Consider the following 139,190-nt stretch of genomic DNA (forward strand, 5'->3'; position numbering starts at 1 on the left):
TTCTCTTGTGTTGTTGGAAGAAGGTATTTGCTATGAGCAGTGCATTCTCTTGGAAAAACTCTATTAGCCTTTGCCCTGCTTCATTCTGTACTCCAAGGCCAAATTTGCCTATTACTCCAGGTGTTTCTTAACTTCCTACTTTTGCATTCCAGTCCCCTATAATGAAAAGAACATCTTTTTTGGGTGTTAGTTCTAAAAGGTCTTATAGGTCTTCATAGAACCATTCAACTTCAGCTTCTTCAGCGTTACTGGTTGGGGCATAGGCTTGGATTACCGTGGTATTGAATGGTTTGCCTTGGAAACGAACAGAGATCATTCTGTTGCTTTTGAGATTGCATCCAAGTACTGCATTTCGGACTCTTTGGTTGACCATGATGGCTACTCCATTTCTTCTAAGGGATTCCTGCCCACAGTAGTAGATATAGTGGTCATATGAGTTAAAGTGACCTATTCTAGTCCATTTTAGTTTGCTGATTCTTAGAATGTCGACATTCACTTTGGCCATTTCCTGTTTGACCACTTCCAATTTGCCTTGATTCATGGACCTGACATTCCAGGTTCCTATGCAATAATGCTCTTTACAGCATCGGACCTTGCTTCTATCACCAGTCACATCCACAGCTGGGTATTGTTTTTGCTTTGGCTCCATCCCTTTATTCTTTCTGGAGTTATTTCTCCACTGATCTCCAGTAGCACTTACCAACCTGGGGCGTTCCTTTTTCAGTATCCTATCATTTTGCCTTTTCATACTGCTCATGGGGTTCTCAAGGCAAGAATACTGAAGTGGTTTGCCATTCCCTTCTCCAGTGGACCACATTCTGTCAGACCTCTCCACCATGACCTGTCCGTCTTGAGGGGCCCCATTCGGCATGGCTTAGTTTCGTTGAGTTAGACAAGGCTGTGGTCCGAGGTTAGGGGCGGCGGCTGAGATGAGCTACCCCACGTCCGAGGTCAGGGGCAGCAGCCAAGAGGAGCAACCCCATGTCCAAGGAGCGGTGGCTACGCGGGCACAGGAGGGCTGAGAGGAGCTACTCCACGTTCAAGGTCAGGAGGGGTGAACTCATCCAAGGTAAGGAGCAGTGGCTGCACTTTGCTGGAGCAGCCGTGAAGAGATACCCCACGTCCAAGGTAAGAGAAACCCAAGTAAGATGGTAGGTGTTGTGAGAGGGCATCAGAGGGCAGACACACTGAAAATGTAACATAGATTAATATAATACTTTAAACTTTCAAAAAGAGTTATCACCAACATATGTTTGCATAGAGAGATGGTTCCAGGTTACACTCTTGGTGCCTGGGCATGGGTCCTGCTCCCACAGTTGTACCTTCCCATTCCCATTTCCTCGTCCTGACATGAGACTGTTCTCCCTCCCACTCTGCCCTCAAATCCCCACCATGGACCGCCTTCTTTGTATTTGCTACTTCTTTGACCTTTAGCTCCTCCAGCTTTGTATTTTATGCTTTGTAAACCTGACTAACGTTAGCTCCTTGAGGCAAGGACCACATCCTATCCTGCTTTGTGTCCTTTACTCTCTTTTACAAGAGGTACTTGGTGTGTGTTAGTTGCACGATTGTTCAGACTTGCCTGGGGCTCTCCTTGGAGTCATAACTGTAAAAGTTCCTGCAGCTGCTAGCCCTGTCTCCTTGGCAGTATCATTTCTCTCAACAGAAAATGCTTTATTCAGTTTCAGACATAGGAAGACAGTGTAGCTCAGTGTACGGTGGCATTGAATGGCTTTATGGCGCTGGAGAAGACTCTTCAGAGTCTGTTGGACAGCAGGGATATCAAACCAGTAAATCCTAAAGGATATCAACCTTGAATATTCATTGGAAGGACTGATGCTGAAGCTCCAATACTCTGACCACCTGAAACAAAGAGCTGACTCACTGGAAAAGACCCTGATGCCGGGAAAGATTGAAGGCAGGAGGAGAAGGGGACGACAGAGGATGAGATGGTTGGATGGTGTCACTGACTCAATGGACATGAATCTGAGCAAACTCTGGGAGATAGAGAAGGGCAGGGAAGCCTGGTGTGCTGCAGTCCATTGGGTCACAAAGAGCTGGACCTGACTTAGCAACCGAACAACAATGGCCTCATGTGTCTACTCCTCTGTGGTTGGCCGGTCCCACCCCAGCCAGAATGTTCCATCATGGCTGTTAATCCTTTTCTTCTAAAGTAAAGAGCTCTGAGGGCTCAGTATGTGTGTGCTCAGTCATGTCGGACTCTCTGATCCCATGGACTGCAACATGCCAGCCTCCCCAGTCCATCACTATCTCCTGTAATTTGCTCTGATTCATGTCCATTGAGTCAGTGATACTATCTAAAAAGTAATAGTGGGGTAATATCTTGCTTTTAACAACGAAATTTACATCTTACTGTGGAGCTCCCAGAGGCTAACTTTGGGTCCAAGTGACCAACTGTCCCAGTTTGCAGGACTATCCCTGATTTTAGCACTAAAAAATCCTGAGTTCTGGGAAACAGGACTAAATAGAATTCAAGAGGTCTCTAAATCTGGATACAAAACAAATTATGTCCTTATTTTGATTAACCTGTAATTGAAATTAACAATTCAATTGTAAAAGTAGGCAACAAATCAGTGATATTAGCAATATCTATGACTTGGTTACAAGCACAAATCTCAGATATTTTATTACATTAAATTGAAGCAATATTTTAAAATACCATACGTTCTTCACTATTTTGAAATAAATGGGTATTAGAGCCACCAATTTAATTAATTAGATCTCATTAATGCATTAATTTAAGAAAATATATTATTAGGTCAAAATTTTTGTTTTCACTATTTTCAGTTACATGCAATACAACTATTGCATTTTTAAAATTATGAGACATGGTCTACAGGCTTCATTAGACTGCCAGAGATCTAATAGCTCAAAAAAGGTTAAGAATTGTAGAGGCACCACGCAATACCTGAAAACCTAATTTCTTGGTACTGGAATTTACAGAACAATGTACAGGGGAAAATATTATCTCATTTTTTCCACCACACTCTCAGGTGGTTACTAACCTCCAAAGGTCATGCTGACGAAATCTATGCACTTAACCATCAGACAGTCTGAACTTCCTGCTTCCCAGGTGACGCCCCAGTGAAGAATCTGCCTGCCAATGCAGGAGACACAAGAGATTCGGGTGTGATCCCTGGGTTGGGACGATCCCCTGGAGAAGGAAATGGCAACAAGCTCCAGTATTCCTTCCTGGAAGATTCCACGGACAGAGGAGGCTGGTGAGCTGCAGTCCACAGGGTCAAAAAGAGCTGGACACGACTGAAGTGACTTAGCACAACACAACACCTATATTCTATCAAACAATTAATAATAAATCATTAAAAACCCCAGAAGTATTAAAACCCCAGATATGTAAAGGTATTTATGCTTTTCCACATCTGAAATGTCAAAACTGTAGCATAAAGAGACACACAGTTACACCTTGGCCGATGATAGAATTCACACGCGTTGGCTTTTAGTCTGGGTGTTTCTGGGCAATACTCTCTATCATTGTCTCCGTAGTGGGAGAGATACAAATGGAGAGAGAACATCATAAATTAGTCAGTTCTCTCACAAATCAGTAAGTAAATTTAACACAGCAGTTCTCATAAAAGTTCCAATCAGATTTTGGGAATAGAAGGCAAAGAGCAAGCAAAAAACAGCTTAACTTGACAAAGTGACAATTAAATTCAGCCCAGAGACTTTATGCAAAAAAACAACCAAAAAATTCTCGGAAAACAGTTAGTAATGAATGACTAGCTTTGGTAGATATTAAAATGTATAGAAAGCTACCATAGTTAAAAGTGTAATATTAGTGAATGAGTAGACAGAAAAAAAAATCAATAAATTCTGCTCTAGAATAGAAATTCTGAAAGCAGACCCGAGAATTCAGTATGTAATTACAATGATATTTTAAATCAGTGATCAAATAAATGTTATTGAAAAAAGGCTCATTGTCTGGGAATAAATAGTTCATAAAGTTACAGTCATTGATGTTCCCAAATATGAAGAGGTATGGTGGATGGGTGTTTTTTTTTTTTGGTGGTGGTGGTGGTGTTTTAATAAAATTTTTCATGTTCTCCTCCCATTTTATTTATCTTTTGTTTCATTTACCAGGTTATTCAAATATTTAATCACCTTGCAAATAGTCACTTCCCCAAAGTGAGCAACGTTTTTTACGGGTAACTTTTTTTTAAAATTCGGTCCCATGAGGTCTTAGTTGTGGACTTCCCTCATGGCTCAGCCAGTAAGGAGTCTGCCTGCAGCGCAGGAGATCCAGGTTCAGTCCCCGGGTTGGGAAGATCCTCTGGAGAATGAAATGGCAACCCACTCCAGTATTCTTGCCTGGAGTCTGACATGGACAGGAGCCTGCTGGGCTACAATCCATGGGGTCGCAAAGAGTCAGACACGACTGAGTGACTTCACCTCTTTCCTCTCTTAGTTGCGCATACAGGATCTCCAAAGCATCATGCCAAATCTTTCATTACGCCTCACAGACTCAGTTGCGGCCTGCAGGCTTAGTTGCTCGGAGGCTTGTGGGATCTTAGTTCCCCCAACCGAGATTGAACCCATGTCCCCTGCAAGGCAGATTCTTAGCCACTGGACTACCAGGGAAGTCCTCTTACTGGCAAATGTTTAAGAACTGGATTTCTATCATGTTACTGCAATGGAGAAGCCTGGGGACTAGTGTTCAGATAGTTCTGTTAGAAAATTATTTGCAAATATTCAATGAATGGGAATTAAGTCCCTTCTATTGGCCAAGCATCATGCCAGGTACTGAGGGTACAAAAGTGAGTAAAGCTTAGCCCTCCCTTCAAAATGCTGTTAACCTATTAGCAAGTCTGTCTGCAATATACACCATCTTGTCGCTTACTGTTTGATCATGATTTGGGCATAGTAATAGTAGCATATTGGGTAAAAATAAGATATATCCAGTAAAACAGGAAGCACCAGAAAAATCATTCAATACAGTTTTTGCTTATTAGATCTCTGCAGAGAGATTAAGTGGGACTGTCAGATTTTGATGCCCACGTCCGACGACGCTCGTCCAGCAGTTTTGCTGAACCAGACAGATCCTCCAAGTTCTCCCCTTCAGGCCACAAAGCAGGCACAGCTGGACGCTTCATCACGGCTCTGCCCTCTCCCTGAATAAGTCCGACAAGCTGATGGCGCTAGGCTGTGACTTACAAAATATGGCATAATTGTAGACTGTAATCATCATGATGATAGCTGACTTGATAAGAGAGGTCAAATCCCATTTTTATATCCTGAGTTTCTAAAATATTGTTTCGTCAAAAAAATCAATTTCTCATTTTTCTAGCGTTAACTTGAAAAGGGTATAATTGATCACGCCTAAATCCCTTACATCACCCGGGCCTGTGTGAAAGGCTCGCACCCAAGAAGCCACTTGAGTGAGGGCCAGGCAAAGCGGCAGTTGTCGTCAGCATCTCACACCCATGGGCCCGAACAGCTTCAAAGCAAGAGCTTGTTTTACATCCTTCGCTTAAGGCTGTGGGGGAAACACAGGCTGGTGGAATACAGATGCTCAGCTGGCTAATTTGGGTTTTGTGGTCCAATTTGCGGATGGGATATTTATAAAATCCGGTGATTACAATGCCACCTCATTAACATTCGTTAAGTGAAGACCACAAAGTGCAGGATGGGCATCCCTGGTCTGGGGGAAGGAGGAAGAAGAAGATGAAGGCGAGATGGGGTTTCCTACTTCGGCAGAGGCCAAAAGAGAGACGCAGAGGGAAAGGACCCCTCCCCGCTTCCTTTAAGTCAGACTTCAAAGGGAAAAGGGAGGAGAGAGAAAAGGCGGCCGCTTTGCCATTCATCAGGTGCATTTGATCCCTAAGCAAACCAGGTCCGAGGCCAGCCTACGCTGATTTCCCCGTGAATGCTCGATTCCTTGTATGAATTAGCCAAGAAGACACCTCTTCCAGGATGTCTATCTAGACTGAACTTACTCCATGTGATGTCTGCACCTTCAGTGAGGCTGAGCTCAGAGTTTTCAGCACAAAGTTGCTGTTGCTGCCTTGCGACTGGTCTCTGCTCCTGTCCCTATGGGGGACACAGAGTCTAACTGTTCCACCTAAAGTCTAGCTGGTCTACCTAACTGCAACTGTCCCTGAAACAAATGCTATCAGAGACAACGCCTTCATGTAAAAGCAGTTCTTCCAGGAGGTAAGTGCAGAGTGAGCACCGTAAAAGCTGAAGCACATGTTATTTTGCTAACTTCCTGGCAAAGGCCCTAAAAAGAGGAAGAATGTGACCAGAAGGTCTCGATGGGTGGGGAGCTGGGTGTGCAAGATGAGAGATAGATCAGAGAGTTAACAGCGTCACAGACCCATGGGGAGCACCACCGTCAGAGAGGAGAGTTAAGCAGGCACACCGTTCTGGAGTAGAGAGGAAAGGAGGGCAGCAAAGTGGAAATCACAAGGTAACAAAACCAAGCTTGGTCAATACTCACTCATTCACTCGGTGAAGAATCCCCAGTGCACCAGGTGCTGTTCTGGGCACTGCACAGTAGAGGGAAGAAAGTCACGCCCTCTGATGTCAGTGGTCTGCGTTGAGTCACTGTGTGTATGTGTGAAGGGTTGCTCAGGCATGTCTGACTCATTGCGATCCCACAGACTGTAGCCCACCAGGTCCTCTGTCCATGAAATTCTCCAGACAAGAGTACTGGAGTGGGTAGCCATTTCCTTCTCCAGGGGATCTTCCCCACCCAGAAATCAAACCTGCATCTGCCACGCCTCCTGCATCGGCAGGCAGATTCTATACCATTGAGCCAACCGGGGAAGCACTGCTCTGCAGAGCTGCTTTATTTCCAGAACCTCAGCAGAGGATGAGCTGCAGCCACCCTCAATGGTGAATACTATTTTCTTTGAAAATAAGGAAAATATGTATGAGCTGACAGTCTCCTCGGAGACCATACAAACCAGACAGTGTAATGAACCAACCAGTGGGAGAGGAAAAGGTATCAACAGGGCTCTCTAAATTGTGGTTCCAGACTTGTTTTGAAAGGGAGAGGAGACTGGTCCAGAGAATTCCTAAAGTGAAACAAATCCTCAGACTCTCTCACAGGGCTGCAGCCACCAACGCATATGGTTCCTGGAGCTAGGGCGGTGGGAAGGCACTGAACAACATAAAGTTGAAAAGAACAACGCAGCAAACATCGGGCTCAAGCAGCTGAAGCTGCCGTGACACTTCTCGCCCTAGGACTTGTTGGCAACGAGGAAGCCCATTGACGCAGCCCACCTATGTGTAGTTCTAGGTCCAATCTGGGACGAACTCTTCTAGCTGTGAGAAGCCTGGTTACGAACCGTCCAAATATAAAGCCAGTTTGTGGACCTCATTCATTCGTTGAACTAATACTTCTAGGGCACCTGCTCCGCACTGTTACAGATGCTGGGGACACAGCCGTGACTAAAACTGACTTCCTGCAGCTCACACTGCAGTGAGAAGAGACAGACAATACACCGGGAGACAAACACTGGAGAGAAAGAAGGATGGAAGGGGAAAGAGAGACGAAGGCGATTTCTTCCCTTGTACGATCTAAAGTTTACAGCTGGGACTACCCTGGCGGTCCAGCGGTTAAGAATCCACCTTGCAGTGCAGTGGACATGGATTTGATCCCTGGCAGGGGAACTAAGATCCCATAGGCTGCCAAGCAATTGAGCCCGCACGCCTCAACTAGAGAGTCACTGCGCTGCAATGATGATCCCGTGGTGCTGCAAACAAGACCAGATGCACTCAAATAAATAAATAGTAAAAAATAAATAAATTCAATTGAAAGCTAAGGTCACATGTTGAGTGACAAGGCAACCTGAATGACAAGAAGCCTGCCAAGCAAGGATGTGATTGTGAGCTACGCTTCCTATTTCATAGACTCATGCACCTTCCTTACTAAGAAGGACCTCAGAGATCATATCCAGTGCTCTCAGTTTATGAGACTCAGGGAAGGAACACATGTCTCCAAAGACATGCTGAAAAGGAATCAGGACTCTCTACTCACGGACCTCCCTTTTAATTTATCGGAAGGTCTAAATAGACAAGTGATAATGGTTCAACAAATATACACTGAGTTAGAACTATCTTGAGGGAGGGGGGTGGGCACCGTGATGGCCACTCTCCTGAAACTCTCTAGAACTGACAGACACGTAAATGAGGTAAGCAGAGACCCATCCTGTGCTCACTGGGGGGCCTATTTGGCTCGCACGAGGGGGCCTCAGCCCAGAAGAACGAATGGAGGAGATAGAATCAAAAGGATTATGGTGAGCGGCATCCAAACGGGGGAAGCATGTTGGGAAAGGTGCAGGGGAGGGGGGAGTGAGGAGGAGGAGGGGCGCTAGAGCAGTGGAAGGGTGGGACATGAGGCCCACCACGCCTAGGTGGTGGGACATCAAACATAGGACAGACTTTGGGAAGAAAGGACCTTCAAGGAATGTAAATGTCACCAGTCTCACCCTTTAAAATGGTCTTGCCCACCAGTCTCATGCCCTCTGCATAAGCCTCCAGGTCTCCCTGTAATTTCTCAGTGATTTTAGGGGGACGATTCTAGACGGTTCTGAGCTCCTGAACATTCGCAGTACCTGCTGCCTCCCAGCTTGCAGAGTCTGACATTTGAGCCAACTTCAGCTTCCCTGGTGGCGCAGACGGTAAGGAATCCGCCTGCAGTGCAGGAAAGCAGGGTTCAGTCTCTAGGTTGGGAAGATCCCCTGGAGAAGGAAATGGCAACTGGCCCCAGTATTCTTGCCTGGAGAATCCCATGGACAGAGGAGCCTGGCGGGCTACAGTCCATGGGTCAAAACAGTCAGACAGGACTGAGCAACTAACACTTTCACTTTCACTCAGCTCTTCTTGACCCTTTTCCTCGTCCCCTTCACCTTTCCTCCCCACTGGGTGCTCCACACATATCAGCCCAAAATAGCGGTCATTTCTGCAATCGTTTACTCGGCATTTATTTACATGCTATATCCTATATGCTAAGCATGATTTTTCTTTCCCCCCCCCCCTTTTTTTTTTTTAAGTTTTTGACCATACTTCAAGGTGTGTGGGATATTTAGTTCTCCAATCAGGGAAGGAACATGGGCCCCCTGCAGTGGAAGTATGGAGCCTTAACTGCTGGACCACTGGGGAAGTCCCAAGACTATCTCATTTAATCCTCTCTCCCTATGAGAGATGGTTGGATGGCATCACGGACTCAATGGACACGAGTTTGAGTAAGCTCTTGGAGCTGGTGATGGACAGGGAGGAATGGTGTGCTGCAGCCCATGGGGCTGAAAAGAGTTGGACACGACTGAGTGACTGGAATGACTGACCGACCGTGTTTAGCTAGCAAGTGGAGTCTCAGACAGGTTAAATAATTTGCCTGAGGTCACACAGCTGAAAAGCTTTGGAGCTAGTATCCAAGTCTTTTGAACAGAGAAACCCAAGAACTTTCTGATTTTTACTACGAAAATATTCAAGTAAAAAACCGTATAAAAAGGAAAAAGAAAAAAAAAAATTTGCCTCCTTCCTAATTCAGCCTTGGCGAGCCTTATCAGTTTAGACACTGGAGGTATTTTGACTCTCTCTTTCTAGCGTATGGCCAAATTCCCTAGATGCTGCTGAACTATGGGCAACTGATACCAGCATTTCTTTCTTACAAGCTATTACTTAAGCCTTAGTCCAGGAAATACAGAATTGATTACGTCTCTGAACTTTCCCAGAGGGCAAGGTACCATCACATCTTTTGGAGGCCAAAAGGAAAGAATTGTTAAAAGATGGAAGTGGCCCAACAGGAATGAGGCACCAGCAGGTTCAGAGGCTGCGTAAGCGAGCGGCACAAAACCACCCGCCCCCCAGGGCTGCTGCGCTACCGCCCCTCCTGAGGCCGCCTGGGCAGCCTCCAGGCCCAGTGACGTTGCTGTATACAGCCCACTCTGGAGGCCCAGAAGACAGCAGCCTTCTCCAAGGGCAGAGCTTCAGGTGACACACCAGTCTTCCACTTTGTACAGAAAGACAAGGGGTCGGAGGCTAGAATCTCCATGAACTCGCAGTCAGTGGCCTAGCTGGTTAGTCAGGGGGCTGCTGCTGCTAAGTCGCTTCAGTCGTGTCCGACTCTGTGCGACCCCATAGACGGCAGCCCACCAGGCTCCCCTGTCCCTAGGATTCTCCAGGCAAGAACACTGGAGTGGGTTGCCATTTCCTTCTCCAATGCATGAAATTGAAAAGGGAAAGTGAAGTCGCTCAGTCATGTCCGACTCTTAGCAACCCCATGGCCTGCAGCCCACCAGGCTCCTCTGTCCATGGGATTTTCCAGGCAAGAGTACTGGAGTGGGTTGCCACTGCCTTCATGGGATTTTCCAGGCAGGAGCACTGGAGTGGATGCCATTGCCTTCTCTGAGTCAGGGAGCTATCAGGAGCCAATCTGGAGGCCTGGGGAGAAGCAGGTTTGGGAAGAGGCGTTTGGATGACCTGGGGGAGAGGGCACGAACGCTGAAGACTTTTGTATCACATATTAATTCTCACCAGAAAGCACCTCTGGGGGCAGACATTATACAACCAGCAGGACAGAGTGAACTGACCCATCTCTGTCATCAGTCACCCCAGGCCTGGGACAGTGCATGAAACACAGAAGCCACGTTTGTAGAGCTGAGACCTAAGCATGACACCAACAGCACAGGCTCCCACTTACCAAGTGCCAGCACTGAATATCACCAGATAGCCAACACGTGGCACCATCCCTCAAAGAGATCAGCCAGCCACCCAGGGGCAAGTCAACTACTGGATGTGCCACAAAGTTGGTGCGGGTTTTCTGTAAGACGTTACGGTTTCATCACCCAAAGACCCACAAGAGTGATCCATAAACATAGGGTTCCACAAAACACTACCTCAGACCAAGGGGCCCACCACACAGCAGAGGTGCTGCGGCCACGGGAAGCACTACTCCGATTACACACCACTTCACTGAAAAGTCTGCTGGGAACCAGCAGTGCAACGTCTCTTTGGTGACGCAAGGGGCTGTCCCAGAGATGGTATTCTGTGAGGGTGGCAGGATCCTCTAGGACTCAATACACACTCTTAATGACTGGCACGTGGTCCTGTGTCCCCCTGAGGTAGAATGCATGGGTCCCGAAACCAAGAAGTGGAACTATCTACCACCCCTGCCTCCAGGAACCCACTTGCGATCCACACAAGCCTAGGCTCTGAGGGTCTCTAGGTCCTAACTCTCAAAGAAGGGAAACGATTTCCTGGGCACACAGTAGGAGTCTCTTTGAATTTTAGGCTCCAGCTGCCACCCAACTACTTGGGGGTCCTCATGCCAAGAGACCAGCAGATTGGCAAAAAAAATCAGCCACATGGGCAAGTAATTAACCCTGCCCACAGGGGGAGCTTTACTTCTGCTCTACACATAAGTAAAGAGTATGTCTGGCAATCAGGTGATGGCCTCAGGCAGCCATACCCCAAGAAGGGCACAGGAATAACCAGGAGTTCAGGACCCTCTGAGAGGTAAGCCACCTAGCCCAGCAGAAGGGTTAGCCAGAACTGAGAGAAACCTAGAATGAATGGTAAAGAAGGATCATACAAGTATTAGTTACAGCCTTGAGATCAACTACGGCTGCAAAAGCTATAGTGTTTCCTACTAAGCCTCATTTGTAAGTTCCCAGGAAATAAGACCAATCAAAATCTGGTTTAAAAAAAATGTTCCCAGATAGGGGAAATTTATTATAAAAATCAAGTGGATTTGACAAACCTAGACAGTGTATTGGGCTTCCCTGGTGGCTCAGACAGTAATGAATCCACCCGCAATGCAGGAGACCTGGGTTCAATCCCTGGGTTGGGAAGACCCCATGGAGGAGGGCGTGGCAACCCACTCCAGTATTCTTGTCTGCAGAATCCCATGGACAGAGGAGCCTGGTGGGATACAGTCCACGGGGTCGCAAAGAGTCAGACACAACAGAGCAACCAAGCACAGCACAAACAATGTACTGAAAAGCAGAGCCATCACTTTGCCAACAAAGGTCCATATAGTCAAAGCTATGGTTTTTCCAATAGTCATGTACAGATGTGACAGCTGGACCATAACAAGGGCTGAGCACTAAAGAACTAATGCTTTCAATTTGTGGTGCTGGAGAAGATTATTAAGAGTCCAACCAGTCACTTCTAAAGGAAATTAGCGCTGAATATTCACCGGAAAGACTGAAGCTGAAGCTCCAATACTTTGGCTACCTGATGCAAAAAGCCAACTCATTGGAAAGGACTGAGATGCTGGGAAAAGACGAAAGGCAAAAGGAGAACGGGGCGGCAGAGGATGAGATGGTTAGGTAGCATCACTGACTCGATGGACATGAATGTGTGCAAACTCTGGGAAACAGAGGGCAGGAAGCCTGGTGTGCTGTAGTCCATGGGGTCACAAAGAGTCAGACATGACTGAGCAACTGAACACAACAAAAAGTGGATTTGAGTGGCACTAGCATGGACTGTAGTGCACACTAGGGCACTCCACCCACGTCCCCTCTTCAGGGTGGACACACTCACAGCCCAGCTGCTAACAACACTGGATGCTGGTGACTCACAGCTGAGTTCCCCCTGGGGATCTGGCTCTACCGCTGGGACCTGCTGGACCCAGGATCACAGCTCCTCCGAGGGGACGACCTATGACCAGCAACTGGCTTATGGAGGAGAACAAAGGTCTGGTCCCCACGCCTCAATATGGGACAACGCTAGAGGGTCATCTGAGCTCCAGAGCTCCCTGTAACATTAGTTGGGGTCCCGAAGCCACAGAAATACAGGTCAGTGTCTCTCTCAGCCTAGTCCTGTCTTCCCCAAGACCTTATAGATATCTCTCCTGAATACATTTGGAGCAACCTTTCTGCAGAAAATCTGTCTCAAAGTTTATTTCCAAGTACCCAATCTAAGATAGCCATGCTCACATACAACATCACATGGCCCAAACAATACTGCCCTGGAACAGCCAACAGAAGTTTCTTACCATGGGTCCATGTCCTTAACAAAGTTCTCCACTTAATCAAATATACCTGCCCTCTTAAAATCTGGGGCGGGGGGGAGTGCGGGGGGAGTGGGTAGTTCTCCCTCCATGTTTCAATCTAATCTATGAGGCTGCATAAGTTATTTAATAAACCCATGGCACAGTATCCTGCTTCTTTCAACATAAAATGTTGGCCTTAGATATAAAGATATAAACCAAGGGTTGGTATAAAGATAGTATGTTAAAGACATTTAATGTCAGAAAGTTCACATGCTGGTATCATTGTAGTCTAAGAGAAAGGGTTAAGAAGACTAGGTCATTAGGTCATATAGCCTTATGGAAGTCATTTAACCTTCAATGAGCCTGTCTCCTAAACTATGTTAAAAGCTTGTTTGGACTACCGTCAGAACTGCCATGAGGATCTTATCTGTAAAGATAACAGTACCTGCCTAATTCTTAGAATGAGGCTTCTTGGAAAGACTAAATGAGGTGATATTTTATGATACCTGGAACACAGTAAACACTCCACATATGACTAGTATCAAATGAAAAGAAGCCTACAAAATTACTTTGAAACTGTAACATGGTACAAAAATGCCACCAATTTTGAAAGCAGCACAATATATTCAATAGGGAATGTTTTACATTTTTTCAGAGGTTTGGCCGTATCTCCTTAACATCATTTAACTTCAAAGCATCTAGTGCAGTGTTTTGCTACTGGGCAGATGCTTAAAATTTTCTCCCTGACTTTAAAGAATCAGTAATACCAGGCCTTGGCACCCTATGAATATTGGCAAGCATAAATGCTTCTGTAATACTCTGTAGAAGAGAGATTTTTTTTTTTTTCTGGATTAGAGTACAAAGCGAGAGGGGAAACTACATTTCTCGGATTCACATGAAAAGTAACCCAAAGATTTCAAATGTATTTTTATTGGTCTGAATATATTCCAATCAAGTTATTTTTAATCATCTGCTATCTCAGGGTCCTGGTATATGTGCACCCATTTCCCCTTATATTTTATTAAATGAAGGATCAAGGATTTCGTCTATCCTGTGCTCCACATTTTTAATGGAAACAAAATCCTCTGAGGATTATCTTAAATCCGGGTAATATTCTTAAGTGGGACCTGAACACAGCCTAATAGTTGCAAGGTTAGAAACCCATCTCTCTGTCTCCTTAAAGTGACTCCGTGAACTCATATCCCTGGGTCACTGAACCACTTCAATACTGGCATATGTATTATGAGGAAATACACAGATCAGAATTCAAAAAACATTCAAACATAATGCCAGAACAGGATGATCAATCCAACTTCATCAATCCAATCCATTTCATTTAATCTCACCTTTAAACAGCCCTAAACTCTGCATTCTCTCCCTGTAAGTAAGGCTAACTTTTGCCTTCACCCCGCCTCTCCTTCTCTTTATCTGTTTGTACCCCCACTCTGAATTAGCCTTCTAGCGCTAGGACCATCACAAATCTTGCCTCCTATATATGCCTTCTTCCCTCTCCTGACTTAGCACACCTGTGTATGTGCTCAGTTGCTTCAGTCGTGTCTGCCTCTTTTTGACCCCATGGACTGTAGCCCTCCAGGCTCCTCTGTCCATGGAATTCTCCAGGCAAGAATATGGAGTGGGCTGCCATTTCCTCCCCCAGGGGATCGACCCAACCCAGGGATGGAACCCACGACTCTCATGTCTCCTGCTTTGGCAGGTGGGTTCCTTACCAGTAGCGCCACCTGAGAAGCCCTCTGAGTGCCTCCCTAATGAATATTATTTTCTGGAACCCGTCCCCCTTTGTGACACTTGGATGTCCCCTCCCCTTGCACCCGCTGTAAATGACCACCCCAGAGGCCAGGCCAGGCACTCTGCTCAGCACCGGCTCCCTTCCACGGGACTGAGCCCAAGGCACGCAGAGCCCCTGGCCATCACTGAAACAACTCTAACAGTTCTGTGAGAACTCCCCAACACACTGAGCTGCATTTGGTGTTTCATTGACAGGTTTCCATTCCACACAACAAGAATACTGCAGAATTTAAACAATCATTCCCTTTATAAAATGTTGTGTCTTCACATTAATGATCTACATTGGTGTCACACTGAAAGACTTGTAAAGTCCACTCCATTTGGGACACGGACTTCCATAAATTCCAGCATTGATGCCTTAACTTGGCTTTTGTTCGGAACCTGAATGCACCCTTGGTAGGCGCCACTGCCTCCATGCTGGAACAATGCAATTGAAGTACGGGTGCTAAAGGCTCAGGTGCTGTTGTTGTTCACTCCATCGTGTCCGACTTTTGCAACCCCATGAACTGCAGCACGTCAGGCTGCCCTGTCCTTCACTGTCTCCCGGAGTTTTCTCAAACTCATGTCCGTTGTGACCACGATCTTTGTGACCACTTCATGTCCTTTGTGACCACTCTCCTGCCCTCAATCTTTCCCAGCATCGGGGTCTTTTCCAATGAGCGGCTCTTTGTATCAGAGCCTTCATCCGAGCTTCAGCATCGGTTTCGGTGGTGGGTTACATACGCCTTTTCAGTGTGGCATCGCTTTTTCACAAGGTCTCTGGTGGCTGAACCTAAAGAAATGAAGAGAGATGAAAGTTTCAGATGCCAGGGTGAGCCAAGAAGAGAGTCATTGTGAGCAAAAGGTTCAGCAACCATCAGTCCTTCAGATCATACCATGTAGACTGTCACTTTTCTGTCAAGCATATTCTGTATTAATTTTAAAATGTTTAGGGACTTCCCTGGTAGTACACTGGCTAAGACCCTCAGCTCCCAAAGCAGGGGGCCCAGGTTCGATCCCTGTTCAGGGAACTAGATCCCACATGATACAACTAAGACCCAGCACAGCCAAATAAATAAATATTAAAAGGTAAAATAAAATGTTTAGATATTGACTCTTCCTAGTCTTGTCCCTCGGAGAAGCCAATGGCACCCCACTCCAGTACTCTTGCCTGGAGAATCCCATGGACGGGGGAGCCTGGCGGGCTGCCGTCTATGGGGTCGCACAGGGTCGGACACGACTGAAGCGACTCGGCAGCAGCAGCAGCAGCAGCAGTCTTGTCCCTGACCGATAAGCTGTGTGCCCTTAGGCAACTGACTTAGATTTCCCGTAACCTTTTGTTCAGTTGCTAAGTCACGTCTGGCTCTTTGTGACCCCATGGACTGCAGCATGCCAGGCTCCTCTGTCCTCTCATGCACACTGAGTCGGTGACGCTATCTAACCAGCTCATCCTCTGCTGCCGCCCTCTACTTTGGCCTTCAATCCTTCCCAGCATCAGGGTTTTTCCAATGAGTCGGCTCTTGGCCAAAGTATTGGAACTTCAGCTTCAGCATCAAGTCTTCCAATGAATATTAAGGGTTAATTTCCTTTAGGACTTTCTGAAACCTACATCCTTCATATATAAGATGGGGATAATAAAATTTTCGTTCCTAATGCAGAAAGCTAGGAGGAAGTATAACTCTTTTATTTTGTACATGAAAACAGACACTGAGGATAAGTGACTTAACGGCATAAAGTTGGTAAAAGGGGCAGGGCTAGAACCTATGATTCTAGGCTCAAATCTCTACCTAGTCTTATGATTTATTCCAATACAGCAAGATATAAAATCATATGAAATAACTTGATTATAATCCTATTTGACAAAAAGATACAAAGGAGGTATGAAGAAGTTTAATGTGGTTTAAAGGCAGAACTTTGATTATAACCTAGGCATGCAAATGTCTAATCCACAGTCTGTCTATACTACTGATCAAACTGCTGTAATGTAACTTCATTCTTCTGACTGAAGAAATAAATGTAAACTCGCCCCCACACAGGTATATATTGGTGCAGCAAATATTCTAGAATGTGAAGTTTGAAATCTATTTCAATGATATCTTCTTGTATTGTTTTAGTCCTTCCCCTTTATTTGACTATTTCCTGTCTTTCTGTACTATCTTGAGATGGACACCTATTTTTTAAAGTATGGTTGATTTAAAATATTATATTAGCTTCAGGTGTACACCATAGTGATTCAATATTTTTATAGATTATATTTCATTTGAAGTTATTATCAATTATTCCCTGTGCTGCACAATATATGCCGCTGTGCTGTGCTGAGTTGCTTATCCACGTCTGATTCTTTTCGACCCTATGGACTGTAGCCACCAGCTTTCTCTGAAGAATACTGCAGTGAGTTTCCATTTCCTCCTCCAGCGGATCTTCTTGACCCAGGAATGGAAACTACATTTCCTGCATTGGCAGACGGATTTTTTGTCACTGAGCCACCTGGGAAACCTGCACAATATATACTTACAGCTCATTTATTTACACATTAAGTAGCTTGCATCTCTGAGTCCCCTCCCCCATCCCTCTTCCCACTGGTAACTGCTAGTTTGTATTCTGTATTTGTGAGTCTGCTTCTGTTTTGTTATATTTACCATTTTATTTAGATTCCACATATATGTGATTATCACTCACTATTTACCTTTCTCTCACTGATTTCACTAAGCATAATACCCTCCAGGTCCATCCATGTTGTTGCAAATGGCAACATTCATTCTGTTTTAATGGCTGAGTAATATTTTAATCAGAGAAGGCAATGGCAACCCATTCCAGTACTCTTGCCTGGAAAATCCCATGGACAGAGAAGCCTGGTAGGCTGCAGTCCATGGGGTTGCGAAGAGTCGGACACGACTGAGCGACTTCACTTTCCCTTTTCAATTTCATGCATTGGAGAAGGAAATGGCAACCCACTCCAGTGTTCTTGCTTGGAGAATCCCAGGGACAGGGGAGCCTGGTGAGCTGCCGTCTATGGGGTCGCACAGAGTCGGACACGACTGAAGCAACTTAGCAGTAGCAGCAGCAGTATTTCAATGTATATGTTTACCACTTCTTCTTTATTCACTTATCTTTTGATGGACACTTCGGCTGCTTCCATAACTTGGCTATTTTAAATAATGCTTCTATGAACATGAGGATGCATATATCTTATTTTGAATAAGGGTTATTCTTCATATATATATATATGTATGTATGTACACACACAGGAGTGGAATTACTGGGTCTTATGGTAGTTCTATTTTTAATGTTTAATTTTTTTTAAGATTTTTTTTGAGGTGGACCATGTTTTAAAAAATCTCCACTGAATACACTGCTTTCCAGCTCCCTGACCAGGGATCGAGCCTGCATTCCCTGCACTGGAAGGCAAACTCCCCACCACTGGACTACAGAGGAAGTCCCTATTTTCAGTTTCCTGAAGAACTTCCATACTACTTTATATAATGGCCACACCAATTCACATTTCCATAAGCATTGTCTCAGGGCTCCCTTTCCTCCACATCCTTGCCAACTTCCGCTATTTGTAGATTGTTTGACGATAGCCATCCTAACAGACATGAGGGGATATCTACTTGTAATCATTATGATTCTGACTTGCATTTCCCTGATAATCAGCAACAATGCTGAGCATCTTTTCATGCGCCTATTGGCCAGCTGTATGTCTTCTTTGGGGAAAATAAAAAAGTCTACTTGGGTCTTCTGTCCATTCGAATTGGGTTGCTTAAGGGTTTTCTGATATTTCAGTGTATGAGCTGTTTATATACTTTGGATTTTAACCCTTATTGGATATGTCATTTGCAAATATTTCCTCCCACGCAGGAGGCTGTCTTTTTGTTTTGTCAGTGGTTTCTTTGCTATGCAAAGCTTGTAAATTTAAGCAGGTCCCATTTGTTTATTTTTGCTTTTGTTTCCTTTACCTGAGGAGACCGATCCAAAAGCAATATTCCTAAACTATGTCCAAGAGTGTTCTGCCTATGTTTTCTCCTAGGAGTGTTACAGTTTCTGGGCTTACATTTAGGTCTGTGATCCATTTTGTTTACTTTTGTATGGTATAAGAAAATGTTTTAATTTCGTTCTTTCATACCTAGCTGTCCAGTTTCCCCAGCACTGCTTACTGAAGAAGCTGTCTTGTCCCCACTGTGTATTTTTGCCCTCTTTCTCTGTCAGTGTATGCGTGCGTGATCAGTCAGGTCTGACCCTTTTCATGGACTGTAGCCCGCCAGGCTCCTCTGTCCATTGGATTTCCCAGGCAAGAATACTGGAGTGGGTTGCCATTTCCTCCTCCAGGGGATCTTCCCGACCCAGGGATCAAACCTGCATCTCCTCTGTCTCCTGCACTGCAGGCGGATTGCGGATTCATCACCACTAAGCTACTAGGGAAATCATATAGTAATGAAACATATGTGCATGGGTTTGTTTCCAGGCTCTCTATTCTGTTCCACTGATCTATGTGTCTGTTTTTGTTTACAATACTGTTTTGATGACTATAGCTCTGTAGTATAGTCTGAAGTCAGAAAGTGTGGTCTCTCCAACCTTCGTCCTTTTTTCTCAAGATTGTTTTTGCTACTGGGGTCATCTGTGGTTCCATAGAAATCTTAGGATTATTTGTTCTCGGGCTTATGCTCTGTCACTCAGGCAAGTCCTAGTTATGTGAAAAATGTCATGGGTATCTTGATAAGGATTGAATTCAATATGTACTTTGCTTTGGTTGATAGGAATTTTTAACAATATTAATTCTTCCAAACCATGAACATGTGATATCTATCCATTTCTTTGTATCACCTTCAATTTCCTTTATCAGTAGTTTATAGTTTTTGTAGTACATCTCTTTCACTTCCTTGGTTAAGTTTATTCTTGGGTGTTTCACTCTTTTTGAAACAATTCTGAACAGGGTCATTTTCTTGCTTTCTCTTTCTGATGGTTCATAAGTTTATAGGAAAGAAACAGATTTCTGTGTATTAGTCTTCAGTAATTAATTAATTACTGAATTCCTTTGCTAGTGCTAATAGTTTTTTGGTGGAGACTTCAGGGTTTTCTACATTCAGGATCATGTCATCTGAGAATAGTGATAATTCTATTTCTTCCCTTCTAATTTAGATGCCTTTTCTTTCTCCTGTCAGTTCACTTTGGCTAGGACTTCCAAAAACTGTTAAACAGAAGTGGCAAGACTGGGCATCCTTGTCTTTTTCCTGATTTTAGAGTAAATCTCTTCAGCTTTTCATATAAAATATGTTTGCTGTGGGTGTGTCATAAATGGCCTTTATTATGTTGAGATATATTTGCTGTGGAACAACTTGGTAAGAGTTTTTACCATGAATGGATGTTGAATTTTGTCAAATGCTTTTCCTGAATCTTTTGAGATGATCATGTGATTTTTATCCTTCATTTTATTACATGGTGTACCACACTGATTTGCAGATAATGAAACAATCTTGAATTCTTAGAATAAATCACTCTTTATCATGGTGTATGATCCTTTTTATATATGGTTGAATTTCACTTGCTAACATTTTGTTGATCATTTTTGCATCTATATTCATTAGAGATTTTGGCTTCTAAAAAAACATTTCTTTTCATAGTGTCTTTGGTTTTAGCATCAAAGTAATGGTGATGTCATAGAAAGAATTGGGGAGTGCTCCCTCTTCTTCAAATTTTTGAATAGCTTGAGGAAGATAGGTATTAGCTCTGCTTTATACTTGTGGTAGAGTTCCCTTATGAAATGTCCAAAACATACAATCCTGGAGTTATGTTTGCTGGGAATTTTTTTATTGCTGATTAAATTTAACTACTAGTGATCAATCTATTCAGAGTACCCATTTCTTCTTGAGTCAGTCTTAGAAGATTGTATGTTTCTGAAAGTTTATCCATTTCTTCTAAGTTGTCCAATTTGTTAGCATATAACTATTCACAGAATTCTCATGATTTTTTGTATCTCTGTGATATCAGTTGAAACTTCTCCTCTTCCATTTCTTAGGTTTTATATTTAGGTCCTCCCTCCCTTTTTCTTCATAAGCCTGGCTAAGGTTTGTCCATTTTGCTCATCCTTTAAAAAAGAAAACAGCTCTTGAATTCAGTGATATTTTCTTTGGGGGAATCTATTTATTTCCTTTCTGATCTTTATTATTTTCTTCTTTTTGCTGACTCTGGGCTTTGTTGTTCTTTTTCTAATTCCTTTGGATCAAGATTTAACACAGGTCTAACACAATTCCTATCAAAATCCCATCAAGATTTCTTATAGAGACAGATAAAATTATCCTAAAATGTATATGGAAAAACAAAAGAATGAAAATATCTAAAATATTTTTTAAAAGAAAGACAAAGGAGAAGGAATTAACCTATCTGATTTCCAGACTTATATAGTTACAGTAACTGAGACTATATAATATCAGTGGAGAGACAGACATATAACTCAATGAAATAGAATAGAGAACTCAGAAGCAGACCCACATATTTATGCCCAACTGATTTTTTACATGTAACTCAATGGAGGAAAAATACTCTTATCAATGAATGAAGCTGAACTAATCGGGTATACACAGGCAAATAAACAAAAAGAAAAAGAACTTTGTTCTAACCCTCACTCATTTGCAAAAATTAACATAAAATGGATCTTAGATTTAAATATTAAATGTAAAACTATAAAACTTTAGAAAAATTAAATATGAGACAATTGATCTAGGGCTAGCTAGGCAAAGCACTTAGCCTTGAAATCAAAAGCATGGTACACAAAAATAAAAATTTATAAGTTGGACTTTACCAAAATTTGTATTTGCTCTGTGAAAGGTCCTACTTACCAGAGCAAAAAGGCCAGGTCCAGACTGAGAGAAAATATTTACTAACCACCTATCTGACAAAAAATGACTATTTAGGATATAAAAAGAATTCTCAAAACTCAACAGTAAAAGATAATCCAATTGGAAAATGGGCAAAATATATGAACAGACATTTCATTGATGTGTGTACCGATGGCACGTAAGCACATGAAAGGATCTTCTACATCGCTAGCCACTAAGGAAATCCAAATTAAAACCATAATGAAACATCACTACACAAATATTTACAATACTTACGCTGGTGAAGATGTAAAGAAACTCAATCACTCAATACATTCCTAGTGGGAAAACAAAATTGTACAGTCACTCTGGGAAAAAGTCTGCAGCTTCTTCTTTAAAAAGGTCAGCAAGATGGCACAACAGGACACTTCCAGCCTTCATTCTTTCGCAGAAACACACTGTCCAGAACATATCACACGTTAGGGCACAAAACAAACCTTAACAAATTTGAGAGTACTGAGATAATTCCAAGTATCTTTTCCAGTTACAATGGAATGAAACTGGAAAAATTAACAAGTACATGGAAATTAAACAACACATTCTTTTAAAAAGCTATTGGGTTTAAGAGGAAATCAAATTAGAAAATATCTCAAGGCAAATGAAAATAAAAATACAACATACCCAAACCAACGAGATGCAGAAAAAGCAGTACAGAAGGCAAAGTTTATAGCACTAAATACTTGCACTGAAAAATAAGAAAGATCTCAAATAACCAATCTCAATTTACACCTCAAGGAAGAAACTAAGCCCAAAATTAGCAGAAAGAAGGAACATCTCCAAGAATGGATAACTAAGGAACTAATAAATATTAGGGCATAAATAAATGCTAGGGAACAGATAAACATTTTTTAAATTGATAACACTTAAGAGCTGATTTTTGAAAAATAAAATAAAATCAACAAACTCTTCACTAGGCTAGGGGGTTAAAAAAAAGAGAGAAGACACAAATAAATAAAATCAGAAATAAAAGAGGAGACATTACAACTAATCTCACAGAAATAAAAAGGCTCATAAGAGACTATTACGAACAATCATGTGCCAATAAATTAGACAACCTAAACACATGCAATCCTATGCCAAAAAAACTGGACAATCTACACACAACCTACCAAGATTGGGTCAAGGGGAGACAGAGACTCTGCACATACCAATAACAAATGAAAACACCAAAGGAATGGTTTTAAAACTTCCAACATAGGAAGAGACCAGGATCAAATGACTTCGTGGGTAAATTTTACCAAACATTTATAAAGAACACCAACCTTCCTTAAATGCTTCCTGAAATTAGAATAAACACTTTCAAACTAATTCTATGAAGTTAGTCTGAAACCAAAGCCAGACAAAAGATATCACGAGAGAAAAAAACTGCAGATCAGTATCCTCCTGAACACAGACACAAAGATGCTGAAAAAACAAAAAATACCAGCAAACTCAATATAACAGCATATATCATTCACCATGACTAAGTAAAATGTATCTTTGTGGTATAAGAATGATTCAATACATACAAATCAATCAACATGATACACCATATTAACAGGATAAAGGATTAAAATCACATGAATCATCACAATGGATGCATAAAAAACATTTCCCAATATTTACATCTTTTCACAATTAAAAACTCTCAACAAGAGGTTTGACAGAAAATAAAATTCTGTAAAGCAATTATCCTTCAATTAAAAAAAAAACTCTCAACAAATTAAGTATAGAAGAAACTTACTTTAATACAATAAAAGCCCATAGCAAACATCATGCTCAACAATGAAAAGCCAAAAGATTTCCTTCTAAGATCCAGAACAAGGCAAGGATGCCCACTCTTACCTTTCCTTTTCAACACAGTACTGGAAGTCCTAGGAAGAGAAACTAGTCCAACAAAAAGAAATAAAAGCCACTAAATCAGAAAGAAGTGGAATTACCCCTGTTTAAAGATGACACGACTTCATATGTAGAAACTGTAAAGACTACAAAAACTATGCAACTAATAAGCAAATTCAGTAAAGCTACAAGATGTAAAATCAACATATAAAAAACTGTGTTTCTATATACTAACAACAGCCTACCTGAAAAAGAAATGAAAATCATTCCATTTATAGTAGCATCCAAAATAAGAATAAGGAACAAGCTTAACAAAAGAACAGAAAGACCTGTAGACTGAAAACTACAAAACAATGACAAAAGAAAATTTAAAAGACACAAATAAATGGAAGGACATCTCATGTTCATGCATTGGAGAATTAATACTGTTAAAACGTCAACACTTTCCAAAGTGATCTGTGGATTCAACACAGTTCCTATCAAAATATCAATGGCATTTTTATCAAAATAGAAAAAACAATCCTAAAATTCATTTAGAACCATGAAAGACCCCTAATGGCCAAAGTAATTTCGAGCAAGTACAATAAAGCTGGAGGTATGGCAGGCACTCTTTGACCTCAAAACCTTTACACACCAGGTACACACAGACAACTCCTAAATTTTTATCTTTAGCCTCAACTTCTCACCTGAACACCTGACTTATAACCCAACTGCCTACCCACTTTCCCTTCTTGAATCCTAACAGACATCTACTTAACGTGTCCAAACACATGATAAGCCCCCTCAGCTTGTTCCTCTCCCCATCTTCCCCACCTTTCTTAGAATTCTTTGATAAACATTTCAAAACACAGCTGCAGATTCTCTGTTGTTCCAGTGTCCCCTCCGCTTCGAATGAGTCCATGAATAGTTCTAGGCATAGACAATGGAGGAAGTGACACAATGTGAGTTCTGAGACTAGGTCAGAAAAGACCCCGCAGTTTCTTCCAGGTTCACCTGGAACGTTCACCCTCAGGGACTGCCCCCTCTCAAAACCCAGCCATTATGCTGCGAGAGGACCAGTTCAACAGAGATATTTTTAAAAAAAGAAAAAAAAAAGGGTTGTTGTTTTAATTCACTACTTGGGGGGAGATTTGCAGTAATAGAGAACTGGACTTGATGGTAGCTTTATTCTTTCAATTATTCAGAACAAAAATTTTGAAGGCAACCTTGACTCCTTTCTTTCACATTCCACATCCAATGCCTCAACACATTCTGTCAGGTCTCTCTTCAAAATAAGTCCAAAATCTGACCAATTCCCACTACCTAGTCCGTAAGATGGTTCTCTAACGTCCTAGCTTGAAAACCACAGAAACTGACTCAGGCTAACTTTTGTGAACAAATGAAATGAAAGGAAATCAGATGGCTCACAGAACAGACCCAGAGGGATGAGAACCAGGTCCAGAAAATGGTCTGAAATCAGAGACGTTTAGGAAAAGGAATCATAGCCAAAGAGCCAGTCGGCGCTGCTGGACGCAATGCGCCAGCTTCACCAGCGTGAATTCCAGGCTGTCCCCACGCCTCTGTTCTGCCTGACTTTGAGGGACGAGTATCTTATTGACTGAGCTTGGTTGATGTTCCTGAAACTGCCAGGGGACTGCCAGGGGGAAGAATAGGGAGAGCCTGCGCATTTGGGCTTTCATTGGAAGAAATTAGAGGGACTTGCCTGATAGTCGAGTGGCTAAGACTCCACACTCCCAAGGCAGGCAGGGGGCCCAGGTTTGATCCCGTCAAGGGAAATAGATCCCACTTGTAGCAACCAAGAGTTCGAATGCCACAACTAAAAATTTCACATGCCGCAACTAAGACCCAGTGCAGCCAAATAAAACATTTTTTAATTTTAATAAATATTAAAAAGAAATTGGAGACCAATCTCCCATAAAACTCATTTCACAATGCCTTCTCCATGCATAAAAAGTGGCTACAAATTCTGAGCAGCCAAGTAAAAGCAAAGTCGAAGGTAAAATCTGGATGAGAAGATACACTGTGTATGGTAAACAACAGGTCCTTAATATATGGTAATACAATGGAAAAATACATAGATTCTGAATTACAGCCTTGGATTCAAGTCCTGTTCAACCACTTACTGGATGTGTGACCCTAAGAGAGTTACTTAATTCCCTGGAGACTCCATTTTTTCATCTTTAATAGGAACAATAATATCTGCCTTGCCTATCTGACAGGTTGTTTTGAGGATGGAATTAGTACGTGAGCATGTTAAGGATACTACTTCCATCTCATTCGTCTTGCCCAGCCGAGGGCCAGCCTGGAGTAGGTGTTCCATAAATGTCTACAGAATGAGTAATAGTGACAGAAATGATTTGTAAAATGAGTCATTAATAAACGGATCCCACTAAATCCTCCTCCCAGGCCAGCAAAGTGTGATACCATCACCGTCAGTCTTAAGTAATATCAAATATGCTTGGGAGGAGACCTTTGACACGGATCATTTTTGCCACTAAGCTCTTCATACAATAAATATGGAAATAGCAGAGCAACTTACTGTTTCATTATCTAGGATACATTTGGCTTGTGCAGCAATTTCCTTCTGTGACAAGGTTTGCTGCTGCTGCTGCTAAGTTGCTTCAGTCGTGTCCGACTCTGTGCGACCCCATAGACGGCAGCCCACCAGGCTCCCCTGTCCCTGGGATTCTCCAGGCAAGAATACTGGAGTGGGTTGCCATTTCTTTCTCCAATACATGAGGGTGAAAAGTGAAAGTGAAGTCACTCAGTCGTGTCTGACTCTTCGAGATCCCATGGACTGCAGCCCACCAGGTTCCTCCATCCATGGGATTTTCCAGGCAAGAGTACTGGAGTGGGGTGCCACTGCCTTCTCCGGTGACAAGGTTTAGGGACTCAATAATTGTTCCAAGAATCATTCTAGCCTACGTTAGTAAAGTGGCTTATGTTTGGATTTTTGACCAGTGGATTCAAGCTACTCTGAAAAAACAAAAACTACCTAATTATAACTGTCTAATTATAAGGTAAGTAATAATAACAATATAACTGTGGAATATAATATAATAATAACAATAAACTGTGGAAAATTCTTCAAGAGATGGGAATACCAGACCACCTGACCTGCCTCTTGAGAAACCTATATGCAGGTCAGGAAGCAACAGTTAGAACTGGACATGGAACAACAGACTGGTTCCAAATAGGAAACAGGTTCCAAATAGGAAAAGGAGTACGTCAAGGCTGTATATTGTCACCCTGCTTATTTAACTTATACACAGATTAATCATGAAAAACGCTGGACTGGAAGAAACACAAGCTGGAATCAAGATTACCGGGAGAAATATTAATCACCTCAGATATGCAGATGACACCACCCTTATGGCAGAAAGTGAAGAGGAACTAAAAAGCCTCTTGATGAAAGTGAAAGTGGAGAGTGAAAAAGTTGGCTTAAAACTCAACATTCAGAAAACGAAGCTCATGGCATCCGGTCCCATCACTTCATGGGAAATAGATGAGGAAACAGTGGAAACAGTGTCAGACTTTTATTTTGGGGGGCTCCGAAGTCACTGCTGATGATGACTGCAGCCATGAAATTAAAAGACGCTTACTCCTTGGAAGGAAAGTTATGACCAACGTACGTAGCATATTGAAAAGCAGAGACATTACTTTGCCGACTAAGGTCTGTCTAGTCAAGGCTATGGTTTTTCCTGCGGTCATGTATGGATGTGAGAGTTGGACCGTGAAGAAGGCTGAGCGCCGAAGAATTGATGCGTTTGAACTGTGGTGTTGGAAAAGACTCTTGAGAGTCCCTTGGACTACAAGGAGATCCAACCCGTCCATTCTGAAGGAGATCAACCCTGGGATTTCTTTGAAAGGAATGATGCTAAAGCTGAAACTCCAGTACTTTGGCCACCTCATGCGAAGAGTTGACTCATTGGAAAAGACTCTGATGCTGGGAGGGATCGGGGGCAGGAGGAGAAGGGGACGACCGAGGATGAAATGGCTGGATGGCATCACAGACTCGATGGACGTGAGTCTGAGTGAACTCTGGGAGTTGGTGATGGACAGGGAGGCCTGGCGTGCTGCAATTCATGGGGTCACAAAGAGTCGGACACGACTGCGTGACTGAACTGAACTGAGCTGAATAATAACAATCCTTTAAGCAAATCATTTGGAAATAGATGGCTTAGAATTGAACATTTTTTCACATCCTTGAAAGGTGTTAGCAGCAAAAAAGCATGTACTGCATACTCCCAACAGGATCTGGAAAAGCACCTTATAATTAAACACCCTATTATTTCTGCAGAGATATGTATGAACTTTCATTCCAAGTGGGATAAAGACCAAGACATCTCACCTTAGTTCAGTTAAGGCAGTTTCAACGTGAGATTCAAAACACTTGATTTTCAGAGCTTTTTGGATTTTAAAAATGCAGACAAGGAGTAAGGGATCCATTTTCATCAGCAAAGACCTATTGTATAGCGCAGGGAACTCTGCTCGATGTCACGCGGCAGCCTGGATGGGAGGGGAGTTTGTGGAGAATGGACACATGTACATATATATGGCTGAGTCCCTCTGCTGCTCACCTGAAACTGTCACAACATGGTTACCCAGCTATACCCCAATACAAAATAAAAAGCTTAAAGAAAAAAGAAATAATGAGGTTGTGTTTTCTATAAATAAGAGATTGTTTTCACAGAGCCTTTAGACAGAAAATGCTCTACCGTGTCCATTTAAAGTTCCTACAAGCTTGAATATTAAATCTCTCTTAAATTCATCTATATATAAAATCACTTTCACAGTATTTTAAAATAATTGAGAAAATTCTCAAATTCAACCAGAAAGATCACTTATTTCAACCTGCTGCCTAATTCAGCTGATCCCTACTATAGCATCCTAGCCAGATAGTCACTCAGCCTTTGCCGAATACTCATGTGGGTAAACGATTCACTTTTCATGCAGTAACTTGCTGTACTCTCGAGCAACCTTAATTATTAGAATCAAAGTCAACTCCCCTGACGCTTTTACCCTTTGGTCCCAACTCTGCCCTGGGGATCAGCAAAAACTACTCTCCCCCAACTCTGCCACATGACAGGTAGGCAAATATTTGAAGTGGCAATCATACCATTCACCTCTTCTCCAGCCTAAAAACATCTGCTCGAACTCTTCCCCATAGAGCATGGTTTCCTTTTCCCTCCCACCCTGAGAGCCCACGGTAATCTTTAACTTGTCAATATCTGTATTAAAATGAGGTAGGTAGAGCGAGACAAGCCTCTAGCCCGGGACACAGGGAAACTGCTACTTTCTTTGTAAGCTGTATGCCACGTTTCTATTAGTTCAGCCCAAAATTACATTAGCTGCTTATGGAGCATAATATGTTTATATCATTTTGCACTCAGAGTAAACCAACACCTCTGTTTTTGCACATGCATTGTTGTGGCAATCCAGGAATCTCTTTTGATTTCTATTTTCAGCCTCAATAAAGGGCTTTTATATTGGTCTGTGTTTGATTAAATCATACTGGTTTTCATTCCAACATTCATATTTCACTTTGAATCTTGATTTTGTCTTTCAGTATATTATATATGACTGCTAGCTCTGTGTCGCCTACAGAGTTGATGAGCAGATCTTCTAACCTTCAGTAAACACTTCGAAAAAATAACGAATAAGGTAGGATCAAGAACCCTATGGCACACCACGCGACACTTCCCTCCCGGAAGGCTTCCTCGTGTGCTTACTATCTAAAACAGCCAGTGAGCCTCACACACAAATAATACCAAACGAGAAAACAAGTACTAAATGAGCAGCAAGAAAAACACAGGCTGTACAGAGAAGAAGATAAGAGAACAATCAGACAGGGTTCTGCAACTTTAGTTTTAGGATTTCCAGTACAAGTTTGTCTACAAAAGGGCACTTTAAAAACACGCCATTCCTTCCTGAAATGTACATACGTATATGCTAGGGTTGCAACATAAAAATCCATTTCTCACTGTGGATATCACCCAGGAAGTTTACAAACACTGTGTTAAAGGTTGGTATGATCTAAAGTGTCCTAGGGGAGAGTACACCAAGGGAAAAATTTTTACCCTGTCATGGATCGATAGACTCCTACAGATGTAACTTTTTCCACTGCCCACTTCACTCCACCTGCCCTTCCCCAGCTCCACCCACTACTGCATGTAACCCCAACATACAGAAATCAATATTTTAAGCATACATATAATATATATATATACACATAATTATGATCGATTGGTTTTCCAAGGGATTACTCACTTTTAAAATGAGTCCACACAAACGTTCATTTACAAGGTAAGTGACCCTGGTTTAATATGCTTATTTGATTGACACCCAACTGTTTTCAGAATACCAAGAGTACAAAATATCCAGGGTTGCTGCTGTTTGCTCATATTGTGTAACAAACCTAAGGTTAAACATGACCCTTGAAACTGTCCCCACAACTCTCCCTTCAGGACACTTTGATGATATAGTAAATATTGCTATGGTTCCACTTTGAGAAAACAGGGCTTAAGGAATTTTTTCACATAAAATTTAAAAGTCCCTTCAGAAAAAAAAAGTTCCCTCAATCTGAAATGTGTAATAAATTCTAAAAAAATGACATAACTCTGAAGCAATTTTGGTTTCATAAATCACTGAATTCTGACAGTTTCTCTTCTCTCATTCTCTGTTTTCTGTTCCTTCTTCCTTTCTTGGTCTGTAAATTAGTCACAGGTAGGAACCAAAAAACCCAGAACCCATTCACTCAATTACATCACTTGGAATTAGAACTACAAGAAAATTCATTTTTGAAAAAGAGAACCTTGAAAGCGTTTGGAATATGAAATTCATCATTACAAAGTTATCCCCCATTTATGTCCCAATATTTAAGTTACAATATCTTTAAAAGGCAAGTTCTTCTTGATGCAAGAGTCAAGCAAAAAAAAAAATTTGTTTAACTAAACTAGGGTTAGTCATTATTTCCCCAAGTATGCCATGATACAGTATTAATTACCATGATGAGTATATCACTTCAGTTCAGTTCAGTTCAGTCACTCAGTCGTGTCCAGCTCTTGGCGACCCCATGAATTGCAGCACGCCAGGCCTCTCTGTCCATTACCAAATCCCGGAGTTCACTCAGACTCTCGTCCATCAAGTTGGTGATGCCATCCAGTCATCTCATCCTCTGTCGTCCCCTTCTTCTCCTGCCCCCAATCCCTCCCAGCATCAGAGTCTTTTCCAATGAGTCAACTTTTCGCATGAGGTGGCCAAAGTACTGGAGTTTCAGTTTTAGCATCATTCCTTCCAAAGAAATCCCAGGGTGATATAATGGGCAATTTAATTAAGTAATAATTCTTTAAAAAAGAGAAGTTTAGATTAAGAGCTGGAAGAGGAAAACTAAAGTATGAGGAAAAAAGGGAAGTAAAAATAATTCCAAAACTCAGATATGCAAGTAGCTTTAAAAAGAAGTATAAAAATGGCAACTGAAATTTCAGATATGAGCTAACATTCTCCAAATTCAAGGGGGTGAACACAGTTCACTGGGAACAGTATCTGCAAAGCAAAACTGTCCTCCCAGAACACAAAATCCTTGCCTTAATCATATGTATGAATCTAAGCAACCTTAGTGAGTTGGTAAACTCCTAAAAATGTTTCCACTCACCCCCATCTCTGTTTTACTGGAGGTTTAAATTCACTCTAATTCACTGCCTCCCCAACAAGTCTCCTACTTAAAAAAAAAAAAAAAGAGTGAGCGAGACATGCTAAAAACTGCAATGGGATCAAACATCATAGTTTTGTAGCAGACATATATAGAATATTACTGCTTAAAAGGGTTTTCAGAACTTCCACCAAGCCCAAGATCAACTAAATGGAAAAATTTCAGGATTTTTCCACAATGAAAATTACAAACCACGTTTGGAACCTGGTGTTTTAAAACATGATCTTTCAAAATTATCCTAAGAAATTCCATTATGTTGTCACCAGTTTATATTGATAAGGTAAAGAATTTGACATAATGCATTGCCTTTGGTTGATATGAACACAATGCCCCCAAACCAGATTTCCCCAGTCTGATAGTTGCAAAACCATTATAAAATCCATTAAACCATCTCAGTAAGCAAGAGAGGAAAGGCCACTTTGTGTTCAGTGACCTATACTCAGCCCATGGATTATGAAGCAGGCAATGTAGTGAGAAGGCCCTTTTTGACTCTATATCTGATCTCCAGGGAGCCAGTGCTAAACTCTTTCCAGGAGTCTGAAGCACACATTCCTTCCAACAAAAGAAAGCAGTTTTGGAAAGAAAGAGAAAAATGAAACACCGTAAATGAGGAGCTTGATACCTTTGATACTTCTGCTCTATATAGCTTACACACTTCCTGTATAATCCGTGATTCCCATAAACGTCATATAAAAAAGTAATCTCAAAGGTAAGGGAAACCCACGTGGCTTTAAGACGTCCAAAGTAGCGAAACGTGAAATGTAGACGTCAGAGGACTACTCTAGCTGCCAATGCATTTCCCATATATAAAGCGGCGACGGTGCTTTTCTACACACTGTCTCCAGACATCCCATCTTTCCACCTTTCTGCATCAATTAGAACCAAAACGGCTTCTTTAGCATGCATTATCCACACAACTGGGTCAGCTCCTTCTTTTCTGAGGACACACACTTCTCGTTTGTTTGAGACAAAGCAGAGGAAACTGACCTCCACCGCCTACCCTCGGGGGGCCTCTGCCTTGAGGACTTGTTGCTCCGGCGGTGGCGGCAGGAAGTCACCCCTGTTCAGCGGCCGAGGCCTGCCCTGTCCCTCAAGAGGCAGCCTGTGCGGGGAGCCGGGGGCGGGGGGCGGCGCCTGGAGCCCGGCGTGCGGGGGCCGGAGGCGCCCCCGGGCCGCCCCTCAGCCTCCTGACCGCGGGAGCCTGCCCGGTGTGGGGGTGCAGCGGGTACCGCTCCCCGCCCCGGCCCAGGCGTCCCCCGCAGACCTTCAGAGAGCATCCGTCCTCGGTCCTGCCTTTTGTCTTCAGTCCCCCTCCTCCTCCTCCAAAGGGCAGGCCCGCAGCGGGCTGGAGCAGGCCGGGCGGCCTAGCGCACGCCCACCCGGGCCCCGCCGGGCCTCGCCTCGAGGAGAGGAGCCCAAGTCTCGATGGCCTGACCCGGCCGCGTGCTCGGCGGGGGCCCCGGGGGGGCTGACCGAGACGCCCGATCTAGGGCACCCGAGGGCCGGAGCCGACCCCCCACCCCGCCCCACCCTCCGCCCGCCCGCGCCCCCAGGCTTTCCCCATCCCCTGCTCGTCCCGGGGATCAATAGTGGCCGCTGATTTTCCGCGACAATTGCAGCTGCCTAATGCGTCGGAGAAGAATTAAATCAGAAGCGGCCAGGCCGGCCTTAGCCGGGCCGGGCTTGGCGTCGGAGACTAGGGACTCCCCTCCCGGGTCTCGTCAACTTGGGGGCCTGGTTGGGACCTACGAGGGCGCACGGGGTCAGGCCTCGCCGGCTACCACAGCCACGAGAGCGGCCCGAGCCCTCCGAGGGGGGCGAGGGAAGTAGGAATGGATGGGGTAGCGGGCGACCTGGGAGGAAAGGAGGACGAGGACGCACGGGGGGCTCCCAGGCCCCCGTTGGCGCTTATTCCTGGTCCCCCCCACTTCTCCGGGGCCCCTCGCAGGGCCGCGATCGCGGTTTCCTGCGGACACTGCGCAAAGTCAGGGAGAGGAAATCCATTCTGGGGAGGCGCTCTGCCTTTGAGAAAGACGGAGAGGAGCAGAGAGAAGCGCCTAGAAACGGCATTGATTTAGACATCAATCCTGGCTGGCTTCCTCCGCCTCCCGAGCCGCGGCTGGGCGCAGGCCCCGGGGCCGGGAGGGCAAAACCCGGGCAGCTCGAGGGCGCGGTCAGCCGCGGGCGGCCAACCCGCGCCCGCGGCCCCGACGCCGCTCCGCGCAAACGCAGCTTCCCCGTAGCCAACAGGTCTCTCTGCCCCGAGTCAGGTGCGCTGCGGGCATCGCTCTGCCAGGCCCGCCGGCAGGACGCCCTCGGCGCCCGGCGTCTTTCAGAAGCAGCCGAACCACCTGTGCCCGGCCAGGCCCGGCCCGGCGCTCGAGGCAGTGGCCCGCGGAGCCCGTGGTCCGTTCCTCGAACGCCCACGGCAGCCCCGGAACCCTGCAGTCGGCCAGAGTTTGCTTTTTTCTGACACGTTTTGGAAGCGAAACAATTCAGGATGTCTCAAAAGTGCCATCGAAGCTATTTTTCCAAAATTAAATGCTCCTGAAATAATCTCGAGTGTGTTTTCTATTCTACTTTTGATAGTATTACCTTGAAAGATCAGCTCAGACTCACTTGGCAATTTAATATCCTTGGAGGTTGATGTCCCAGGAATCTAAAAATATACGTGTATCATGTGATTTTTAAAAAAGAAACTGTCCGATTGGCGTGAATATTTTAAACCCCTCGGTTGGTTTTTAGTTTTCCAACAGAAATATTACCCTTGAAATCGGAAATAATACTTTTCAAGTTTAAAATCCGACCAACTTTTTTTAAAAATGCTGTATTTTTTTTAAAAAATCAGTGGTAGCTAGACGATTGAAATTATATAAAAAGATTTTTAAACGCTCCCATTTTAAAAGAGAAGTGCTGGATATTTGTGTTAATGCCTAAACAATATTGAAAGCAGCAATCAAAAAGGGTTCTGTCCAGAGCAAATAAATGATCGTTTTAAGAAGGTAATAAATAAAAGCGACGCCCGTGCTTGGTGTCTCAGAACAACCTGAAAACAGCTCTACTTTCAGAGTCCTTTTAAAAATCAACTGCAACTTTTGCCTTCCTTTTGAAAGAACAACAAAAAGATTTCACGCACAAGTTGACCTGAACAAAAGGACCTCACGCCAATTTTTCTTTTTGCTGGCTGACGACTGGAGGAGGAGAACTTTAGGTATACTTGGCTTGTACTTTGGGAAACCCACTGTAAAAAGGAAATGCGAGCGCAGCTCCACACGGCTTAAAACCGACTTCAGGGCTTTGCAGGGAGAGAAAGCAGGGGACAGGAACTTAAGGCCGGTGAGAAGAAAATTCGTCGACGTGGTTTTCAGGCTAACAAGTTCCTTTCTTAAAGCTCAACGTTCTTCTAAGGGGGGAAAATGCTACCAGGTAGTAAGAGTCAGTCTCCCCCCACCCCCCGCCCCTACTCCTCCAGCTAACTGACTAAATAAATAAAATAAGCCTTCTCTGATCTTTGCAGGTTCGAGACCTCAAATTCTCCTTCACCTTTTTTATTTCCCCCAAGCATCAAATTATTTCTCCCACCAGCTTCCGAAGTGGTAGCAGCCTCTAAACCAAAATCGGAAAGAGGCGGTGGGGCTCCATACGAGGTTCTGCTGTGAACCCCGAAGGAAGGACTGTGCCCGGGCAGGGACTGCGGTCCCAGTACCCAGCCACCTAGGATCTACAGTCACCTAGGATCCAGATCGGAGGCCGGAGGACTCACCCCCGACGAAGTTCCCCCCCAGCGAGAGGGCAGGGAGGATGAAGGACAAAAACCTGTGTGCGTCTCTGTGTATCCGTGTGTGTATGTGTGTGTGTGTGTTGTGTGTCCTTGAGGACACAAAACTCCATCAGGCTCCCCACCTGACGGGGTGGAGGGGTGCGATAAAGGTCGGCGGACCTAGTCCCGGGCTTTCTTTGAAATTAGGCAGGCGGAAGGGCAAGAAGCTTTGCTGCTAAGCTCAGCGTTCCGGGTGACTCTGCCCCTCCAGACTGGCCGCCCCAGAGCACGTCGCCGAAGTTCCTTGGGACGGGGTCCCCGCCACCTCCTCCCCTCCACCAAGCCCGCCCACTTCCCACGCCCGGACTACTGAGGCTAGGTGGGTTTCGCCCAGGCTCCGACATGCCGCTGGGTTGCGCCGGCGGCCCTTCTCCGCACCTTCGAATCCAGTCGACTGGCTTGGGGCTCCGAGAGAGCAGTTCTCCCGGGAGGGAGGGCTCCAGGAGCCTCGTTTTTCTTTCCCTAAGAGGCTAGTTTAGGGTGGGAATAACTAACAAACCCCCAACTCTCCGCCGACCTGGTGCAGAGTGTCCTTTGTCCACCCGAAAGTTCAGGGTAGTCCCCCACCAGCTCTTTTAACTAACTTGGTAGGTTTTTTTGTTTTTGTTTTTGTTTTTTAATTAACAACCTCCACACAGCGCCAGAAACAGGCAAAAAAAAAAAAAAAAGGACCGGTTCGGCCTTACCACCTATTAATAGAAAACTTTAAAAAACAACTTTCCTAGATTCACCTGGAATCTGAGAAGGATCAGTGAATTTCTGAGCTGAGTGGCCGGAGGGAGTTAGTGAGCTAGGCTTCGGGTTTGGTTTCCCTCTCCTTGTGCCCAACCAGCCCGAGCTTTCAGGCCGAAGAAAACTGGAGGTAATGGAGATATCAAACAGTCACGATTCCGAAGACGCCCTTCCGCCACTAGCACCCACCTTCCGTCTGCAAGGGTAATCACAGACTTACGGCGTCTTCATCACCAGGGGCTCCGAGGAAATCCAACGTCATCAAAAGGAACCCTCTATTATCACTAGTATTGTTTGTGTATAGCAACATAAGAATTTCCCCCTCCTTTGAAAATTCCCCCACAATATTGAAACAGCATTTGTCTTCCGATTCCTACGAACGCTTGAGGCCTTTCTGGAAAACCATTACCATTCAATGGCTAGAAAATTGCTCTCTTTCCTTTAAAAAAAGAAGGGGGGAAAAGGGCGCAGCAGCAGCTACAACAGACAACAAAAACTTTCTCCTGCATAATCCCTGCTCACGGAATGACAAAGAAATGGTATTGACTTACCCCTGAACGGATGATGTGTTTGATAAGGGGGGGACTTTTTTGAAGATTTCTGTTCGGGAGCTGCACAGACAGCTGCAATTCATGGGCGACGCTGATTGCCAGAAACGCTATGGATTGGCATGGGGTCTGCAGCGCACAGATCCTGATCAATACCCCTACACTCACACGCCAGATGGTTTGGGGAAGGACAAAAATAAAATAGTCCAAATCAACCCACCATTATGCCTTTTTGTATTGCTCTGATAAACCTAGCTGTAGCACTAATGCGTTCTCCCCAACACAAAACCTTCAGGATTTTGAACGCTTAGGTGAAAATAAGCCGTCCCCCTCTACCCCGGGGTTTGGGCTGTGGTTACTGTGGTTTAGTGAAAAACAGAGCTGTTGGGCCCATTATCCAGGTTGAGTTTACTTGTGGTCTGTTTATTGTGTGTGTGTGTGTGTGAATAATTTATAAGTTCTCTGTTTTAATTGAATGTTCACACTCTCTCCTCAGTCGCTTAAAAAATTTTTTTTAATGTGAAAACACATATGAAAACTCCAACAGTAAAATTGTCCAGTCTTTTCCGGCACTTGCTAACTCAAATTCAGTTTGTTTTTTTCTTTTGCAGTACAATAGCTTACATTTGTTGTCAATGTGTTTTATTTACAAGGTTCTTTTGACCCATATAAGTGTGTGGTCTTGAAGAAAGTCAGTGCTGTAAATGGGGGTATCCTGAGTAATGGATACTCTGCTCCTGATATAATGACTGGAAATTTTAATAGTCATGAAGTAGCATTTCTGCTGTCGCATTGCTATACGGTCGAGGGGAACAAGAGTGTAACTTTAAAATAACAGAAAAAATTCTGAGTCTCAGAACTTCTGAAGCTTAGAGCATATGTGCTATTCAAGAGGTGGTCAGAAAGCAACTCCTCCTTTTTACTTTCTTGAACTGTAGAGGGAAAAAAATCAAAGCTATTTCAAAACATTTTTGAAAATTGTATTCAATATTAGTACTGATGTTCTTAAAATTAACTTCGAGTAGATACTAAATATTTTTCCTGTTTAAAAAGAAAGGGGGAAAACATGCAAACGTAATTCAGAAAAAAAAATTAGGATGCTGACTAAACACACACATTAATTTTTCTTTTCAATGGGTTGGGGGTTGAAATACAAAAACGTCAAACCACTATCAGAAAAACGACGTGAAAAATCTGCTTTAATCTAGCCCAATGAAATTATACACAAAGAAGCCAATACGATTTCATGATTTCCCAGAGATCGCCAATATTGATCGAGGGAAGAGGGGGAGGGAGGGGAGAGTGAGGAAGAGGCCAGAATATGCAACTCACCTTTCAGCTCCCCAGCACGTGACTGCTTCCAGGCACATGCAGACGCAATACCCAGGAGCAGATTTATCCTGGTAGCCTGGTAAATGAGTTTATAATTTTGAAATTTTATTTAAATGGCAGTTTATATGCGGAGACTTCTAAAACGGCGACAGTGCCTACTGAAATCCCAGCCTGAGGTCATGGGCCACTCCTTGAGCCTGAAGCCAGGACAGGGGGGAGGCCGCCTTTACTACTAGGGCACTCGGATTCCTCTCCTGCCCACTTTCAGTCTCTGAACACTCTTGGGCCAACTGGAGATTGCACTCTTAAGTACTTTTGTTCAACTCGATGTGTATTTCGAACATTTAACTTTCAAGTTATCCCCAAATGTCCAGTCGCCATCTATAAGGTGGAGGGTGGGAAGAGAGATGGTAGCAGATGGTGAGAGAGAGAGAGAGAAGTCAGAGAAACAGAAAAATGAGGGATGCTACCTGTCTAGGGCTGTGACATTAAAGATTTGAGCAGCTAAGCAAACTATACCTAGCAAATCAGGGGATCATCCACTTTCTTGCCCAGGCTTTGATAGCACAGAGAAGAGGCTATCTGAAAGAATAATGGGCAAGATTTGAGCCAGAACTCAATACAGTTCATCTGTAAATAGTGTCACCGTACATTCCATGTGACGGGATGATGGGGGGGGGGAGGATTTTTTTTTTTTTTTTGGCTCTGTATCTAGAATAGAGAGGAGGGCAGCCATAAAAGGTGACTGAGACTAAAAACTGTTTTCCAAATGAATAAAACCTTTCTCTAGCGCCAGGAAGGCATACAGTGTTCCAGACTGTGTTCTTGTTTTCTTATCAAGTTTTCTCTAACAGCTGGAAGTGGTTGGAGGGGGCTGTCTTAAGGAGACCCCCTGCTCTTCTTTTGACAGCTGATCAAAAGAAAATAGGTCACGCTTCTCAAACTTATGTCCACCCTGTCCTTAATTACTGTCTCTTTAAACAAAGGCAACATCTGCGCAACCTCAGCTAGCTTGAATCTTCGGAGGCAAACAGCGCAACCTGCTTTGGAAGAAGCAGTTACTTTTAAGGCTTTCCGTGCCGAGCGGCTCTCGGCCTTCTACCAGCCCTCCAACCCAACCCCGGGCCGCAGAAATCTGCCCCTTCTCTTTACGCGCGCTCCACTCCCAGTCGCCGACCGGGGGTTAGTCAACAACGGAAATCCTGGGTACGTGAAGGTGCACTTTTCAAAGCTGCGAGTTGCGAGCGTTCTGGATCTGACCAGGGCTCTGTTCTTTTCAAAAACAAGGCTTGGATATGCAGATCTGGGCTCCAGGTCTTCTACCCACAGCCGTAACCCCGGGCGTCCCTCTCCTAGGATTTGAGGGACGTGTGTGTGTGTGTGTGTGTGTAAAGATCGGTAATCTCCCGGACGGTTTACACACTCCCTGCACCCCGAAGTTTGCTCGCTACAGGCACCGGCAACAAGCCTACTGTACACTGCCCCCAGCCCCAGCCTCTCCACCCCACCTCCCCACCCACTCCTTTCCAACTCGCTCCCGCAGCCAGCATATGGTCACCTTGAAACCGCAGCTCCTGGTGTTCCAGTTTTGTTTTGCAATCTAGCAGGGCCCTTCTGGAAGGCTCATAACTAAGAGATTTATGGGCTCGCCGGGTAATTAAATGATGTGATCGTGTTAACTTTGCATGCATCACAGCGGCCCGCTCCGGGGCGGAAAGGGCACCGGTTGTTCCCTTCGCCCCGTAGACTATGCACTCCCCCGTCTCGGGGATTTACCGTGCATTACAATACATTGGCAACTGCGTTTTTTAAAAAGCTGCATTACTGGCTCCCAGCTAGTGACCCTCGGGTAGTGGCTTGTTAGGAGATGTGAGTTTGCGTTTAACAGCCGTACGCAGATGGCTTACTAGCCTCGAGAAAAGCTTTGGGGTGAAGCAAAGCCCTTTAGACCAGGTCATGGCAGCTCGGAAGAGACACAGAGCGGCATCTCCACCGTGATTTCTCCCCCTCGCCCGCACTCTCGCCTCTCTCTCCGCACCACGCTCCCCTCCCTACCGTCCCTCCCCTTGACGTTTGGTTCCAGCGGCCAAGGAGGAAAAAAAAGAGAGGCATAGAGCCGTCAGCCAAACCTGAACCGCGCGGCCCCGCCCCCTCCGCAGCCATTGGTCGAGACGCGCAGGAGGCCCGCCCCCCCGGTGGAAGCCGCGGCCGCCGAGTGGCTGCCCGCGACGCCCATCGGACACTGCCCCGCCCCGGGCCCGGGCGGGTTAGGTTGGCCGCCCCGGCGAGCGGCAGAGCCCTTCTGGACAGCTCCCGCTCGCGCAGACGGAGGACGGCGGCGCCGGAGCGGGCTCGGACATGGCGAGGCAGCGCGGCGGGGCCCGGTGACCCTCCCGCGCCCGCTCGCCTCCCGCACGCGCGCCCCGCCCGCCCCCGCCCCGGGCGCGCCCGCCTGCAGCCCGGGGCGCACACCCGCACGCGCGCTCCCCTGCGCACTCACACACACACACACACACACACACACACACACACACGCTCTCCCGAGCCCTCCGTCGCCGCCCGCAGCTGAGCTCCGCCACGCGCGCCTCGCCAGCCCGCCGGCCGCTCCCGCCGCCGCCGCCGCCGCTCCCGGGCCCCGATGGACTGAATGAAGGCTGCCTACACCGCCTATCGATGCCTCACCAAAGACCTAGAAGGCTGCGCCATGAACCCAGAGCTGACAATGGAAAGTCTGGGCACTTTGCACGGGCCGGCCGGCGGCGGCAGTGGCGGGGGCGGCGGCGGCGGGGGCGGCGGGGGCGGCGGCGGAGGCCCGGGCCATGAGCCGGAGCTGCTGGCCAGCCCCAGCCCCCACCACGCGGGCCGCGGCGCCGCCGGCTCGCTGCGGGGCCCTCCGCCGCCGCCCCCGCCGCCGCCGCCGCCAACGGCGCACCAGGAGCTGGGCACGGCGGCCGCGGCCGCGGCGGCGGCGGCGTCGCGCTCGGCCATGGTCACTAGCATGGCCTCGATCCTGGACGGCGGCGACTACCGGCCCGAGCTGTCCATCCCGCTCCACCACGCCATGAGCATGTCCTGCGACTCGTCCCCGCCCGGCATGGGCATGAGCAACACCTACACCACGCTGACGCCGCTGCAGCCGCTGCCGCCCATCTCCACCGTGTCGGACAAGTTCCACCACCCGCACCACCACCACCCGCACCACCACCACCACCACCACCACCAGCAGCGCCTCTCGGGCAACGTCAGCGGCAGCTTCACGCTCCTGCGCGACGAGCGCGGGCTCCCGACCATGAACAACCTCTACAGCCCCTACAAGGAAATGCCAGGCATGAGCCAGAGCCTGTCCCCGCTGGCCGCCACCCCGCTGGGCAACGGGCTGGGCGGCCTCCACAACGCGCAGCAGAGCCTGCCCAACTACGGGCCCCCAGGCCCCGACAAGATGCTCAGCCCCAACTTCGACGCGCACCACACTGCCATGCTGACCCGCGGCGACCAGCACCTGTCCCGCGGCCTGGGCACCCCGCCCGCGGCCATGATGTCACACCTCAACGGCCTGCACCACCCGGGCCACGCTCAGTCCCACGGGCCGGTGCTGGCGCCCAGTCGCGAGAGGCCACCCTCGTCGTCTTCGGGGTCGCAGGTGGCCACCTCCGGCCAGCTGGAGGAGATCAACACCAAAGAGGTGGCCCAGCGCATCACCGCCGAGCTGAAGCGCTACAGCATCCCACAGGCGATCTTCGCGCAGAGGGTGTTGTGCCGGTCTCAGGGGACTCTCTCCGACCTGCTCCGGAACCCCAAACCGTGGAGTAAACTCAAATCTGGCAGGGAGACCTTCCGCAGGATGTGGAAGTGGCTGCAGGAGCCCGAGTTCCAGCGCATGTCCGCCTTACGCCTGGCAGGTAAGCGCAGAGGGCCGCCTGGAGTCGGGCTGCCGGCGGCTCTGGCCCCGGGTGCGGGCACTGAGCCTCCCCTCCGGTCCCCTGCCCCTCTCCCTCCACGCTTGCCATTTGTTCTCTGCTTCATTCCGTCTCCGTTTCCTCTTTCTCTCCTCGTTTCTCTGTTCTCCCTTACTTTTTCTCTCTCTTCTCACTTCCCTGTCTCCCGAGCTTCTTGAGCGACCCCCGTCCCCGTTTTGTTCACACTCTGCTGACCGTGCCAACAACTCTGCCCTCTCTTTCGGACCTTCCCCAGTTGTGGGAGGCGCGAAGAGTGTGTGCGGTGTCCACTAGGAGCCCTCTCTTTCCCAGACTCCCGGGGACGGCGGGGTTGCCTTTATTCAGAACCCTGTGCACTTGAACTCTTGTGCAGACAATACATTGCACTTCTGCCAGCTGCCTGGTCTCCCTATATAGAGGCAATTGGTGGCGAGAGGTAGTGGGCTTTAGAGGAGGAAGAGCTCTCTCTGCTGTCTTTCTCCCCACCGTGTTGGGCAAACTTATTCGGTCACTGACAGGAAGCACAGCCTTGCCCAAGCGGAGAACCGGGGGGTGGGGGGGCCGGGATACAACCGCGCTTCCGGAGCCGGTCTCCGGCCTTGACCTCGGCGCGGGGACTTTGTGATGGAAAGAGCGGGCTGGGGCCAGCGCCCGTGTCCCTACCCACAGTGAGGTTGGGACTGCCACATTCACCGCTCTGGGAGGACAGGAGAGGGGAAACTCGGAGCGGGAAGAGTCCTGCCTTACTGGCCGGCCGCCCTTTGCCCGGCTCCCAGCGTTGGCCGCGATGTGCCGAGGTGTGGCTGGACCGTGGGGACGAGGCTGGGAGCTCGCGGAAAGAGGGTGCTGAGAAATTAAGATGCAGATTAGTTAACGCCTCTTGGGCGCTGGGCTCCTGGCTCCACCTTTGCATTAAGCGGACGCGGATGGAGCGCTGGGCTCGGCGACGGGGAGGGCCGGCGGCCGGCGGCCGGCGGGAGGGGACGGGTGGACGCGCCGGTTACATTGTTCTGGGGCCGGCTTGGGCTCTCTGTGCCTCCTCTAGCGGCCGAGCCGCGAGGTACAGCCCTCTATTGTTCTAGGAGAGCAGAAACCTCCCGTGTGGGCGGCGGGAGCCGAGAGAAAGGCGCAGCCCGGGCTGCGGCTGGCACCCGGGTGCGCGCTTTTGTGCCCCGGCGCGGTGTGCGTGGCGGGTGCGCTGCGCCCCCGGGGACCCTGCCACGGGCCAGGAGGGGCGAAGTGTCCAGGCGCCCCGCCGGGGAGGACGCACGGCCCCCGACTGCAGGCCGGGATTGGGCGGCTTCTTGTGGACTGAGCCCACCTCTCCCGATAGTCAGATTGTCTGGGGAACAATTCGCGGTGGCGGTGATTTACATAGGGGAGCGGGAAGCCCGAAGTTCCGAGCCGCATAAAACGGGCTTCCGGAGCTAGAGCGCAAGCTTCCTCTCCGGCTCCCTGGGGCTTTCCTCGCACCAATGAGTCTGGTTTATGGGGTGCACTCTACCGACGCTGGACAGGGTTGGGGGATGTGACAGGCGGTGGGGAGGGGGCGTTTCCACTCTGACAGCCGCCATCCGCCTTCGCTTGTTGGATTCCAGTCTCTAGTCCGTAACCACCCGCAGTGTCGATCCGGAAAGGTCATGAAAACTAGGTCCGCCACCCCCAGAGCTTCCCCAAGTCGGTGAACTCCAAATAGTTCTGCGTGGTTCTTGAAGCCTACCTTATCTGTCCCCTGGCTTACTCTTCATCCTCTCCTACCACTTTCTCTGATTGCTCTTGGTCCCTTGAAAAAATTAAGCAGGAAATAGAGAGTATCAGTGAAAAATGGACTGGAAGCCTACTGAATTCCAAACTGTGTGGTCCCTCTTTGTCTTAGGCCCCCGAACACGCCCTCAGTCCGTCTCCGAGAGTTCTAGCGAGGACAGGCTTCCTGAGCACAGGCAGCGGAAGAAACTTGGCGGTCGGTCTCGGGGAAGGGAGGCCAGGGTAGGGGTGAAGACGGGGTGACAGCGATCTACTCCGGCTCATCTCAGAGCACTGCCGCCCCCTCATGCCTGTCCCGCAAAGGACAGAGCTTTTTTTTTTCTTTTTTTTTTTAAAACAAGCAAGCCTTCTGCCCACATCTGTCTGAAAGTGAGGTGGAAAGAAACGCTTTGCTGGTCAGCCGGTCTCAAGCCTTTTTGCAATAGCGTCGAGGGGGTTAGGGAGAGTGTGGCATCCGTGGGAGACTGCAGTCCCATCACCCACCCGGGAAGAGTCCTGGGGCCAGTCCTGGGGGCTTTTCTGAGCAGGAGCCAGAAAGCCCCCTCAGTGGGAGACCGAGGGCCTCCTTGGCAAGTGGAAATCTCCTGCCAGGGACCCCACTTTGCTCTAGCATTCAAATGCGTGTCTGTTTTATTACCCCGAGTTGAAAAGAGACAAGAGCTTTAGCCTTTTTATCTGGCCATTTTATCAGCAACTACAAGTGTGTCAAGTGGTTATTATTACACAGGAGTCTTTTCAGCTTGGGGTCAGTAGATCAGTCTCTCCAGACACTGATGCAGAAGCTGGGCCTGGTAAGTAGGTATTATGTGCTTAGGAGCGCGAGCGAAGGCGAGCAAATGGAGAAGAAACTCCGAGGCCTTCTCCTCCAGGAGTATCGATCCCACTCTTGCAGCAGACTCACAGGGCGGCAGAGGGCTCCGGGGGGCTTTCAGCAAACCCGGTGACTCCACAGGGCAACTCTGCCAGACCCCCGTGCTGGAACCTGGCAGAGAGCGCCTGGCCCCCATCTCACCAAGACCAGGTCTCTCTCTGTCTCGTCTTAATTTCTCTATGTTCTCTTAACTTCTCTGTCTCTTCTTAATTTCCCTTTCTCGTCCTCATTTTGGGTCTTGCCAGAGGCCTAAACAGACAGGGGTTTGAGGGAACCCTGAATTAAGAATTAAGACGTCTGGTTTGGGCCAGAGCTGGCCCCCTCTCCCGGAGGTGGGGTGCACCCCATCACAGCAGAAGGGGGCCTGGCTCTCCTCCTTTCCCACCGCTGGGGTACTGGATCCACAGCCCCAGGTAGTATTTTAAAGGGGAAGGGAGAAGACGTCGGGGAATCGCAGGTTAGATTTCAGAGAAAGGGGTTCCAAGTGCAGGCAGGACTCCTTTCATAAAGGGTGGCCACAGCGGAAACTGTCTGGGACCACACCAGGTTGGGCCTCCTCGGCGGTGTCCAGGGTTGACTCCCGCTGGACAGTTTTTATTAATCCGAGAAGAGACTTTAAGAAGGGGGGGACCAACTCCCTGGTGGCTTCCAGCACAAACTCTCTCTGGCTTTGAGCCCAAGAGGCCTCTGAACCAAGCACAGACACGAACCAGGAGAGATGGAGAGAACACAGGCAAGACAGTGGAGGGCACCTCGTGGAGGAAAATCGAGGTCCCCATGGCGGGAGTTGGTTTCCTCCGACAGCTGGAAGACAGAGCAGAGCCCCCGGACGACCCTCGCAGCCGGTTGGCCTCCTGTGAGCTGGACTCCCCGGACGGCCGGCAGGGAACCTGTCTCCCGTCCCCACGGCGGACAGGCACCTGGCCCGCTCCAGGCGGCCGATCCGGAGCCAACTCTGTTCCGGCGAGGGAGAGCCCTCACCCAGCCCACAAGGATGTCTCCCGCGGCGGAGCGGCCGGGCCAGTGGGCCGGCCCAGGGATCATCCTGAAGCCATGCTGAGCCTAGGGGTGAGCCTAGGGGTGAGCCTCGGGGTGGGGACAGGGACCCATTCGCAGAGACCTTCCCCCTCCCTCGTCTGCTCCCAGTCGGTCCCAGCGTGTTTTTCCTGACGGTTTTGCCGCCCTTGTCGGTACGGCACGTACCGTTCTCTTGTGCCGGCTGGTCGGGTGAATAATTGGAAAGCTCACCTCCATCCTATCTTGGTCAAGTCCCCGGTGGCCTCGAGAACACCTTCCTAATTTGCTTTGGGGTGGGCGGGAGCGGCGGAGGGCAGTGAACCCGCGCGCGCAGCCGCGTGCCCTGGATGCCAGAGGCGGCGCCTTTATTTTCCTTCCAGGCTTTGCGCCGCGCGGGTATGTCACTTTTCTCAAACAAATGTGTATATGGAGGGAGATCGATGCTGATAATGTTTAGAAGATTAAAAGAGCATTAATGCTGGCAACGAAAACGTAAACGTGTGGACCCAGATCTCATTGATCCGGAATCCGATCCGGCGCGTTTCCAGTAAACCAGACGGGCGCGATCTTCCCAGCAGAGCGCACGCCAGCGGCCCGGCTCCCAGGCGCTCCCGCCGCGCCGCCTCCCCAGCTCCAGGCGGGCTCTCGGGTCTGGCGGCCGCCCCAGCCCGCGCTTCCTACTCCCAGTCTCGTCTGTCGCCGGGCTGCCGGCCTATGGCCCCGTCCCCGCGCTCCCCGGGCGGCGGGTGTCCCCGAAGGGGTCGCACGGGACGCGAGGCCTCTCCGTCCTCCCGCTCTTCGGAGGCCTTCGCCTCCGCCGCCCGCATCAGATCCATCAGGGCCCAGGGCAACTTCTCTCCTCCGTCGAAACTACCCGGGAAATCTGGTCACCCCTCGTTACACGGGGTACACCGAGCTGAACGTTAGAAACGAGGTCTCTAAAGCTGCCTGCGAACCTCGCAGCTTCCTGATCCGCGGATCCATCCCCATCCAGATTTGTGTCCTTAAGGAAGAACGTTCGAGTGAAACGTTCCCACTCGCAGACTTTCCCACCGGTGCATTAGTTGGACAATTAAGCGAGGCCGCAGTGACAGCGGCCTAGGCGTCACTCCTCGGTATGGTCTGCTCTGGGCTAACTGAGTCAACGAGGGAAGAATCTTGTTTCTTATCCCACCGGGGGCAGGATGGTCAGTCTCCCGGAAACTGGAGCGATCTTCCCTTCTGGGACCCGGGACTCAGGCCTGGCCTCCTGGTAGGAAAGTTTTCTCTGAGACATCTGCCTTGATGGGGAAAAACGAAGAACTTCAAAGCTGTTCCTCGGGGACAGCTCGTCCACTCTGCCAACCTTTCCCTTCTTGGCCCAGTGGTTGACTCTTCCAGAAGGAACACCAAGGTGGATGAAGGAAAGAAAGGGAAAGCTGAGGCAGTGGTGCAGGTGAGATCAGAACTAAATCGCACAGATTTTTTTTTTTAATTGTAAGTTCTCCAATTTGAGAAAAACGAAAGCTTTTCCTTCAAGAGAAGGTTTCAACCTGGAAGAAAGGACTGTTTCCCTTCTTTCTCCAAGAAGGAGATGAGAAGAAGGAGCAAGGAAAGGAGAGAGGACAGAAACAAATCTGGCGTTTTTCTGCCTTGAGGGGTGGCCAAGGGGAGGCAGTTATTTCTTTCTGTTCTCTGAGTCGGGGCCATCTTCCCACCAGTGGGTTTCCTTAAAGAAGGGGGCTTTCAAAGGGTTCCTTGACACCTAGCCCCTCTTCTGAAAATGGACGTGAACCACCTCAGGTGATTGGGTACAGAAAGCGAAAAGGGCTCGTGGTTTCCGCCTGGTGAAGCGGGCAGCTGGCCCCTCCCCACAAGCCCCAGGGGAAGGGCACTCCGTTAGGGTGAGGTGAGCAGGCTTTTGGAGGGTGGACTCTTCATCTCTCTGTCACCCGCATCCTAGAATCTTCAATCCCCTCCTAGAATCCTCAAACAGGGCTGGATTCCTGGGGAAAGGTGAGGGTGGAGCGAAGGGACACTGAGCCCTCCAGGTGCTCCGTGTCTCCAGGAGGCGAGTGGGCCCACTTCTCTCTAGAGACACGGGTCTGCCCAGAGGTCACAGAGGACCCTGCAGGGTTTACCTCCTGGAGCTCCAGGCCGGAACCCAGAGGTGAAAACGAGGCTGCCTCTGCCGCTGCCTCCATTCCACAGCCTCACTTTAGGGTGAGCCTTAGTTTTCTGGGCTTTAGAACCTGTTCTTCTAAGGAAAGATCAGGGAAAGGGGGTTGCAGGGTTCTCACTGTTGCAGCGGCTGGTGTTGGCAAAAACTGTCTGGAGGAGAAGTGGCGTCGTGTCGGGTGTCCCTGGAGGAATGGAAACCTCAGAGGAGAAGCAGAGAGATTCCGTTTCTGGGTTCCTGCCAGAGGAAGGGAACTGAGGAGGGAATAAATAGTGATTACCGTCTGGATAAAGGGCCCTGGGGAGAAGGGTGAATGGTGAGGAGCCCGGAGCCTGACCCTTCATCTACAGACCCTGGACTGTCCTCACCCCCGGCCCGCTCGGAGGCCCCAGCTTTTCCTGACCTGGGAAAATTGCTTTTCCTGGTGGAGGGAAGCCGTTATGAGGGAGTCCAAGAAGGATCTTCATGCTGTCAGGAACAAAGCCTGTACACGTGGGCTGGGGGCCCCCCAGCACCCCGTCAGTCCCCCTAATGCACATCAGTGCCTTTGGGGAAAGCTGTATGATCCCCAGGTCTCCAGGCTAAGACTCTGAGAAATGGATGCAGGTTTTTGTGGGGCAGGGGAGGAGGGGCAGGGGCTGAGCCCATCCGATGCACAGCAGGGTGCGGATGGGCCAGGCACGGGCCGTGCAGACAGGGCTAGTCTCTGTGGGGGGAGGATTCCTTGGAGCTGTGGACATTTGTTAGGAAAGCCGTTCCACGCAAACTGTCCCAGAGGGAGGGGAGGCGCTGTGTTCCGCCTTGGTGCCCCTCTCGCCATCTGAAGATCCATTACTCTTCTGTAGAAAGCAGACTTTGTTTGGGTTGGAAGCACACCTCCAATGTAATTTAATCAGCATTGGACTTTGGCTCGCATAATCAAATATACATATACTTTCTCCTGCAGGAAGAAAAATAATTTCTCTGTAACCGGCATTGACTTGAAGTCATGTCGTCTCCGGAAAGCATCCCATTTTTAAAGGGAAAGGTAAAATTGAGGGGGAAGAGAACCCACAGTTTTTCGGTGGTTTGCCTTGTAATAGCTAAGAGAGCCAGTTACCACCTGAGAAAGGATGGAAGGAACATCTAAAAACTGAAACATATGGGCTGCTCCAATTGTAAGTATCCCACTCCAGCTTCTTCTGTGTAGTCAACCTGCCAGATCTGTGTTGGTTCGACCAGTAAATAGGTTGACGGACTCCTAGGAATTTGGGCTTTGTGTTTGCATTGAGGCACCTTTGGAAGAATCGCTCCATTGCTCCGTTTCTGTCTGTTTTCTTTGGAGAGACCATGGGCAGTAGCCGCAGGATCCCAGTGGGCAGCAAGCCCACCCCGCCCCCAGGGCTTGGAGCATCCCCCAGAACAAGCCTGGATGCCCCACCCCCCAGAGCGAAGCTCTGGGCTGTACCCAAGTTGGGTCTGTTAGGGAATCTGTTGTAAACACAGATCCATTGATTTGCATTTGTCAGAGAGTAAAGTTAAACCAGTGAAAAGAGAAGCCCTTACCCTTTTATGCAGGGCCAGGGAAACCTTTCATATTGATCCTATTGATCCAACCTTTCCCTTTAAGGAAACCACATAGTTAAAGACCCTCGTTCAATAGATTTACCCTTCGTGCTTGTGATATTCCTTTAAGTGTCCTCATCTAGGCTAGCTGGGCATTAAGCCCACACTCCAAGCCAAACAGAAATGGAAAGGGGGTGGGAGGAGAGGAGTCAGGAGGCAGAATTGTGGGAAGTGAAACTGAATCAAACTGAAAGGCATAATGTCTCGGTTGGGGATGCTTTACTCATCCTTCTGAGATGACACGCAGGGATAAGAACAAAATAGATGCGTTTAACACGTCTCCTCTCCCTTCCCTTCCCTTCCCTCCCCTCCTCTCTCCCTCTAAAACAAAATCTGTTTAGGTGCTAGACTAACATCACGGGAACATCACTTTCTACTGTGAAATTATTTCAATCAAGCAGCTAGCTTGCTTCGTTAAAACTGGTTCACTTAAAGGCAGTAAAACTTTCACAGAAATTCTTTTGGTTCATTTGTAGCAGATTGGGAATAAAATTTGTCCCCAGATATGCAATGTTTTGGACTCTGTATCTGAGCATGAGCACTGAGGTCACTTTCGAAGAGAGGGATTGAAGTTGTGTCTTTTGATGGAAGAGGGTAGAAACCAGACCAGGAGTAAGGAACCACTTTTTCTTCTAGAGCAGTGTAGATGGAACAGGAATTGCTAAGTATTGCTTGGTACCCCTCATGTTTACAGAGATGAAAATGAAAGTCCCCTTTGTTTCCAGAACTGTGGGTATGATCTGTTTTATTTCTTCCTTGACCCTTTTTGTTCTGTAAATAACATCCATTTGTAATTTTTTTTTCTCAACATGTTCTATGCAGTATACATAATTGGCTGTCTCTTGGGTTGAGTTCAGACATTCATGTTTGTTTTATGTGATTGAAAAATATTAATGATTCCTTAGGTGAGCTAATGTATTTATCTGCTGAGTGAGTTCAAAGGGCAGAGTTCAGCTATGGTTCAGGTTAATTGAACAGGAAGCTGTGAGCTCTCCAGCCTGTGTTGAACAAGGGACCAGTTCCTTAAAATATCACACTCAGCAAACACACAGTTTCACTGTCTTCATCCTGGAGTCTGATGTAAGAGGCTCAGATCAACTTGGATTGCTTGTTTAAAAACCCAAAGCAAAAGCGCAGCAACGGCAACAAACCCCGCCCCCCACCCCGAGTCCCCCTTAGGGAAGAAGAGTTTTCTCATTGGCTAATTGCTTTATTGGTAGCACTGACCTGCAGAGCAGCTGCAGCGGCCTGGATGAAGGCTCAGGCCTCAGAATAATGCGCTCCATTAGAACAGGGCAAGGCATTTTTTGTTTACTCAATTGGAGCTCCCTGCAAAGTGCCATTAACCCCGGCCCAGCCGCGTGTGTGTCGCAAAAGCCAAAGGTCACGCCAGCCAGGCTGTAGGCACAGCCAGCTCTGCCCTGGTGGGGGGGAGGAGGTGTCCTTGCTGGCATGGCCCTCTGCAAGCTCGGTCCAGCCCTGTGGGCCCCTCCAGGGCCCTGACCAGAACAAGCACTTGAACAACTTGTTTGCATTCCCCAATTGCTGAATCATGTTACTGATGATTACACAGTTTTGATCTGAGACCCGTGAAACACACACGGAAGGGAAAAAAATCCTCCCGCTGACCTTGTCTCTCTTATTTATGTTCCCTTCCTCATTGTGTTACAGTAAATAGAATTGTGCAAACGGTGCTTTTTAGCAGGAATGTAGTCTGGATAAGTGCTTGGATCAAGAAGACAGAGCTCCAAACCTGGGCGGAGGAGGGGGTGGTTTAGCAGAAAGGTTTGAGGTGGAGCCGGGAGCACAGTCAAGGCTTCTACCAAGAGCACCTTGAGCTAGAGCGCCACCTGCCGGGAGTCTCCTAACTGCAGTAAGCCTTGCGCCCCTAAGGCCCGCGCTCTGTCCTTCACTTTGTTCCTAGTGTCTGTGTCTCCATTCTCCATCCTCCCGACCACTACCCATATTTTCCTAGGAATTTCTTAGGGGGCTTTCTCCTGGTCCCTTGGAACTCTAACCTCTGTCTGTTCTAATAGGTTGCTAAGGAGAAATTGGCAGTTTTGCCGTGATGGGTAAAGTGATTCGCCCACCCTGCACATTTAAGTAATAGTCTTCTGCTTAGTTGGATAGTGCTTGGGAGGAGAAGAGGGGCAGAGAAAGCAAAAATAAAAAATATATATATATATCTGCGGGAGAGAAGAGGAATGTTATGTGTGTCAGAGAAATGGTTCAGTTAGTTGATGGTGCCAGTGAGCACTGTGCCAACTATAAGGTGCTCTGCAAAGGCAAAACATTGTACCAGGGAGAGGTGGGTGAGAGAGAATCAGTGTGTGCAGGGGGGGCATCAGGAAAGACATGCCAGGTCAGTGAGCCAGAGGTGGGCTCTGGGAAGTCTCTTGGGAAGAGAAGTGAACCAGCCATTTTGCAGTTGCAAAGAAGTAAGCCACCGAGCTACACCTGGAACCAGATTGGGGTGCTGGCTGAGGCTCTGTGGGCAGCAGCTGTTTCCAGGCTCACCTCCCCTTGATCCGGGCCCGCCGCCCCTGACAGCGGAGCACCGGTGAGTGGGTTGCCGCCTGCACGCCCCAGGCTCAGACTTCAGCACCACGAACAGCGCCGCGGAGCGCCCCAAGAGCCAGCGTGCGCCCATGCTGAGCAGAGCGAACACATCTCAGCCCAGAGAAGGGGCACGGGTCCTCTGCAGGGTTAGGTCCGGGTTGGGGCCCTCCCTGATCAGCAGCTCCAGCTCTCTGATCTGGGAGCCCGAGTCTGAACAAGGCCTCCGATTGTCCTCTCTCGCCCGCGGCTTCGGTTCTCTGTGTGAGGTCAGCAGTAATGAAGGGAGAGAGGTGATGGCCTGAGGATCAAAGATGCTGAAGGTCCCCTTCCTTTCGGAGAGGAAGAGCGTTACCTCTGTGTGTGTTTTGGGGGGGGGGGGGGCAGGGGTGGGAAGGGGAAAATTGAACTGGCTTCTGCAGGCACTGACTGCTATTTTCAACATGGTATTTCAGATTTAGAGTTTCCTTTCAAGGCTTATGGTCTGGTTGCCCCATACACAAATGGACAAAAATGGACTTCCCCTACCACGTGATTTTTGCAAACACAGTCATCATCATATTAACCAAGATTCTCACATCATGTCAGCAGTCATGTTGCCAGGCTGCCTCTAGTGAGGCAGGTTGGAGTTCTTGAGATTATTCCTCGATGGCGCAGTATTTAAGAGGGACCTCTCCATCACTTCGTGGGCTGGGGGTGGTGTCTCTTCCTCATGGCCCTGGCCGAGGTGAGAGCTGGCATTAGGCACTGGCCCCTGCCTCCAGCCGTTTTCAGTCAGTTGCTCCGCTTTATTTGCATCTTTTAGTCCAGAGAAAGGAGGCAGGTGGGTCCTTTTGGTCTGTGATTAGGCACGACCCTGTCTCTTTAGATTTCTAGTAAAATGGCCCTTGACTTCCCAAAGCTAATGAAAATGTAAAACTTTTGCCCCATATCAGGAAACTTTAGTTCAAGCCTAATTTATTGCTAAAGTGGTTCTCGGGGAGGTGGAGCATAGGAACAGACAAGTGTATCCCCTTTAAAAGAAAGTCAGGGGTATGATAAATGAGATTTTCTTCCCTGTGACAATTCATCTTTAAATTCCAAGTGACTTGGATGAAAGGAAGAAAATCCACCCCAAGCCAAACAAACCTGGTAGAGCATTCACTCTCAGTGTTGGGAAAAAAAAATCATTTTCTGTGTCTGAGATTTTGCTCTGTAAATGGGCAGGAACACATTTGAATTAGATCTAAGAGCTGGTTTTAAATCTCCTTGATAAACACTGATTAAAGCAGTTTCTTCAAGTCATATGGTCTTCAAATTTGCAGACATGCGTTTCCTAGTAGTTGTTGGGTTACACTATCAAAACCTTTTCCAGTAAAACTTGGATTTGACAGTCAGGAAAGTCATTTTTCTTAGTCTGTTTTATATGCATCACTGCATCTTATTAAAATAAGTCTGTCCACTCCACCAGGGCTTATACTAAATGCATTTCCTTTCTAGTGAACTCAATGTGGTTTTTAAAAGATATTTTGTTTTGATAAGACTATGGTGTAAACAGGACCTCTCCTGTAGTCTTCTTTGACTCCAAATACTTTTTAAAAAAGTAAAAAAACTTTTTGCCTTTCTGAAAGAGTGATAGATATACAAATCTAAAGGAATTTTTTAAAAAAATCTTGGATTCAGATGCCTCCTAACATATATCAGAATTTATATCAGCTCATGTTCAAGGCATGAAAGTGAATTCTTTAGTCCACTCTTGATGTTTAACCCTTCTGATCCCTTTTTTATTTCCATTCTTCTGAAAAGGAAGAGACATTCTTCCTTTTGAAAGCCAATTCCTCACTACTGAGCCATAAAAAGGAACGCATTTGAGTCAGTTGTAATGAGGTGGATGAACCTAGAGCCTATTAGACAGGCTGAAGTGAGTCAGAGAAAAATAAATAGCGTATATTAGCACATGTGTATGGAATCTGGAAGGATGGCACTGATGGGTGTATTTGCACGGCAGCCATGGAGACGCAGACATAGAGAAGAGGCTTATGGACACAGAGGAGGAGGGGGAGGGTGAGACGCATGGTGAGAGCAGCGTGGATGCGTGTGCACCGGCGTGTGTAAACAGCCAGTGGGAGCTTCACATGGCGAGAGCGGCGTGGATGCTTGTGCACGGGCATGTGTAAACAGCCAGCCAGAGGGAGCTTCACATGGCGAGAGCGGCGTGGATGCTTGTGCACGGGCATGTGTAAACAGCCAGCCAGGGGGAGCTTCACATGGCGAGAGCGGCATGGATGTGTGTGCACCAGTGTGTGTAAACAGACAGCCAGGGGGAGCTGCACATGGCGAGAGCGGCATGGATGCGTGTGCACCGGTGTGTGTAAACAGCCAGCTAGTGGGAGCTTCACATGGCGAGAGCGGCATGGATGCGTGTGCACCGGCGTGTGTAAACAGACAGCCAGGGGGAGTTTCACATGGCGAGAGCAGCATGGATGCGTGTGCACCGGCGTGTGTAAACAGACAGCCAGGGGGAGCTTCACATGGCGAGAGCGGCGTGGATGCGTGTGCACTGGCGTGTGTAAACAGACAGCCAGTGGGAGCTTCACATGGCGAGAGCAGGGTGGATGCATGTTCACCAGCATGTGTAAACAGCCAGGGGGAGCTTCACATGGCGAGAGCAGCGTGGATGCGTGTGCACCGGCGTGTGTAAACAGACAGCCAGGGGGAGCTTCACATGGCGAGAGCAGCATGGATGCGAGAGCAGCATGGATGCGTGTGCACCGGCGTGTGTAAACAGACAGCCAGGGGGAGTTTCACATGGCGAGAGCAGCATGGATGCGTGTGCACCGGCGTGTGTAAACAGACAGCCAGGGGGAATTTGCTGTGTGACTCAGGGAGCTCACACGGGGCCTCTGGAGTAACCTAGAGGGGTGGGAATGGGCAGGCGGTGAGAGGTTCAGGAGGGAGGGGAGGTATGTATACCTGGGGTTAATTCATGTTGATGCATGACAGAAGTCAAACCGATATTGTAAACCAATCATCAATCAATTAAAAAAAAAATTTTTTTTTAAGACAAAAAAGGAAAAAAACCCCGCTTCCTCTGATTCATCGTGCTTCTCGGGTCTACAGTATCCTTCTGCTTCTCTGTATATCGATTCTATTAGTTTTTGAGAGTTTGATATTGGAACTCCCAGCTAAAAATCTTAATATTATCTACTTAAAAAATAATTGGAACACATATTGGAACTATATATAACTTTTTCCTGTCTCTTCTAAGTCTCCTGTGAATGTGTTGTCCTAGTTTCATAATTTAAAAAGTGAGGAGGAAAACAAGAAAACCCATTCCTTCCCCTCATTCTGGGCCCCTGCCTCTCTTGCCTTCTCAGAACCCAAGCCCTTCCTGTGCTTAGAACCTCTTCCTCATTAGCTTTGTTTATTTACCTTTAATTGAAGGATAGTCTGTCCAGTGTTGGTTTGGTCTCTGCCAAACATCAGCATGAATCAGCCACAGGCTTACCTGTGGCCCTCCCTCCTGCACCTGCCCCGCCTCCCTCCCCACCCGGCCCCTCCGGGCTGTTACAGAGCCGGGTGAGCTCGCTGAGTCGTGCGGGCGGAGTCCCCTGCTTCCTGCTCTGCATATGGCCCGGTGCGCCTGTCTTCCCACATCCCACCCTCTCCTTCCTCCCTGCCCCCCACCTCATTAGCTTTTCCCCTTCCGAATTCTTGTGCTCCAGACTCTCCTATCTTTTTCTTTAACGCTCGTCTGAGCCCTGTTCTGACTCACTTCTGGGAAGAGCTGCTATAACTCAGCGTGTGCTTCTGACTTGCCCTTCAGTCCTAGCCCTTTGCTGTCTTGTTCTGGCCACTCCTGTTTACTAAACCCGCTCTTACCGGTATCGCTGTTGAGGTCTTTGTAGCTAAGCCCAGCGTCTGCGTCTCAGTTCTTACCTGGCCTCTCCGTGGCCTGTGCGGCTCTCCTGGTTGCTCTGCCCCTGACTTCTGGAACACTACTCTCTTGCTTTCCTTTTCGGAATTCCAGCTCCTCCTTCCCAGTCTCTGTTGTGGACTCTGCCCGTCATTCAGGCCTAGGCTGTTTTATTTTCACTCAACATACTCACCCCTGAAGACTGCATCCATTAGGCTGTCTTCTCTCTTCGCTGAGGACTTCTAGGTCTCTTTCCAGCCCTGATATCTTCCCTGAGTTGCAGGTCTCTATTTCCTTTTGCATCTGGACATCTTTGCCTGAGTGTCCTCAAACTCAGTCTATCTCAAAGGAAACTCATTTTTCTTAACCCCTGCCCCTCATCACCAAATATGAGTCTCTATTTCAGTAGCATCATCTTGTACACAGAATCTCAAGCCAGAAACCAGGAAGTTAACTCAAAATTCTTTCCTTTCCCCCCAGGTAGCCATACTGGCCATGTTGATCTTACCTCCTAAATATCTGCCTCCATCCCTCACTGCTGCCCTCGCTGGTGGTGGTGGTTCCGTCACTGAGTTAGGTCTTTGAGACCCCATGGGCTGCAGCACGTCAGCCTTCCCTGTTCTTCACTATCTCCCGGAGTTTGCTCAGATTCATGTCCATTGAGTCAGTGATGCCATCTAAACATCTCATCCTCTGCCACCTGCTTCTCCTCCTGCCCTTAATCTTTCCCAGCATCAGGGTCTTTTCCAACAAGTCAGCTCTTCACATCAGGTGGCTGAAATATTGGAGCTTCAGCGTCAGTCATTGTTGGAGGCATCACCGATTTCAGCGACCTCTAAGGTGGCCTCTTCACCTCCAGTCTTACCTTCTCCTGTCCATTTTCCAGCCTTAAGCCAGAGCGGTTTTTCTGGAACCCACATGTGACCACAGTACACTGCTGTTTAAGACTCTTTTTTTAGCTCCCTTTGCCCATTGGTGAAGGTCCAGATTCCTGAACAGGATAGACTGACCCCTGCCCACCTCCAGTCTCATCTCCCTTCAACTCAGCCATTCACTCTGTGCCCCAGACACACCAGGCCTTTCCTTTAACCTAGAACACTTCTTCCCTCACTCAACTAACCTCAGCTCAACTTCACGTCCTGGCGGCTTAAAGGTCCTTGGCTCTACGAAGTTTCCTCTGGTCTCCTAAGTTGAGATCTCCTGGGACCACCCTTCCCGTTTCGCACAGAACACAGACAGTTGTGACCCGCTTACTTGTCACTGGCCTCCCCCTCCCTAGATTGTAAGTTCTACGAGACCAAAGATTGGATATAGCATATGGCAGGCAGCTAGCAAACACCTGTGAATAAATGGATGAATGTCTTTATATGATGCTGTTTCTGCCCATTTTACCCTCCCAAGTTAGTAGATGGCATTTGAAAAAGAATCGTCAGTATTGGTACATTGTTTGGACATCAGTATTGGTACACTGGTATCAAGTTCTCATTAATGACATTTTCCTCCTGAGCTCAGTTACTGTAGGTATGTATGAGTTTTAAAGGGAATCTGAAAGTGGGGTTAAATCCTATCGAAAGTTTCAGACTAGCGCCACCGAGGGGAGGGATGTGAAATACTGATCACTAAGCACTATACTGGGGACCCATGTTACCGGTTGGCTAGTCTGCCAAGGTAGCCTGCTGAAACCAGGTGGTTTTTGCCACCCTGCCCACATACTGCCCTCTTCACCACATCCGTGTCTCCGCACCCTCTCTTCCTCCTTCCTGGCATGTCATATCTCATCTGTTCCTCTCCAAACCTTCCCCGTCCTTCCTGGCCATCTCGGGTCCTCCAACTCCAAATGTTCACGACAAACTCCAGCCCATTGTTTTTTTTTTCCCCGTTTCCTCAACTCTGGGTGCAGTCATCTCCTCCAAACAGCAGCTTCTCAGCACTCTCTCTATCTCTCTGTATCCCTTCCCTGTGGCTCTGGAGGGGAGAAGCCATTCGCCCGTGTGTCCCACAGGTGCTGGCCCATGGCAGCACACACGGTAGTCATTTCTTTTCAAATGAGTCATTTTGATGCATTCCTGCCTGTTTTTATGGATTCTCCTAATTTCAGGCACTCAGTTGGGGAGTGGGGAAAATTGGTTTTATATGTCTGCCTATATCCGGCATTCTTTTCTAGCCTCTGCTCTTTGAAAAGTATTCTTTTTTGTGACTATTTTGATCCTTGAAATACTTGCTTACATAATTAAAAATAGATTCCTGTGTAGAGGAAACAGTGCTCACGATGTCTTGTAAATAACAAAGGTGGTTCTGCTTCCACACAAAGCTGAAAATGTTACCCATTTGAGAATATTTGAGCCTGCAAACACATGAGCAAATCAGAAGGACTATTTTCCTCTTCTAAGTCATTTCGGTTATCTGTAGGCCAAGTTTGTGCTTAAATGGCAGTTATATAATACACTGTAAACTCTTAGACTGTTACTGATTTAGATTTATCTGTAAAGAAAAGAGCCAGGGACTTGCCCAGTGGTCCAGAGCCTAAGACGCCACGCTCCCCACGCAGGGAGCGGGATTCAGTCCCTGGTCGGGGAACTAGGTCCTACAAGCTGCACCTGAGAGTTCCCACATGGCAGCTAAAGGTCCTGCATGCCGCAACTGAGGCCTGGCACAGGCTAAGTAAGGTGGTTATTTTAAAAAGGAAAAAAAGCCAGGGATCAGCACTTTTATACGTTTATCGTTTTTCTTTCTCATTTCCTGATCCTTGGCAGAGAAGTACAGAAAGTTACCTGAGATCTTTGAAACCTAGTCGTTCAGAGGTATTCAGGGACATACATGGTTCTACCATCACAATACTGAACTAAGTAATTATGCCTGGGGGAAAAAACTAGCTTTTTTTCACCTTGATTTTACTGGAATTTTAAGATTTGAGTGGATAAATCCTCACTTCTGTCTGTAATATCCCTACAGAATCGAATGATTACCATTGTGTCAACTTTGGTGATAAACTGAAACTAAGATAATTTGCTGTGTATCTTCTGTGGAAACTATATGTTGCCTGGAGATATTTTTTTTCCTTTTGCAGTTACATTTTGACATTCATATTACATGAGTAACAAACTATGAAAACTATGCATATGTGAGCAGAATGCTTAACACATTCCTGACCTCTGTTTCAAGCCTTTGATTGAATGCATTGCTGTGCTACATGGTGATCCAGGCAGTTCAGTCGCTCAGTCGTGTCTGACTCTGTGACCCAGTGAATCGCAGCACGTCAGGCCTCCCTGTCCATCACCAACCCCCGGAGTTCACTCAGACTCATGTCCATCAAGTCCGTGATGCCATCCAGCCATCTCATCCTCTGTCGTCCCCTTCTCCTCCTGCCCCCAATCCCTCCCAGCATCAGGGTCTTTTCCAATGAGTCAACTCTTCGCATGAGGTGGCCAAAGTACTGAAGTTTCAGCTTCAGTATCATTCCTTCCAAAGAACACCCAAGGCTGATCTCCTTTAGAATGGACTGGTTGGATCTCCTTGCAGTCCAAAGGACTCTCAAGAGTCTTCTCCAACACCACAGTTCAAAGCATCAATTCTTCGGCGCTCAGCCTTCTTCACAGTCCAACTCTCACATCCATACATGACCACTGGAAAAATAGCCTTGACTAAATGGACTTTTGCTGGCAAAGTAATGTCTCTGCTTTTGAATATGCTATCTAGGTTGGTCATAACTTTCCTTCCAAGGAGTAAGCATCTTTTAATTTCATGGCTGCAATCACCATCTGTAGCGATTTTGGAGCCCAAAAAATAAAGTCTGACACTGTTTCCACTGTTTCCCCATCTATTTCCCATGAAGTGATGGGATCAGATGCCGTGATCTTCATTTTTTGAATGTTGAGCTTTAAGCCAACTTTTTCACTCTTCTCTTTCACTTTTGTCAAGAGGCTTTTTAGTTCCTCTTCACTTTCTGCCATAAGGGTGGTGTCATCTGCATATCTGAGGTGATTGATATTTCTCCCAGCAATCTTGATTCCAGCTTGTGTTTCTTCCAGTCCAGCGTTTCTCATAATGGACTCTGCATAGAAGTTAAATAAGCAGGTTGACAATATACAGCCTTGATGTACTCCTTTTCCTATTTGGAACCAGTCTTTTGTTCCATGTCCAGTACTAACTGTTGCTTCCTGACCTGCATATAGGTTTCTCAAGAGGCAGGTCAGGTGGTCTGGTATTCCCATCTCTTTCAGAATTTTCCACAGTTTATTGTGATCCACATAGTCAAAGGCTTTGGTATAGTCAATAAAGCAGAAATAGATGTTTTTGTGGAACTCACTTGCTTTTTCCATGATCCAGCGGATGTTGGCAATTTGATCTCTGGTTCCTCTGCCTTTTCTAAAATCAGCTTGAACATCTGGAAGTTCACGGTTCACGTATTGCTGAAGCCTGGCTTGGAGAATTTTGAGCATGACTTTATTAGCATGTGAGATGAGTGCAATTGTGCAGTAGTTTGAGCATTCTTTGGCATTGCCTTTCTTTGGGATTGGAATGAAAACTGACCTTTTCCAGTCCTGTGGCCACTGCTGAGTTTTCCCAATTTGCTAGCATATTGAGTGCAGCACTTTCACAGCATCATCTTTCAGGATTTGAAATAGCTCAACTGGAATTCCATCACCTCCACTAGCTTTGTTCATAGTGATGCTTTCTAAGGCCCACCTGACTTCACATTCCAGGATGTCTGGCTCTAGGTGAGTGATCACACAATTGTGATTATCTTGGTTGTGAAGATCTTTTTTGTAAAGTTCTGTGAATTCTTGCCACTTCTTAATATCTGCTGCTTCTGTGAGGTCCATACCATTTCTGTCCTTTATCGAGCCCATCTTTGCATGAAATGTTCTCTTGGTATCTCTAATTTTCTTGAAGAGATCTCTAGTCTTTCCCATTCTGTTGTTTTCCTCTGTTTCTCTGCATTGATCACTGAGGAAGGCTTTCTTATCTCTGCTTGCTATTCTTTGGAACTCTGCAGTCAGATGCTTATATCTTTCCTTTTCTCCTTTGCTTTTCACTTCTCTCCTTTTCACAGCTATTTGTAAGGCCTCCCCAGACAGCCATTTTGCTTTTTTGCATTTCTTTTCCATGGGGATGGTCTTGATCCCTGTCTCCTGTACAGTGTCACGAACCTCATTCCATAGTTCATCAGGCACTCTATCTATCAGATCTAGTCCCTTAAATCTATTTCTCACTCTCACCATATAATCATAAGGGATTTGATTTAGGTCATACCTAAATGGTCTAGTGGTTTTCCCTACTTTCTTCAATTTAAGTGTGAATTTGGCAATAAGGAGTTCATGATCTGAGCACAGTCAGTGGTGCGTGGTGATTAGATATGCTTGATAAGCAGTTGGCCTAAGTGACCGTCATTTGCGTGCTTTGCATAGACAAACCAGCTTTCCACTGACACGGAGGCAGAGACAGGTGGGGTTGGGCAGAGCAGGAGGCGGCTCTGAGGCCTCTCTGAAGTGCCTTGAGCCCCGAGTCAGAGGCTGTCCTCTCCTCTGGTTGGGGTACCGTGGCCTGGACAATCACTTGTCAGGTAGCAGGCTGATCAGCTGTCTTCAGGACTTTCCACAGAATCCCTTGCCTAGAATAATGACCTAAGGGACAAGATGGCCTTGGATGTTGGGGCAAAGGAGAGAAAAGAAATAAGTCCATGTCTTATTGGACATCTATAATGTGCTAGGCATCGGTTACCCATTGCCATAACAGTAAGTAACAAACCACCCTGAAACTCGCAGCGTTGAACAAGAAACATTTTCCGTCCCTGCCTTTCCCCTGGGTAACCATAAGTTTGTTTTCTACACCTGTGAGTCTATTTCGGTTTTGTATGTAGGTTGATTTGTACCTTTTTTTTTTTCAGATTCCATGTATAAGCAATATCATATGATATTTGGGAGAGGAGGAGTAAATTGGAAGATTGAGATTAACATACACATTACTGCGTGTAAAATAGAAAACTAATAAGAATCTACAGTGTAGCACAGGGAACTCAATGCTCTGTAATGACCTACATGGGAAGAGAATCTAAAAAAGAATGGATCTGTGTCTGTGTATATCTGATCCACTTTGCTGCACAGCAGAAATGAGCACATTATAGATGAACGGTACTCCAATAAAAAATGGATTTTAAGAAAAGCACTAAGCGTTTTTTTCCTCACGTATCTGTAGGGCTCGGCTAACCTAGGCGGATCCCAGCTGGGTTTGCAGCTGTGGTTTGGCTGCATGATCATGTGTGTGTGTGATTGGCTCTGCTCCATGTCTCCTCTCCGGGGACCTCCGGGGTACCCTGGGTAGATCCTCCCAGCAATGGCAAAGAGGAAGGCACAGCAATGACACACCCTGTGACCTTCACCGGGGAAAGCAGGTCACGTGACTGAGCCTGGAGACAGAGCTGGGGACACTAGATGATGTCACAGCAGGGCGCCTGGGTGCAGCAAAGGGTGGGTTGGAGTTTCAGCGGTTTGGGGTTTGTGTGTGTGTGTGTGTTACCATCTGCCCCTTACTGTATATTTTAGTTCACGACCATTCTTGGAGTATGCCATTTCCATGGTTGGGATAAGGACAACAAATGGAAAATAAATGTGGAAGCATTTCAAAACTGGTTATTGGATTTCACTGGTGCTCCAGTGGTTAAGAATCTGCCTTCCGGTACAGGGGACACAGGTTCGATCCCTGGTCCAGGCAGTCCCGCATGCTGTGGGGCAGCTGGGTCTTGAGCCACATCTGCAGAGCCCACGAGCATGCCTAGATCCCGTGCTCCACAGGAGAAGCCACGGCGAGGAGAAGCCTGTGCCCCCAGGTGGAGTAGCCCCCTGTTCTCTGCACCTAGAGAAAGTCCGCTGGCAGTGGCAAAGACCCAGCGCGGCCGTTAAAGACATTAGAAAGTAGCAAACTTTCATACAAATAGCAAGCTATGCCTAGCTTGTTAGAAGCCATGTTTCTTGGTACGAGTCTGTCTGTAGCTGTGCCTGACCTGCCCTCCAGATGGAAGCAGGCAGGACCCAAGCATCCCTCTCCTTCCTCTTCCCTTGAGTGTGGCACGGTGCCTAACACATAGTTGGCACTCAGCAAATCCTGGTGATCCCTAGGGTCACCTCTGGCGTCCTAGCTGGGCATCCCTTCCAGTCTCAGTAGATGACCATATGTGGCTCTCCATGTATTTTATAATAAGACTTCATTTTAAATTTTTCTGTTTTTTTCCCACTGAAATAATCACCAAATATCTGAGGAACCAAGTCCAAAGCTGCTGCCTATAGAAGTTAAGCCATCCAATCGAGAGGTCCATTATTCTGAGTGGACAAAATCCAAAGAATGAAAGCCCTTGATTCATTTTGCCAATGAATATAGGGGCTGTTTGGACGTGATATCAGAAAGATCGAGAGATTTACTCATTTGTGACTCTCACAATGTCTGAGGCTTGTTGACAGTTTTTTTTTGTGGTTTGTTTTGGTTTGGGGTTTTATTTTTTTTTAACTTGAGATTCTACCTCTGATGTGCTTTTATTTTTTTTTAATCAGAAGCAGTGTTAAAAATACTTGACGGGTTTTGTCTTGGTTCTTAATGCGGGTGTTAAGAGATGCCTTCCATTAGTGAGTATGCCTCAGATAATGTGTTTATTTGCATCTTCCTTCTTCCCTGCCTGTCCCCTAATAGTCTGGTACACAGTGGGCTCCTTGAGCTGATTTATATGGATCTCAGTTGCTCTCATTTGTGCATACTTAATTCAGAGAGGTGATCACATTGATTTCCCAGGCCCACTTTTCAAGACACGGTACTAACACAGATATCTCAGCAGCTCTAACTACATTGTCTGAAAAGGAAAACATTTTAAACCTTTGGAAGCAATTTTGATGGACATTTCATTGTGTTCTATATTACTCACCTAATTAAATTTCCTTCACATCAAGGTCTGTTTAAAATTCAATTGAGAAATATTTTCGAGTTCCATTGGGCAGATAACTTTGTTTAGCTGGATTTGTTCTGCGTGCATATGAAATGGCATCCTATGAATCAATACCCAGGGCTTCTTACTTTCCGTGGAGGTGAAGAAATGACAGGCAAATGTAGTCTCCTGTTATTCATAACAAGCCGTCTCTGGTTCCTGAACTTGTTCACCCTGTCATTCCAAAAAGTCCTTGTGTTTTCATGTCTGTGGTTTTTGCTAGGCTGATTTATTCACCTTGTGTTTTCGTGTCTGTGGTTGTTGCTAGGCTGATTTATTCAGATTCTGAGCACTGTGAACAAGATCTGTAACTTCTTTCATGGATGAGCTGGAATTCTGACGCTCCTGTTCACAAGCTCACAGTCCAGCCCTAGGCTGCTTCCCCGCTTCAGGGTGCCCATGTGTGCTTCATCGCTCAGTTGTGTCCAGCTCTTTAGACTGTAGCCCGCCAGGCTCCTCTGTCCATGGGGATTCTCCACGCGGGAATACTGGAGTGGCTTGTCATACCCTTCTCCAGGTATGAGGGGTTCCTCCTCGAACCCAGGTCTCCCACATTGCAGGCAGATTCTTTACTATCTGAGCCATCAGGGAAGCCCAAGAATACTGGAGTGAGTAGCCTATCCCTTCTCCAGGGGATCTTCCCAACCCAGGGATTGAACTGGGGTCTTCTGCATTGCAGGCAGATTTTTTTACCAGCTGAGCTACCAGGGAAGCCAGGGCATACAAAAGTCTTATTTGCACAACAGAGGTGGATAGAATTCCAGATGGCGTTTGAAAACAAATAGGGTGAACTGTCTGAGGGTGCGTCTCCAGTGGACGAGGTATGATTCCCCATGTTTCATTTTTGGACGCAAAACCCAGGAGAAAGTCCTTACTTCTCAACTCCACCCACTCTACCACCGAACACAAGAAAAACAGACCCTTGTCATCTTTTATCCTGGCCTTCCCTGACACGGCCATGCCGTTTGCATTCCATAGGCACTGCTTTAGTATTAAAAATAATAATAAAACAGCTCCAAAGATGTACTTTGTGTTGCATTGTTAATTAACCTTTAGACATTTCAGAATTCATTAGAATCTTCAAAGCTTTCAGAGTTTATCTTGTTTATCTCTTAGTCCACTGTACCAAAATACCACAGACTGCATAGCTTATCAAAAATAGAAATGTATTGCTCGTGGTTCTGGAGGCTGGAAGAAGAAGATCAGTATGCCAGCACGGTCTGGTGAGGGCTGTCTTCAAGCTTGCAGACTTAATGGTATCCTCACCTGGGGGTAGGGGTTAGGGAGCTCTGTGGAGCTTCTTTTTTAAGGGCACTAATTCTGTTCATAAAGGCTCCACTCTCATGACGTAAGCACCTCCCAAAGACCCCACCTACTACTGCCATCATCTTCGGAGGTTAGAATTTCAACAAATGAATTTGGGCATTGGGCGTGGGGAACACAAGCATTCAGCTTATAGCAATCTCTGTGCCTCAAATAATAGTGACTATATCATAAGATTATCGTGCGCCTTAAATTAGCTCAGGCATAGAGATACTTAAAACTGCTGATCCATTGTGAATGCTTGCTGATATAGTTGCTATCATCATTATTAGTAGTAGTTGATTAATATCACCTTTGTAACTTCTCTGTACATTAGCAGGAGATTTGGCCTGAGTCACCAACTCTTCCATTGTTTTTACGTATCAGGAGTATTGCTTGGTGTTGTCACTGAGAGCGTGAGCTTTGGGGCTAGACAGATCCAGTGCCAGCTCTACCACTTAACTAGCTGTGTGAGCTCACTTAAGTCATTGGCCTCGAGGAACCTCAGTTGCTTTCTCTGAAGAATGGGGACAAGGTTGGTGCCGACTCGATAGCTGGTGTGCTGGTTATTGAGGTGCTGTAGTGTTTAGCGCTGCCTGCATACCCAGGATCATCCTGTTTCACAGGGGCAGGATTTATGTCAGTTTCACTGGTGGAACTGATGAGAGGGACGGCCAGACACCACACTGACCTCCGGGTGCTCCCCTTGCAAGCTGGTCAGACACGCAGCAGTGTTACTCACCCTGCCACACTCCCTCTCTCCCCCACCCCCAGGTCCTTTTAAGACTCTCTAACAATTATAAGCATTTTGCTAAGTGTGGGCTTAGAACCCGGGAATCTGCTATGTGCACAGTAGGTTCTGATTGGCATCCTTCCTGACTGATTTGGGGATAAGGTCCATTCTGTAAGTGTGGTACATGTTGAGCACAAACTCTACGTTTGCTAGAATTGTACGATTGTACATATAAAAATTGCAGCTCCACCACCAAGGCTCGGCTGGTGTTCATGATCGCAGGTTTGGGAGTCATTTCAGAAAGCTATTTTCTCCAACATCCAGGTAGTGCTGAGGCTAAAAGTGCCAAGTACTGTTTCTTCTTTCCTGGTTTCAGTATGGCCGGACCTTGCCTTTTTCTCTTGTTCCCCGGATCCATTCACTGTGTGTGTATTTGGTTCTCATCTGACTCCCTGAAGGGGTCTTCTTCATGGCATCATCTTTATTCCCAAAGCCAGGAGCCTTAACATGAAGAAAAGAAAGAAAGAAAACCCACAGACACTTTGCTTTTCCTGAGGTAACAACTTACCTGCTAATAGAAGATTTTGAAGCCAGGGGCTTCCACTGAGTTCTCAACACACAAGTCTATTTAAACAGTCTGTAGAATCCTTCCCTGACCCCAAATTACTCCGAAGCATTAATTGTCCTAGTGGTTTCATGGCCACATTATTTCATATTCATTAGTGTTTTCATGAAAAATTATAACACTAATTAGAGCGGCTTCCAGTTAATTCGCTGGGTGATTCATTACTCTCTCCCCTCTTGCTGTTCTGCATGTGGTCATCTTGGAGAAAGCATCCAAGGGGTAATTGCAGCTCTATTCCCTGAGTGATCGCCTAATGCCATTAGTTCTGATCCACAGGCGCGGCTCCGGCGGGCTCTGATGGGGTCTGGCTGCAGCTGCACCCTCGCCCCGCCCTGTGCAGGCACTGAGGTCGGGTCCTCCGGAGGGGGTCCAGCGCAGCACAGGGGCGGAGCTCCCGGTGGGACGTGAGCATCTCTGTGAGCCTCTCCTGGAATCTGAGATAGGAGAGTGCTCAGAGAAATCTACCCGAAGAACCCGTGGTTGGGAAGTAATAACAAAAACAAGATTTTCCTCCGTTTTAGCAGCTTTGTGGCCGAGCATGGGCTAGACTCGGGAAGCCTGGTTCACTCTCAGACCTCTGCTGCTCAGTTCTTTGTATTAAAAGTTTGCACGCCCTCAAGTTCCTTGGACGGCAGCCTCAAAAACCCCGGGGTGGGAGGGGAGGTGGGGTGGGGTGGTGGCAGGCCAGCCCGTGACAGCATCCGCAACAAGGTGGTCTCTCTAGGAGCAGAATTTCTGCATCAGAGCGCATGCGCGTATTCAGCCATATCAAATCCTGCCAGACAGTTTTCTAACCTGTTACATAAATTTACAGCGGTCTGGGAGTGTTCCCATGTTCCTTGCCAGTAGTTGAGATTGAGAGATTTTCATTTAAGCCATTTTGTAGATATATAAGGGTGTTTTATGTATATAATTCTCAGATTGCTAGTCATTTTGAGTACCTTTTTATATAATTGTTGGAAATCTGGATTTCTTCCTCTGTGAAGTGCCGGTTCAAGTCTTTGCCTGCTTTCCTGTTGGGATGTCTGACTTTTTCTCGTTGATTTCCGAAAGACTTTATATATTTATGTATTCTGGATTCAGGCCTTTTGTCAGTCACGTGCGCTGAAAATATCCATGGCTCTCCTTGCACGCTGCCTCCCTCCCTCTCTGTGTCTGTCTGTCTCTATTCTCCCTCCCTCCCTCTGTGTCTGTCTGTCTCTATTCTCCCTCCCTCTCTGTGTCTGTCTGTCTCTATTTACTCTCTTATTTGTGTCGTTTATTATGCAGAAGCTCTCAGTTTTAATGTGCTGTAATATGTCAGTCTTTTTCCTTTGCTATCGTATTTTTTAAGTCTTAAGAAATCTTTCTTGAGATTATTATTACCCTATATTATTTTATAAAACTTTATTGTTTTGCCATTTACACTGAGTTCTGTGATTCCTACAGAACTTCTTTTTGTGCACATGACATAAAGTAGCGGGTCAAGAATCAAGCCCTGCCCCCATGCCTGTCTGGTTACCCTCGCTCCATTATTAGAAAGACTACCTTTTGCCATGTTCTGCAGTGCCCATCTTATTAACTCCCGTGTCATGTGTACATGGGGCTTCCCTGGTAGCTCAGCGGGTAAAGAATCTGCCTGCAATGCAGGAGACCCTGGTTCAATTCCCGGGTCAGGAAGATCCCCTGGAGAAAGGATAGGCTACCCACTCCAGTATTCGTAGGCTTCCCTGGTGGCTTAGATAGTAATGAACCTGCCTGCAGTGCGGGAGACCTGGGTTCAATCCCTGGGTTGGAAAGATCCCCTGGAGGAGGGCATGGCAACCCACTCCAGTATTCCTGCCTGGAGAATCCCCATGAACAGAAGAGCCTGGCAGGCTGCAGTCCATGGGGTCGCAAAGAGGCAGATGTGACTGAGCGACTAAGCACAGCACAGCCACACGTACGTGGATCTGTTTGTAGGCTTTCTGTGCTGTTACGCTGGGCTTGTTGTATATCCTTTCCCGATATTACACCATTAGAGTCTTATTAGAGGTCTTGATAGTTAATATAGCAAGTCCTCCCATCTATTCTTCTTCAACATCAAGAATAGCTTGACTATTCTTTGATTTTTTTGTATCCTCCCCTAGATTTGGCTCAGAAGTTAAAAAGCATCTGCCTGCAATGTGGGAGACCTGTGTTTGACCCCTGGGTCGGGAAGATACCCTGGAGAAGGAAATAGCAACCCACTCCAGTATTCTTGCCTGGAGAATCCCATGGAGCCTGGTGGGCTAGACACGACTGAGCAACTTAACTAACTAACTAGATTTTAGAATCAGCTTGTTAAATCCAAAAAGCTGAAAGGAAAGAAAGAAGACAGGAAGGGAACAAGAGAAATCTGCTAGGATTTTTACTAAAGATTTGGTTGGATCTATAGATCAATAAGGAGAGAATTACATTTTTTACAGTATTGAGTCTTACAATTCATTTATAGTACGCTTTAATTTCTCTAACAGGGTATATCGTTTTCTTTGCTAAACTCTTACATACCTATTGTTAGATTTATTTCTGTGTACTCGATGTTTTAATCTTACTGTAAATGGTGTCTCTTTCATTTTCTGTTTGTTGTGTTTTGTAGAAACAGTTGTTTTTGTCTGTGGATGTTGACTCTAGGAGCCTTGCTAAATTCTCATATTAATTCTAGCAGTTCACCTGTGTATTACCTTGGATTTTCTGTGGATGCGTAATCCATATTGATGTTTGTATGTCCATCTTAGAATTGACCGCCTTACTCAGCTTTCTCATTGGTTCTAATAATTTGGGTGTTGAGGCTCTTACATTTTGTAGGTTAAAAAATCATATTAACTTACCATTATGAGTGTTCTCTTTTCTGCCGAGAGAAACAATATAGGGTAGCTGTTTGGGACAAGGAGTCTGGAATCTGACTATCCGCGATTGAATCCCAGCTCTATTACTTTTCTGTGTAACCTGAAGTAATTTGCCTAATCCTCTGTGACTCAGGATAATTAATTGTAAACCACCTCATAGGTTGATTTTAAAAACTGAGTTAGTGCAACTTCAAAAACACTTAGCAAGTCATGAGCACTCAGTTTATGCTGACTTTCGTTATTTTATCAATTATAGTAGCATCATTCCTTTCTAAATTCCCATTTCTTAATTGTTTTTTTCTCATTTAATTGCACTGGCTACTTTTCCAGTGTTAATACTGAATCTTAGTGGTGCTTTCAGACCTCACCTGAAACTTAACACTAAAATATTCCTTCTAGGTTTTTTTAAAGGCATGGTTATTTGGTTTTGTTTTTCATCATTTGACATATATGCAACCCCCTTTCACTGCACTTATGAATCTGTGTTAAATTCTGCAAGAGGGAGATAACTTTTTAGAGGAAGGTAATTTTTTAGAGGAATTTCCTTTTGTCAAACTCTGCTATTTACATAATGATGAAAACCATTAATAATGGAATTATTTTTTTTTAATATCATTGAAATCTTTCTATAAAAGGAGGTATCGACCTTTGTACGTTCCCGAAGATTCATTGATGTAGTCTTTCCAAAAAGGTGCCGTTTGTTAATGTAATGATACTCCTTTCGATGTTTGGGTTGCGTGAAGGACTATTTATATTCATGCAGAGCTGTTGGCCAGTCCTTTTTAGCAAAATATCATATTCTTGAGCTTTTAATTTTGATTATATTCCAAGTATGTCTTCAGTTTTCCTTTCATAAAGAGTATACAGATAGAAACTGTCACAACATTGTTGATCAGCTATACCACAATACAAAATTAAAAGTTTTTTTAAAACTGTAAAAAAGTATATACGGATACGTTTTGAGTCATCATATAACTGAAAATGCTTCCCTGCAGGAAAGACTACCTGAACCGCATAAATTCTAACTTAACAAGTGTGGCATCCGTTTGGCTCTTAATTTCCTCCAATGCTGTGTATTTCTCATTTTCTTGTAAGAGTTTATTTCTCACCTCTTTCCTTAACTTTTTTTTTACATACTACTATTTATAGAGTTCTGTCTCATTTTCTTCTTAATTATTTTCTGATCCTGTTTCAGAGAATCCAGCTCATTTTGCATCATCTTGAGATACCAAATAATTCTCTAAAATGTTCTTTAAGCTTCTGTAAGATCTTTTCAGATGAATTTTCTCTGATTCCAGGTAGCTTCTGTTTTTCTGTTTTCCAATATTTTCCGTCTCTTTCCTTTTGTCCTATTTATTCATTCTCAAAGGAGGAAGACCCAGTCAGGCCTGATGGAGTTAATAGGAAGGGTGTGTATTTTCCTCTCAGCCTCCTTCTTGGATGTTGGTGCGCTCAACATTGTAGACCTATAGTAAATTGCCAGTTAATACACCTAGCCCAGCTTCTACCATTTAACTAGCTTTCTTGTAATTTGGCTCTGCTGGACTGACATAGACTCATCACCTGTGTCCATTCCTGGGCTGCTGGCAAGCTGCTCAAATGATCTGTGTGCATCAGTTCCCCATATGTCGTTGTTTAATCACTAAGTCATGTCCAACTTTGTGCGACCCTATGGACTGTAGCCCACCAGACTCCTCTGTCCATGGAATTCTCCAAGCCAGAATATTGGAGTGGGTTACCATTTCCTTCCCCAGGGGATCTTCCCGACCCAGGGATCGAACCCATGTCTCCTGCATTGGCAGGTGGGTTCTTTACCATCTGAGGAATCCCCAGTCCCTGATACACCATGAGCCCGATCGTCCTCTTGTCCTTATTCTCACCTGGAGTACCCTTGGGAAACTGTACCTCCTGGGGTTTGCTCTACTACCACTGATGTCCCTCCTCTACCCACCCACCCTCATTTTTTTTCCTGGGTGTTTTCTGAGAGTTGCAGTTCTCAACTCTAGTAGGTATTAGTAAAAGGGAGTGGATGGCACTCTGGCTGTTTCAAAAGGCATCACCCATCATGTTGAGTGATCACTGCTTAATTTGAATTTCTGAACAGCTGGAGGACTTAGGTGTTATTTTTCCTACCCAATTCCATCAGCCTTGTGTTTAGGTGAAAATTCCTCATAAATGTCCCCCCATGCAAGTTGATGGCAGTCTTGGTGTTCAGTTTGGCGAGTTCTGTGTTTTAGTCTATTAATCGGTCTTTGAGATAATTTTAGTGGAAAGTTAGGCGAGGCTGTACTGGATTCTTCTACCCACTTTTAGGGAAGCATTCCATCCAGAATTGTTTCAGCAGCTCACGACGTCCTGGATAGCTTGCAGGAGTGCAGCCTCCAGCAGTTCTAAAGATCTCTCTTTGCCAGGCTTCTTCGTGGGCAGAACAGATGACCAGAAGTCATGGTTCCATAAGCTGAGTGCCCCCTAAAGACTTATTCTAATAGCCAAGGAAAGAATAAAAAGCACACTGAGGGGCTCCCCTGGTGGCTCAGGGGTGAAGAATCCGCCTGCTAGTGCAAGAGATGCAGGTTCACTCCCTGGTCCAGGAAGATCGCACATGCCGCAAAGCAACTAAGCCGTGTGCCACAACTACTGAGCCCCAGAGCCCATGGTCTGCTGCAAGGAAGCCACGGCAGAGAGAAGCCCATGGATCGCAACTGGAGGGCAGCCACTGCCCGCCACAACTAGAGAAAAGTCCACACAGCAATGAGAGCCCAGCACAGCCAAAGTCAGTTAAAAACTAAAACAAAAACACCCACTGAATTAATAGTGAGGTAATCTGGGTTCTCAGGCCTTGGTCATTGACTCCTGTGGTCAATGTTAGGCAAGTCATGACGCCTCTAAGAGCTCCGGGAGCCCCAGACTCCTTTGTAATTCAGTCTCTCAGTCATGCCCGACTCTCTGCGACCCCATGGACTGCAGCACGCCAGGCTTCTCTCTCCTTCACCGTCTCCCAGAGTTTGCTCAAACTCAAGTCCATTGCATCAGTGATATCATCTAACCTCATCTTCTGCCGCCGTCTTCTCCTCTTGCCTTCAGTCTTTCCCAGCATCAGCGTCTTTTCCGAGGAACCAGCTCTTCGCATCAGGTGTCCAAAGAATTGGAGCTTCAGCACCAGTCCTTCCAGGGAATATTCAGGGTTGGTTTCCTTCGGGAGGGACTGGTTGGATCTCTAAAGTACAGGAGACAACCAAGCGGTCTCTAACGCCCTGCCAGTCTAGAACTCAGTGGTTTCACCAGCTGACCCGGAACCTCTGCTGTTTGAAGCCTGTTCCTTGGGGCTCCCCGTTTTACTCTCCGAGTTTCTGCTGAAAGGGGAGCAGGGGAGGAGAAGGCATGTCCACGCTGGGCCGCTGAGCCCCACCCTCGGGCAGAATGTACCCGGAGGGATCGTGGGAAGAGCGGGCAGCATGATGCAGAGACCCGGTGCCCCCTCTGGAGACCCACCCTCTGGAGACCCGCCCTCTGGGGACCCCCACTCTGGAGACCCGCCCTCTGGAGACCCCCCTCTAGAGCCTCGCGGGCCTCTCTCTGAGCAAGCGGTCAGGCAGCCCAGGACCCCATTGGCTGAGTCCCCTCCAGTGACTTTGTGTTACAGGGCAAACAGGCAGAGGAAGCCTTGGAGGCGCAGGAGCCCGGGACAGTGGCTGGCTCTCGCCTCTCGTGCAGCGATGAACAGCCCTGGGGGAGGCGCTGTGTTGCTTGTCACCACCAACCTGCTTATACCAGTTTCCTTGGTCAATCAGTTGGTAAAGAGTCTGCCTGTAGTGCAGGAGACCGAGGCTCGATGCCTGGGTCGGGAAGATCCCCTGGGGGAGGAAACGGCATCCCACTCCAATATTCTTGACTGGAGAATGCCCATGGACAGAGGAGCCTGGTGAGCTGGAGTCCGCAGGGTCGAAGAGTCGGACACGACCGAGCGAGTAAACCTACCCACGTATCCCGCTTATCCCCCAGCCCGGGTGAAGGCAGGGCCGGGGTTAGGGGAAGCACAGCAAGTTCTCACTTATCACCCATGTTTTCCAGACGGGAGGAAGAGGGCACCGTGGGACTTCCAGGTGGGCAGAGATGTGCCCAGGTCAGAGATGAAGCCCCAGGTGGGGTTCAAGCATTCCGGGCAATGCCAGGCTTCCCAGGGCTCCTGGCTTCCCTCCACTTGGGGCCAGACCCCTTCCAGGGTCTTCAGAATGAAGGGTGCATGCTCACACTCACATGGTCCCCTCCCCTCTCTTTTCCTCCCTCGTCTCTCTTCTCTCTCCTCTCTCCCTCCTGCTCCAGCATCTCTCACCAGTAATATTTGCTCCAATAATAAGCCAGGCAGCAGCTTGCTCACTGGCATGTGGGTTGTTTGGTTTAGAGTGCCTTGGCTGTTGAGGGTAATGTGTCAAATGGTTTAGAAGTTTTTCTCACCAAGAAAGGCCAGTTAGAAGGGAGCAAAGGAGGGATAAAACCCCAGCGACCAAGAATGACCCCAAGTTGGTTTGGGAAGTGCAACCCCCCCTTTCTCTGCCCTTGGCCGCCGAAGTGGCACCAGTGGGTGCCCCTGGGTCTGCTGCCCGTGTGGTTGGGCAGCCAGTCTGTGAGGAAAGTCAGCTTCCAGCCCGGAGACAAAGCCGTTAAGTCTCCCCCTGACTCAGGCCAGGGACGTTTGGAGAAACGAGAGAGGAGTTGGAATTTAGCTCTCGGGGGTCAAGTTTACCCTACTCGCTCTATGGTCATCTAGACCAAGGTGGCCTTTGATGATAAGGTTTGGAGCCACAGAGAAGCAGGGAAAACTGCAAAGCATTGAACTGCAAAGCATTTATAATTTCCAAATCTTAGCACAAGATAAATGATGACGAGATCTTGTCCTTGGCAGCCCCTCCCCCTGCGTCAAGCCCTCCCGCCTCCCTGGGGACTGATCAGCACCCCGGTCACCCTGAGCCCAGGCTTGGGTGTCACACCCCACCTCTGCTGGTCCCTGTAGCAATGTGCCAGGACCTATCCCATTGGCCAGAGGAGCCTGCATTGCTACGATTTATCAGCATTACGGCTTCCCGTACATTAAATATGTACTATCAGAGTGCGTAACTCTTCTATTCTTGCTTCCTTATTTGAATGCAAGGGATGCTGTTATTATTTCAAAAGCTCTGGAGCATGCAGATTAACTCCTGAGGAACGGGGGCCTTCCTGGACAACCATCCCTCCTCCCATCCTGACAGCAACGCAGGGAAGTAAGGGAGTTGATTTTCCTTGCTCTGACCTCAAAACCCCGTAGGTTTCTCCGAATGAGGCTGGAGGTACAGACATGACCTTTCTCTGTAATGGACTTCTGCATCACCCAGTCGATCGCCTCAGTTGATGGTCCCAACCCCACTGCAGCCCCTGGGCGTGTGCCCTCCTTGCTGGAGATGGTTAGGCCCCCTCCTCTGCACAAGCTCTTGGAGGAGAGTGGCTTCAGGCTCTCCAGATGAAAGCTGGAGACGATCCTCCTTGGGCACTGCTTTCAAACCCATATCCTGGGGGGTTAAGTGACTGCTCTGTCAAATGCACACCCGATGGCTTCCGGCCCCACCCCCGCCCAGTGCCCCAGCAAGATCACATTGAACTGTTTGGGGAAAGTATTTACGGAATGCAGGGAGAATAGAGCATGCCTGCATTATTTATCAGGGGCTCACAATACCCATCACATGAAGACTGTATTTGGACATAAATTAGTGATGCTAGGAAACACCAGGGGTCCCAAACCTATCAGGATCCCGGACACATATGTAAAAATGTGTCACAATCTTACCTTTCCTAGGAGTCTGGGAGCTGGCTCCAAGGCAACTTCCACCAGGAAGACAAAACTCTTTAACCTTTTATTTGCCATAAGCCCTCCGGACAGTTTATCTACAATTGATTAAGTCTTGGCAAATCATTTCAGCCTCTAAATTCTTAACTTCACTTTCTTACCCCGTCCCACCCTTTTTTCTTCTTTCTCTGTGAAGCAAGGAAGGCTATTTACAGGCTGCCGACTGTGCACCAAGCATTGAACTACCCCTTGATGTCTGAAGGGTTTGCATTAGTTCAGTTCCGTTCAGTTGCTCAGTCGTGTCCGACTCTTTGCGACCCCATCAATCGCAGCACGCCAGGCCTCCCTGTCCATCACCATCTCCCGGAGTTCACTCACACACGTCCATCAAGTCCGTGATGCCATCCAGCCATCTCATCCTCAGTCGTCCTCTTCTCCTCCTGCCCCCAATGCCTCCCAGCATCAGAGTCTTTTCCAGTGAGTCAACTCTTCTCACGAGGTGGCCAAAGTACTGGAGTTTCAGCTTTAGCATCATTCCTTCCAAAGAAATCCCAGGGTTGATCTCCTTTAGAATGGACTGGTTGGATCTCCTTGCAGTCTAAGGGACTCTCAAGAGTCTTCTCCAACACCACAGTTCAAAAGCATCAATTCTTTGGTGCTCAGCCTTCTTCACAGTCCAACTCTCATGTCCATACATGACCACTGGAAAAACCATAGCCTTGACTAGATGGACCTTAGTCGGCAAAGTAATGTCCCTGCTTTTGAATATACTACCTAGGTTGGTCATAACTTTTCTACCAACGAATAAGTGTCTTTTAATTTCATGGCTGCAGTCACCATCTGCAGTGATTTTGGAGCCCCCCAAAATAAAGTCTAACACTGTACTGTTTCCTCATCTATTTCCCATGAAGTGATGGGACCAGATGCCATGATCTTCGTTTTCTGAATGTTGAGCTTTAAGCCAACTTTTCGCTCTCCTCTTTCACTTTCATCAAGAGGCTTTTTAGTTCCTCTTCACTTTCTGCCATAAGGGTGGTGTCATCTGCATATCTGCTGCTGCTGCTGCTGCTGCTGCTGCTGCTGCTGCTGCTACTGAGTCGCTCCAGTCGTGTCCGACTCTGTGCGATCCCATAGACGGGAGCCCACCAGGCTCCGCCGTCCCTGGGATTCTCCAGGCAAGAACACTGGAGTGGGTTGCCATTTCCTTCTCCATCTGCATATCTGAGGTGATTGATATTTCTCCCGGCAATCTTGATTCCAGCTTGTGTTTCTTCCAGCCAAGCGTTTCTCATGATGGACTCTGCATAGAAGTTAAATAAGCAGGGTGACAATATACAGCCTTGATGTACTCCTTTTCCTATTTGGAACCAGTCTGTGGTTCCAAAACTGTTGCTTTCTGACCTGCATACAGATTTCTCAAGAGGCAGGTTAGGTGGTCTGGTATTCCCATCTCTTTCAGAATTTTCCACAGTTTATTGTGATCCACACAGTCAAAGGCTTTGGCATAGTCAATAAAGCAGAAATAGATGTTTTTGTGGAACTCTCTTGCTTTTTCCGTGATCCAGCGGATGTTGGCAATTTGATCTCTGGTTCCTCTGCCTTTTCTAAAACCAGCTTGAACATCAGGGAGTTCACGGTTCACATATTGCTGAAGTCTGGCTTGGAGAATTTTGAGCATGACTTTACTAGCAAGTGAGATGAGTGCAATTGTGCGGTAGTTTGAGCATTCTTTGGCATTGCCTTTCTTTGGGATTGGAATGAAAACTGACCTTTTCCAGTCCTGTGGCCACTGCTGAGTTTTCCCAATTTGCTGGCATACTGAGTGCAGCACTTTCACAGCATCATCTTTCAGGATTTGAAACAGCTCAACTGGAATTCCATCACCTCCACTAGCTTTGTTCGTAGTGATGCTTTCTAAGGCCCACTTGACTTCACAATCCAAGATGTCTGGCTCTAGATTAGTGATCACATCATCATGATTATCTGGGTCATGAAGATCTTTTTTGTACAGTTCTTCTGTGTATTCTTGCCACCTCTTCTTAATATCTTCTGCTTCTGTGAGGTCCATACCATTTCTGTCCTTTATCGAGCCCATCTTTGCATGAAATGTTCCCTTGGTATCTCTAATTTTCTTGAAGAGATCTCTAGTCTTTCCCATTCTGTTATTTTCCTCTGTTTCTTTGCACTGATCGCTGAAGAAGGCTTTCTTCTCTTTTCTTGCTATTCTTTGGAACTCTGCATTCAGATGCTTATATCTTTCCTTTTCCCCTTTGCTTTTCACCTCTCTTCTTTTCACAGGTATTTGTAAGGCCTCCTCAGACAGCCATTTTGCTTTTTTGCATTTCTTTTCCATGGGGATGGTCTTGATCCCTGTCTCCTGTACAGTGTCACGAACCTCATTCCATAGTTCATCAGGCACTCTATCTATCAGATCTAGTCCCTTAAATCTATTTCTCACTTCCACTGTATAATCATAAGGGATTTGATTTAGGTCATACCTGAATGGTCTAGCGGTTTTCCCTACTTTCTTCAGTTTGAGTCTGAATTTGGTAATAAGGAGTTCATGATCTGAGCCACAGTCAGCTCCTGGTCTTGTTTGTGTTGACTGTATAGAGCTTCTCCATCTTTGGCTGCAAAGAATATAATCAATCTGATTTCGGTGTTGACCATCTGGTGATGTCCATGTGTAGAGTCTTCTCTTGTGTTGTTGGAGAGGGTATTTGCTATGACCAGTGCATTTTCTTGGCAAAACTCTATTATTATTCATCCCCATTTTACAGATGAGGAAATGGAGGCTCCAGGTCATGCCGCTGATAAGTGGCCAATATAAAATTGGCGACCAGGTCTTGGACTTCAGGCCGAGGTTTCTTTTCACCCTGTATTTGACTCACCACCTGGGCAGAAAGGCGACAGTTGTTCTTCGCTTCCTTATCAGCTCTGTGTAGCCACAGGGATGCCACCTGCCACAGAACCACAGAACTGGTTGCATACAGCCGTGGACGTTTATTTCTGCTCAGGAGTCCATGGGTCAGCTGAGCAGTTCTGCTGTTCAAGGCCACGTTCCTGGGCAGACCCAGGCTGGCCTGGGCTTGTCACGTGGCATCTAGCACTCTGGGAGTGTGACCAAGTCACCTGGCTTCTGGAGGCCTGGGCTGTCCCTTCTGCTGGCCAGAGTGAATTGCCAGACCAGCCCGGATCCAGGAAGAGCAGACTGCCTCCATCTCGTGCCGGGAGGCCCTGCAGAGTGGCGGCAGGAGGTGGGATGGTGGCAGGGGAAGAACGGGGGGCAGTTTTTCTGTCCGCCTGCCTTGGTCCCGCTGCGGGGCTGCCTTGCTTCCCCTAGGGCCTGCCCCTGCTTCCTAGAAGCCTCAGTTGCCCTGCTCCCTCCTTGCCATGCCTGCCCTCAGAGCTGTTTCTTGTGTGTACCCAGACTGTTGTGCAGGATGACTTCAAAGCAGGATTTCAATGGCCCTCTTCCCAGGGGGAAGAGATGCAGTCAGTCTGGCAGGGGTTAAGCCTTCCACTGACCTGATTAAGCTGAGGCAGGCTGCCTTCAGCATCAGCCAGCCGGGGGGCCGAAACCACACCAAGAAGGAGTCTCCTCTGCTGGCACCTGAGCCCGGTGTGTCTTCTGGGTACCGCACAGGGGCAAGGGGTGGCTCTCCACTGCACATCCTTGCTTGAGTATCTCCAGGCATCATGTCACACTGGTGGGGCCACAGTTCCTCTGCTCTGTGGGTGCAGGGCCCCCTCACCACCGCCCCTGCCACCCCAGGGTTCTCAAGGATCTCTCTTTGGTTTGTGTGTTTGTGGTTTCCAGGGAAGAGGGTTGGAAGGAAAGGTCTACCTCCGCAGGACTCCCAGGCCAGCTGGTTGACATGGGAGATGATGCTGGGCAGTGAGGGGGGAGGGGAGTGCAGCCTGGAGGGGGCACGGGGGCAGGAGGGGAGGCCGAGCTGGAAAGGGCTGCTGGGTTCCTGGAGGTCTGGAATGGGCCAGAAAGCTCATGAGGAGAAGCCAGCACGCGGAGAGGAAGCAGGAAAGATGGGAGTTTCAAATGGAGGATGGAGCATTGGGAGACTGGGGTTGACATATCCACACTGTAGATGCTACACAGCAAACAGGTAACTACTGAGAACAAGCCTGAGCACAGGGAGCTCTGCTCGGTCTCCGTGGTGACTGAAAGGGAAAGAAGTCCAAAACGGAGGGGATTTTTTGGACACACACACATACACACACACATATATATACACACACACACACATATATATACACACACACACACATTGCAACCCTTGGACTGTAGCCCACCAGGCTCCTCAGTCCATGGGTGTTTTCAGACAAGAATACTGGAGTGGGTTGCCATTTCCTTCTCCAGGGGATCTTCCCGACTCAGGGATCAAACCTGCATCTCCTATGTCTCCTGCATCGCAGCTGGATTCTTAACCCACTGAGCCGTCAGGGAAGCCCTTAGATACTACATATAAAACGGAGAACTAATGAGAACAAGCCTGATAGCACAGGGAGCTTTGCTCGGTCTCCGTGATGACCGAATGGGAAGAAGTCCAAAAGCGAGGGGATTTTTTATGGATGCGCACACACACACACACACATTTGTATACATACATATATATATATATGGTTGATTCACTTTGCTGTACAGTAGAAACACAACATTTAAAACAACTCTAATAATTAATTTTAAAAAAAGAAAAAATATATCTAAAAGATGGGAGCTAAGAGCACAAGCATTGGGAGGCTGGTGTTTACAGGCCCCAGAGGCCGCGTTGCACGCACAGTGACCCACTGACAAGCCTGGTGCCTGCTCAGACCGTCTTCACCAGCAGACAGTTCCTGACCCCTGCGAGGTGGGCCAAAGGGTCGATGAGACTGAAGCTTCTAGACTGGAAGAAAAGAGACACCCCGATTCCATTTCCCATTAAGGCAGGTAGGGTAAGTTTCCCCCCAAGAGAGGCACCTGCCCACCATGGGACTCGACAGGTGGAAGGCACTGTGTGTGGTAACAGCTTGCAGGGAATGGCTGATGACGTCCTTAATTCTTCGGACCCCTTGAGAAGTCATGGAGAAAGACCGCATTTGCATTTGGTTTGGGAAGATACGTAAGACGGCTCCAGGTGGAGGGAGAGGAAGGCGGAAGGCACATCCTTCAGGAGGACGGACACGGGACAGACGGCAGTTGTTTTGGTCCGGTCCCGGGAAGGGGAGGGAGGCGCAGCGGCCACGCGCGGGCCACCCGGCTGCTGAGCGGACTCAGGCGGGGCGGGCCCTGCCCTCTGCCCTGCCCGCGGCCGTGTCAGCTTTCTCCACCCCCCCGCCCCCCGGTCCTGGCCGCAAGAAAAGCAAACCTACAGCGTCTTTTTGTTTCAAGTCGTAGACCTGTGATTCATTTCCGAGAAACATTTTCCTTTCTGCCAACTGGGGCGGTAGGCCGGAGTCCGCGGGACCCTTCGGGCGCTCGTGATTCTGCAGCGGATCGTGGGACGGGTTCCCCAGAAACAGACGGGAGCCTGTCCCGCCCTTTTTCTCAGCAGGGACCTGCATTCTTGGGGCAGAATCCCCGTGGCGTGGGGCGGGGTGGGGGGAGGGGATCTCAGCTCCAAAGCGAGCAGAGCTGACCGAGCAGAGCTGACCGAGCAGGGCCGCTGCTGGGCCCCTCGGGACTGAGAGCAGCGGGGAAGGGGCTTCGGGGCCTACCTGTCAGCCCCGACGCTCATTTTGTCGTTCAGGTGCTAGGTCGTGTCCGACTCTTCGCGACCCCGTGGACTGCAGCCCACCAGGCTTCCCTGTCCATCACCATCTCCCGGAGCTTGCTCAAACCCATGTCCATTGAGTCGGTGGTGCCGTCCAACCACCTCACCCTCTGTGGTCCCGTTCTCCTCCCGCCTCCAGTCTTTCCCGGCATCCGGGTCTTTTCAAATGAGTCGGCTCCTCGGGTCAGGCGCCCTAAACAAGTCACTGAACTTTCTCACTCATGGCATGCAAATACCAGAGGCTTCTGTCCAGGAAGGAAAATCAGTGATGGGTGAGAATAAGCCTTTTCCGTCAGAGGAACGACACGGTCTCTGCCCTTTGTGTCCGGCGGGGGAGGGGGGCGGGCGGGGGGGCCCGATGCATGCGATTTGTCGCAGCTTCCTGCATGTTTTTCTCGAGTCTCTGATGCTGTCCCTCACCCTGCACCGCCTCCCTTTGAATCTGCTCCTGATGGAATGACTTCTGGCTGTACGGCCTTGCCATGTGCCTGGCTGCCTATGTGCAAGTGTTTGACGGCGCTGTGGCCAGGTGCCCTGGGTGCCGGAAGACAGCTGAGCCCCTGAGGATACCCAGGAGTGGCCTGGCCTCGCTGGGGGGACGCAGGGAGAAGGGGCCAGTCGTGGAAGTTCTCTGGCCCCTGGTGTAGGAAGATCTGCTCCAGGGAAGGGGCACGGGCTTGGAGATGAACTTTGTCAGGTTCTGCTCCTCCAAAGAGCAAAGAGTGGCCACCAGCGAACAGGTGAATGGGCATCTCAGGGATCTCGGAGGGCTTGAGCCTCAAACCAGCGCTTCCCTTATTTCACCCTGCGAGCCCGGTGGTCTGAAACACTTGTCCACTTGTCTTAGGCAGTAGCTGTCACCTTTTTTGTTGAACACAGATGCCTCCATCTCTGTAATCTGCTGGTCCCAGGTCGTGGGCCTCAAAAGATAGGTAGTGTTACCCATCTGAGCTGATACTGTTCCTGCCCCAGAAGGGGAGAAAAAGCTCTGTAGCCCCAGTAGGCAGCCTCACTGCACGCAAATGACTTCTTGTCTTTGTCATAGACATAAGCTCTCAAACTTCCATGGCTCACTTGGGGACCACTTCCCAAGAGAGGAAGGAAGATGGGGAATGGCTGGGGGATGACTCCCTCCTCCCATCCGGCAGCAAACAGACACACACACACACATGGCCCCGTGGCACGCCCTGTCTTCTCTCCTGGAAGAGGGAGGAGAAGCAGACCCCAGCGCCGGCGGGAGCCCAAGCTAACCTCCCACCCTCCGGGAGCAGAGCTTACCTCGAGTGGGAGGAGCTCAGCTCATCCACACTGCTGATGAGCACCGTCTGCTGGGTTGCCAGCACATGTTCCTGGGCTGTCAGGAGTTATTTGGCAGTTCCCAAGCTGTTGTGAGATGGGTATTTGACTGTAGCACGCAATATTCTCACACCAAAACCACTGACACTCCTGACTGTGCCCCTGGGCATAGCTGACTTTACATCTTGTCTGAGAAATTCTGAGGTTCCTGCCTTCATGCCAACTCCCAGACGTCATTTGATCTGTCTGCTTTTTCTTAGACTTGCAAAGCAGATGTTTGGCCTCTTTTTGTACCTTCCTTCAGCCCCTGACCAACTGCTTTTGTAGGAATCACGGGGTGGCAGCTGCCAAGTGTCAGGACTTTGGGCATGTTACATATTTGCTGCCTCATTCTTTAGGGCTTTTGGACTTGCCGCGCATTGTCTGACCACAGGCTGAAGCTTTGTGTTTGTTGGTATCAGATCTGTTGGCTTTGGGAAGCTCTTGGGAAGGAATACACAGGATGTGTTGATCTGTTCTTTCTCTGCAGGTTGCTGAATGTTAAACTTTTAACGTTTTGTCTCTTAACTCATATATGGATATATCTTAACATTTTGTTTCTTAACTCATATATGGATATATCTTCAGCATCAGCATCAGCACTACCTAGGTACCCTCTTAAAAGTGCAAATACACCCCATACCAGTTAGAATGACCACCATTAAAAAGTCTATTAATACAAGTAGTAAATGCTAGAGCGGGTGTGAGAAAAAGGGAACCCTACCACACTGTTGGTGGGGATGTAAATTAGTGCATCTATGATGGAGAACAGTATAGAGGTTCCTTAAAAAAAACTAAAAATAGAGTTACCATATGACCGTGCAATCCCACTCCTGGGCACATACCCAGAGGAAACCGTAATTTGAAAAGATAGATGCACCTCCAGCGCTCACAGCAACACTGCTTACCACAGCCGAGACGCAAAAACGACGCAAGTGTCCATCAGCAGATTAATGGATGAAGATGTGAGACACATGTCTGTGTGTGTGTGTGTATGTGTGCCACACATGATGTGCATTTATACACACAATGGAATGCTCCTCAGCCATAAGAAAGAACAAAATAATGTCATTTGCAGCAACATGGTGGACCTAGAGATTATCATATTAAGTGAAGAAAGTCAGAGAAATATAAATATTTGATATTACTTATATGTGGAATCTAAAAATCGATACAGGTGAACTTATTTACAAACAAAAATACATTCACAGATACAGAAAACAAACTTATGGTTACCAAAGGGGTTAACGGAATGGGGAAGGAGAGTTAAGTTAGGAGTTTGGGATTAACATATACACACTGCTTTATATAAAATAAAGAACAGGGACCTACTAGACAGCATAGGGAACTATATCCAATATCTTACAGCCTATAATGGAAAAATCTGAAAAAGAATGTGTGTGTGTGTGTGTGTGTGTGTGTGTGTATAACTGAATCACTTTTCTGTATACCTAAAACTGGCACAACATTGTAGATTAACTACACTTCAGTTTCTTAATGGGTTTTTTTTAAGGCACCAATAAAGCATTATCTGAAGAATAATCAATACTGGTATGAAGGCTGAGGACTGTGTGATTAACCCAAAGAGAATGAATTGACTGAGGGTCTCAGCCGATGTTGGTAGAATATATGTGGCCAGATCTTCTTATCAGGTGGTTTCCGCACACCACTGTTTACTCAGAATCTTCCAGATGTGGACTTGGCACCCATGTCCCGGGAGGCTGGGGTGGGAGCAGCAATCTGGGAACCTGAATTGGCTGTGGGGTCAAGCACACAGGCTCTCCTGTCTCAGAAGCACCCTCAGAGGTTTGTGAAAGCACAGATTCCAGAACCCTACCCCACACAGTGAGAGTCAGGATTTCTGGGGACAGACCCCTGGGGCTGCGCTGAAGATAGATTCTATTTAAGGGGCCAGGGGCGTGAGTGCCATCCCTGTAGAAGACGAAGGTGGGGAGACTCAAGGACTGGACGCCTGCCCTCGGCCTGCAGCCAGCCTGGAATGTGACCTTAGCTCAGTCACTTACACCCTCAAGTCTCCACTTGTTTCATTTTAAAGAAAGAATAATTCTTCCACTTACCTACCTTGGGATTCCTGGGGTAATCCAGCCAGAGGGAAGGGGGCATGCACACACTTTGCCTCACGGAAGCCTGTACAGAGGTGAGCACCTTCTTTCCGTTATACTGATGAGGAAGACGGGCACTGGGAGGTTACATCATTTACCGAGATGCCAAGTCTTGGAGGTGAATGAGCCCAGATTAGAATCCAGGTGTTGGGTTCTGGAACATTCCATCCCATCCGGGTGCTCCTCTGAGACTCTAGCAGCCAGACAGATCCTTGTTCCCCTTCGTGGGTCACAGCCTTGTCGTGGTGAAGTGGTTTGCGTGACTCAGTGAAGCTGTGAGCCATACCGTGTAGGGCCACCCAACACGGACGGGTCACAGTGGGGAGTTCTGACAGAACGTGGTCCGCTGGAGGAGAGAGTGCCAACCACGCCAGTATTCTTGTCGCGAGAACCCCGTGAGCAGTGTGAAAAAGCAAAAAGACACGACACTGGAAGGGGAGCCCCTCAGGTTGGCAGGTGTCCAGCATGCTGCTGGGCAACTCCTCACAGCTCCAGAGAGAAGGAAGCGGCGGGGCCAAAGCGGAAGTGATGTCGTGGAGGTGTGTCTGATGGTGAAAGTCAAGGCTGATGCTGTAAAGAGCAATATTGCACAGGAACCTGGAACGTTAGGTTCGTGAATCAAGGAAGACTGGACGTGGTCGAGCAGGAGCAGGATATGGACCAGCCGCATCACCTGGGAGCTCATTAGAAATGCAGGCTGTTGGGCCCCACCCAGGTTGACCGCCTCAGACCCTGCGTTGGAACGAGCTTTCCAGATAATCCCTGAGCAATTAAGCTTTGGTTTTTTAGTATCTTTTATTTAGGCTGCGCTGGGTCTTCATTGCTGCAGGCAGGCTTTCTCTAGTTGTGGCGAGCAGGGGCTGCTCTCTAGCTGGCGACGTGCAGGCTTCTCACTGAGGTGGCGTCTCTTGATGTGGAGCACAGGCTCTGGGGCGTGTGGGCTTCTAGCTGGGGCACACAGGCTTAGTTGTCTTGTAGCATATGGAAACTTCTGGACCAGGGATCGAACCCATGTCCCCTGCATTGGCAGGTGGGTTCTTAACCACTGGACCACCGGGGAAGTCCCTACTCTGAACTTTAGAAACACGGTTGTGGAGGATTGCACTAGAGAGGGCAAGTTTACCAACGCGGTTAAAGTAAATATCCAAAATCCAGCAAAAGTGTGACCTCCCAGGGATAATCAAAGAAGAAATCTTAACTGGGAAGTTCCTATGGGAGAAGAGTAACTGTAAGCTGTTTCAGCCCTTTCTGAGTTCCCATTGCAGGGCAAGTGCCCTTTATCTGAGAGAATCCAAGCTTTCCAAGAGACTGAGGGTTTTGGAGTGAAACAAATTGTTTCTTATAGGTGTGTATATGTGGGCTTCCCCGGTGGCTCAGCTAGTGAAGAATCCGCCTGCAATGCAGGAGACCTGAGCTCCATCTCTGGGTGGGGAACATCCTCTGGAGAAGGGAAAGGCTACCCACTCCAGGATTTTGGCCTGGAGAATTCCATGGACCGTGTATCCATGGAGTCACAGAGTCACAACTGAGTGCCTTTCACTTTCATATGTGTGTTGTGTTTAATTTTCAAAGGTAACACGATTGCTTTTGGAAGTAAGATAAGGAAAAGTCAGGAGGAGAGGGTTTAGCAGAGCTGACGTCACCCAACAGTTTTACGGAGGGCTCTCCTGCCCCTGCCCTTTTTCACAGCTTCTCACTTGTTTCAGGAGTGATCCCTTTATGGCTGATGGCATCCAACAGGGAGGCTGGCCAGTTGGGTCGAGGGGAGTTCAGCTTCCAGAATATCTTTCCTGTGAGTGTTTGTCCTCAGGTTAAATCCTAAGACCCAGCCGTTTGAAGGATGTTCCCCTGATACTCACCCCGCAGCAGCCCCACTACAGCTCATTCTCCTTGCAGACTACAGAGAGAAAAATGGCCTGACCCAAAGCTCAGAAGCAAGACTCACAAATCAGGGCTTTGAGAAGTCTGGAAAGGCTTCCAGACAGTACTCCAGACAGGTCGCCTTTGGGGAACATCAGAAGAGTACAAGGAGAGCTCAGCTGGGGCCAGAATGTCCAGTAGCAGTTGATTCAGGGAAGGATGCTCCCAGCTAGACTTCTGCTCCCTCCTCGCCTCTCTTGGATTAGCTGTGTCTGTTGTTGTTCAGTTGCTAAGTTGTGTCCGACTCTTGGCAACCCCATGGACTGCACGCCAGGCTTCCCTGTTTTTCACTATCTCCCAGAGTTTGCCCAAACTCACGTCCGTTGAGTTGGTGATGCCATATAATCTAACCATCTCATCCTCTGCCACCCTCTTCAGCTTTTGCCATCAGTGTTTCCCAGCATCAGTCTTTTCCAATGAGTCGGCTCTTGAGGCTACACAAAAACCTTGGATGAGCTGAGGTTTCCGTCCAGTGATTTTAGCGCATGTTCTTGTGTTTAAATCTGTGACTCATATGCACTGTACTAACCCTTAGAGGTTACTCTTCTGGGACCCACTCTGTGAAATGTGCACATTCCTGGAAGAGTCAAGACACCACTTGTCCTCAGCATCCCAAGCATTCAGTTATGTCCGCGGTTCCAAAAGGAGCCAGTCGGGAGCGTCACACAGACCTGATGCCCGCCTTCCAGGAACGTGTAGGGTAAGGCAGAGGCAGTGACGCATATTAAAGCATGCTGGCAGCCCAGGTGTGGAGACCTAGCTGCTGAATCAGACACTGGGCTCTAATCCCCTGTAAATGTGGGTTCTTCTGCCACCCTCAGCCCTGGTCTTCACGTACTAGCTTCACCTCAGACCAGCCAAATTACAACTGGTTAGACCAGCTTTTTCATGGACTTTCCCTCCCTGTTTGATATGTTTGGGGTTTTTTTTTTTAATTTTTTCGAAAGTCTAGAGGAAGGGGGTTTGGGGTTGGGATGATGCCATCGCTCCTTTCATTCTGTTCACAACTTTTTGAGTCATGTGGGTGGAAGGTTTTGAGAAATGACACCACTTTTAAGTTTTGACTCCAGAAAGTCGTTGTGGCTCAGCTCTCAGCAGTTCTAGAGGGAGACTGTGAAAGAGGAACCGGGTAACCAGGCTTCCCCAGGGGAAGGGGTCCTTTTCTTCAGAATACCTGATTTCACAGATGAAGAAGTGTTTTAAGGGGCTGGGGGTGGGCGGTCGGGGGTGAAAGAGAAAGCAACAGGCGTTTGGTTCAAAAACCCGGGTGTGTAGAGCAGCTCCGTTCTTTTCTCCTCCCTCCGTCCCCCACTAACAGATGTCTTCCATCACACAGAGATGAACTGGGAAGGCTGGTTACTGACAGCCAGGCAATTCGCAGAATAAAGTTTAACGGTCCACATCCCCTGTGCGAGTCCCCTGTTCTCTCAGTGCATCAGCTCAGGGGGAGGGCCGGGTCTCAGCCTCACCCTGACTCTCTGCTCCTTCTCTCCCCCTTCCAGCGTGCAAACGCAAAGAGCAAGAGCCCAACAAGGACAGGAACAGTTCCCAGAAGAAATCCCGCCTGGTGTTCACCGACCTCCAACGCCGAACGCTCTTCGCCATCTTCAAGGAGAACAAGCGCCCGTCCAAAGAGATGCAGATCACCATCTCCCAGCAGCTGGGCCTGGAGCTCACCACCGTCAGCAACTTCTTCATGAACGCCCGGCGCCGCAGCCTGGAGAAGTGGCAGGACGACCTGAGCGCGGGCGGTGCCTCGTCCACCTCCGGCACTTGCACCAAAGCGTGACGGAAGGACTCTCCGCTGGGCACAAGTCGCCGCCCGACGAGGACAACCGACACCCAAAGAAAGCGCAGAGGAAAGAGACACCGGATTCTTAGCTGGGGCCCTTCACTGGTGATTTGAAAGCACAATTCTCTTGAAACTTTTCTATTCTAGCTGTAATCATAGGCCAGGTGTTTTTCGTTCTTTTGTCTTTAATGGCTATGGAGTCCACGTGCAAGCTGAAAATTAGTCTCTTGGAACTGGACATTGTCCTCTGAGCGAGCGTGCTAAGCACCCCAGGATCCCAAATGGGGCCTTCCTAGAGCAAGTCAGTTCCAGCCTAGTGTCGCCAATCAGGATTGCTTAGAATGTCAGCATCCCAGTTTGGGTCCTGTCAGCCTCTTGCAGTCAGCATTCCCGTGAGTTAATAGTAGGACTCCGGCTTGTATAAGGACTCTTGAGTTTGGGTTCCCAAGATGCTACAGTAAGAGAAGAATCTAGCAACAAGAATAACCTCATTTGCTTTCCAAGTGCTTAGCTTCATCAAACCCTAGTTCACCAATGTTCACAGCCATAACATAAAAAACCATCCGAATGACAATTACTGAGCACAAGTTTTAAATATGGAAGTTTAAAAAAGAAATTCGAGGACCTGTTTTTTTCCCAACTCAGGCATCTTTTTCATTGAATGGTTTAGAAAGCTTTAAGTTGATCCAGTTTACAGTTTTCTTTTCCTTACCTCCTGGAAATCTCACATGGTCTTGGATCCATCAAAAAATAAAACAAACCAAGTCAGTTCACTTGAGCGCCAAGTATCAAGCACAACGAAGATAAATAGACAAGTGAGGGAGGTTCTGGATTCACTGCGTCTGGATTTTCAAAACACCAATTGGGAAGTCAAGAGGGAATCACTGGGAATATGGCTTCAAGCACATTTTGCAGTTTGCTACACGTTCTGTTTGTACATAATGAAAACGCACACTCAGGAGGCCAATTTAACTCTTACGGTATATGGAGCAAATGCAGCATTTTAAAAGATCTAGATTTTTTTAGATCATAAATGTATCCTTCTTGGTTACCCATCATCACCTGGTTCCTCCTATTGTGCATTATGACCACCACATAATACATTCTCACGCTTTCAGATTTGGGTTATTCCCTTGTCCATCCCATCAATAGGGACGTTTTCAGTGTTTCCTAGCAAGGAAAAAAAAAGACTTCAAACCACCAAACATGTTACTCATAACCATCATCTAGTCCTGAATCTCTTTCATTATTGAATCATCCTAGCAGAACAGCTGAATAAATCTGGAGAAAAACACAGCACACCAAAGAAGCAGAATACTGCAAACCAAAGACATTTATTACTTGCCATTTTCTAGCCTGAAAAAAATACTGTGATTACTTTTAGAAGTCAGAAAACCTGTGCAACTCCAAGTGGCTTTCAGCGCTCGCACTTGGCTCATCCCTGGGCCGAGTGGACCGGCTACGCCAAGGATGTTAGCCAAGCCACAGAGTGAGTGGCTTTCTGGTTCCTGGCTGTTACCTTCCCACAGCAAGTGGAGGAGGGCCCACAGGACCCCCAGGAGATTGCGACAGTCACCATGTGCATATTTACCAGTGAATGGCCCCACGTGGGCACCACAGGGGTGTTCAAAGCAAGCCAAACGCTGCAATGATGCTTTACAGACACTTGAGACTGACTTTTTTTATGAGTTACTTAATCGAAACCAAAGAAACTTTTTCTGCACCTACTTCTGCAACAAACAAAACTGTCCCATTGAAATGAATAAAGAAAAACGGACGTCCGTGAAAATCCACCACCAACAAGATGGAAGCACGCCAGAAAGAAAAAAAAAAAAAAAACAGAAAAAACGTCGAGACACACTGTATTCGAACAGACCTCTTGGGACATTTTTTGGAAGCAGATTTTTAAAAAGGGTTTGAGACAGGAAGAGAAGTAAGGAAGAGCCGCCGTGGCTGCTGCTCCACCCGACGACTCACGCGGTAATCTTAAAGGTGAAGATTGTCTTTAATTTGTGCCTATGCAGTTTTTCAAAAGAACACGGAACAGAGCAACAGAAACCTCAACAGCTACAATACCAAAGATGAGGATTTCTCACACCTTTGTTTCAGTTCATTATCCCCTCTTGCCTGGCTTAAATACTAATAGCGCCATTGATCTGTGTGTAAAGGTAATCAATTTCGTTTCTGAGCAACGAGAGGAAAGGGTCATTTATTTTATTTTATTGTTTCCCTATCATTTTGTTTTATGGCTTTCTACCCAACATGGAATCTCTCAGAAGATTCCATGGAACTCCACTTTAAGATGTTGGGGGTACTGAGCAGTTCTCTTTGCTCGGCAGAGCGTGGGGAATCATACTGTCCCTTGAATGTTTGCTTAACCCTTCCGTACTCTTGATTCCTTCTGTGTTCAGAGTCTCATCATCAAGGGAGGGAAGGAGAGTGAGGGTCAGGAGTAGGGGTCTTGGGGACGCATCCTCTCCCAAGCCACAGAACCAAAGAATTTATAGAGGAATTGACAAGCCTCATCTTCATGTGATTGCTACATCCTAACAGGGCTTCATTTGGGGGTGGGGGGAGACATGTAAAAATGATTGTCAGTTTCTACTTTTCTATTAGCTTTTTAAAAAATCAGCTGTAAAGTTGCATTTCTAAAGAAAGAGATATATATAATATATGAATACATATATAGATTCAACTTGACATTGGTGATAACCCAAAGTTATTGCTGTTCAAATTCATGTCTTGTTTTTGTCAAGTGCTTCATCACTTAAGTACTCAGTTCAGAGCTTTGCTCATTTCTCATGCCATCCCAGAGTGTGGATGATTTAGAGTATTCTGATTTCTGTGAAAATTCCTGGGAAAGGTTGAAAGTCAAGTTCGATTATTTCAGCGTTTTAACGTGTTGATAAATGGGTCCGTGGGACAAATGAGTGTTATTTGTATTTTGAGTCATCTCTGTTCTCTGTCTCAGCCATGATCAGGGTGGTGAGTGATGTCCATCCACCATGGCTGGGGAGGCAGGTATTCGTCTTCTCTAACTGCTGGGGAAGCTCAGTGGTCTGTTCCCACCAGTTACAGAGATGAGGCCAGCCCAGACCCGTCTTCTCCAGGAGCCCTGTCCTGTCAGGGTGTTCGAGATGCCCCTCAATGAGTAGATCCACCAAAGGGACTTCTTGCAGAAGTCCAGCTCCTGCTGCAGCAGGTTCATCGGGTTTCCTCAGGGTGGTAATGACCAATTTGTTTAGACAAGCCCATGTGCAGCCACGGCTGGCACTGGGGTGAGGCAGCGGTGTTGGGGGGTAGGGGTGTCTCAGACCTGGAGAGCAAACACAAGGCAAGGAGTAGGGAGGATCCCCGATTCTTGCTTGGAAGACCTGTTGTCTGTGGTGCCAGCTCCTTGCCCCTTCCACGTCGGTCTCCCTTTGCAGAGGCGGCAGCCTGGAGCCACGAAAAGAAAGTGACTTTCCGTGGCTTTTATGATTCATCCTACCCGGGGATGTTTCTTGACTTCGCCCTTTGTCGCTTTGTCTCTTGCTCATTCTCCATGTCTCCTTTGTCAAATGACCAAGAAAAGAGCATGTTTCAGCAGGGGAGTGCTCCTATTGGGTTGATAAAAGTGAATTTCAGCTTGGGCATTCCTTAATGAAACTTTGTGACTCATGGCCAACGGAAATGCTTGTTCTTCCCGAGACTGGGCTGAGGAGCGAAGCCTGCTTGGTTTGGTTAATGATTCTTTGGCATGCCAGGCTCAGCATTTGGGTCTCTAGTGTCCTCTGAAGATGTCTACACTGAAAGAGGCTGCCTCGTGGCCTGAGATTTCAACCCTGGTCCAACCAAGTGTAGACACATACACCCTCAGTGTTCCTGGGGACCAGAGGGAGATGTCATAATGTAAAAAACAGGCAAGAACTTCCCTCTGGGGTTTTGATAAATGTCTCATAGCAAATAATGCCATACCAGAGAGAAGTGCTTGCTTCTGAAAAATTATTTACGTACATATATAAATACATGTGTGTATCTATATATTTGTGTATTGAAAAGTTAAGTCCTACAGAATTTCAATTTGTTAAAAATGTGAAAGAAAGAAAAAAAAACCCTGCAAACTGAATTATAATGGAATTTGACCCACTATGTCTTTCCTCAAGCATTTAAAAACTTATTTTAGGTTAACAATTTTAGAAAAAAAAAAAACTCTTTGGACTTAGTTATAGTTTAGCATCCATTTCCTCAATCCAAGAAAAATTCCAGGCATTAGCAATGAAAAGGGCAGGGCAGAGTGAAGGGACAATTCCAAACCAAATTCAGATTCTTGAGACAATGGAAATCCTAAAGCCATTGGCTGGAAAATTCTTTATTTCTTTAGGGAAATAGGCTTGCCTCCGTTTTTGCTTTCAATTTGATTTTTGTCCTGACGATGCTGTTGTTTCATTCCAGGAAACCTTTATTTTAAAAAGAGCCAATATATTTCTTTAAAAAAAAAGAAAAGAGCAACAACAATAAAAACTCATCCACAATATTTAAAGGCCTTTCCAAAATGTAAAATCGCATATAGGTTGTAACACTTAACAGTACAGGTGGGAATAAGGCAGGTAGCCTGGCTCTTGGGAGAAATCACCTCTGCAGGATCTCTTTTCCTGAGGGCTCCTGTGGGCTCTGGAAATTCAAGCTCATTTTTATTTATAGCTAAAATAAAAGCAAAATTAGGAGTAAATCTGATACACACATGCACATTTTTATTAAGTCAGACAATGTATTTCAGAACCAAACATGAATGCCTTTTAGATTATCAACCATTTTTCTTTATGCTGGGTGTCCACCTGTTCATGCTGATATACTGAAGTTGAACAGCTTTGTGAAAAATATGACTACCACCTGGGTGCAGGGGGACGCTTTCCCACCTCTGAAAATGCTGGTAGAATTATAGAAGTGTCCGTTGACTACTGTTCCTGAAGCATCGTGACAGTATACCTTTGTGGTGAACTCTGATTTTCAGGAGGTTGTATAGTAGGAATAGGAATTTCTCAAAAATAGAAAAAGAGCAGGCTGGGTTCCAGTCTTATTGAAGAATAATGGAGTATATTAGAAAGTAGAGAAAAAGATGATCCATGTGGTCAAGCAAGGTTGACCCCAAAGCCCAAACCCAAGTACTGTGACGGTAACTGTCACGATTCCTAACAAATCAGAGCTGATTTTTTGTTGTTGCTGCTGCCAATGCCTTGTGGTTCAGACTAGTCAGCCTAACCAGGAAGAGCGAGTGAAAGACGGTAGACAGAAAAGGGATATAGTTGGTTTGCCTATCGTTCTGATGTTTACTTGTAAGACTGGAGAGCCTTTATACATTTAGCGAAGACCAAGTTGCCTCTAAAGCAACAGCAGATTCTAGTTTTCAAATAAGGCCACAAAATCCTTACTAAAAGAAGCAAGTGTACTGGAGTTCACTGTATAAATCTTATCTAGTTAATGACATTGGCTTTAGATATGGCTGTCCCAATGCCTATTTTCTACCTATGATTTTTTTCTTTCCAAGGGCCAAGGGGAGGGAGGGTTGGTTTATTTGTTCCAGAAAGTCTCAGAATTGGTTATAAAATTTTTTAAATGTACTAAAATGACATAGAGCCTCCCTTAAGTAGGCCCTGAACTTACAGTTGAGGCTGATGGGCTGTTCCGTGGACCCCATGGGGACCAGAAGTCTTCCTTGTTCTCAGATACCAAAAAGGCTCTGACAGCCGGAAGCAAGTAAAAGCTGGAGCCTAAGCTTTCCTTACCGGTGTTGAGTTTGGTTGCCTGGAATTAACCAGTTCATTCCCTTTTAATGGAGGAAAAATACACATGGCTACAGATCTGTTCATTCCACGGAAGTCTCCCACTCTGCTCCAGCCTTAGCAGAGATATTTCCCACTGCATAAACCTTAGTAGATACATTTGCCTAATCCTTGTACCGTCTTCAGCTTGAGTGTATACAGATTTAGATGCCTCTTTCACCATGTATTCTCATAGGCATCTTATAGCAACACCCATCGCCTGTGAGTGTCCAGACTGCACAGACACTTCCATACGTCCATACATACTGTCCCCGTTATAATAAATACATGTTCAATGGTCGTTTCACATGTATGTGGTACTTCTACAGTGTACACTATTTTTATGATTTATTGTAACATTGAAAACCAAAGTGCAGGGTGAAAAAAAACATCCCAGCATCTTCATTCCCTACACTTGGAATTCCGCTCATTCGGTCACATCCAGGGTAAACTCAGCTTTCAAGAAACCTTGCATTTTATTTACACGTCTTTGTAAGAATGACAAACGTGCTTGATGACTTCAGTTGAATAGCTTTATTCTGGATCTTTCATTAACTAAAGCTAAATCCAAAGACCTGAAAAGAGAACACACACCCCAAAAAAAAGGAAAAAGAAGGAAAAAGTAGCAAAGTGTGAAGTAATAAAGAAAAAAGTGGGCTCTGGTTTCCAGGGTTGAGAAAATGGTGATGTGGTCTTGGGGGGGCTGTGTCAGCTAGAGGGAGGGACATGGTGATTTTTTTTTTTTTTCATGCTTGTCACGTTTAAATGATCTTGTTGATCGTGAGAAAGTGCAGAGGTTATAATTTTCTGCTTTATTTTCATTTAGACTGGAAAGAGGCTATATGTTTTGTCCATTGAAAAATGAAGACGAAAGAAACCTTTTTTTTTCCCCTGTTATCTCTCTGGGTTATAACCCAACAAGCTAAGTACCATTAATGTAATTAATTTATTTAAATTAGTTTTTAGCACACTGAATGTATAGAATTTTGATAATTTCTTAATCTTTCCTTACTCTGATTTTACTCTTTGTGCTTATTTATCAGAACCTAGACCAATGGTGCATCAGAGATGCGCGATCCCTTTTAGAATCCCCTTGAAGGTTTGCTTTATAAAGCAGAGAAATTCTGTTACAGACAGGGAAGAAATACAGGTTACAAAAAAAAAAAAACATTGAGGTATTTTTCTTTCTTGAATTAACTTTGAAAATAATTTAAGTAACAGTGATTAAATTATTTAAGTTCGCAGCCCCACCTGGTACCAAGCGAACTTCACCTTTTAATTATTGGGGCCCTCAGAGCCTTCATATTGTAACTTATTTATTTAACTTATTCAGCATCTGCAAAAGGTGCACGATATAGTTTATATTTTTTATTTAAAACAACAGAAAGCACTGCAGTTTGTTTGCTGTCAGACGGACAACAGAGCAAAGTTTGTGGACAAGCAATGACTATTCAACCCGAAACTGTGCATTCAGAAAACGCATGCTGAGACCCTGCTTCACCAGCCTGGATTTCAGGGCTTCTGTACAGAAACTGGAAAAATAAAAAAATAAAAAATCAGAACAGCAAAAAGAAACCCTTACACTAGCTGCTTCCAAGAATGAACTCTGTGTGTGTAAAACAACAAACAAAAAAGGATTAAAAAAAGCAGAAAAAGAAGAAAAAAAGAAAAACTTTCTATTTCTAGTGAGAACCAAAGAAGGCTACCTCACTGACTTTTTCCATTTGTAATTTTAATCGTGTTGATGACACCAAAGATACCAAAGATTTCTTTCTCTGTGCGGTCTGCATTTCGCTTGTGCTCTTTTATAATTTTAACTCTTCTCTCTGACGTATGGCATGTATGGCCACAGCTCAGATACCCCAAAGAAATAGTTAATCTATGCGACAGTGGCTGCTGAGCGGGAAAGGGATGTTTTCTGTGTTTTTCTTCGTGTGTTTGCTGTCCCCTCCACGTGTTCAGGATGCACGTTCAGATGTTGCCGTCACTGGATTCCTGAAATTCCGAATTGATGAAGAAGCCTGGTTGAAAGTGGCCTTCGGTCCCAGCCACGACCTCTGTTCCCTGCTTTGGAGCTGTCACGGTTGAGATTTCCAGTGATAGGAATCCTAATCCTTGAACAGTAGAGCTGGAAGGGACCTTGAGAAGTTTTTAGTCCAGCCCCTGGAGGCCCAGAGGACTGAAATATTTATCCAAGGCAAGTAACTGACCCAGAGGCAAAGCCCAGTCAAGCCTTCTGGGCCACTACTGTATTCATGCCTCGTGCGCCTCTGCCTGAGATGAGCCACACATTGGCAAGAGAAGGAGGGCTTGGAGCTTGTCATGAACATTTTTACCTGGTAGAAATAGGCACAGGTATTTTGGTATCTGTCTAGCTAGAATCTCAACATAAGTCACATGAGATCAGTTGCTTGTAAAGGTGGTTAGCCTTGATTTATTAGAGCTCACAGAGGGGTTTTTGCCCTGGAAGTACACACTGTTCCATTGAGATCACTGTTGAACCTCCCGGTTCCAGAGTGTTGTAGAGATAAGCATCTGATTCAATGAGAAGAGAAAGTTCATTCTTGGTCTGTTGAGTTGAATTATATGCATATTTTTAGGTCAGTATTTGTCAGAGAAGGGGAATTCGATCACCATTTACACGTGTGACATCTAAGCTGTTCAGCTTTTCCCTTTTCTCTTGACACAATACATCGTTTCGAGTGTACCTCTGTACTTATGAGAGACGTTTAAGCCTTGTATCATCAGATGCTGAAACGTTACTCATTAGGAACAAAAGATGACCACAAAATTTCAGAGGAGTTGATATGCCAGTCTAGGAAACAAATGCTTAAAGTTACTTCTCTTTTGCCTTCTTACTCATGAAGTGAATTGGTCTTAAGTTTCTTTTGAGTCAATTAACTGATTAATTCACCACTCAGATTCAGTCACCAGAGTGATTTGTACATGAGCAAGGTGAAATCTTTCTCAACTGTTGACCAAATGAGTTTCAGACATTTGTGAAGATCAGCCTCCACTCTGGATGGTTGTTTATTGGATACTAGTATTTTGCATTTCAACTAACGTAGTTCTCGTTCAGCTTTTTAAATGACCATTTACCCAAAGAAGCTAAGGAGGGAAAAGACAAGTCAACTCCTCTAATCCATGCATCAGTGTGAGTATAGCTAGTAGAGGAAATTAGAAGCTACACTGACAGACTTGAAGGAACACTCAGTTATCCCTTCCTGTAGTTTCCAAGTAGCATATTGACCCATGTGAATCTTCTTTCCAGTCCAAACAGGCTCCAAGTGCCGTCTGCCCCCCACCCCATACCAGGCAAAGGTGTAAGGCCTGACTTTCAGATAGCAAATTGCTTTGGTTTTCTCCCCAAATTCCTGTTGGAAGTAGCATTCTCCGAATACCTGGGAGACAGGTGTTCTCCCAGACCAAGACGATCTGGTGGTTGAGCAGCGAAATGCTCCGTAAGCCAGCACCGCCTTCCCCAGCCTTCCCACCACCAAGCCCCTGGAAGAGGGAGAGCAGGGAGACGGATGGCAACCTGAACACAGAAAACAGCCCCGGTTGGCAGACCCCTCCTCAGCAATTCCCCCCCCTCAGCCTCATGCTTCACTTGCAAAGTGTGATGTAACCACGGGACGAGTGCCTTGCTTGAACCAAAGCAACGATTTAGCCAGTCTGGACTTCTCTGTGCTTTTTTTTAATCCTTCCTGTGAATACCTCAGCTTCCACTGGGCCTCCATACAGTAAATTGGTAGGCTAATTGTACTGTGGTGCTTTGCAATGCAACCCTGCAAACAACGAGATTTGTACTAATACCAAAGGTTCTTTCTCTGTCTCTCCTCTGCCTCCCCTGTTCTCCCCTTTCTAGTTCTTCACGGTTCCAAAGCTTTAATATGAACCTGGGCATGTTGGCAATGCAGACCGCGCAATTCCTTACCGAATTTTCTCAGATATACCTCATAGATAATAGTGTTTAGAGTAATGTTATTATAGCGTATGTAATAAATTATTCACTGTTTCTTTTGGTAACTGTGATTTAAAAAAAGAAAAAAAAAAGCTTTATACGTTTTAGGTTGTGCTTTTGTAATAGACGAAAAGGTGAGCTTAAAAAAAAAATGTATGTTCCCCCCCCCCCCCGGCTTTGAATTTTATTTATTCTGGATTGGGGAAAGTTGCAGAATGAGCCCAAAGTTTACAGTTTCATATTTTGCTGAAGAAACAATCTGTGTTCATTTGCTCTGTTGAAAAAAAAATTTATTATTTTCTACATTTGTGCTACTTGGTCTGAACAATTAATTGTTCTGTGTTAACAGTGTAGTATTATAATTAGCAACTGCCAATCAGTGCTATAATTTTATGCATGAGGCTAAAAATTTAGCAGTGTGATGCATTGTGGTCTTAAATAGCAACGTTTTTCATTTTGAACTAGATCTTCCCCTTTGGTTCAATGGACTTTATTTATGCATGGGCACCAAATTGTTTGTTAGCGGTTGTGGAACGGTTGTGTATACATTAAACTGTGAAAATGTACACAGTTCAGCCTCAGACAGTGGTAATATTGGTTTTATTGGGAGCTGTCTCACCTCGAAAATACCTTGACCTCTGTTGGGATTTCAAACCGAGTCAGACTAAATCGAGTTCACATGCAATGAGAAGGGTCATTCCAAGTTTGAGTTCTCCAGCTCGCATTCCCCAGTCAGATTCTCATAACCCAGCTATCTCACGCCATGCGAAAGGGGCTTGGGAACAAGCACTGAAAAACAGCTCTGCCTCTGAAGTTCCCACAAGAGAGTCCTTCTGACTTTCTGTTCCTGACCTCAGACACAACTGGCCACCTGTATGGAGGTGCAGATCGACCCAGGACTCACCTCTCCTGGGTCTTTGCTTGGGGGCTGGCCACTTTGTGCTTGACTTCCTGGAAGAATACTGGAGTATGCTGTCAGGTCAGTTCAGATGGCGTCAGTATCATTCATTGTTCTCTGGGTTCTCTGTCCCTTTCCCTGGACAACTCCACCAGCTGTTCCAGTTTTTGGGGGGCAAAGATGGATGGCATTCCTCAAAGCTTCACCTGTGTACCCATATCGTGGATTTTCCTCCCTAGAGAGATGAGTCTAGCTGACTCTTTTCTGCCCAACAATGTTGCATCTATCCTAAAGCGGGTATAAGAAGTTTTGAAACCTAGTTTAGTAAAACCTTCTTTGTTTAAACTCCCTAATTATCTGAGGCCCCTATATATCTCAAAAAGTATTTTTCACATGCAGTGGATCGGGCAAACTCATTCTTTCTTATTTTGGGTCCTGAGGCCCATTCTCAAGTTTCATACCTATTCCCCCAATCAACATGCTTGACATAAAACCAAATCAGTTGCCAAGCACACTTTATTTTGCATAGGAGTGCAGCTTAGGAAACAGCAGTGGGAAGGCCGCAGCCCACTCTGCAAAATATTGGAAATCACCCACGGTAGCACATTCATATGACCGTGCATGAGAATATACTGAAAAGGCGCTTTCATTAATAATGGCAAGAAACATCTTATTTGGCCGTATAAAGTAGATCATGATAATGAAAGCTTTGTAATAGACAGTCTTGATTTCTTCCCTTATTAATCTGCCAAAGACGGGAATGGACACAAGAATTTTAAGTCGATTTTTGTTAAGACCGTTTATGATTGTAATCGCGTTTAATCTTCCAGAAAGCTTTCTGTGTTCTTCCGCCATAAAATCAAATGGATGTTTCAGTCAAGTTCTCACGCCCACAAACCCACACATGAATCCTCTCGAAGCAGGTATTGTAGAATCTACGATGTTCAAATGTATTATCAATCCAAAGTAAACAGGAGTGTCTGAGACATGAGTGTGCCCAACAGTTTTTATTCCAAGAGACGCATGGGTCTGGCTTATTAACTAGGATTTGCCAAGAATACTTGTCTTATGAAACTCGAGGTATATTTTGTTATGCCATTTTATGTCCTTTTTTTTAAAAAAAAAAAACAAAAACTTTGTGGAAAGTGATATGTTGAATCAAGTGTAAGCTGAGTTTTCCAGACAACTGAAGTAGCTACATCGTGAATGTTATTTTGTTATTAAAGGGTTTTTACTCAATGCTTTGTGCCGGTGGGTGTCCTTTTCCTTGGAGACACAGAACTATGGAAGTGCCTCACCTGGGCCTGGGTTTCCCTCCTGCTCTCTTGGGGACACGTGGGCCTGGCCTGGGAAAGGAAGGTCATGGGCTGGAAGGTAGAGTTTGGCTCTAGGGCACGTGAACGTGAGGGTGTTCATTGCTCAGTCATGTCCGCCTCTTTGCAACCCTGTGGACTGCAGCCCGCCAGGCTCCTCTGTCCATTGAATTCTCCAGGCCAGCATACTGGAGTGGGTTGCCATTTCCTCAAGATCTACATAACTATCAGCTTTGAAGAGAGATGGATCCAAACTTTCTCACCTCACTCTCTGGACCCCAACACTTCTCTGAGATCTCTTGGCCTTAAGCACATGCCGGCATGAAGGCAGACCCCGGTTCTTACAGGAAAGGCCAGGAAGACAAAGTAGCCATCCTGAATCCTCGGTCGCCCACCAGGCGCTCACCTGTCCTCAGGCGGGCCTCCGCCAGCCAGGGCTGTTGGTGGCCCATCTGGTCACCTTGTCCTGCGCCATCACTGTGCTGCAGGGGGTCCAGGTCCCACACTGCAGCGGGGCTCATTTAAGTCAGAGCCCCCCACGTCACCCTTCCTCTGCACCCTGGTTTAGTGAGTCCATCTGTAGATTTTACAAACAATTATTTGGAGAACAAAGAAAGGTGTGAATGGATTTTCCTGTTGTTTTGTTTCAGTTTATATTTTGGCTATTCCCAGTTCTTTGATCTGGAAGATAGACGAGGGGAAAGGAGATGCCGATGCCTCTCTGCCTGGTCCCTCTCTCGGGGGACCATGCGTGTTGCCCGTGTTACTGGTTCTTAGAGGACAGGCTGAACCACAGCTATGGAGCCAACCAAGAACATGGTCCATCAATGCCTACTTTAATCTCTGTTTGAAAGTCCTCTTCAAAAGTCTATACGATGTGGGGGCTTCCCCCATCTCCCTTGCATGCGTGCCAAGTCACTTCAATTGTGTCCAACTCTGTGTGACCCTGCGACTATAGCCCTCCAGGCTTCCTTGTCCATGGGATTCTCCAGGCAAGGATACTGGAGTGGGTTGCCATGACCTCCTCCAGGGGCTCTTCCCAACCCAGGGATCAAACCCACATCTCTTAAGTCTCCTGCCTTGGCAGGCAGATTCTTTACCACTGGTGCCACCTGGGAAGCCTCCATCTCCCTTGCTTTGATCCAATTTGGCATTTAGCTAAAGAATCCAATATTTATGTAGCAAAAATTTTTTCAGATTATGACAGGAAACCTGCTACCTGGACATCAGAGTTAACTCTTCAAAGACCATCCAGCTGTTGAACAGGTAGTCATACCATTATCAGATACTTCCTTGAAGCTAGAATATTATTTCCCTTCTTTACTATGTCTTTCTGTGTTACAGAAGTCTAAATGGGGCCAGCAAACTTCATACCGTGAACGGTTATGGTTATAATGTGCGTGTTAATTCACTTCAGTCGTGTCCGACTCTTTGTGACCCTATGGACTGCAGCCCACCAGGCTTCTCAGTCCATGAGGTTCTCCAGGCAAGAATATTGGAGTGAGTTGCCATTTCCTCCTCCAGGGCATCTTCCCCACCCAGGGATCGAACCCACGTCTCTTACATCTCCTGCATTGGCAGGCGGGTTCTTTACCACTAGCGCCACCTGGGAAACCCGCAAGAGGTCATAAGTTACCTGGCAAATTTGAATTCCGGAAACCAGAAGATAACCTTCCCACTGACAAAATGATAAAGAGAGTCTGCATTTGGCAGGCAGGAACTGAGAGGATACAGACTTAATCATGGTGTTGGTTCCTCTTGCAACCCACACCTCCAGTCACCAACCCTTATTTTCACTCACTCAGTCCTAGAGCCATTGAGCCCCCTCTGGTCTCAGATGCCAAAGAACTTCATAAAGATGATTCGGAACTGACCAGCATTTCCATTAGTTCCCTTCTTCATCCTTTGCTTTTCTTCAAGAAGGTGTTTCCCCGGACTGCAGAGAAAAGGCCTGGCCCTTTTTTCCCCCTTCCTATTCTAATATTTCTACCCAAATTAATATTTTACTGGCACAGGTGCTGAAGATTCTTATTTGGTCGATGACCTCTTACTAGAGAAACTGTCCTTCCACCGAAGTGAGTGAAAACAAGTTCCAGTATCTCCCAGCAGTTTTTCTTCTTGGGATCAAATCAGTTAGGGCTCTTTTCTCCCTTTGGGCCCTGATGACTCAGAGGTGTTAAATTTGGATATTAAAAATGCCTTTTAATTTCACAGGCTGGCCTGTGGGTCTTGAATCCTTCTTTCCAAGCTGTTGGTTGCTGTATGATTTTGAAAGTGACTAAAATGAGAGAAGGAAGGGGAAGGACAGAGAGAGGAATTTGCCCCAGCTCTATTTAAAGTTTTAAAGGGGGAAGAAAAGACTCAGTAAGTCACAGGCAAATGGCTTTACCATCAGAGCCCATGCTCACTCATGGGGCTTCTCGGTCAACTTTTCCAGAAACCCAGCCCTTTAGAAATCCAGGCACCTTGCTAGGTCTCCACCCAGGTTCTAAGAGAAGAGATCAGAGAGTTACATACACACCTCTTGCTCTGTTTCCTTGCTTTTACAGCTATTATCTCCAAGAAAATCATAGAGGAAAACTTTAAACTTTTACTTCCGGTCAAAGTAAAAGTGACCTCTTTTATTTTAGGTAGGAGACCTCACCTCTCCTACCTAAAATCAGGAAAACACACTCCTAAAATTTGCATTTCCTTCTGTTTAAAAAAAAAAATCATACACTAGTTAATTCACATTATTTCCTTTTAACCCTCAGCTATACTGACAAAGCATATTATCATCCAGATTTTGCCCCATCTCGGACCTGTTGAGGCAGACTGTGCTGAAAGATTTTCCAGGGAGGGCCAACAGGGTGAATGTTTGCTGGTTGCCCTGAATTTCTGGTGAGGAGGAGAAGCACGCCATGCTCGGGGCTGCTCACCCCTTGATAAGCTCCCAGCCCTTTGGAAGATTTCTTTGAATGTTAATTGCATTTTCAGTTCTGCTCATTTCCCACCCTGGTGTTTTGTCTGCAACATTACTTACACTGGATTCTATTTTTATTCTTATCGTTAAATGGTAGTGCTGTAAATTCTGCAATTAATGTCAAATAAACTGCTTTCATTCACTGACCATGTCTCAGCTGGCCTCTTTCTCTTTTCGTGGAAAGGTCTGAGTCTGCTTCTCCCTGCTGCCTCCCATTGTGGTTTCATAAAGAACAGTCAAGTTGCTCTGCTTCGAAAGACAGCAACTTATTACCTCTTAAAGGATGCAAGGCAGGTTTTATCATCACCAAATCTGTCATCCCTGCCATCAGTTACAAAGGGTTAGGGATGGCTCTGTAAAGATGACCTTATTCTTAACCTACAGAGATTTAAAAAAAAAAAAAAAAACTTTAATGGTAACTCATCCTAACTTTATCCTTAGACAGATTCCATATGAGCATCAGATTCCATATGAGCCTCCTAAACCAGAAAAGGAACATAGGTTCCTTTAGGAATCAGACCTCCTTTGCATTCCCCCAGGTTCCAGGTGAGAAATTTCGTTGATTCTTACATTCTGTGAAGGCAAGGAAGGGCAGGAGGGGTTCTCCAACCCATCTATCTTAATACCTTTAATCTTACTAGTCACCAGGCCAGTGGTCACATTTCTCACGATAGTTGATAAGCTACAATTTTCGCCATTAAGATGTCACTCCTGGCATTCAGTATGCTAATTAGCAGAGCCTGGCACGGACTGAGAGACGGATGGCTGAAGTACAGACGTGAGTAGTGGCTGCCCGGGATTAAGACCATTTAGGAACCATGTTCCTGCACACCCTTGATAAGGGCAACTGACTGCGCCCAGACTGAAGCTTGAACACACGCACTACAGCACATTCTCCATGCTCAGCCTGCTACAGTAAGCCAGGGTCATTATGACAACAGTTCAGCCTTTGTTCACATCCTATGTTAGAAAGGATTAGAGCGTATATGTTAATTTCCATAAAAATAACGATACATACTTTACACTGGCGTTTAAAAACTACTTTTGGGGACTTGGTCCAATGGTTAAATATCCATGCTTCTTAACTGCAAGGGGCACAGGTTCAGTCCCTGGTCAGAGAACTAAGATCCCGCATGCCGTACAGTGCAGCCAAAAAGGTTAACAAAATAAAATTACTTTTCTATTCCTTTATTTATTCATCTTCTTTTTCTGCAACCGGTAGTGCAGGTATTATTCTTCTCATGGAATAATTTAAGTGCAACAGTGTCATACTCACCTAATAATAACAACTCACACAGATGGATAGTTACCATGTATGAGACGTTGTGCAAAACATTTGACACCATTTATCTCATCTTGTTCCATTTGACACCATTTATCTCATCTTGTTCTCCCGACTGCCTTATAAGGCAGGTACTATAATTATCTCCATGTTACGGATGAAGGAACAGGTGTTGAGAGATCAGGTAACTTGCTACAGGTCACTCACAAGGCAGCCTAACTCCAGGGCTGAGCTCTAATATCTGCAGAGTTTCCTTGGGTTAACTGCAAAGTTGAGTAATCACAGCTTGGGGCTCCTACGCCTGGGTTCCTTCAATAGGAAGTCCTGTTCGTAAAGCAGCAGAGATGGGTGGAAGTGAAGACCAGCAGCTCAAAGGTCCTTCTAGGGTCTCCACCAGATGTGTTCACGGCTAAACACTGGTTCTGTTATGACTGAGAAGTTGCTCACAGCTCCAAGTCTCCATTCTGCTCTTGGGAACTCCATCCAGGCCATTCGTGTGGAACTCCATGGAGATGACAAGAAATGATTTGGGACTTCCCAGACCGCAGAGAAGCCTACGGAAGTGCAGGTAAGATCTCACTGTTGGCTGTGGGTACTCAAAGTGCCCGCAAAAATGAATTTTTAAAGGACACTAAGAGCTGCAGAACTGAAACCACAAAGAAAGTAGCAGCTGTTGGTACAAACCAGTGGCTACAAATACATCTCCTCACAGGATTATTTTTGAGTAACCTCATTTGAGATTTACGTGGTCCTTGATATCATCATCACTGTTATTATCATCATTACCTTCATCTTCAGCATCTTCAGGAGACTAATAAGTAACTCTTGTCTTCTCCTTCAAGCTTAGAACTAATTAAGAAATAAGACGCAAAAATTAAACATGAACATTTTTAATCTGTGGTTTTGGTAGAGCTGAGTTGGAGAACATGAACTGGCTTGGATTGGATTGTGACCAAAGGGGCTTCCTAATATAATTCTGCTGGCTTGAACCCCCCAGACTGCCAGCCAACGTCGCCCTCTGTTCAGTCCTGCTTTCCTCCGCACTCACAGGGGTTGCTCCCAAAAGCACGTCCCAATAAACCTGCATGTAGATCTCGGTGCCTGAGTCTGCCTCCCAGGGGCCCGAAGCTACAACAACGACTTACGTGTATTTATTTTGCTGTTGTTGGAGCATAGCTGCTGACAGTGTTGGGTTACTCTCTGCCGAACCACAGTGTGAATCAGCTATGCACGTACATGTGTCCCCTCCACCTGCAGCCCCCCTGGAGCCCCCGTCCCGCCCCTCAAGGTCACCTGCCCACGGAGCTGAGCTCCCTGTGCTTTCCCGCAGCTCCCCACTAGCTGCTCGACACCTGGCAGTGTCTGTGTGTCCATACTACCCCCTCTCTTCTGCCCACCCTCTTCCCCCCTCACCCCACCAGGACACCTACTTATGGGCCCCGTTACTCTCCCTTCCCATGAAAATGCCAGAGACTCACCTGGGGGAGAAGGAAGGAAAGGGGGGCATCTCCAAGACCCAGCTGTTTTCTAAACCAGATTTTTTTTTTTAACAAGAGACTGAGCTATTGTGACCTGGTAAGACTTGCTCTGCTTCTACGGGTCCAGCAGAGAGAAAAGGAGGTGAGGAATGCGGTCCCACTCGGACTTTGGCCAGCTTGGGTAGATGGCCCGCCTCCACCCACAGGGCGGGGCAGGGCCGAAGGCAAGAGGCCCCGGGTCCTTGCCCTCCTGGGCTGAGGAAGGCTGGCTCAAGGCCCCCCCCCCCCCCCCCCCCCCCCCCGGACCAAAGGTGCAGCGGGTCTCCCCCGCCCCCAGAGAAGCAGCTGCACCTTCCCGAGCAACCTAGGCACGCTGAGCTCAGGATGAAGCCACACTGGCCCCTTCCTTGCCTTTCTAGTGTGTGATACGGAAAATGTGAGCTGCTCCACACACATGTGCCTGAAGCCCCACCATGCACAATGTGTTCTTTGGGTTTAGTACAGCCCTGGGTAGGTACTAGGCTCCGGGACAGATGCACCTCAAACAGGAGTCCCCAACCTGCTGGGCCGGTGACTGCAGCCCTGGGATGAGGGCGCAGCTCTTCCTGCGCCACTTGCATCGGGGAGGTGGGTCTGGAGACAGTGAGAGACAGTGTGGACTCCTGCTCAGCCGGTGGGGCCCAGTGCACTTTCGCTTTTCCCGGCTGACATCGTCCTCTTCTTGCCAGGCTGTGTTTTGCAGTCATGTCTAAGGAACCATTCCCTCATTCAAGGTCATGAAGATTGGACACTTAGGTTTTCTTCGAAGTGTTTAATGATTTTCGCTTTTCTGTGTGGGTCTTTGATCTACTCTAAGTTTTGGATATGGTGGAAGGTAGACTAGCTTCCTTCACATATTCTATGTTTTCTCAGCACCGTCTGTTGAAAAGACTGTTCTTTCCCTGTGAATTTTCTTAACAGCTGCCTCATTTGATACTTTCTACCAATACTGTGAAAGGATTCCAATTTCTCTCTATCCTCATCAACATTCACTTTTTTAAAAATTATTTTTTATTTTAGCCATCCTAGTGAGTATGACTGGTAGGCTGCAGTCCATGGGGTTGCAAAGAGTCAGACACGACTGAGCAACTTCACTTTCACGCATTGGAGAAGGAAATGGCAACCCACTCCTGTGTTCTTGCCTGGAGAATCCCAGGGACGGGGGAGCCTGGTGGGCTACCGTCTATGGGGTCGCACGGAGTCAGACACGACTGAAGCGACTTAGCAGCAGTAGCAGTGAGTAAGAAGGCAGATCTCATCCTGGTTTTGATCTGCATTTGCCTAACGACTAACAAATGATTAATGATGTTGAGCATCTTTTCATGTAGACATTAATTTTTTTAATAACTTTTAATTTTTAAAAGTTTTAGATTTACAGAAAAATTGTGAAGATAGTACTGCTGCTGCTGCTGCTAAGTCACATCAGTCGTGTCCGACTCTGTGCGACCCCATAGACGGCAGCCCACCAGGCTCCCCCGTCCCTGGGATTCTCCAGGCAAGAACACTGGAGTGGGTTGCCGTTTCCTTCTCCAATGCGTGAAAGTGAAAAGTGAAAGTGAAGTCGCTCAGTCGTGTCCAACTCTAGCGACCCCATGGACTGCAGCCTACCAGGCTCCTCCATCCATGGGATTTTCCAGGCAAGAGTACTGGAGTGGGGTGCCGTCGCCTTCTCTGGAAGATAGTACTGAGAAGTTTCCGTATACCCAGTAACCAGTTTCCACCACTATCAACATTTTACATTAGTATGAATCATTGTTTACAATTAATGAACCAATAATGGCACATTATTAAAGTCCATATTTCATTCAGATTTCCTTAGTTTTTACCTAATATCCTTTCCCTGCTTCAGAATTCCATGTTACATTTAGGCCTCATGTCTTCTGAGGCCCCTTAATTTCTGAGAGTTTCCTTATTTTTTATGAACTTGACCATTTTTCCATTTTTTAAAAATTGAGGCATCATTGACATATGACATTATATTAGTTTCAGGTACACAATATAATGACTCGATATTTGTGTATGTTGCGCAATAACCACCACACAAAGCCTAGTTAATTTCCGTTACCGTACAAAGTTACAAAAGTATTTTTCTTGTGATGATAATTTTTAAGATTTACTCAGCAACTTTCAGATACGCAATGCTGTGTTACTAACTATCGTCACCTTGCTGTATATTATATCCCCATGACTTATTCACTTTATAAGTGAAAGTTTTTTGACTCCTTTCACCCATTTGGCACCCTCCCCGACAATGCTACCAGCCCCCTGCCTCTGGTAATCACCAGTCTCTTCTCTGTACCTATGAGCTCAGTTTGTTTATTTACTTTTTTTTAGATTCTTCATACAAGTGACTTATCTCACTTAGAATAATGCCATCAAGCTCCATCCAAGTGGTGAATGGCTAGTTTCCCTTCTTCTTCATAGCTGAATAATATTCCATTTTATATATTATTTATACACACACACATTTTCTTGATTCATTCATCCATTAGTGGACACTTAGGTTTTTCCATAGCTTGGCTATTACAAATAGTGCTGCCACGAACACGGGAGTATAGATGTCTTTTCAAATTAAAGTCTTTCTTTTTTTCAGATAAATATCCAGAGGTAGAATGGCTGGATCTGATCTGGACCGTTTTGAGGAGGACTGGTCAGGTATTTTGTAGACCACCGCTCTACTGGGTCTCATCTGACAGTTTTCTAACGATTAGACCGCCGTCGTGGGTTTGGGGGAGGAAGCCCACAAAGGTACACTGCCGTTCTATCACATCCGATCAAGGGTTTTTAGTGTCAGCGTGACTTACTATGGTTGAGGTTGACCTTGACCACCCGGCTGAGGTAGTGTTGGTCAGTTTCCTCCACTAAAAAATTTCTCTTTTTCCTCCTTTCCATGCCACCCACTTCGGAAGGCAGTCACTGGAGGCAGCCCACATGTGAGGAATGGGGTCCCTTTCCGATTCCCTACTCCCTGCCTCCAGTTCCCTATCTTTTCAGAATCTCCAGCTCAGCGCAGCTCTAGGCTGAGCCTAGAGGCTACCCGCAGTGGCACAGAGCTGCAAACCTGCCTCCCTTCTCCCCTCAGGCCTTCCCACGTTTGGACTTGGAAGGAGCAGCCCTATCTTTGTGAAAAGTTACCTATTAACAGAGATGACAATCCCAGAATTGCCAGGAAAGTTCCAGTCTCAGCAGTTCCATACAGCATTCCCTAAATATGCTTTAATCCTCAACATGACAGAAAAAAAAAAAAGCAGTCATCAGATCGATAGCACACACGTGCACACAGCGCGTGTGCAGAGCAGGCCTTCAGCAGAGCTTGGGAGCAGATGAGGGTTTCCTTTGATGCCCTTCCTCCTGTGGTTTCAGGCTCCCTCCAGACCCCCCACCGCCCCCATCCCCCCATGCTGAACGCCCCCCACCCTGGCCTGCTCTCCACCAGCCCTAGATTTCTGCCTCCTACTTCCTAGGCCAGATACCATCATAAACTCATTAGCACTTGGGCTTGCAAAACTGTATCCAGAACAGGAAAGGGTGGGTTGGCAAAAGCAATGATTTTCAATCCATTTCCTTGTCATTTCTTGAGAATGTTGAAAGCAAACTACCTCTCTGCTTTCAACCTATAGAAAAGGCGGTCATCCTCCAACAGTAAAATTGATTCAGCCTCAAGGTGTTTCTACCCAGCCTGGGCTTTAAATTTGCATTTCTATCGCTCCCTCCAAGCCCGAGGAAGGTAAACCCATGCTTCCCACTTGCCTCATTAATTTTCTACCACTTTGGTTTCTCACATTCCTAATCAAACCCCATTTTGGAAATACTAGTCATTTCTCAGAAACTTGAGAAACTTTTTGCTTTCTCCTTGTGTGAAGTTTTAGGGGGGAAAGAAAAGTTTATTTTCCCCTCTAGCCTTATTTTGACTTAGCTGAAGTCACTGGAGACAGCACAAACTTTGCATTTTGATCACGCCTCTTTCGAATTCGCTGGCACTGCGGCTGAATTTCAATGATTCTCAATAGCTGAGTATCAGAGAAGCCCACTCCCAGGGCTTTTATGTCAGTGAGAGTCCAGACCCTCCAGCATTTGCTGTGTATTTATTCTGAAGACAAGTACGTTTCCTTCTAATTCCTTTCGCAAATAATTAGGAGCACTTTATCTGGGGTCCAGCATCTACGTTAAGCAACCAAAAGCACACAAAAAATATAGAATAATCCACATTCCTTCAGGAGCTCATAATCCTGTTGAGGGTCGAGATGCATACCTAACATGCTTAAATAACAGTGTAAAGTAGCATTAGTGTGTTTAAACAACTACTCTAGATGTGCGAAAGGGGTTCTACACCTAAACTCTGATGTGGGGAGGGTGTTCCCCACATATCCAAGAAGCAAGCAGTTGTCAGGCACCAGCTGTTCATCCTTCAGTGAACACAAGGTGGATACTAACACCAGTCCTAGCATCAGATTCCACAGGTGAAGGGCTCAGCCCTATACAACTGCCTCTCACCCCTACCTCAGATGCCTCTGCGTATCAACCAGATATTGATTTCAGGTTTCCAAGACCCCCTCCTTAGGTTTGATTAATTTGCCAGAGGGGCTCACAGAACTCAGAGAAAAGCTTTCCTTACTGGCTTCAGAAACAGGCAGATGGACGAGATGCATAGGGCAAGGGATGGGAAAGGGGTGCGGAGCTCCCATGCCATCTCTAAGCCACTCCTCTCCCAGAATCTCTGCGTGTTCACCAGCCAGGAAGCTCTCAGAACACTTTCCTTTGGGGTGTTAAAGGAGGCCTCATCACATGGGCGTGACTGATTATGTCACTGACCGCTGGCGACTGAACTCAGTCTCCAGGAGGTCTGGCAGTGGGGCTGGAAGCTCCAGTGCTCTGATCACGGGGTTGGTTCTCAGGACTTTGCTCTGCTCAAGGTGCTCAGTTGCGTGGTTCTCCTGACTACTAACCCCCGGCCTCAGGAGCCTTCCAAAAGTCACCTAATTAACCTAAGACACACCTTCAAGCTCTCATCACTTAGGATATTTCAAAGGATTTAGGAGCTCTGCTAAAAACAGGATGAAGACAAATATGTTTCTTACTCTAAATCACAAGAGCGCATGTACATATCCAACTTGAGGGACAAACCTCCCACACCAAAAGCACCCCTGTGGTTCACATATGTTTGGAGCTTCTGTAGGGCTCATTCCAATGCCAGCTTAATGATCACAAAAGAAAACCCAGCTTCTCTAGTTCCACATGCGAACTTGGTTTTTATGGTTGTTCTTAATCTTATAGCTTCCTATTTGATCAGACACCTTCTTCAGCAGATTTGACTAGGAGTGACTTGAAACCATTATCACAAATAATATCTATTATATCTATTCTCAAAGGAGATTTTCCTAACCTGCTCTGTTCTGTCAATTAATCAGGCTCTTGCCATCTTGATTTCCTTTCTTATCCAGTCTAGAGCACTGAACAAGCTCTAGCGATGCTGTTGCCAAGCCCTTCAATTCCTTCACCTCTGCTGGCTTGCATTCCACATACCGTGAAACAGCCCAGCCTGAAAGTTACCCTCCTCTGTTGCCTCGACTCCACTCAGGCCCAAGGAGAAAATCCCAGTGACTCTGGAGCCACCACACATGCAGGGTTTCCAAAATCAGTAGCCCTCTCCTCCTCTGTCTTTGGGTCGGCCCCACGGCCTGCACTGTGGCCCAGGTTTTACAAATGGTTTTCACTCCTCTCAAGCTTGCTGTACTTCCCCACCTACCCCCACTCTCCATTTCACCCGTACGCTCTAAGAACTCGCTCAACCAATTGCCAGCCTCCCTTCTCACAGTCTACTAATCCGTCTCAGGAAAGAACTACCCGTCCTGTCTAAGCCCAAACCATCCCCTTGAGGTTTGGACATCACTCCTTCCTTGTCTGGGTCCTGCCTCTATCAACTGGCCCCTGTCTTTTTGCTTTGTCCTCTACATGTCCACCTCCAATCTCCTTTCCTACCAAATAAATGAAAAATTTTAAACCCAACTGTCTACCCTGTATCTCCTTCTAATGATCACCCTCTTCCTCTCCTCTACACAGCAAGACATTTGAAACAGTACTTGACTCTCACCATCACCATTGCCTCAAGACGCATTCAGTCCTTAATGCTTTGTGATCTGATGTCCATCTGGACCACCCTCCTGAAGAAACGCTTCGTCAAGAAATCTAGAGCCTTCCTGCTTTGTGAACGCAGTGGACCCTTTCAGTTTGCATCTGACAGTTCCTTTATGCAACACCTAGCACCACCATCCACTCCTTCCTTTTGGAAACACTTTTCTTTGGCTCCCCAAACACCGTCCTCCTGCGCCTCTGACCACTCCGGCTCAGTCTCTTTCCCAGAGCTCCTCTTCCTCAGAGCAACCATGAAAGGCCCCTGATGTTCTATCTTCTCTAAAGCGTCTTCCTGACTGATCTCACCCATATGCTGATGAAAACTTTATTTACAGCCCTAACTTTTTCCTGGGCTTTGTAGAAATACATCTAGTTACATATCATGGCCGCAGTTATTGACTTCACTGCCCTGATTGAATGCCTCCCATCCCTCTTTTCATTATTGGATCTTTAAAAAGGGTCTTGACTAATCTGCCTCCAAGACTGTCTTCCCGCCAGCTCATCGTCTACACTGCAGCCAGCTCACTGTTTCTAAATCCTGAATCTGATTTTGTCCCTCCTTAAACAATCTCAGTGGTCTTCTCCAGCATTCTAGGATAAAATCCAAAATCTTGAGCATGATTCTCACGGCTTTTCTCCATGTGAAACTGGCCCACATCTCCAGCCTCACCTGCTAATTGTTACTGAAAATGTGGGTATCAATGTCACCTGCCTTCACTAATCAAGGTCATTTTAAGACTTGCGTATCCTCCAAGACACATATAGGCTTAACAATAAGAGAGATTTTCTGGAGCTTGGAGTCAGCTGTGTCTAGTTGGAGCTAGGCTGGTGGAGATCGGTTAGGACCACTGATCCTTCAACTGGACATGCATGAGTGTCCCCTTGGTGACCCTTCGAAGGTGCAGAGGTCTATAGCTTAGTTACATCTATGCAGAACAATGATTATCATCCCTTTTCCCAATCACCTTTCTCCACCTTCCCCACGTTCCCCATGCCTCAGACTCGTCTGTTGCTTTATTCATTTTCCTATAAATACCCCCAGCCCCTTGCCCTGGGGAGGCAGACTTAAGGCTTGTTTTTCCGTCTCTTTGCTCGGCTACCTTGCATGTTAAGCCTTCTCTTTGCTGCAAACCTCAGCATTTGGGCTTGTTGTGCATCAGGCCAAAATACCCTAGTCCGGTAGCATTACCATCCAGCCTCCCACGTTAAAGCCTGGTCCTAAAGTGCTAGTCACAAGTACTAATACCTAAAAGCTCTGTCTAATTTTTCCCCCATTGCTCTCTCTTCCCTCTTTCTGGAACATCTTTTTTTGGCTGATGGACTCCTATTTACCTTTAAAGGCTTGTGTCTGGATTAGAGGTCCCTGTAGCCCTGTGCTTCTACCAGCCCGAGACCCATCCACCTTCGATTCTGTTTTCCCCACTACCCAGTGAGTTGCTTAGAAGCAGGGCTGAGTCTTACTCATTTTTGCACTACAGGCCTCTTGCCTTCACAAAGTAGGATACAATGAAAATGGGAAGGGTCAGGCCCAAGGGGAGAGGAGCCAGGAGCCAACCGACAAGGCAAGAGAAGTGAGGTCAGGAGCTAGCCACGTGCTAGCCCATGCCTCAGCAGAGAATTGACACCAGAGAGCCGGGGTGAGCAGAGCTCTGACACCAGAGAGCCGGGGTGAGCAGAGCTCTGTTGGAAAGAAGGGCCCTGAGCCCCGGGTCGGAACCAAGGAAAGCTGGCTTCTGTTGGAGGAAACGTTCCCAGGCAAAGGCAAGACCTGGAGTCAGCTGGAGGAGAGGGCAGGGGCTTTACTTCCTGTGGAAAGGCTCTAAGAAGCACTAAGAACACTGTGTTCTCTGGGTGACCACTCGGCTGAGAATGTACTGGGGCTGCAAACCAAATGAAAGAAACAGATTAAGGCAGATTTACCTGGGGTCAGGAGATGAGCCCTGTAAGCCCTGAGCAGTCCAGAAAGCCCTTGACTTTTCTCCTATTCCCAAGGAAATGTATAAGTTCACTAAATTTCTCTATCCAGCTTTCGAAGTCTCAGTGCAAATGTGTTTCCTATTTGTGTGTATCTCTGACAAATACGCAGTGGCCCTGATAAGAAAAATCCCTGTCTGACGAGCTCCCATCTCTCTTCATACCATCTCCTGCCAATGTTGATACAATATTTATTAAGGCTTAAATAGCACCGTTAAGTGCACACGTTGATTTAGAATGATGGAGTATGTCAACACACAGAACAGGAACTCAGCCGCAGAGCAGCGACCCCCCAAAGGACAAGGAGATGCATCGTTAGCTAAAGACCGAAGCTAGCAAATGTCACCAGCAGGGAAGAATGACTCTGTAATTAGGGCTTTTTATATGCCTATTAACACCCATTTTTATAAGAATATTTTCAAAAACATTTTAAAATGTATGCACAGTTTCAGAATTCAAACAGGCTATTTACTGTGCTGTTATTGAGTAGAAACTACATATCACCTCCCCTACCCAATACATCAGAGGAAACCCCTTTTAAGCTTTCATTCTCAATTCTCCACATTACCACCATGAATTGTAAATAACATGCTTAGATCTCAGTTTCTTAATTTACTAGCAGAAGAAATGGAGTCGTTTCCATTATCTGAGGGAGAAAGAATTCAGCTCACATCTCTCTGAGTGTTACTAGTTATACTCACGTGTGTGGTTTTTCTATTAGTTCTTTTATACGTTGAAGTCATGTGCATAATCTTGCTTTGTTTTTGTTTTTTGTTTTTTTGTTCTGTTTTCTTCATATACTCTCTCATCCCAAAGTAAAATGAGGTGAGTTGCACCGCTACACTCAAGCCTTCACGCCTCCTGCTCTTGGCCTCTGCCAGCTGGAGCGTTACCTGTACAATGACTTTTATTACATACACACTCCATCCTACAACTAAAATTAGGTCTTATGTTTTGATCATAAAAACTGAAACTAGCAACCATCTAACTATAATTATGTGAAAGTGAAGTCACTCAGTCGTGTCCAACTCTTTGCGACCCCGTGGACTGTAGCCCACCAGGCTCCTCCGTCCATGGGATTCTCCAGGCAAGAGTACTGGAGTGGGTTGCCATTTCCTTCTCCAGGGGATCCTCCCAACCCAGGGATTGAACCCAGGTCTCCCGCATTGGAGGCAGACGCTTTAACCTCTGGGCCATATGATCATTTAACTATTAGTACAGAAGTAGTGTGATCAGATGCACTGAAAATACAATGATTTGACACTGGCTCTCCCAAAGGAGGGAGTCCCCAAAGTTAAAGCCAAATGAACTCTCCTATATTCCGTCCAGTGATCAGGCCACACACAGTTTTGCTTATTTTGTATTTAAATCAAAACTTCCTTCAATTTTTCAATTGTTTTCTTGGCATTTCTTATTTCTCAGACTGTTTTCTTGTTGAGAGGGAAAAAAAAAAAACTTGTCTTCTTCCCCACTGGGTTAAGAGCTCTGAGCTTGTTAGTTGTCCTGCCCGTAACTTAATGCTCTTTCTAAGAGGAATTCCTTTTAGCGTCTTTTGACCTGGTGTTTTGAGCTGGGCCTTTTCTGCTGCTGTAGAGGTATCATCCCTCCTGTTTCACACCTAGTTTCCTCCTCTGTTTCCTGGACAGGGAGCTGCTTCTCTCGACAGCATGCACGCACGTTTAGTGGCTCAGTCGTGTCCGACTCTTTGCAATCCCATGGACTGTAGCCAGCCAGGCTCCTCTATCCATGGGATATCTCAGGCAAGAATATTGGAGTGGGTTACCATTTCCTTCCTCAACTCTTGATAGAGGACACCCTCAAATAAAAATTTTTAAAAGAAAGGTTAATTGGGACTTTCCTGGTGCTCCAGTGATTAAGATTCTGTCCTGCCAACGCAGGGGTCATGGATTTGATCCCTGGTTGGGGAAAAAGACCCCACGTGTGACTCAGCATTGGAAAAAGACAAAGGTTGCTTAGGAGATAAAGATTCTGATTTCATTCTGAATCCCACATAGCTGGAAAAGTGTTTCTTTTACCTTCATATTTAATTGATCTATATAATATTAAACTTAAGACTTTTCCCCCCTCAGAAATTTAAAGACCATCATTTATGTCCTCCAGTGTTTTGACAAGAAGTCTTGTGCCTACGATACGCTTATTCTTTTATTAGTAACCCCTCCCTCTTTCTCTCTTTCCCTCTCCATTTCTCAAGAGATATAACATGAGTCATATGTGTAATGTAAAATTTTTCTAGCAGACACTTAAAAGTAAAAAGAAACAGGTGAAAATCATTTTATGGTATATTTCCACTTAATCCAATATATCCAAAATAGAATTTCAACCTGTAGTCAGTATTTTACATGTTATTGTTTAGATCCTTCCCATTATTTTTCTCATGCTAAATCTTTGAAATCAGTGTCTATTTTACACTTGAAGTACATCTCAGTCTGGGCTAGCTACATTTCACGATCTCAACAGCCATGTGACAACTGGCTCTGGACAGTGCAGGGGTGTGACTGTCTCCTTATTTTTGTGGTATATTACTTCACCTCAAGACATGAGTCTTTTTTTTTTTTCCTCTTTCCTGCTCAGAAATTGGTGTGCCCTTCATATTTTAAAATTTGTGTTTTTCTTTACTTGGTAGACAAATACAACTACAATTTGCGTTGTCATTTCTCTCCCTTATATTCTCTCTCATTGCTTGAATGCCTGATCTCTTGGACTGATGACTTTGCCTCTTAATTCTCCTCTCATATTTTTCATCATCATTTTGCTCTAAGAGATTTCATCAAATTCATCTTCAGCCATTTATTCTTTATTTTTTTCAATTTATTACATTTTTAATGTTAAATCCTATTTTTTCTTTTTTTCATTTTATTACATTTTTCATGCCAGCAGTCATATTTGTAACTTTCAATGATTCTTTTTGGTTTTCTGGAGTTCTTTTTCATAGCCACCTGTTTCTGCTTTGTGGATATAAGACCTTGGATCTCTCTGAGGATTCCAATCAGATTTTTAAAAATTCTCTCCATTCTCAGGGCCTTTTTCCTTTGGGTTTTATGTTAGTCTTCCCCTGTGGCATGCTTGTTTGTTGTCTGCTGATCTTGGGCTGCCCATTCGTGTTTATGCATGAAATCCTCAGTTGACTAGCATAAGCAGCCACGATGGGCTTTCTCTAGGAAGATGTGCATTCCTACACATCATCTGACCTCCTGCCTGAATCAGGGCAGTAGTGGTGGCTGATGGGGATCTCAGTTCTTGAGAGCTGGCACCTCCTTAGACCCCTTCCCTAACTGTCAAAAGTTTAAAAGAGTTTTACCAGCACTCACAGGAGGAACCCAGCCTTCTCCAGACAGCTGACTTCCTCCCTGTAGATAGCTCTGCTTGGGCTTATTAACTGAATCTCTTACAGTGTTTATAACCTCTGGGCTGTGGAGCCCCTCCCCACTTCCTTTGCTGCTCTGATAGATTTATTCCTCACTGTCACTTCACTGGGCTTCCCTTGTGGCTCAGCTGGTAGAGAGTCCGCCTGCAGTGCAGAAGACCTGGGTTCGATCCCTGGCTTGGGAAGACCCCCTGGAGAAGTGAAAGGCTACCCCCTCCATTATTCAGACCTGGAGAATTCCATGGACTGTATAGTCCATGGGGTTGCAAAGAGTCGGACACGACCGTCACTTTCACACTTCACTAGGATTTTGTGTTCAGCTGCCATCTTGAACCAAAAGACCACTTATCTTCAAAGAAAGTATTTCTCCTCTCCTAAAGCCATTGTTTCCCATAAAATAATAAACAAGTATTTGACTTTGAAACATGATTTTCATGGTAGAACTTTATTGGCCAAGGCATAGTCTTTTTTTTATGTTGTTGACTAGTGATCTGTCTCCATGGAAGTTTAAACAGGGTCCAGTTTTCCTCTCCAAGATTCTAAGCTGAAACATTTTTAAGGACGTACAGAGACGCTCTCAACCCTTTCCCCTCCCTTTCTCCCCTAACAGATGAGTTGCCTGTGCTTTGTCATCTGCAGTACAGGGGGGACACTGGCCTAATGGTGAGGTGAATGGACTCTAGTCTCGACGTAGCCACTCTCAGTTCTGGGGATGATTTCCTGACACTTCTCAGCCTCAGCTGTAAAGAGGACATAAACACTCTTCCTGCGTTTCTCATGGGGCCATATAAGGACGAGAAGAGCTAATGTATCGACACATAGTCACTCAAATTTTGTTGGCTGATCCAGTGAAGGGTTTAAGGCACGTGTCTCATTTTAAGGGCCTGCTGCTCTGCAGCTAAAGGCCAGCAGATACAATCAGCCTCCCTGCCAGTGTTCAGCGGGGCAGGCAGACTGGACCAGGCTCTGCCCTCTCTCCCAGAGGACTTTTCAGAATGACCCCAGGTATCACCCCAAAGGCAATGGAAGCTAGCTCTGGTCATGACCTCCCCTGGGTCGCTGGCCACTGACCTTCCCAAGCCAGCAGTTTCTCCTGCGGGGGAGGAACCACAACCTTGGTAGCAGATACTCGCTAACCCCCGGGAGGGCTCGGGAGATGACGGGGGCCTACAGGGCTGGGAACCGTGGAAGGGCCTGTGGCCACTTAGTCTCACACCCTCCGTTTAGAGATGAGGGCCCAAGTGAGCCTGAGTGGGAAAGGGGCTTCCCCAGTTAGTGACGGAGCAAGACTCTAGAGGTGCTCAGGCACGTGTGTGCCGGTCACGTGCGACTTCCCCCAACAGGAAGCCTCATTGTGAAGCACTTCCTGGAGACAGGCTTCTTTAACATTGCCAAGCTGAGTTTTGGGACAGTGACCTGAACTTCAAGCCCAGGAAGGCTTTGGCCCCCAAATCTGTACCAGCACCTGCCGGAACTCGCAGCTTGTAAGAGACCTCTCGGTGGGGGGACATCTCCCCTTGCCCAATTTCCAGGCCGTCCCCCTTCCTGGTGACCTGAGTCCCCACCCGGCAGCAGCACGCATGCCCACACTTTGCCCCAAAGTGCCTGGCACACTGCAGGCTCCCGCTGTCTCCAAGGGGCCCCAGGGCCTGGCCGGAGGAGGGTAATGGCAGGAAGCCCATAACATATTAAAACAGCGGATTAAAACAAACAGGAGCATTTTGGATCATATTACACATCACTCTCCTCATGTCTGACAAGAGGATAAAAAAAAAGCAAAGGCGGTAAAAGACCATCGTAGACCATAATGGTCTAATAACTTGGTGATAAAAGCGCTTGTGGGAGCAGCGTGGGAGCCGTCTGCTCCTGGTGCAGGAGTCGAAGCTCCCCTCCAAATCCACAGTGGTGTACTCAGAGGCATTACTGCTTAAGTGCTCGTTTAAGACTTCCTCGAAAATGCAGCACGCTCACTGGAGAATCATAATTAGGCTTCAGTTGTGGGCCATATTCACACATAGTGCATCATCCTTAAAGATGACAGAAAAAAATTACCCAAGGCCATGTGGAATGGATGTCAGATCTTACACCATTGTCCTCCATGGGGAAGAAAAAAAAAAAAACCCACTTAATAGTCCCCTGAGACATGCAGATTTCTGCATATGGAACAACATGACTTCTTGTTTTGAAAATAAGAGGAGAAAAGTCGGGAATGCGGGAAGGCTGTGAACACCAGAACCCTGGGATCTGCATGACGGGGATGGACACGGTCAGATCCACAGAACAGTAAGAGTGCAAATCTTTCATTCATCAGGTGCTGTCAAAACCCTGAGAGACACAGTTCCAGCAAAAATCACAGATCAGGTTTATCAGGAGTATACCAGCCACCAGCTGATTCAATACTTGGAGGAGGAAATCTTCAGAAAACCACTTTCATCTAATAGCCTGTACTATGAAATAAAATGCCACTAAAACATTCAACTATTTCTCTGTTACTGTTTTTTCTTCCCTCAACCTTCTCCTCTCAAACCCATTCCCATCCTTAAGTTTCTTTATTTTTAATATTTATTTATTTGGCTGCTCCCAGTCTTAGCTGTGGCATTTAAGCCGCCAGCCCCGGCCCCCTGCATTGGGAGCCCAGAGTCTTAACCCCTGGACCACAGGGAAGTCTGCCATTCCTGTTTCTGCTACGGGAAATAGCTTCCTAGGGAAGGACAAGCCTATCCGACCATCACACCCTTCACACCAACACCAGTCTCCCCCTGGCACCTCTTCTCCATCAGAGGAAGAATTTCACTGAGGTCAACTTCACAAGGGATCAGACCTAAGCTTGCTTTCAAGTCGTCTTTGTTTGTATTCCAGACTGGCCTACTGCTGTCATTTCTTCATCTTTTCGGAACTGTTCACACACACCAAGAGGCACATATTTATATTTATCGGTGGTTGTTCATTTTTTGGGTTTTGGTTTTTTTCTGTTCCCCATCACCAAGAGCGCTCACGAGTCACTGGCTCTTCTGTGATCTCGTTTGGCCCTTGGCCATGTATGACTTTAGTTGATTGGCTTTTTCATGGGTTACAATTCTCTCTGCTTGAGCACACAATAGGCCGTTCCATTTCATTGTATTTCTCACCAAGACCCAGGGCAGTGCTCACGGCAGAACTCAACGAACCCTTGTTCGGTTGACTGAACTGTTGAATCCAGCCAGGGCTCATCTGGAGGCCTGGGGAATAAAGATAACAACAAACGGACATCTCTAAACAATGCCTAAATGTCATTTCTGTTAATTTTTCTTGTAACCTCCCACTCCCCAAAATGTCCTTCCCATCTTCGTAGACTTGGCTGGAAAACAGTCCATCTTTTCTTCTCTCCTAACTTTGCAAAATGGGATTACAAGCAATGAGAGACATAATTTTGAAAAAGAAAGGAATAAAAGGCCTGTAACACTCATGGTGGTTCAAACCCAAAGTAATCAACAGTTGACTGGATGTCATCACATGTGTTTTCTTTAGGAAAATGGTAAATACTTCAGCATCTATGTTCTGTTTCCTTTCTCTTTAAGTTTTATTAGCCACTGAAGCATTTGCAGAATGTTTCAGAATTTGAGAAACCATGTCACATAGATTTATCTCATTCTATTTTCATGACAACTCTGGGTGCTGAGTAACGGATTATTTCCACTTTACGGATTCTGAAATCTGCAATTTCATAAGAGCCTCATGGCTAATAAAGGAAGTGTTACAAATCAGTGAGAAAGGAATAAATTATTCAAATGTGATTTTTAGAAAAGTTGGCTTTCTTGGTGGTAGGAAACATCTAAATATTCCTTTCATGAAATCAATTGAAGATGTGTTAAAAATTATATTAGTTCCACAACTGTAAAAAGCTATTAAAAAAATATGGGTAAATATTGATCCCTGATTGGAAGAACTCCAAACATCAAACAGTGTGGGAAACCACAAAGGAACAGATTAACAGATTATACCACACAAAGATCTGGATGTCTAGTTTTAAAAAATTAAAAGCAAAAAATAAATTAGAAAAATATTAGCCATGTACATGACAGGCAAAGACTACTACTCTTACTATATAAGAAATCTACAAATTGATAAGGAAAAGAAATGAAAAAATGGGTAAAAGTTATAAATAGACAATTTACAAAAGAGAAAATACACAAGTCCAACTAATACACGGAAGAAAAGCTATTCAGCCAGAAAAAGTAATCAAAAAAATAAATAGAATCACCGAATACAGCTTCTTGCTTATCAAATTAGTAAAATATGGAAAGATAGTACCAGCTGCTACAGAGGTGAATTGAGAGAAATAAAACTTATATGACCTTTCTGAAAGGCAGCTTGGCCATGTGTATCAAGAACCTTGAAAATAGTCATGTTCTCTGACGTGGTGATTCCTCTTTAAAGAAGGACTCAGGACTTCCCCTGTGGCTCAGTGGTAGAGAATCAGCCTGCAATGCAGGAGACTCAGGTTCAATACCTGGGTCGGGAAGATTCCCTGAAGAAGGGAATGGGAACCCACTCCAATATTCTTGCCTTGAAAATCCCATGGGCAGAGAAGCCTGGTGGGCTACAGTCCATGGGGTTGCAAAGAGTCGTGGACACGACTAAAGTAACTTTATTAGCACACACATATAACGGAACTCAACTTCCAGTCACATATTTCCACATCCCCTGTTCTTTCTACCTTATCACACTTTTTCACTTCACAGAAGAGAAAAAGGACTCTTAACAGCTAAAAAGCTCACAATACCCTAAAATCACTTCTGGGAATTTCCTGGTGGCCCACGGGTTAGGACTCTGTGCACTTTTCGCTGCTGACGGCCGGGGCTCGATCCCTGGTAAGAGAACCGAGATCCCACAAGCTGTGATGTGTGGCCAAAATTTTCAAATAAAAAAATAAAATCACTTTAAGGTTGGTGGCTCCGCTAAGTCGTAATTATATAACTAGTCATTAGTCCTCATTGGTGCTTCTGGGTTCTGCTTTTCCTGTTTAACATTATTTAATATTTAAATCCCCACATCAGTATAGTCAATATGTACATCATTTTAAGATGTGGCAGTCACTGCTGTGTTCGCCTAACCTCGTCGCCCAGGCTAGTGATACGTTCCCCAGGCTTCCATGCAGTTAAACATAGAGGATTGACTTCTGGCCACTTGAATGTGGATCAAAGTAAGGTTGCCTCCAGACCTCCGGTTCTGGTTCATGAACTCTCCCCTGCCATCCTCCGTCACCCTTGTTCCCAAATCCACCTGTGTGATGCAGAGAGGAAACGGTGGAGCCACAAAATGGCAGGAACCTGGGCCCCTGAATGACCGAGTGGAGTTGAGAACCTCCCCCAGCCAACCCCTTTTGGACTGTGACGTGGGCAAGAAATAAAATTCTCTGTGTTAGAGCAGTTATCCTACCCTGACCCCGAAGACATAGCTAACTATTCCATCATCTTTCTACACTAAAAAAAAAAGATTTGGCCACAACCCACGGGCATGTGGGATCTTAGTTCCCCAACCAGGAATCGAACCCATGACCCTCCAGTGGAAGTGTGGAGTCCTAACCACTGGACGGCCAGGGAAGTCCTATCCCATCATCTTAGCAGATCATAGTCTGATTAACCCCGCTCCTGTCTTGGGTGTTTTTATTGTTGCTATAATGCCATGATTATCTTTGAACAAAGTTCCTTCTGGCTTATACTCTTTAAGTATATTTCCCCAGTTGGGATGACCAGGGGCCCTACCAACTCATCAACAGGGTTTTAATTATTTCATAGCTCTTGTTTGTTATACTATTATCAAACGGCTCTCTAGAAATCCTGGTGCAAAAGAGTGCAGCATCAGCAACGTTTCGTGTTTCCCATAGCCTCAGCAGCACTGGATTTTAATGTTTTCAGTTATGTTTGTTAATTCCTTCGCACCCATGAGAAAGTGCCTTTACAGAGATGTTACTGAAGTCCTTTACAGTTTTAACACTTTGAGGGAGTTCCTCTACCCTAGAGTACGTGGCAGATGAAATTTGGTTCTTCCAGCCCTAGCACATTCCCTACCCTTTGGCCTGCCCTCTGATGCATGCAGCCACAGGGACATTCACAAATCCCGCGTTAGAAAAGTGATGACATCGCAAAATGCAGTAACAGGAATCAAGCTTTCACTTCTGTTTTACAAAAGAGGCTTTTGGAAACTCACAGCCGAGACTAGAGTTTTAAGGGTGGGAGGAAGAAAGCTTTCTGGGTTTCAAAGCCTGGCTTTTGAGCCTGAGAAGCCTCAGGCCTGAAGGACTCAGGGCATACGGTGGAGGCATAAATAATAGATTTGGAAGAATAGGTGATCAGTCAGAGCCAGACAGCTCTGCCCCGGGCTATAAAGTTTCTCCGGGCTGAGGGAGCTGAGAAGTGTAGAAGGAAGAGAGAGTTTAACTGGTGGGTCCCGAACGGCGGAGGTCTGTGACAGAAACCCTGAGGGGCTGCTTGAAGGCCAGTTCCCCACTTGTGCCCGAGCAGCGGCCTGAGCAGCGTAGGGAGAGTATGGATTCACCCATCCATTCAGGAAGGCACTGCTTTGAGCCCTGTGGATGCAAATAGAGCTGTGCTCTCATGGAGCTGACATCCTAACAAGGGGATAGAGACGCTAAACAAACAAATATAAATAAATATATATATAGGTGTGTGTGCTCAGTCAGTCTATGTCCGACTCTGCAACCCCATGGACTGTAGCCCACCAGGCTCCTCTGTCCGTGGGATTTTCCAGGCAAGCATATTGGAATGGGTTGCTCTTTCCTCCTCTAGGGGATCTTCCCAACTTGGGGACAGAACCCGAGTCTCCTGCATTGGCAGGCAGATTCTTCACCACTGAGCCACCTGGGAAGCCCTGAGTTCAGGAGTATAGACTAAAGCAGTCAGATTATGTGAAGAAGTACCAGGAACATCAAAATATGAATCAACCTTCCCTGGAAATTGGTTGCTAACTGACATAAATAAGCCTCTTGATTAGGTGAATGTGATGAAAGAGGAGTTTTTTTTTTCCCCAGTAGCTTCTTACTGATTTTTCTACTTGGGCAGATGAAACACACACAAACTCTAGAAAAACAAGGATCAGGAATCAGGCCCCAGCTATCGACAGATTGGCACTGCTGCTCTAAATGAACTGCCCACCTGGGCCTTCTTTTCATCTCAAAGGCCGCGTGGCATCACCCCATTCATCTGCGCAGACTGTCGAATTCTTTCTCCCGGACTTCTGTGACCTTCATCTTCTTCTCTGCTCGTGCCTGAGTGTGGCAGCTGAATTGGATTGATTAAAGTTTTAGCCCTGTCTTGTTTTTTAATTCAAGAGCTAAACGGAGCATTTAAATGAACTTGTGGCAGGACTGACTGTCAGGATCCTGAAACCTGGTTAACTGTTCTCCTCCGCAACCCCACCTCCCATTATTACTGTTCTGGCTCCAAGTTGGTTTCTGGGTAATGTTCATAGTTGTTCAAAATGACATCATCGGAGCGAATGAGAGTAGATTAACGTTCATTTCCATCCATGCGTCCATCACTGGAGGCCTAGGTTTCATTAACCATCCTCCACTCACAACTGGCCTCCACTTTCCGTAACTCACCGAGGGCTTTAATGAAGCAGGCTTGAGTTTGTCAGTTTCCCCCAGCTTTGACTGGAAGGGAAACCAGTTCTCTGGTGCCAAGCACCTTTTATCCTGCAGAAGGAATGTGAGGAGAAGGGGACAGAGGCCCGGCATGGCGATGCAGATGTCTGAACATGTCGAGTCATCATTCCTACTTGCAAACACCAAGATCTGCCACCAGATCACGGATGCTAAATTGAACCTTTCCTTCTGCTCCGAGCCTTCAGTCTGATTGCTGTTTTGGGGGCAGTCCCTTGGTCCCTCCACTCTGTTCTTCCTCTTTAATTACCTCCGGCTCTTATGACAGTGGATGGAACACAAGAGAAAGGGCGCAGGCATCCTCTCCCAGGCCTGGACAGGGCACCGAACACCGCACCCCCGCTAAATTCTCAAGGGTCTGCTCGCCCATCCATACCATCCATCCAAGTCAAACCATTCAATTCAACAAATATTTATCAGTCACTTTCTGTGTGACAGGCACTCTGCCAGGTGCCAGCGGTGTCTGAAAATGTACCAAGGATTCTGGTTTTAATTCAGGTTCAGTGAAGCCAGCAGATCAGGAGATGGCTGCTGCTGCAAAGACAGTTCCCGACTCTCATCAGCCAGATTTCTCGTAAAAAGGGAAAGAGCTGAAAACCCATGCAATGACATGGATGAACCTCGGAGAATAACGATGAGTACAAGAAGCCAGATGCAAAAACAAAGCATATGTTAACGCATGTATATGGAAGCTGGAAAGATCATACTGATGAATCTATTTGCAGAGCAGCAGTGGGGGATGGAGACTTAGAGAACAGACTTTTATGGACACGTTGGGGTGGTGGGTAGGAAGGAGAGGGTGAGATAAATGGAGAGAGTCGCGTGGAAATATATACACTAACATGTAAAATAGATAGCAGAAGGGAGTTTGCTGTATGACTCAGGGAACTCAAACGGGGGCTCCACGACAACATAGAGGGGTGGGATGGGGCGGGAGGTGGGAGGGGTAGGCTCAAGAGGGAGGGGACATGTGTATGCCTACGGCTCATTCAAGATGTATCGCAGAAACCAACACAATATTGCAATTATCCTACAATTAAATAAAAGTTTTTAAAATGCCAGATGCAAAAAGAGGTCCGTTTATATGAGGTTTATATGAAGAACATCTAAAACTTACAGAAGTCAGAATAGAGGTGGGTGGGCGGGTGGTGACTTTGAAGGTACACAGGGACTTTCTGGATACTAAACATGCTCCATACGATCCTCTGCATGGGTGTTATACGGCTGAGTGCAAACATGAAAACGAAAAGATAGCTTGATACTCACAGTTCCCAGGGGGAGGATGCACCGTGCCACAGTATACAGGCCTCACGGAGAAGCATTGAGGTCAGTCAGGAGGCAGGAGTAAAGGGAAAGGACCAACAGGGAGGGATGGGTGAGGCTGAGGAAGCTTGGCATTGGACAGTCTGAAGAACTTCCCCAGGCTTTGGGCTACAAAGGAGGTCCCCTGTTCTCTGGTACCCAGCCTTGGGGTGATTTAGGACAGGAGGATAATGTCCAGGACTTCCAGCAGAGCCTGATGAAAGCAAGTGGGTGGGGTGTATGGATTTGGGATTGGTGGGTTTGCATATCCAAAGCAGGCTTGCAGACCATTGTTTGCTAGCTTTAGGAATTAACACTAGGAGGGGCAGTTTTTCCCAACCGGCAAGGTCCCAAGGTGTCAAAGCATCTTACTACATAGAAAAGAAAAAGGATGATCAGTACACTGGACTTCCCAAAATGACAGGCTCTACCCTTGAGGAGCTCTCAGACCTCAAAACAACTGCAGGGGAGCTCAATTCCACGATGGCACAGGGTGTACCAGTCATCTCTGGGGATGTCTGCCCAGCTCACAACCTCAAACTCTCGGGAAACAGACTGAATTTAAAGGAGCAGCTGTAGCCTGGTGGGTAATTCATGATGTTACCACCCTCACCAAGGCTAATTGGACCAAAGTGGACCCCACTCGCCAAGCTGAGCCAGTCAAATGTCTTTTCCCACTAACTCGAAATTGAGCCTCAGAGACGGCAGACCTGTGTGGGTACAAATTATAACAGGTAAACAAACACAGGAGTGAGGAGACAGTCTTCCTTCCCCATACAAACCGACAATACCCAACCCCAACTACACATTAGAGTCATTTGGGGAACTTGGAAGAAACATAACAAGGTCAGTCCCAACTCAGATCACTTACATCAGAATCCCTGAGAGTGGGGCCAGGTGTCAGAGCCCCCGTTTACAGCCTGATTCACCCCTGTACCCCCATCAAAACGCTCCTACGGACCCTCCGAGAGCTCCACTCTGGGAATGTCATGGGACTGTACTGTCGTCATTCAAGTGGCTGCTTCTCACATCCACCGGCTCTTGGAGCACTGCAGTGGGGAAGGTGGAGAGGGCTTCTAGTCGCTGCTCTCTTGCTGAGCTTCTAATAAAACGAGTGTCCATCCAAGGAAGATGTGTGGTGCACCTAAGATGTCAACACGTCAATTAACCAAGAAGTATTTTTAGAGAGAGGGGTGAATGAGAGGAAAGATGAATGTCCTGCTCTGGCGGAGCCTTTAATTAGGTAGCAGAAGGAGTTTAAATGTCAGTGTAGATAAACACACATAGGTACACCTGTGCCCGCCTGCAGTCTATTTAACTGATGGTAGGAGGCCAAGCATGATACACATTGAATGAGCGGTGCCCCACGTGACCAGAAATGAACGATCACTGTGGGCTGGCTGGTCCAGGAAGACTTCCGGGAGGTGGGACGGTTTAACCGGGTCTTTTGAGGAAAGGTGGGCTTCAAACAGTGGAGAAGGGAGGCCACGCACGGCAAAGCTCCCAGACCACGGTGACCAGCTGTGCGGGAACTTGAAGGAGCACCTTCCCCGCAGCGCTCTTCCTTGAGTCTCCCCACCCGCCTCCCGACGCTCTCCTGGGCGGAAATTGTCCTCCATTCATTCCCCTCCGACAGCTTCGGGGTCGATCCCCCTGCCCCCCAGGGTGACTTCTTTCTGTCTCAGGCAAACCAGGGACACTCGGGCACTTAAACTGCCCCTGGTCTAAATCCAAGAAAGCACAGGGAACCTCCCACAGACCCGATCAGGAGATATGGTCTTACCCCTGGGCAGATACCACCCTTCAGAGACTTCTAGGCATTGCTGGTGGTGGTTGTTTAGTCCCTAAGTTGTGTCCGACTCTTTTGCGACCCTTTGGGCTGTCAGAGGAGTCCCAGGCAAGAATACTGGAGGGGGGTAGCCATTTCCTTTTCCGGGGAAATCTTCCCAACCCGGAGATCGAACCTGCTTCTCCCCCATTGGCGGGTGAATTCTTTACCACTGAGTCGCCGGAAAAGCCTTGGGGCATCAAATACCCCAAACGCAGTCAACTCAGGACGGCTGCTCTAAGGGACAGAGACAGATGAGAGTTTTTGGTCCAGTGGCTGGGCTCTGCCCAGGAGCTAATCCCTAAACGCCCAGGCCCTGCAGTAAGTGTTAACACCTTGTCGTTCCAGAGAAAACCGCCTTCTGGCGTTCTGTGCCCACAGCAAGTCCCTGCCCAGCTTGAGAAGAACCCGCTGCCCTAGCTTCAGCCATCTCCCCCTGAGCCCTCCAGTGCCCCCTGGCCGCCCCCAGGGCCCCCATCCTCCTCCTCGTCTCCCTTCCTGGACCCCTCCTCCCTCAGCTGCAGCTGACTCGCAAGTACTTAGTCTAAAATTCTCAAATGTCTGCCTGGCCCTCTGCGGCCTTCAAACCCGCAGCCCCCATGCGGAGTTTCGGGCCAGGAGAGTCCCTTTCTGAGCCCCCAAGGCAGGGGGACCTCAGATTTCCACTCATTTCTGCTCCTCTGTTGCTGCTCCTCAGCTGCTCAGGTGTGTCCGACTCTTTGCGACCCCATGGACTGCAGCACGCCAGGCTTCCCTGTCCTTCACCATCCCCCAGAGTTTGCTCAAACTCATGTCCATTCTCCGCCTTTAAAAATGTCCTTTTCCTGAGATAGTTAGGGAGTTGGGGATGGACAGGCACACACGGCTGTGTTTAACATGAGTGACCAACAGGCACCTACTGTGTAGCACGTGGAACTCTGCTCAGTGTTACATGGCAGCCTGGATGGGACGGGGGTCTGGGGGAGAATGGATGCACGTACGTGTACAGCTGAGTCCCCTTGCTGTCCACCTGAAACTATCACAACATTGTTAATCGGCTATACCCCAATACAAAATTAAAAGTTTAAAAAAAAAAATCCTTTTCTTCCACTGGGTTTGGGTGACAGCAACCTCTGGGAACATCTGGGAACTGATGTCTCAGGGTCCCCCTGGTCATGGGGCTCAGTGTTCCCCTCTGTACAACCCAGAGTGGACTGTGACCTCTTTCTAAAGACAGCCCCACCTCCTGACCCTGTTTACCGGCTTCCCCGCTGCAGCAGCTTATCTGCAGCTGTCGGCTTGAAGCCAGGCTGCACTCAGGCCCTTTCTTCTGCCCTGCTCCATTTCCTTACACCACTCCAGAGTGGAAGCGCTCCTCACGTGCATTCTTGAAAGACCTTGGAAACCTAGGCAGAAATCAGTAGCAGCAGCCCATTTACGGTTTTAGAATATCTGGATAATTTATTTGATGTCAGGGAGCCTGAGCCCTCCCTCTCCACCTGGGCCCCCGAAGGGCTCCACTGCGTTTCCCTTGTATGTTTGTTTTGGTTTGCCCTGAAATGCTAGCCAGTCACGTGGAGACCTTTATCATTATTCCCAATAGATTTTTCCCCTTCATAATGACAGACTCCTTAGAAGCTTGGACACTGAGCCAATGCCTCTTCCCCTTTAAAAAAAAAAAAAAAAAAACCACAACAACAACAAAAACCAACAACTAATATAGACTTCTTCCTTCCACTCCGGGCAGGCTGCGGTTCTCAGATTTCAGCCTCACTTCGCTGTCCTTCCTAAGACTGTGAACGCTGAGTGCCAGCACAGAGACCCTCTCCTGATAGCTTCCTGTCCCCTTCCTGCTGCCCAGGGCAGTCACACAGAAAAGTGAACCCTAACTTAGGTAACAGTTTAAAAAATAACATCTCACACCCAGCAGGCTGCAGACGGAGCCCGGTGCATGCTCTTGGGGCTGTCCTTCCAGAAATGGCTGAGAAAAATGCAGCTGACATTTCCAGCAATTTGCGTAATGTCCAGCCCCCAGGGCGCTCTCATCCTTCCTGGCTTTGGACTGGGATTCAGATGTGCGGTGCTCCCTGCCTTTTGCAGTCTCAGTACCGCCTCCACCCGGAATCGGGGGTCCGGTCCGAAACCCCATGTTCTCAGGGCAGTTGGAATGGCACCTCTGGTGTTTGTGCCTGATTTTATGGCTTCGTGATCTTGTGCCCTTTGCAGTTCAAAGGTCACATCAGGCAGCAGGCAGGGAGGTTTTTGATGTAACCTCTGAACCCCAGAAAACAAAAGGACACAGGCCCACAGAGACAATCCATCTAAAAACGGTCATCTGAAGAATGCAACTCAATCAGCCCAGAGCGTGCAAATCACCGGACATTTTCACGGGGGTGTCTCGCTAAATCCAAACTTAGAATCACAAGAAGGGACACAAATCCCCTGATCCAAACACATAATCCAAGCTTGAGAAGAGCAAAGAAAGGAGTTTATGACCGGCCCAGAAGGCGTGGGTTTGCAAGATGTCATTAGAAATTGGTTACCTCCCCTCCTCCTGCCCCCATCAGATGCACGTGCATATGCACGCACGTGCGCACACGCACACACACACGCTGGTCAGTACTCGTCCACCACTTGAAAATCAAGCATTTCCCTTTCTGAAGGTTTGCCCAGTGGCAAAGTCCACTGTGGACAGATGTGTGAGGCCTATCAGAAGCCAAGAGTTTTCTCCTTGGCCACCAGAACCATCCTCAGAAACGGGTCGAGAGGCGGTGGGGCAGACAGCCTACAAGACGATGAGGACTTCTCAGATAGGTGAGGGGCTGGCCCTGCAAAGCAGGTCGTGCTCTGCTGAACAGATGTCGCCTCCCGTACCACACAGACTGTCCCTCATCAGCCCTTAATACCTGGTACACACGCCCCCGGGCAAAGGTCAGACCAATTTCTGAACCGATGAGAAATACGATTTGAATAGTTCAGGAGCTGAACAGGAGGTGCTCCCATCATTCATTACCAAAGACACTTAATTTCTTTAAAAAATAAACATCTAAGTATGTGTATCTAGCATAGCCAGGGCAGACACTAGCGCTTCAAAACAGATCTTGAGAACGTTGCCCAATAAAAGTTCTCTTGGGAGACCAGACCATGGGGTGGGGGCAATAGATGCGCCTTATCCTTTTAAATGAAGTTTCAGTTTGCAAATAAAACACATGTTCTCCTCTGTAGTGACACAGAAACATTATATAGGATCATCTAGGTCCTCATCGCATACCCTCCATTTGGAAGAAATTTCCTCTCCACTGTATCTCATCCAGCCTCCTCCTTCTCTTTCAACTTCGCATCCAACAGTCAATGCCCTGGGAGGCGTGACTATGTTTTTAATTATATCTGAACAGGAGCACAACTGTATTGAATAAAAATGTGTTCTGAACAATTGGACCCAAAAGCAATTTCTTTTTTTTTTTAATTGTTTATTTGGCTGTGCCAGGTCTTAGTTGCAGCGTGTGGGATCTAGTTCCCCACCAGGGTTTGAACCTGGGCCCCTGCATTGGGATAGACACGTCTTAGGCACCGGACCAGCAGTGTGTGTATGTTCAGTTGCATCTGACTCTGTGACACCAGGGACTGTAGCCCACCAGGTTCCTCTGTCCACAGGATTTTTCAGGCAAGAATCCTGGAGTGGGTTGCCGTCCCCTATTCCAGGGGATCTTCCCAACCCAGGGGTTGAACTCATGTCTCCTGCATTGTCAGGTGGGTTCTTTACCACTGTGCCACCTGGGAAGCCGTCTGGACCACCAGAGCAGTCCCCAAAAGCAATCTCAGATGGAATAAGAACCCTAGAAAGAAAGAGTCCTGGTCTGAGAGTTGGAAGCCCAGTGCTGTGTGACCTTGCCCAGGTTATCTCACCTCTCTGAGCTTGGATTTCTTCCTCTGTAAATTCACAATCGCATTTGTGCCTCCCAAGGGCCTGCTGAGCACAGGTTCTGCCCAGGGGCAGAACCTCTAAACTGTCGTAATTCCTCTGTTTCTGGACAATCTTACCCCAACATAGGAGGATGGACTAAAGAGTTGGCTCTCTCACCCTGCTCTTTTTTTAAAGTAAATTTCTCTATCTTTGGCTGTGTTGGGTCTCTGTTGCTGCACACACGCTCTCTCTGGTTGCGGAGAGCGGGGGCTCATCTTGGCACGCAGGCTTCTCACTGTGGTGGCTTCTCTTGCTGCGGAGCACGGGCTCTAGATGCTCAGTTTTCAGGGCTTAGTCGCCCCACGCATGTGGGATCTTCCAGACTAGGGACTGAACTGTGTCCCCTGCATTGGCAGGCGAACTCTCAACCACTGGATGACCTGGGAAGTCCTCTAATCCTATTCTTTAACTCAGGAATCCCATGAGCTGTTTCCTTCTCAGGAAAAGTGAAGTACAGCCCACTGAAACCATTTTAAAAGGATAACTGAGCATCAAACATTATTTTTTTAATGGACCACCAAATTTTCCATGCTCTTTTGGAAGCCTAGTTTAAGATTATATAAGAACTCTACTAAAGCTGGTCAAAATTGAGAGTTGCCAAAGCCCTGGAGTGCTCTGGTGGGGTAGTTTCTGCCAGGCTTAAGGTTCAAGGCTGCTGTGACTGGAAAAGGCTGGGCATCACTTGGTCAGAGCACCCCATCTTTATCTGCTTCGTAGACACTCAGGGCAGGACCACCAGAGGTTGTGTGGCTAGTTGGGACCAGGCAGGATGGAAGCTCAGGCTTCTCCAACCCCAGCCCATAATAATGGTTACCATAGTGAGTGGTCACTCTGGTCCAGAGCATTTGTGTTTTACGTGTCATCTCGGTTCATCTCTGCAACAGGCAGCTGGTAGGTATTTCTCTCATCTGAGAGGTGAGGAGGCAGCACTTGATTACTCAGGTCTCATATCCGACACATGGGGAGCCAGGGCTGGGTTCCAGGTCATGCTCGTAACCACCCACCCCAGTCCTGAGACCCCGTTTCTATGCTCTGACCCTACCATGCTGCCTTATAAGCAGATGGCAGCATCTCAGATCCTCAGGCGCGAGTGGGAGTGGTTTCTGGGAAAGGCAAGAAGAGCAGGTGCAGGGGGTTGAAAGTGAAAGTAAAGTCAAAGTTGCCGAGTCATGTCCGCCTCTGCGACCCCATGGACTGTAGCCCGCCAGGCTCCTCTGTCCATGGGATTCTCCAGGCCAGAGTACTAGAGTGGGTAGCCTTTCCCTTCTCCAGGGGATCTTCCCAAGCCAGGGATCAAACCTGGGTCTCCCGCATTGCAGGCGGATTCTTTACCATCTGAGCCACCAGGGAAGCAGGGGGCATCCTCCTAAACCATGTCTATGGCTTAACCCTCAGAACCTGGGATGTGATCTACTTTGGAAAAAGGGTCTCTGCAGATAAAATTAAGGATCTTAAATTGAGACTACCCCAGATTATCCTGGTGGGCTCTCAATCAAATGACTAACCTCCTCTCAGAGATAGAAGAGAAGATGCAGACGCGGAGGAGGAGCCGTGGGGAAGTGGAGGCAGAGATGGAAGTGAGGCCTCCCCAAGTGAGACATGCCTGGTGCTCCCAGAAGCTGGAAAAGGCAAGGAAGGGCTTTCCCTAGAGCCTTCGGAGGGAAAACAGCTCTGCCAACACCTTCATTGTGGACTTGCTTTCCAAACTGGTACAGAATAAATTTCTGGGCTTTTCATGCCACAGAGTTTGAGGTACGTTGCTATAGTAGCCCTGGCGAACGAGACAGAATAAAGATTTCCTCTCAGAAGAGCTGTGTGCCTTTTTAGGGGATGTGGATCCAGATCCCATCTGTCTGCAGCATCCTAGTCCTCATGAAGCCAGATTCGTTACTTAGGCTTCTAAGGCCAACGAACCTGGTCCTGTCAAACTGAAATCTCCATTCTCGTGGGAGGGCTGGGAGCTGAAAGACCATCTGGTAAATTCACACCGCCTCCCAGTCCAGACTCCAGCCCGCCCTCCTCAAGCCCTTTACCGTTACAAAGCTTCTAATGATGGGTTTTTTGTACCATTATTCCATCCATTTTTGCCTAATGGAGGCCAGTTTCTTTCCCAGTAAAACTTGGCAACAGATCCCAGACATGTTCTAGCCTGAGTCCAAAATCTAGATTTACAAATTAGCCAAGGCTCGAGTGTGTTAGAGATTCTTTACTTCGTTGATGGTTTCCTTTAGATTCTTTTACCTTCCAAATACATGTTAAATGTAATTAGATTTACAAACCCCACCTCCATAGAGATATTTAGCAATACACTTTTATATAAATTATGATCCATGGCACAGATTGTGGGTTTATTCACAAGGAACCCTGGGGTTATGAGATAAAAGGAACTGGATGTCCTTCTAACATGGATCTGGGACCGGCAAATCAGCAGGTAGGGCTGATGGACTGAATCATCCTTCCCTGTTTCTACTCTTCTCATCTATAAATCAGAAGGACCACCTGCCCCAAATGTAAGCAGTTTAAAGAATCCTGGAACAGCGCTGTTCTGATGGTCAGAGATGAATGTCCTGGGAAGTCAGGCCAGTGTAGGTCACCTCTGTCCATCCCAAGGGCTGCAGGGCCAGTAGGCAGCCAGACCACTGAGAAACCTGCCTGAGCACAAGAGTCAGGAAGTTCTGCCTTACAATTATTTTTAGTACCTATTTAATATTTAATAAACTCAATTAAAAAAAGAATAGTCCCAATCATCAGACACAAACCTTGGAAAGACAAATATTTGAGGATGCCTCCAAAGCAGATAAAAGGAGAGAGTTTTTTTTTTTAACAGAAGCTTATGTTAAGATTTTTGATAAAATGAAATCAGCATAATAGCAAATTCTGTGGGACTATCCCTGTGAATCATGCCAAGAATTAATCCTTGGAGGTTGGAAAATCCTTGTGGATGTATAGTTTGGGGAATATATACACGTCCAAGTTTCCTCCAGTTTCAGAACAAAGACACCTTTCCTCTAACTCTCCCAACCTTCAGGTACACACACACACACACACACACACACACACACACACACACACACACACACACGATGAACCAAGAAAGGAAGGAAAGAGATCAGTAATGAGAGAGCCCACTAATGGGTTGGCTTAAGTATAAAACAACAGCCCATCACTGTTCTAGAAAATAATCAATCAAGCACTTAATTTTAAACATAAAAGTAAGCTGCCAGGAGACTGCTAATAGATAACCAAATAAATTAACAGTTGTAGGTGGGATTTGAAGCCAGGTCAGATTTCCTTCCCCCGCCAAGCTCTGAGGCCATGCAGATAAAGGGGCTCCCCAGCTGGGCACTTGACATCACACTGTTTCCAAGTGGGAAATCTCCTTTTAGCCAATATCACCTCTCAGCGGGCTGGTCACTTCAGGGAACTGTCCTTTGTGCGTCTTCCATACATTTTATAACACGGTTACTCTACAATGTTGATGGGCGCCTTGGCCTTGGCCCAGGTCCGCAGTGGGTTAGCGTGGACATGAAAACCTTCGGAAACATAGAAACAGGAAGAAACATACTCCCTGCTGACCTTTCTTAAAGGGACAATTGTGTAAGTGCTGTGGTTACCTGAGTTGGAGGCCCAACCCGGCTCTGATGGACAGCGCTGCCCTCTGAGAGCTGGCTCAGAGCCACGTGGGGACAGGTGGGCGTGCAGGGCACACGCAGCACCACTCAGGTACCTGCAGAACCATAAAGGTAAGTGAAATGCACACGTAATCCCCCAAGTTGTTTCAACCCGAGACTGTTTTCTTCCAACATTCAAACTCTTTGCAAAGTTATTGATGAAGAAGGACTAATAACTTTATTGTCTGTCTCTTCTCCCTCTACCCATGACATTCTCAGGGCAAGTGACCAAAAGTACAAGCAACAAGGAACATGAAAGGCAGGACTAGAGAACTGATCCCCTGATTCCTAGAAAAGGTTCTTCGAGGGCTCTGAACTTCAAGGATGACATTCATTCTGACATCACATCTTCATGAAAAAACAACACAGCGAAATTCCACCTCCTAGAATAAAGTCACACTGAGTACAAGACAGCAGCAGTCATCTGCCCACCAAATGAGTAACCCAAGTCAGTAATAGCAACCATACACTGAGTCTTTAACACAACCACCAGGCACTGCACCTTACTAAATACATTAGTCATGTGATCTCCTTTAATCCCCTTTTAAAAATTCGCAAAAATATCCTTTGATCCAGAAAACCCTCTTCTAGGGATTTTTCCTATGGAAATGATTGAGGATATGCCCAAAGATTTTTTTTTGTCTATAAGGCTATTTATCAAATATAAGCAAAAAATGAAAATAATTTCTAATAAACAGGTGGTAAACAAATTACAATACAAATTCATACAGCATAATATTGTATAGCTGCTTAAAACTATACTGTAAAAGAATAGGTGATGACAGATAAAATTTGTCCATGAGATAGTATTCAATGAGTAATGAGTATTAGAAGAGTAGGAACACGATGAGTATTTTTAGAAGTTTGAAGTATGCAACATAAATATGCATAAAATATATGGGATGAGATTCATCAAGTGCCATAGGAATACGAGTGTCTCTTTCCCTTCATTTTATTTATTTTTTTCTAATTTCTTAAAGTTTCATGATAGGAAATATCTTTTAAAAATGATGACTCAAGGGAATTAATTCCCTGGCAGTCCAGTGGTTAGTCACATTCACTGCCAAGGACCTGGGTTCAATCCCTGGTCAGGGAACTAACATTCCATAAGCCATGCAGCATGACCAAAAAATAACAATGTTAAATAAAATTTAAAAAATGACTCAAGTACCATGTCCAGTCCCTTGGAGGGAGGGCATGGCAACCCACTCCACTATTCTTGCCTGGGGAATCCCCATGGACAGAGGAGCCTAGCGGGCTACAGTCCATGGGGTTGCAAAATCAGACGGGACTGAGCAACTAAGCACACACTATGTCCAATTGTTCATAGATGTTAGTTAACTTAGCCCAGTTCACATGCAAAGCCCTTCTGGTCTACAGCGTGGTTTTGCACACATTGCCTCAGTGGCCCTTTAGAGCAGTCTTTCTGGGTGGACAGGGCAGTTGTTTTCAAACTTGAGATTTCCAAACATATAAAGAAATTAAAGAGAAAGATACCAACACCCCAGAGCCTCCCTCTGCCCCTCAGCCGGCAGGACCCAGGCCTCTCTGGAGGAGGGCTGCCCAGGCTGTGGTCTACCGGCCTGGCGCTCCAAGCCCTCCTGTCCACTGAGGGTGCCGCAGCTCCAGCTGCAGCGTCCTTGGCTTTCAGAGTAACCTGTCTCATTCCTGTTTTGACTTCTCCCCCCATGGGTGCTTGGGTTTTCCAGAATTCTGCTCTGCTCTGGATAAGAAGGGAGTGTGTGGTCGGGGACCATTCCAGGATACATGGTCAGCAAAGTCTCCCAGAAGGAATGGAGTCGGCAGTGTGATGGAGCTGGCCTATGCTCACCAAAGCCAGTTATTAGCATCTCTTCTCAACTCTACCATCAGTGACATCACAAAGGTAGCTCAGGAATTGGCCGTGGTGGACATATTTACACCATGGACACCGGCAAACCCTGAACATCGCAGGGCCTATTGCCTCCCAGAAAGCCAGCTGTTAAGTGTCAGCACAGGGCTGAGTGGCTTAGAACCAGAAATCCACATAACGGAAATGAAGTTCGACTCTCAGGACTCTTGCTGTAAACACGATTATGCCTGCAGAGACTAATGCAGGATATGAGTGTTGTTTTGAAATGATGTCACAATTCAGAAAACTGCTTCCATATTTACAAACCTGCCATTTTACCTCCTCTCCACCCTCCTTGTGGCCACTTAATTTGAAGAGGATCCAAGCAAGAGGAAACAGTCAAAGAAAGGCTATCTAAAGCATTTTTTTTAATCACCAAACTTGAGGGACCCAAGTGACATTTGAAACGAGAAGAGCCATTTAGGTGCTCCGTCCAGGACAACTCCACCGCCTTGACCCGAGGTTCCTCTCCTCCAAGTGTCCTCGTGGGGGGTGGCGAAGCGGCTCTCTGGTCCCTGCTCTGGCTCCCAGTCCTGGGGCCAACTCCAGGGGTGCCTCCTGAACCAGCCCCACTCTTTTCTGCACTTGTGGAAGCCTCAGCGGGGAGTGAAACTTGATCAGGAAATAATTTGGTCCAGATGGTGCTGATGCAGACAGAGATAACGGGCAGAAGCATTCAGCAAGGCACATTGCTAGTCTGGGGGAATCCATTTACATTTCTTTGAGGAGTGTCTGTACAAGGATGCCCCTACCCTCGAAGGTTACCTTGGGTTACCTAGCTGCCCGCACATATCTGCGCATGCGCCAGAAGGGACTGTCCGCTCTCCGGATGAAGGTGGGACCAGACCGACCTTTTCTGCCCGGCAGCACTGTGACAGCTCAGCTGGGTACTTGGCCTTCGGGGGATGTGGAGCAGATCAGGCATAAAGCCCTGAAGACATCCTCAGCTCCCAGGGATCAAGGGATTGCGGCAAAGGATAACGGGGGTGCTGAAAGCATCGCAGATGCGCGGAAGGGTGAAGGGGCTGACCGGAGCGGCGGTCTCCATTTCGGTCAAGTTCAGAGGCATAGAAGAGGCTGGAATCCACCATTTGACCCAGGCTTGTTTTTTTTGTTTTTTGTTTTTCTTGTGTCACAGACTCGACATAAAATAAGACACAAAGAAGGACACTGCTCATCTTCAGAGCCCAACCCTCAGAAGAGATGGCTTTGCTTCCGGAAAAATAGGAGACGTGAAATGAGAGACGCCATGGTGTGATGAAAAGGCTGCGATAGGATGGGAAGACTCAGGGCAGCCATCGGGCGGCCTGGGCCCGGCGCTCGTCTCATCCGCTCCGCGGTCACGGGCCTCATGAGGTCTGGCCCATCAGCGGAGCGGACCACAGAAAAGCACCTGGAGCCACGGGCGACCTTGGGAAGTGCGGCACATGTTCCCTGAACAGACACCCGCTCGCTCACTGCAGCCTGTGGTCCTCGCGGCGAGTGACCTGGAAAGCTGAAGGAAGCCCTGCTTTCCAGGCCTCTGATGCTGGAAATCAGGCCTCCATCCACCCCTCCAGCCACAGCTGATCGGGAGAGAGAAACCTTCACTCTTCAGGGCCTCTCTTAGTACCAACAGGTCCGTGAGAATTTGTTGGACATAACTGGGGTTTTGCTGCTGCTGCTGCTGCTAAGTCGCTTCAGTCGTGTCCGGCTCTGTGCGACCCCATAGACAGCAGCCCACCAGGCTCCCCCGTCCCTGGGATTCTCCAGGCAAGAACACTGGAGTGGGTTGCCATTTCCTTCTCCAATGCATGAAAGTGAAAAGTGAAAGTGAAGTTGCTCAGTCGTGTCCGACTTAGCGACCCTATGGACTGCAGCCTACCAGGCTCCTCCCTCCATGGGGTTTTCCAGGCAAGAGTACGGGAGTGGGGTGCCATTGCCTTCTCTGGGGTTTTACTATAAACATTAAAATCTCTAGTCACCACGGGGTAGCTCCCACTGTAAAGAGACAGTGATCTATACAATGAATCTGGAACAATGCAACCTTGAG

At 46.8% G+C, this 139,190-nt stretch overlaps 1 protein-coding gene across 1 annotated transcript; it reads left to right on the forward strand.

Annotated features, from left to right (window-relative positions):
- The first annotated feature begins 40,244 nt into the window (after positions 1–40,244).
- Positions 40,245–87,629, forward strand: ONECUT2 (one cut homeobox 2). The gene is made up of 2 exons (XM_052660569.1): positions 40,245–41,496; positions 87,343–87,629. Exons 1-2 carry the CDS (start codon positions 40,245–40,247, stop codon positions 87,627–87,629), a joined length of 1,539 nt encoding a protein of 512 aa, XP_052516529.1.
- The last annotated feature ends 51,561 nt before the right edge of the window (positions 87,630–139,190 follow it).

This window comes from Budorcas taxicolor, chromosome 22 (assembly GCF_023091745.1).
Source record: "Budorcas taxicolor isolate Tak-1 chromosome 22, Takin1.1, whole genome shotgun sequence".
Taxonomy (NCBI): Eukaryota; Metazoa; Chordata; class Mammalia; order Artiodactyla; family Bovidae; genus Budorcas; species Budorcas taxicolor.

Excerpts from the sequence above, each read along its gene's own strand:
- ONECUT2 (XM_052660569.1), top strand. The coding sequence starts at position 40,245 with ATGAAGGCTGCCTACACCGCCTATCGATGCCTCACCAAAGACCTAGAA. Across the intron at positions 41,497-87,342 it reads GTCCGCCTTACGCCTGGCAG|CGTGCAAACGCAAAGAGCAA; the intron begins GTAAGCGCAGAG and ends TCCCCCTTCCAG.